Source organism: Zosterops lateralis (genome assembly GCF_965231275.1).
Source record: "Zosterops lateralis genome assembly, chromosome: 14".
Taxonomy (NCBI): domain Eukaryota; kingdom Metazoa; phylum Chordata; class Aves; order Passeriformes; family Zosteropidae; genus Zosterops; species Zosterops lateralis.
Genome location: NC_139774.1, coordinates 12,110,112 through 12,245,069, shown reverse-complemented (window position 1 = coordinate 12,245,069; position 134,958 = coordinate 12,110,112). Strand labels below are relative to the sequence as shown.

General features: G+C 51.4%; 4 protein-coding genes across 6 annotated transcripts; 2 read left to right on the top strand and 2 right to left on the bottom strand.

Moving 5' to 3' along the window:
- Window positions 1–7,710: 7,710 nt before the first annotated feature.
- Window positions 7,711–17,241, top strand: SPARC (secreted protein acidic and cysteine rich). Its single transcript, XM_083871917.1, has 10 exons — window positions 7,711–7,856; window positions 13,656–13,724; window positions 13,922–13,972; window positions 14,128–14,212; window positions 14,612–14,733; window positions 14,939–15,059; window positions 15,231–15,364; window positions 15,503–15,651; window positions 16,221–16,369; window positions 16,597–17,241. Exons 2-10 carry the CDS (start codon window positions 13,668–13,670, stop codon window positions 16,623–16,625), a joined length of 897 nt encoding a protein of 298 aa, XP_083728043.1. The 5' UTR covers window positions 7,711–7,856; window positions 13,656–13,667; the 3' UTR covers window positions 16,626–17,241.
- A 31,168-nt stretch (window positions 17,242–48,409) lies between these two features.
- On the top strand, window positions 48,410–105,418 carry FAT2 (FAT atypical cadherin 2). Of its 2 annotated transcripts, none has more exons than XM_083871613.1 (24): window positions 48,410–48,611; window positions 60,083–63,392; window positions 63,805–64,119; window positions 70,574–70,635; window positions 71,452–71,763; window positions 72,415–72,625; window positions 74,885–75,024; window positions 76,935–77,210; window positions 77,645–77,855; window positions 78,789–82,841; window positions 85,259–85,452; window positions 86,085–86,238; window positions 87,281–87,514; window positions 88,314–88,703; window positions 89,455–89,669; window positions 90,263–90,400; window positions 91,289–91,432; window positions 91,678–91,875; window positions 92,961–93,768; window positions 94,508–94,653; window positions 97,730–98,171; window positions 100,586–100,739; window positions 102,421–103,013; window positions 103,806–105,418. In XM_083871613.1, the coding sequence occupies exons 2-24, from the start codon at window positions 60,104–60,106 to the stop codon at window positions 104,336–104,338; spliced, it is 13,212 nt and encodes a 4,403-aa protein (XP_083727739.1). In that variant the 5' UTR covers window positions 48,410–48,611; window positions 60,083–60,103; the 3' UTR covers window positions 104,339–105,418. The 2 variants fall into 2 exon arrangements, with proteins under 2 accessions (XP_083727739.1, XP_083727738.1); XM_083871612.1 differs by having other exon boundaries at window positions 85,256–85,452.
- Window positions 105,419–106,860: 1,442 nt separating this feature from the next.
- On the bottom strand, window positions 106,861–127,675 carry LOC310915197 (proton-coupled amino acid transporter 1-like). Of its 2 annotated transcripts, XM_083871909.1 has the most exons (11): window positions 127,632–127,675; window positions 124,263–124,410; window positions 123,483–123,573; window positions 122,802–122,890; window positions 122,476–122,571; window positions 121,652–121,736; window positions 119,365–119,583; window positions 119,027–119,125; window positions 117,443–117,609; window positions 112,339–112,508; window positions 106,861–109,607 (listed from the first exon to the last, which is right to left on the bottom strand). In XM_083871909.1, the coding sequence occupies exons 2-11, from the start codon at window positions 124,403–124,405 to the stop codon at window positions 109,339–109,341; spliced, it is 1,428 nt and encodes a 475-aa protein (XP_083728035.1). In that variant the 5' UTR covers window positions 124,406–124,410; window positions 127,632–127,675; the 3' UTR covers window positions 106,861–109,338. The 2 variants fall into 2 exon arrangements, with proteins under 2 accessions (XP_083728035.1, XP_083728034.1); XM_083871908.1 differs by lacking the exon at window positions 127,632–127,675 and having other exon boundaries at window positions 124,263–124,488.
- Window positions 127,676–128,695: 1,020 nt separating this feature from the next.
- Window positions 128,696–133,836, bottom strand: GM2A (ganglioside GM2 activator). The gene is made up of 4 exons (XM_083872121.1): window positions 133,281–133,836; window positions 131,310–131,462; window positions 130,301–130,483; window positions 128,696–130,199 (listed from the first exon to the last, which is right to left on the bottom strand). Exons 1-4 carry the CDS (start codon window positions 133,389–133,391, stop codon window positions 130,044–130,046), a joined length of 603 nt encoding a protein of 200 aa, XP_083728247.1. The 5' UTR covers window positions 133,392–133,836; the 3' UTR covers window positions 128,696–130,043.
- Between the last annotated feature and the right edge of the window lie 1,122 nt (window positions 133,837–134,958).

Below are 134,958 nucleotides of genomic sequence, written 5' to 3'. Positions count from 1 at the left end.
CAGTGAGGACCTCTGTTCTTGGGGGTTGCAGTGGATGATTTTTAAAGGTCTCTTCCAATCCAAATTCTTGTATGGTTCTGGGATTCTCCAGAGATGCCTGGGGGAGAGGAGAAGGCAGGAGCCAAGCTCTCTCAGCAGCTACCCAGATGTCCTCACTGCCCACAGCTTCATCAGCCTCTGTGTGCAATAGTGAAGGGAAGAGATGAACATCCCCACAGCAGGTTTGGTGCCTGGATCCAGCTGGGTGGATCAATAACCCAAAAGCACAGTGGTGTCCCTCCTGTTTTGCAGCTGAGTACCTGCAGAGGGGCCCAGACAGTCCCCTGCACCACCCCACTCATTGATAAAGCTGCTGTTCCCTAAATTTCCCAGTTCCCACCTTTTCCCCCTAAGTGAACAACAGAATATTTTGACTGTTCATGCCATAAAAAATCTACTCCATTAATTCTGGTAGTAAATCTTGGGCAATCTTGCTTTCCTGGAGTGACGTGGGCAGGCACAGGAGAGAGGATGCAGTGAGTACCTTTGGGCACGTCTGAAGTTAAGGGGCTGGGGAGTGACAGCACCAGTGCTTGTGCCTTATCTCTGAAATTTTCTGGTTAGTCTTTGCAGATGCCTGATACAATTAATGTTCATTAGCAGTCTCACAGCAGCATCACACACGAAAGAGTCCAGTGTTCTCTCTCTCCCACATTTCAGGAAGGATGTTTTCTCTCTGCTTTTCCCATAAAATAGAAGCTTAAAGGGGACCTCTCTGAAACAGATAGGTTTTTTTAAACTGTGATTCTGGTCCCTTCATCTCCTTAAACAGCTGCTGATAGCATATGCAGGGCATACAGCATGGGGAAGCACTGCTAATTTTAGCAGCAGGTCCTGAGGGAGGGACCCTGCTCTGGGCCAGGCACAGGATGGAAAGTCACAGCGTTTGCTCAGGGCCCCACACGACCTTGCTATTTTGGGGCTGCCCACATCCCACCTTGCCCCAAGCCCACAGACACGGTGTGACATCAGCCCCCAGCCTTCCACAGCCCAGCTATTCCTGCCCACAGCACCACTCCTGCCAAACCCTGGCCAAATGGGAATGGTGTTTTTTTGAAGGGAAGTAAACAGGCTTCAGGGCTAAATTGAGATTCCCCAGAACTCATCAAACCAAAGCAGTGATGGATGAAGTATTTTCTGCCCACATATGTCTGCTGTGTTTTCATCCAGCTGAGGGGGTTGTGTCCTCTTGGGTTTCCTTTGCTCCCTGATCAGTGAAATTCCATCAAGCTCCACACAGATGATGTGAATGATTCCTCCACTGACTGGCCCTTGCTAGGAACAGAATGTCTATACATAGCCTTAAAGATCTGAATTGCTCAAGGTAAGAAGATATTAAGGAACTTGAACTCCTCAGAGTAAAATCCAGACTGGACAGGGGAGCTTAGAGAGGTTCAAAAGTGCACAGGAGATGATTTGAAAGGAGCCAGCAAGCAGAGATGGTATGGAGGTCTGTGCTTGCACTTGGTGTTACCCTGGAGTGGCCATGTTTGTAAATCACAGTCACCAGATGTTAAAATCCCAGAGTGACTCCCAGCACTGCCCCTACCAGCCCTTCACACAGCTCCTGCACAACAAGGGTGGCTCAGGCTCACAAGACACCCTGCCCCAAAGTCTTGTCAAAAAATATTCCCTACTGTCTCCCCTAATATCTTCTTTGCCAGCTTCTAAGGCTGGCTGTGATGGGCCATGGTGATGTAACCCCAGTGGGCAGCCAAGCACCAACACAGCTGCTTGCCTTTCCCTCTGTACCCAATCCTTCCAAATGCACGTTGCCAAAACCAATCCCGTTCTGTCTCCTCTAAGGGACACCCTGTTCATGGAGCCTCCTGCATCCAGCAGCCTGGCTCAGTCGTCTGGTACATCTCAAGCCGGGGCTTGTTCTGAAATGAGCTCAGCCCGAGCAGAAAGTGTCAGAGCAATAGAGAGAAAAATGTGGATTCTCAGGGTGGATCGGGGCAGGCTCAGCCGGGGGTGGCCCAGGCACCTCGGGCACCTCAAGCACCGTGTCCTGTCTGGATGCAGCCACAGCTCCGAGAGAGCTCATCCAGGGGTGAGCAGCAGCTCATCCACAGCAGTGCCGGAGGGGATGTGGCCCCTTGGGATGGCTCTGTCCGGAGCCTTTCCTGGCTTGTGTCACAGCAGGACACGGGGCAGAGGGCAGGGGATGGGGAGGAGCTGGGAGCACAGACCGTGCACAGACCGAGTTTCTGTGAGCGGGGCAGGGCTGCCCAGGAGAGGGGATATTTTGATAGAGTTTGGCCAGCAATGAGGGTTAATAGGAAGACACTGAAGTCCTGTTCTTCAGCCTCTACGGGGAGCTGCTAAACTTTCCCTTTCCAGGCTTCAACTCATATCCCAGCCTGCCTGTCACCAGTGTGCCTTTCCCTGGCCAAGACAGACTTTTCTTCCTCTTTGCCTCCAGCAATGCACAACCCTGCAGGGAAAGCAGCCCTCCCTGACAGCCCAGGTTCTCAGCTGCTGCATCCTGGGGCATTGAGTTATGCTGAGGACACCAAACCCTGCTGCCTGCTTTGCCCCATCTGCAATCCCAATGCATGGCAGCTCTGCCCCATCACTGCTTGGCCCCACTGGACACTCACCAGCCTGACCACTGCATCAAGTTCCCAAAGGCGAGCCTTGTAAATGGGGTCTCAGCACAGACATGGCCCAGGAAAACCATTGCTTTCTTCCCTTTGATGTAAGTTGGTGTGGCTGATGAAATCAAAAAGGGTTGTGGGGTAAGTGGCCAATTCATCTGAGAATAAAGCTGCTCTTAGAGGACCTCACACTCATGACCCAAAACAACAAATGCAGCTGGCCCTAGAGAGCCTGTTGAACCCTGGAATTTGCCTTTCTGGTCTTTTCCTCACCCATGGTTATTGCCACTGCTTTCCAGATGGCATTTTATGTTCTGGGCCTGCCACAGCTTTGCCTGGGTACTCCCATCAAAGCTGCCTTTTAGACTGTGTTTCTCCATGGAAAAGAGCTGCCACTGCAGCCCAGGAGCTTCCCTCCCCACAGGTCCCAGGGGCTCAAGAGTGGATTCCTGTTTATTTCCTCAAGCAGTTCTATTCATATCCTTCAAAAGCTGCCAAACCGCATCTGTCAGGCTCAAGAGGACTCAAAATTGCATCGTAGGTAAATGCCATGAGCAAGATGGGACTACCTGGAGTTAGCAGCACATCCCTCCTGGAAGTTTTATTTCACCTTCTGCAAGTCACAGGCACAAATCCAGCACAATGTCTCAAGCAACAGCAGAGTTGGGCTGAGACACCCAACTGTAATTGAGGCACACAACATCCCTGTGCCCAGGAGGAACAGGGAACAGCCCCTTGCAGCAGGGGAAAGGCCTTTTGGGACAGACATTCAGGTCCCTTGGATACTGTAGGGGTTGGGCTGGGACCAAGCTCAGCCAGGCTGGATGTGCCTGGGAGTTTCAAATCAGCTGAGGACGTGTCCTGTCTGCTGGTGTGATGTCTCCAGGCAGGGCTGTGGGGACAGTGCCACAGGGACAGGGTGGGGGGTTTACAGCCAGAGGGGTTCTATCTACCACTTTTCTGGGTGTTCAAATGTGGTACCCAGGAGCAACACCCTGGGCAGTGCAGGGGCAGCTGCAGCACACAGAGATCCTGTCTTGCACCACAGGTGATGGATTTTATTCCCCTACTTCTTTGGCCTCAGTTTGGCTTCAGGCAGGACAGACAGGCTTTTCTCAGGCCTGCAGCCTCCACATTTCCATGTGAGTGAGATGATAATGCAGAGGGAGTGTGAAAGAGGCAGAGGAGAGACCTTCCCCATGGGGCTTGGAAGAGTCTTCCACCAGAGAACCCTGGGACAGTCGTGAGAGTCCACACACATCATGGAAAGAACAAGACACCCCACAGTAAGCCTGTCCTGCTTTCTAGCCCTGCAGCCCGCTCCCAGGCCATGATTCACTGCAGAGCCATGCACAGCTGCCTTTCCATCCCCTGCCCTGCTGGCCTCTGGATTACAGCTGAGAGTCTGCAATGACATCCACTTCTGCTTCTCCTTCTGTTTATGCTTCTGACCAGCACCCCAGTGCAGGCATTAGAAGAGACTGTGAGCATCCATCTGCTCCATCTGAACCAGGCACCAGCCCTACAGCTCAGCTGAGGGGCAGAGTCCACCCCACTGGGAAGAATTCCTTGCCCCACCTAGGACAAAGACAGCCACTCACAGGCATGTTCCAGGGGCAGTTTGGGTTCATCCTGCTCTGTGCAGATGGTGCTTTCAGTGGCCCTGCATCTGCTTAGTGCAAGCCCAGAGAGCACAGCCCTTCTGCCTCTGATCTGCTTCTGAAATGGAAAAAACCAGAAAGCCTCCAGCTGACACACTCCCAGAGATTCCTCTGTGCTCTGTATTTACTCTCAACTTTTCCTGAGCTGGGTGCTGGGCTCCCACCCCTGCAGCCACTGACTTCCCCCACACTGTCCTGCACCTGTGAGGAGCTTCAGCCACACACCCAGGGATGAAGACTTAGCAAATTACATTCCCACAGTGGTTCCAGGGTATCCTGTTTATTTATATGCACTTTGGGTTCATTGTTTTGCAGCAGCATCCATGAAAAATTAATGCAAACACATCCTCTAGAGAAAAACTCATTAGAGAATCTCTTCCAGAGCAGAGGAAAGGAAAGGCTCCTCACACTGACAGACTTGTGAGCAGGGGAAAGCAGGATTATTAATCCACACTTGTATCACTCCTACAAAGCTGCTCACTTGCCTTTTTTCTCCATCTCTTACAGCAGAATTTTTCCCCTCTTGGAAAGCATCAAGGTTTTCTCAACAGCACCAGCCCAGATCTGCCCAGCCTGGCTCAAAGCAGGATGAAGAAATCTGGATGTTGAACTGGGGTTAGCTGGAGTTCAAACCTCACCCCTCCAGACCTCTTGGCTTTGCTGTAAAATGTGCTCAAGCCTCAAAGGGTCTTGCCCTGTTTGCTCTTTCCATTGGAGTTTGTGCAGTCACTTGAGCTGGGATTGAGCACCATGAGCTCTGGGGGTCATCTGCTGTGCCCAAAGCACCCACTGGCACAGGGTCAGGAGCCTGAGCTGGGCCTTGGGTAATCTCCTGCCCATCCAGTGCCCCAGATGGCACAGTTTCTAAAATACGTGTGAGGTCGTTTTCCTCCTGGCAGCCTGACACCAAAATCTCCTCTTTGACGACTCCACTAAGCCTTACAAGAGTGGAAAGGACTTTCCAGGACTTCCTCTGCAAGCTCTCAGTCATTTCTGGAGCTCTTTAAAGCTGCTGAGTTTAAAGAGGCAGCCAGTTGCTCCAGGCTGTTTGTGATCCCCCTCCATTCCACAGCTGATTCCTGGCAATGTGTCCTTCCCAAGGTGCAGGACCTGGCTGCCTCACCATGTGCATGGATCACAGTGAGAACCCCTCACTCCCACCCCCCTGGGCTCACTGGATGAGCTTGGGGGCCATTTCCAGATGTGACTGCATCACTGCTTTTTGCTCTCGCTCAGGCCCAGGGTCTAAGCCACCACATCCATAAAGAAACCCCTGCTATAATTATCTCTGTGGCACTATCATTTGTTTAAGCCCTTAGCAGAGGGCTTAACTTCAGTGCAGAGCAATTGCCACGTTGTCAGTTAGAAAAGTCGTGGTTTCTTTTCTCTTCTTTTTTTTTTTTCCCTCCCTCTCTAAAATTTTTTCCAGATGTCTTTTTTTTTTTTTTTTTTTCCTTAGGAGAAGAACCAGCAATGGCACAACTTCAATTCGAGCCGTGACTAATCCACTGCAGAGAGCATTCAACAGCTGTGTTCAACTCCTTGGGTTATGACTCAAGCAAATGAAACTTTGGCTTAGGGGATGTGTGACCTCTGGAGCCAGACTGGACCTACAAGTGGCACTGGGCTGCACCTGGGAGCTACAGACACTTGTGGTGGGAGGACAAGGTGCTCCAGTTGGTTGCATTAGAAGGACCCATGGAGTCCTAGACACCATCATAAATTCAGCTTCCACAGGGACCTGGGAGAGTCATAGGGAATATTTATGGATGTCTCTGTGAGTGGTATCAACATCCACATATCAGCACCCAGGGATGGCTTTTGGGAAGTGTGCAGCCAAGTGAAGAAATGGGTGAAGAAGATTTTCTTCTCTTGCTCTTTGCCACCAGCCTCCTGAGCTGCCTGATCACAGAGACTGAATGACTGAATGTTCACTGGGAAGTGATGATGGGTTTTCATGAACCCTCCCCCATTCCTTCTCCTCTGCCTTCCCTTTCTGTTCTGTTTATATTTTGCTCCTTGTTGGCCATGGGATGTTTAGTCTTACATCTGATCTCTCACATGCAGCAGCAGTGCTGCGAGGCCGGGTGAGGAGTGAGCTGATACAGAGCCACAGACACATCCTACAGAGCAAGGAGCCAGCACAGCCTGGCAGGTCATCATGGGCCAGGCCCTGTGTTGATATCTAAATCCTCAGCACCATCAGTAGGAAGAGTTAAGCACCCAGGTCCTGCCTCAGCCCTCTCAAAGATAGCACATAATCAAGAATGAACCCAAACCCCAGGCAGCCAAGACAAAACACGATGTTGGATTTTGCTGTGATCTCAGTGTCCTTCACCCAGCATCCACAGTCACACTGCTGGTGCCCAGATGTCCCCAGTCCTGCTGGCTACACGAGACACCATCTTTCCAGCAACCCCTGGAGAGCAGCCCTGGGGTGAGGTCTAATGCCACAGGAGGATCACAAGCTGCAAAGAGGGATTATCCACAGGGCTCATGACAGCCCTGTATGGCAGGGAGACATTCTTTGGGGGTGCCAAAAACTGTAGCAATTTCTGGCTACTGGTTCTCCTTTGCAGTGCAGTGCCAAGGCCATGCTGGTGCTGGGGGAGCTGATGCACTTCAGATCCTCTCAGCCATGGAGAGAAGCAAGGAGAGAGGAGATGGGTTTTCACCCTGAGCATAGAGAGGAACAGATGGGAAAACTCAACTCCAAACAGCTTTGCTGCTTGGCTGCCTCTGGCTGGGCAGCTGCTCCAGCTGAGTTATGTCCTGTAAAAGTCAAAATAGTGGGTGATGTCTGAAGAGAACACTGAATTCAGCTGACTGGAAATTCTGACTGTGGGTTTTGTTCAATCAGTCCAGATCTGCTGGACAATAACCACAGCAGAGACACCAGTCTGCTGAGAGTCTCATCTACCAGCCCAGCATTTCTCTGCCTACTTACAGCATTTCAGATATGCCTTTATCCTCCACATTCTCTGGGTCATTCTTTCCTCTCCCTCTCCACAAGGCAGTCATAGATATCAGCAATGTTAGGAGACAGGATGACTTAGGAGACTCTCCTGCTTTACTCTGCATCCCCCTGAGGATGGGAAACACCAGCTCAGGGACTGAGCTACTCCGCTGAGAAATGACAGAATTTAACATTATAATTGCAGCAGGTCGAGGTGTTCAGAGGTGGAAAACCAGGCAGGAGATGGCGTTCCTCCATCCCCAGTGCTGTCAGCCCGGGACAGACAGAGAACACTCATGGCAGTGCAGGCAGCTGCTGTGGCAGTGACCCTGCTGGCAGGGCTGCCCCTGGCAGGGGCCCTTTGATCTCCAGCTTGATTTCTCTGGTCTATCCTTTGCAGCCGGGCTCAGGGACTGCCCACTGGGAAGCGGAGGAGAGGAAGAGACCGATTTGGAAAGCTAGAGAGGAGGAGGAGGGGGAGAGGCAGAGGGAAACCCAGCCCACCCTTTGGCTTCCTCCTGCCTCCTTCTAAAACTTGCAGATTCCTCCAGCCTGTCCAAGAGCCTGAAGTTCCCTCAGCCGTGCTGCCGGGACTGCGAGGTATGGCCCGAGCTTCGCGTTTGCCTTTGCTCTGCTTTTCCTCCCTGCACGGGGGTCCCCACAGCCCTGGGGATCCCCACAGCCCGGGGGTCTCTGGCCCCGCTGTCCCAGCCCGGGATGTGTCCAGTGCTGGCCACGCATCACTCGGTGCATTTAGAGACCCCACTGACTTCACCCCTTCCTCCTCTTTGCAGCATTTCCACTTCTAAACTGCCTCTTACTCAATTTCGCAGTCAGAGCTTTATTGCTTTGGTGGCATCTGACTGCAAAGGTTTAACCCGCCCTCATTCTTCTCTCCGCTCCCTTTTTCCCCTCTGGGTTTTCAGCTGGGGAGTAGTTCCTTAGCGAGATCCGTGGCACCAGGGTCTGGACACATCAAACCAGCCTGCAGAGAAAATCAGATCTAGTTACCAACAGTCCCCCCTTCTCCCAGCCTGAGGTGTGCTGGCAGGTGATGTTTTACTCACCAGAGTATCCAGGGGAAGAACAAAAGAGCTTCATCTCGGCGGTTTTATTTTTTTCAGTGCAGCCGGTCTTATTTCTCCTCTGAAAAAAAAAAAAAAAAAAAAAAAAAAAAGACACTCGGCTTTTTGTTCCCAGCAAACTTTGAAAGCCTTTCAAGTCTGCTGCCCTGGCTTGCCGAACTCTTGCTGATCGACTGTTAGAGAGACAGAGATTGCAGGAGGGGAGGAGCAAAGCTCTTTTGGGGTGTTTTTTTAAGAACTTGGGTTCTGTCAGGGACAATTTTAGCTGCACCCAGAAGAGACGAGGGCTCGTTTCCTTTAAAGGCAGCCGCTGTCCTTCCCGGCCCGGTGACGGGACAATCTAACTCTGCTCTTTGTGTCCCTTCTCTTAAGAAAGCTCCACTCTGTTGCATCCAGCCAAAAAAAAGGGGAAATTTAAGCGGTTGGGGACTGAATTCCCACCCAAACCGAAAGGCAAAAGTAGGAATGAAACCGGGAATATCACCAGCATTCTGAGTCCTCAGAGACAACCAACTTGAAACAGCCCAGAAACTCAGCATCCCTCCAAAAGGACAAAAGTTAATTGCAGCCGTTTGTTGGGGTGGATCAGGCGAGTTTTAGGTGGAAATGAAAGGCTGTTGGGTCCGGCGCAGCAGCCAAAGCCAAGCCATTGTCTGCCACATCGGCAGGAGCAGGGGTGCGGGCGGTGTTGGGAGGGGGAAGAGCAGAAATAAACTTTTCAAAGTTTTTTTTTTTTTCAAGCCCCTCCTTCCACAACACTCTGCTCTTCCATGACTCAGCCCCAGAGGAATGTCGGCTCCCATGGAAACCTTTTCTGGGTCCTCTGGTCCGAGGGATGTCGGGGCTGTTATCGCTGGAGCGGCTGTGGCAGGGCAGGTCCAGCCAATGCTTTGGAGATGGTTTGCATTTTTGCAGGATATTTATCGGACACTTTATTCTCTGCCTCCTTCGTGGAGCTGTGCGGGATTAGCTGGCTGCACCCCCGGGGCCGGAGGGACCTCCCGCACCTGGCACAGAAACATCCGGGCTGCTTTTGACACTGCCTCAGGTCCAGCCCCCACAAAAGAAAAAGTTCAGGCAGGACAGCAAAATTATGTCTCACCTGTCTGCACAGGGCTCATCCACAAGCAGCTGCCTGCAGCCCACGGCTCATCCAGGCACTTTTCTTGGTACTAATTTAAGTGTTTTCTATTATGGATTCAATCTGCAACCTGGAGAAACTGTGACAGGCTCAGCACAGAGCTGTGATGGGACTGGGCTCTTGCTGTTGTATCAACAAGCCCTGTAAGATCTGAGCGTTTCTGAGTTCACACAGAGCTGTCAGCTCCCAGCACAGGGAATGGGTTCACAGTGTTGTGCTGTGTCCGTGTCTTTAGTGACTCTGCATGGGCACAGGGGGTAGGGAGATGTTTTTCCTTGCTGTTTTACTTGGAGTGTGTAAGTGTGTGCATGTGCTAAAGGGAATTTCACTTCCACCTAAACCTTCTGTAGCTTTCTGAGTATGCACGGTGTGTGAGAGGGGTCTGTGCAGCTGGCAAGAGCCAGGCCCTGCCCTGCTCCCCAGGCACCCAGGGCAGCTGCAGCACATCTGGGTGAGGCAGCACTGAACATGCAGGGACCTGTTCAGGAGGGAGCTTTATGGGGACCCACACAAACAATTCTGGCTTCAAATGGAATTTTAGCCTGGGAGTGGCTGCTGAGTAAAGCTCAGAGGGTCTTGCTTGCACAGGGAGGTCAGGGCCAGGCAGTGGGGACCCAGCCCTGGCTTTTTGTCTCTGTGGGGGTCACACTGGGTCACCCAATCTGCACTTTGAAAACTGTGGCCCCAGTGGGGTTTGGCAGAATCTTTTTCCAGCCCTATTTTACCTTTACACTCACTGTGAGGTGGAGGAATGTCAGGCCCTCCAGAGGCTTGGAAAAGCCATGAGCAGAGGGAGGGTGGGTGCAGGAGACCCTGCTGCCAGGCTGGGGTGCAGGCAGGAACTGAGGCATGGGAGGGTTTTGCCCGGCCATTGCCCGTTCCTGCCTCCGTGGCTGCAGTGGGAGGAGGCAGCAGAGCCCCCCGCCCGGGTGAGCAGGGGTGGCAGCTGGGGTGAGGCCGGTGGCCTCGAGGAGGAGCTGTCAAAGTGGCCAGGGAGAGACTCCTCCCCACGCTAACGTGGCATCCCAAAGGGCTTACGCAACCCTGGACGGGGCCAGCGCCACATGGACCACATGGGCTCCTCCACCACGGAGCCTCTCCTGGAGGCTGCACCTGGAGGCTGGACACTGCACTCCTCAGTGTCCTCCCCCAACCCACCAAGGCCCCCAGGCTGGGGTCCCCGTCAGAGACCCACAGACCCAGTGACACAGACTCTGCTCTGTCCATCACTGCGGGGTATTTTCCCCATCAGCAGAAACTGATGATGGAGCCACAAGCTTGGGGGAGAGTGGTAAAGAGTTCCCCAGAGCAACTGGTTTAGAATCTGTGCAGGTGCTGAGGGTCAGCCTCAGCCCTCTCTATACCCTGTGGTTTTCTTCTGTGGGGAATGGCTGTGAAATGCAATGAGCAGCTGGTGCTGAGGGCTGTGCTGGAGAGGTGAACCACTGAGAGGGGTTTCTGGGGCCCCCAGACTGTGTTTATAGAGTGACTGGGAGATGAAGTCTCCATGTAGGATGCAAGTGGGATCAGGTATTAAAAAGTCTGTGCAGCTCATGGGTCCTGCAGCCCATGGGTGCTCTGTTGTCTACTCAATCCACAGCATTCAAGAGGGCAGGCCTGAGGAGAGGGTGGTGACCATGGAGCTTCTCTTATTCTATATTCAGCAGCCCTTTCTGTGCTGGTTTTCAGCATCCTACAAAGTGCTGGTCTCTGTTGATTCCTTTAGGATGCAGAAGAGCCTAAGTCTCTGCTTGCTAAAATCTTTCTTCCTGTTTCCTTCGGTCCCCCCTTGCTGCCCTCTGCCCTCCATGGGGCTCACAAAGCAGTGCCAGGCATTCCCAGTGCAGAGCCCCTCAGGGATCCTCCCAAGTCCCTCCAGCTGGGGGATGGATGCTGAGCTCATGGTGTGGCCCAGGTGCCAGCCCTAAAGAGCATCCTCTTGGCTGGCAGGACCAGGGTTGCTCCACAAGGAGGGAGACTTGCACCATGGACCATGTAATCCCAATGGAGCAACCCTGTGTGCAGGGCTCCTGTTATTTCAGGACTTTTGACCACCAGGCATTTAGGAATGACCATTTGCAACCCTGCCAGGGGCTCACAGACACTGTAATGTCCTCTCTGCACAGGCTTTGCCTCCAAAACGTTGTTTTATAATATATTTGTTTTACCATCTAAGGCACAAGAAAGCTCTGCAGACCTTGTTTGCTCAGACTTTTTCGTGCTCCTTCTTCCTCCAAATACAACACTGGCAGCTCCAACTGTCTGCTGGCTCCCAGCAAACATGTAATTCCCTGACCCCACTTAACTGCATGCCCAGACTTTGAAATTCAAGGCTTTTTTAAAGCTTGGGGAAATGATCTAAGACAGCTTTGCTGTGGGGTTGGGTTCTTCTTAGTGCCACCTTCCACATGTGCATGCACTGCCGTCTCCTCCAGGCTGGGCACTGCCCAGTGAGCATCACTGAATCTCAGAGCATCTTCCAAAGCAAACAGGCCCCTGGGAGAAGCCCAGGAGGAGCCTTTACCAGCCAGGGGATACCAGTAAGGGAGGAGATGGCCAGAATCACCTGTACTTTTCCACCTCCCTCCCCAAACAACCCTTCCAGGAGTAAAGAACCAGTGATCTCTGCTGGCAAATGCTGGCAGAGCTCACAGAAGCCTCCAGAACAAATCAAGACGAGGGGAAGGGACAGCTCACACCAAGCAGGAGAAGAGGGAGCTGCTCAGCTGCAGCCTCGACAGAGCAGAAGGGCAAAACATCAGCAAAACATCACCCCACAGCTCCTCTGCCACAGCCCCTTCACACCACCACAGCAGCCATCCCCAGCACCCCCTCCCAGCCCTCTGACACCCCAAGAAAGCTGCCCTCCATTCCCTGACTCCTATTTTGCACAGACACCCCACTAGAGGCTGGGTGAGGTCCTGAGATGGGAAAGAGGATTTTCTCTGAGTGGCCAAACCTCACTAAATCAGGAAGCAGAGCCCAGCCTGGCTGGTGTCCTGGTTTGGTGTGGGTTTATAGCCAGAGAGCTGCTGTGCATGAGGAGGAAAAGGACACAGTGACATCAGATATCCTGGGAGAGAAGAAGAAACTTTGTCCCAGCAAATCCCTCTCTCTGGCCCCAGGGCGGGCTGTGGTGCCCCGGCCACGCAGGTGGAGAGGAGGAGGAGGAGGAGGAGGAGGGCAGGGGGAAGGGAAGACTTGGCAGGGGGACAGGTGGCCTGGCTGGCAGGAGAGAGAACAGGGGTGTTTCAGTGTCCCCGCGGGCGGAAGGCAGCGGGCAGCCCTGGCTGTCAGCAGGGGAACACCACCCGCATATTAAGCGGCAGCTGAGCTGCTCTCGCCCGCACACAGAGCGGCTCAGCCCTGCCAAACAGGAACCGGGGGGGGGACAGGGACACCGGGATGTCACCATCTGCGCCCTCCTGGCTCACATCACAGCCGGTGTGAGCTGGGCTGCCTTGTCCTGCAGACGCTCTGCAATGGCCCAGGCTGGGAGGGTGCAAAGGGCTCATCCCATCTGGAGTTTGTCTCCCAGCAGGGACAACCCCAAAGTGTCTTGGATCTCTCAAACCCAGTCTGGGGACCCTCAGGTCTGAGCAGGAAAGGGAAAAACAACAGATACCCCAATATTTTGGGGTGCTGGGGATGAGGGACTGGTCCCTGATACCCCTAGGGATACCTGTGTCCATGGGGGAAGGATTCTGAAGGATTTAATTCTCAAGTGCTCTGTCTCATTGTCTCTCTGTTATCTCTTTCCTTCATCCACTTCCATATTTCTTCTGATTGACAACTAAGAGTGTCATTTCTTGTATCTGGCACTCATATCAGGGGATTTTTAACACAAAAAGTGTGTGGGGAGTGGTGAAAAAAAAAAGCCTCCAGAAGAGGAAAGAGCCATTTTGACTGTGATTTTCCTAAAGGCATCCAGGAGAGCAACAGACATCTAAACCCCACTGTCTCATTTTGCAAAATCAAACGAATTTATCTTGGAAACACGATTTGGCCCAAGGTTTTGGCTAGAAAAGCCAGCATGTGGGTCTGTAATGCTGAACAGACGAGGCAGGAAATGGAGAGAACGCCCTTCTTGAAGTGTCTGAGTGCTCAGCCTGGAGCCCAGCGGCACACAGTGGCCTCCTTCCTCATCCCTCCTTTTCCTCTGCTTTATTCAAGGTCTGCTGAAAGATGAGGGCCTGGATTTTCTTCCTTGTCTGCCTGGCAGGCAAAGCCCTGGCAGCACCGGTAAGTGCAGGAGACAGCGGAGCCTCAGCTCTCGGGACTGTCCACCTGGAGTAGCTGATGGGGATTTTCTTTTAATAATAAATAAAGCACTGAGGAATGAGGGACAACTTGAGGGTGGCCTTACTGCCTGTTCCAGTGGGTCACCCCCCTTGGGACTGTCCCATGGACCCCCCACTCATGTGCATTTTCCTTTGCAGCAGGAGGCTCTGCCCGATGAGACAGAGGTCATTGAAGATCCCACCACAGAGGTAGGTGGTTCTGTCCCTCCTCCTCACCCATCCCCTCAGCACCCACTGCTCTGGAAAGAGCATCTCCAAAGCTCTGGGGAGGCATGAGGGGGCTGCTCTGCCTCCCAGGAGCTGGGGCTGTGCACCCACAGCAGAAACACCAACCTCTTTTGCAGGAGCCCGTGGGGGCTAATCCCGTCCAGGTGGAGGTGGGAGAGTTCGAGGAACCCACAGAGGATGTAGAGGAGATTGTTGCAGAGAGTAAGTCACTCTTCCCCTGCCCTCCAGCCAGCAGGGACATGTCCCCTCCCTGTGTGGGGGAGCTTTAGCCACCCCAAACAGTGAGGGGCTCCTTTGGGAAGGGCTGTAGCACAAGGATGATGCCAGCCTGGATGCACACTTAAAGCAAAAGAGGCACATGGCCTCTTCCAGCCCTGGGCTCTTTTTGCAACAGAAAAGCCATTGGTGTAGCTACAGAAAGGAGTCCAGGACTAGCCCCAGGGCTAACATGGACTTCTGGAAATCCTCAAATCTTCCTAGTACAAGAATAGATGCTGGGGGCTGTCTTTGGCAAAATCAGTCTTCTCGCTGTGCTGAGCTGAGCATCTCGTGGGAGATGAGGATGTGTCTGGCTCTGACTTTGCTCCCCTCCTGCTGCAGACCCCTGCCAGAACCACCACTGCAAGCACGGCAAGGTGTGCGAGGTGGATGACAACAACTCGCCCATGTGTGTGTGCCAGGACCCCTCCAGCTGCCCCGCCACCGCTGGCGTCTTCGAGAAGGTGAGGGCAGGACCTGCTTGGTGGCCCAGGGCAGGGAGGGACCCACGTGGGCTTTGCCAGAGGGGGTGACATATGGAGACAGAGTCAGGGAGGCTGGTCCCCATCTGGTGGTGAAGGAGGAGCCATTGCCCACCCCAGGAAACAAGTTAAACATCTCGTTTGGAGACTCTCCCTGCCTCTCACGCAGAGTCTCCCCTTCCTGCAGGTCTGTGGCACTGACAACAAGACCTACGATTCCTCCTGCCATTTCTTTGCCACCAAGTGCACCTTGGAGGGAACCAAGAAGGGACACAAGCTGCACCTGGACTACATTGGGCCCTGCAAATGTAAGTGGAGACATTCCCTCAGACAAGGGGACCCCTAACTGTGCACAGCCCCCGTGTTCACAGCCTGATGGAGAGCAAAGGTCCAGACAAGCTCGGTGCTGAGATGGGAGGGCACTGGGGTGTGGAGCTGCATGTCCAGATGCTGTACTGACCCCTGTGTGTGACTTGCAGTCATCCCAGCCTGCCTGGACACAGAGCTGACTGAGTTCCCCCTGCGCATGCGGGACTGGCTCAAGAACGTGCTGATCACTCTGTACGAGCGCGACGAGGACAACAACCTGCTGACTGAGAAGCAGAAGCTCAAGGTGGGGGACAGGGGAAGGGGTCTGGCAGCTCACCCCCACAAAGGAGGCCATCCAGAATGACCTGTGGGATCCCTGTAAAGACCCTCCCAAGGTGCCCCCTTGCACCCCATTTCCCTGCTGACAAGGCCTCTCCCACAGGTGAAGAAGATCCATGAGAACGAGAAGCGCCTGGAGGCTGGTGACCACACCGTGGAGCTCCTGGCCCGGGACTTTGAGAAGAACTACAACATGTACATCTTCCCTGTGCACTGGCAGTTTGGGCAGCTGGACCAGCACCCCATGGATGGGTGAGTGCCAGCAGAGCAGGACAAGGACCCCACCATTCCCTGCCTGAGGACCAGGGTGATTTGGCAATAGAAGGTGTTAAGGCAGGCTGGAGATGTGACATAAGTGGGTGGCTGGTGGCAGAGGTTGTGGCAAAGCAGGCTGGGGTAGAGGCACTTTTGCCTCCTGCAAACTGCTCTTCTGCAGGAAGAAGGGCCTCTCCCAGCCCCAGCTGCACCCACCTCCCTTGGGTGGGGAGTTTCTTCTCAGATTTACTGTTCTATGATAGTGCCCTAAAATATCTTAGTCCAAAGGCCCTGGGGTAACTTCAGCAGCTGAGATAGCAGCTGCTGGCTTAGCTGTGGGCTGCAGATGGGCATGAGAGCGATCACACACACAGGCCTGTGGGGTGGGGGCAGCTGGCAGGGACCCCCGGCTGGTGGCTATTTTGTGACCAGCACAGTTGGCTGCAAAGGCAAATACCAGTCCTTGACACTCAGAGGCTGATACTGGGAGGGCACTGGGACAGCAGCCAAACCAGAGAGCTGGGGCCAGCCTCTTCCCTCCTGTGACGGTGTGGTGACCTTGGCAGGTACCTGTCCCACACCGAGCTGGCCCCCCTGCGTGCCCCCCTGATCCCCATGGAGCACTGCACCACTCGCTTCTTCGAGGCCTGTGACCTGGACAACGACAAGTACATCGCCCTGGAGGAGTGGGCCAGCTGCTTTGGCATCAAGGAGAGTAAGTGCTGAGGAGGGCAGGAATTGGGGGTGGAGGGGAGGCTGAAGAGCACCCCCAGAACCCCCACTGTGGATGAAGCAATGCATTATAGCCTTGGGGTAAATGCCATACCAGGGGTTATGTCGGGGCTTGAGGAATCAGCCCTGGGTGAGGGGAAGCAGAGGGCAGTGGGAAGGGTACCCTGGCAGCATCCACTTCCTAACTGTGTCTCTCTTTTCCTTCCACAGAGGACATAGACAAGGATCTTGTTATCTAAACGCTCACCTTCCTGCTCTGCTGCCAACTTTGTCATGTTTTAACCTTCCCACTTCCTTTGGGTTTTAAACTGCTTTTGTTTTGTTTTGTTTTTTTCCCTGGGAACAAGGTGCTAATATAGGTCTAAACATATGTAGTAACGGTGCTAAGAGAAATAACAGTCCTCGTTCATAGCCTTATCTATTACCACTAGATTACTCACCCAGCTGTTTCCACACACTCTTACCAGCCTTTTCTCTCTCTCCGACGTGTCTTTACCGCTGATTGTTCCTGTGCTAAATATCCGCTCTGCCTCCATCGACTTCTCTTAACTTCTCACTAACAGCACGTTCCTGGACACGTCAGACACAAAACCCTCTGAGCTGATTCACCACCCCAGTCACAGATGCCAGAGAGGGAAGGCAGAGCCAGAGGATGTAGGAGGATTGGGTTCTCAAGCAGAGCAGCTGCAGGTGATACTGTGGTCACCCAGCTCTTGGTAGGAAGTATAGAGAGGGGTAAGAAAGACAGAGAGTGGTAGGATTTTGTTTTCCTTTCCTTTTTTTTTTTTTTCTTTTTCCCTCTCATTGTCAGGGCTTGAATTTAGCAGTTATTGGGCACAAAAAAAAAAAGATAAATTGAACAAGAAAATAGGGAAGCACACAGAATTTAAAACAGATAAGATGAAATTATTCCCATCCTGTAAAACCCTCTTGAATAATAAAGGTTTGAAAGTGCTAAATGTTTTGCCATCACTCAATGACCACGCTGCTGTTGTGTTTTCTGTGTGAGATGGGGTGCCTGTTCCCCGGGGTGTGTGTGGCTCACCTTGATGTTGTGATTCAGCTGTAGGTGAGATAAAGCTCTTGGCTCTCCCCAAATCACAGTGTCCTTAAGCACTTCCCACTCCTCTGCCTTGCCTGTGCTTAAATTCCAGCCCTGCTCTCCCAGGGAAGCTGTGACAGACTTGGAAGGATATTTCTGCCCAGAAAGTGGCACGTTTGCCACATGCTCGAGGGAAAGGCTGTAATATTTTTTTCCTGTTGTGGCTTTAAGGGATGCAAAGGATGGAAGAGAGAAGGTACTTGGATTTTGCTTTATAAGAGAGGGTCCTGACAGGAGCAAAGTGATGGTTAAATCTCACAGGCTGAGAACTCTTTTTTTACCTCTGAATGTTCCCTGTGCCTTATATTATTAAATTCCTGCCACAGTGTGAGCAACCTGATGAGTCTCTGTAATAAAAAATACTGATTTGAAACACCAACAATAAACCAGCCTGCAATGTTCCTCTGTTTCATCCCATCCTGGTGGGAGGGACTGCCCCCTCAACACCAGCCTCACACATGGGTTCAGGTTGTTACCACAGTTCTCCCAGCCCCTAAAAAGGTTCTGGTCCAAGGTAAGCTGAGATGCTTCTGCCCATTCCAGCCCATCACTGTAAAGGGAGTGGGGAATATTTGATGGGTAATATGGGCAGAGATGGGGTCAGTGCAGCAGCCAGCATAGACATTCACATGGCTCTCAGGCCTTTCCTTTCATCAGTAATAAAATCCCTGGGAAAGGCAAAAAGGCACAACAGTAGGAAAAAATAAAATTACCCCCATTTGCACGGGCTAAAAATAGCCAAGTTTCAAGAGCTCTGGCTCAGCTGTGAGGTCGCTGCTGACAGCCCCTGTGGGATGTGCTGTGCTTCCAGCAGAGCTGTCGGGTTGGGTCCTGCACAGGGTCACTCCTGGCTGCAGAGCCCTGGGCAGATCCCACAGAACACTCACTTGGAATTGCCAAGGTGTTTGACCCCAGTGGGAGAGCTGTTGCCCAGAGGGGCCAGGTGAGGGTTTTCCACCCCTGCCTTGAAGCACAGCACCCATTCCACCTGGCCACACTGCTTCCCAGGGCTATTAGCCAAAGGGGGGTTCTCAGTGGAGACACAGTGAATGCCTCCCCACTGTGGGACAGCTGCTACAAACTGGGAGACCTGACACAGAGAGGGGCACAACTGCAAGAGCCAGGTGGATGTGATCCACCTCCAGGCCTGGAGAGCTGTGGAGAGAAGGTTTGGGCAGAGGAGAGGACAGGAAGACAGGCAGGGGCTGGAGGAGATCAGCCATCCTGTGCAAACCTGCTTCCCACTCACTCCTCTCATCCAGAAACCCTCGCTCTACTCCCCCGTGAGATGCAGCTCCATTCCTTCCAGCTCAGCCCCACTGCCAGTGCTGCAAGGGAAGGCTTTCCAGCCCTCCTCTCCCCTGCCTTCCCCTCTGGTGCAGAGTCAGCTCTAAGCCACAGCAAGCTCAGGAAAGCCAGCAGGCTGCACCAGGAGAGATGGTTATCACAGCTCTGGAAGGTTCAGTGATCCATCTCCAAGGCCGTGTCCCATCCCTTGGGACAACACCTGTGTCCCAGCAGTCTGGCAGAGCCCAAAGGAACCAGCCCAGTGCTATAACAAAGTGCAGCTGCCCTGGCTTTAGCTGAGCATCAGAATGTGCTCAGGAGGTTGAAGCTGGGGCTCCCTTAACCCTTCAAAGGTCACAGCCTGAAGTATCAAGTGGCTGGAATTTCACTGCCTTGGGGCAAATGCCATACAAGGGGTTATGTCAGGACTTGAGGAATAAGCTGGCCTCTTTGAGCTTTCAGACCCAGACAGTCAGCAAGGGTGGAACAGAACAGCCCTTTCCCTGTTAGAGCTGAAATCGAGCCTTCCCATGCCTGCACAGCAGTAAAGAAACTCTCCTGTACTTTCCTAGTGGAAATTCTCCCTGTGGTTTGTGCTGACTGAGGACACAGTTTGCAAACCTGAAAAAAAAAAAAAAAAAGAAAAAGAACAGACAGATCTGGATCCAAAACCAGCACCAGCCTGACCCGAGTGCCACAGTGCCCCTGCAGAGATGGTTCCTTTTGGTGCAGTTACTCACTGAACCATGTCCTGCATTCGAGAGAGGAAAGATGGGGCAGACAAAGATTTCTGTAGAGATTTGTGCTGTCCTGTCTGTTTTCCCAACCCTTACTTTTGTAAGAGAAACAAACTGAGCCATAAACACTGCATTAAGGTTTGTGGCTTAAATGTACAAAATGCAGGTGATGGAAAAGGTGACAAGCCAGGGATCACCATGACTACCCCAGTCACACATCTGGAAACAGCCTGGGCTCAGAGTCTCATTGTCTGCAAGGGGTACCTGCACCTGGAGCTGCTTCTACTCTAGCTAACAGTGACACTGGAAACCCATGGAATTAAATTCATCCTACAGCACAGAATCATGGAATCACAGAAAATTCTGAGTTGGGGATCCACAAGGATCTCTGAGTCCATCTCCTGTGACAGGACAACCCCAAGAATTACACCACATGTCTGAGAGTGTTGCCCAAACGCTTCTTGAAATCAGGCAGGCACTGTGGCCACTCTGCCCAACACTCTCTGGATATTTGATAATATCCAACCTAAGCCTCCCCTGACACAGCTTCACATCATTCCCTCAGGCTCCATGTGTGAAGGCTGGCATTTCACACAGCTCAAGTCTCATCAGCTAAAATCAGCCCAGCAAAGGAAGGTTGGCCCATGTAACTGAGGGCTTTGCCCCATGTTCAGATGCCCAGGGTGGTGGGGCTGATGGAGTTACCATTCCCAGTGGGAATCTCACCACAGGTCTCTCTCACAGCAGCTCAAGCACACCCAGAATCACTGCTAAGGGGGGATCTTATCATGGGTCTGGCACAGAGTGTCCCCAGTGCCAGGATCACCTCCACCCCTCTGCCCTGCTACGGCTTGAGAGGCAGCCTCCAAACCGCCCATATCCACTGCAGAGTATCCTTTTGTCTTAAAATCTCATATATTTCAAAGACGGACAAATTAAGTAAAATCTCGCCCAACCTCCAGCGAAGAGAAAACGCCGGGAAAACACTTCGAGGGGCTCATGTCCCTGCGGCCGGCCTGGGGGGCGGGCAGAGGGGAAGGAAGCAGCAAGCAGACACAATTTTGTCTGGCCCTGAAAGTGTGAGAAGCGCCTCCTCTCCTTCCTCCTCCTCTCTTTCCTCCTCCTCCTCCTCCTGCTCCTCCCCCGGCCAGTGCCATCGGCGGCAGAGCGCGGAGCGGCCGGCGGGGGGAGCGATGGGGCCGGGGATGGGGCCGGGGATGGGGCCGGGGATGGAGCAGGGGATGGAGCCGGGGATGGAGCCGGGGATGGGGCCGGGGATGGGGCAGGGGATGGAGCCGGGGATGGGGCCGGGGATGGAGCCGGGGATGGAGCCGGGGATGGAGCCGGGGATGGGGCCGGGGATGGGGCCGGGGATGGGGCCGGGGATGGGGCCGGGGATGGGGCCGGGGATGGAGCAGGGGATGGGGCCGGGGATGGGGCCGGGGATGGAGCAGGGGATGGGGCCGGGGATGGGGCCGGGGATGGAGCAGGGGATGGGGCCGGGGATGGAGCCGGGGATGGGGCCGGGGATGGGGCCGGGGATGGGGCAGGGGATGGGGTCGGGGATGGGGCCGGGGATGGGGCCGGGGATGGGGCCGGGGATGGGGTCGGGGATGGGGCCGGGGATGGGGCCGGGGATGGAGCCGGGGATGGGGCCGGGGATGGGGCCGGGGATGGGGCAGGGGATGGGGCCGGGGATGGGGCCGGGGATGGAGCCGGGGATGGACCCGGGGCCGCGAGGAGGCTCTGCCGGGGCGGGGCGGGACGGGCACCGGGGGCAGCACGGACCCGCTCCCGCATTCCGCAGGTGAGGGCTCTGCCCTTCGCAGCCGAGCGGATCAGAGCCCTGGCCCCTTTAGGGATATGTCCCCACCACGCTTGGCTGTCGCATCCCACCGCGTCCTGCCACATCCCATCCCATCCCATCCCATCCCATCCCGCCACGTCCCATCACATCCTGTCCCATCCCATCCCATTTGCTAAATCCTTTAGACACAAAGCTGTTGAAATTCTGGAAATTTGCATTTGGGGATTTTGGTATATAGTAATGTGTGGGGGGCGAGATGGAGGGTTTGGGGCATTGTCTAAATCCTTCTTCTTCACCTTCTTCTTCCTTCTTCCTCATGGGTTTGGGAGGTTTTCTTTAACTGGGCCCTGGTTGGTCATTATTGGGTCAAAAACATAAATAATATTGGTGTCATCTTGTTATTGGGTATTTGGTGCTTAAATAACCTTGGGAAGAGTTAGAAGCACTCCATTTTACGTCATTTCTGTAACTTGCTAGTTGGAGCTCACGCCTTGTGAGTCTGTAAGGACATAAGAAATAATAAATATTCAATGCTGAACTTGAGAACCTACATTTCCTGTGTATTATCCATCCTGACCTTGGCAGAGAAAAAGAAACCAGAACTGTAACACAAAGTAGTTGATCAAATCTGAGGCTAGTTTTGGCCAGGGGGTCCACACTGAACCTCATGACTCAAGGAGAGGGTCTTCCTTACCCTTTGCACTCTTATCCTTTTGTGCCTCTGGTCTCCAAGAAAATCCTTTTAAGATGATTTTGGTCAATTTTCCTCCCTATGCTTCACCCACGTAGGCAGTGATAGAGTAGATGTCGCCCATCAAACTCTTTTAAGTTGCAGTTTCACAAACTTACATTCAAACGAGCTTTTGCTGATACCTTTGTCAGTGACCCTTTCAGTGACCTAAGCCCCTCATTCATGACACCATCCCATCTCACCCAGAGGTGCCCAAGCCCCTCAGCCCTTCTGGAGCACAGAGCATTTTGCAGTCTAAAGGACTCATGGTTTATATGGGTTGTAAGCTTTGTGTTTTGCAGCTTGGTCTGTCTTTCCAGTACCATTCCCTCTAATTTTTGAATCCACTGGCTGGTCTTAACTTGATTTGATGGGGCATAAAACCACAGCCATGGTGTTTCTTCAGGTGGCCTGAGGACAGAGAGAGGATGCAGACAGACAGACAGACAGACAGACAGACAGACAGACAGACAGGTACCTGAGTGCACAGTGATGCTGAATTCTAACAGGAGCTGGGCTTGGCCTGATGCTCTGGTGCCAAGGTAATTGCACAGTAAGTAATTATTTTTGTCAGGGTTTATCCAGTTTCTGCACTGCCCATGGAGAACTTCCAGTTCTTTCTATTTTATGTCCTGCCACATAAACCAGGGCCAATTCCCAACTGAGCTTATTTTTTGTGAGACTCAGTATTATGCTCCTAATCCAAGAAACTCTGATTCTGTGATTCTTGGGAAACAACTCGCCCCAGGACACATTTTTATGTGCATTCCCTACATTTTTCTTAATTTCATATTCCTTTTGATTGCTACTCCATCTGGATTCAAGAGACTGTACAAGTCTCTTGTTATTTCTTGTCCAAACACCTCACTGATCACCTTGACTGCCTGGGTTTTGGAGACTCTGCTGCAGTCAGCTCTGGGGCCGAAATTCTCCGTGCACAAAGCCAAGCCTGACTACAGCCTGATGTGACTGTCTGCGGCTGCCCAGAGCAGTTGTGCCACCACAACCATGCCTGACAGGACAATTCCTGGTGGCTGGAGCTGTACCTGACACTCACAGGGCTTTTCACAGCCAGGAGCAGTGTAAAACCACCACAGGACTCCTACACTGAGCATCCAGTGCTGACCAGCCATGTAATGCATTTCCTTCCCATGAAATGAGGGATTTCCTGGAAACTGGAGGCTCTTCCTCCCCCAACACTAATGTCCCCAGAAGAGCTGCTTCAGCTCACAGGTGCCTGAACTGGCTGCAGTTTGGAAGCTGGGTTAATATCTGGGTCAAGTATCACCACTTGTTTGCTCTGCTCCTTCTCCCTGAAGCATCTGCTCCTGAGTGCAGAAATGAGTCAGGGCAGACCTTTGGTCTGACCCAGTCCTGCTGCTCTTCTGCACTAACCACACCTGCAATCATCCCTGTCTGCTTGGGCTTGAGGAGCACCATTCATCCTGCAGGATTCCTGTTGTTTCCTCCTGGTCACTGTGTCCTTAATGAAAACCTCACCTTATCTTCCATCAGATGGTTCCCCCATCACTTGTGAGCCAGCTCCAGCTTTTAGCTCTGGTGCGGATTTTCATGCCCTTCAAAGAGCAGTTCCCTATTCTGAGCACTGCCCACATGCTGTCTGTTTGGGGAGCCTTTATCCTGCTCCACAGGAATAATTTCCTTTTTCCTTTACAGCTTGCTCATCCAGGAGTATTTTACTTAACATGTCTTGTTTGCATCCTTCTCCTTTGCTTGGCAGCTGGCATGGGATGAACTACCTGTGGCAGGAAGAAACATGCTGTAATAATCAGAGGGGAAATCTGGAGGGCTCCAGAGGTTTGCTCCTCTTCAGAGGCAGATGCCCATATCCCTTGCACATTAACCATAACACAGGGCCTGTGCACACAGATGTTCTCAAGCCAGTGCTGGCAAACTTCAACCCCTGGCCATGGAAACTCATTTCCCCTGAAGATCTTGGCATGGTGGACAGACTGGAAGGGGAATGAATTTCCCTCTGCATATGCAAAGGGCAAAAGAGGATGGGAGGAGAAGACCATCCTCTTCTCCTTGGCTGCCTCTGCCTAAAAACGGGCAGGGATGAAAGTGCTGCACCTAGAGCTCACAGCTACAAACCCCTGTGCTGCCCACAGGGGCAGCCCTCCAGGAGAAGAGCCAAGGGTGGGAGTCCAGCAGCCTCCACAGCCCTCAGCACTGCAGGCTCAGCCCAGTGCTCCCACGCTGCTGTGTCCATCCCTTCTCCCATCACCCCCACACCCCATCACCACCATGCAGCAGCAGTGCCACAGCAGTGACCCCCTGACAGACCCAGTCATCCTACTCTGGATGGTTTCTCTCCACAAGGAGGCTCAATTCTGGCTTGAAAAGCCAAATGTTAAGTGAGGAGGAACTCCTTTGGAAAGGAGCTGGGCGGGAATGTCAGGGCACACCTTGCTGCTCCAGCAGCCAGCCCCCCTTCCACAGCCCCAAGCTCGGGGCTCTGCTGAGGGCTCCCCTTTTCCTCCACACTGGAGCTGTGGTTGGCTCCCCTGCTCCTTGCCTCCAGCCGTACCTCTAACATGTGTGGGCAAACCCAGGTTCCTGAACGCAGCTCGGTTCAAGGCAAAGGTGTCGGGGCACGTTCCCTTTGGGAGAGAAGGAATGATTGAATTGCTGGGGAAAGGCCAGCCTTGGACTGCCAAAGCTGGGAGAGGCCTGGCTTCCTCATCCAGCCCTGTCTGGATAGGCTTGTAAATGGACCCAGGGAGGAGGCAGTGAGGGATGGAGTCAGCTCTGCTTGGCAGCCACAGGAAACAAGATGGAAAACACGGGAAACAAGATGGAGTTGAGACATGCCCCTGCTGCAAAAGGTTCCCTCTGTGAGGGGGCCAAAGGATCTGTGAAGAGACTGAATGAACCTGCCTTGGCATCCTTGCTTCTTTGTAAATGTTTCCTCTTTCCACCCAGGTGGGAGAGCAAAAATCTTCCCCTTCCACGCAGACTGAACCAAGACCACATGGCAGAGCCATGCCTGACACACACGTGTGCACACCCACACACAGACAGGGATTCTTGGGTCATCTGACAAGTTTCTACTTCTTCCATGTTTTGTTCCCTCTCTTGCTTCTCTCTGGGCTCAGCTCATCCTTGCACAGCTCCTTCCATCCCAGTGAGTTAAGCTGAGAGTAAAGCTGAGTCCAGGTGGTTCTGACTCTTCCCAGCCCCACGGGCACCACACCAGCACCACAGAGACAACAGGAATGGGGCTTGTTAACCCAAGAGAGAACTCTTGATGGGTGGGTGACTCTGAATGGGAGTCATCCATTCAAACCCTGCTGCCAGCCAAACCCCATGTCCATCTCTGCACTCCCTCTCCCTGCCTCCATCCCATCCAGCCAAGCCAGCTCCTCGGGGACACAGCTGCCCCCAAACTGGTCCCCACACAGGGCTGGAGAGCTTTTCTGAGCTACTCTGAGTACCCCAGGATCCCTTTGTTCTGCCCACTTTCCATCCTGCCTTCTCCAGAACCCAGCAGACTTCCCAGGAAATGCTGGAAGGGATTTTCTGCCTCTCTGTGCTGGGATTTCCGGGACTCAGAGAAACCACCTACGTATTTCCAAATCTTAATCACCAGAGACGTGCCACAGCCAGCAGCCACCCCAGCACTACCCCCATCCCTCTGGAGTGAAGTCAACCTTCCCCCAGAGCTAAACAGGAGGCTCTGCTCCCCACCTTCTTGGCAAGTCCATTGCTCACCCACAGGGGAATATCAGCCTTCATCCTCCTGGCCCCATCAGTCTCTCCTTCCCCTCTCAGCCTCAGGTGTTGGGAAAGAGCAGGCACTGACCTCTCAGCACGTTTTCCTACCAGGACCCTGCCTGTGACCTTTGCCTAGAGACCTGCAGAGGAGAAAAGTTGAAAAACATGAGCACAAATTGAAGGGTCTCAGCTTTCCAGCTGAGTTGATTCAAGTGCAGGCACCGCAGGAATGGGATTAGCTGTGGGGTTCAGCTCTTATCTGAGTACTTTTACCTTGACCCTTTGTTGCTGAAGAAGAGATGGTTAGATTTCTTGTAAATTATTTAGGGTATTAGAAGTAGCCTGGCAACAACATTTTTCTTCCTTGCAGAACTCAGAATTAAGCCATGTGCTGCTTTGGGAGTGGTGAAACAATTATCACACAGGTGATCATTGAAAAAAACTTCCCAAAACCTCCACTGACCTCTACTCATTTCCAGTTTTTGCTCATTTCCAGTGCCTCCCATTTCTCCTGACTCCAATGATAACAAGCATGATTCCAGCACTGGGAGGCATTGATTGACCAAGTTCTTCATCCTTTTATTTATTTTCTCATCCACCCACACGTGGCCAGGCTTCGATTCCCTGAAGGATCAGCCCCTCGGCGTTCTTGGAGACTCATTTACAGCAAAAACCAGCACAGATGCCCTCAGCAGGGTTGAACTGTTTGTGGGAGGGAGTGCTGATATTTTGGTGGGAATCCAATGAATGATCTCATCCTAGAAAGGAAGCCAGAAATCACCATCTCCACCGGGCAAGTCATGGTGTTCACTGTCACTGTCAAGTGCACAGACCACCCCATGCTCTCTGCAGATGGTCTGTCATGCCTCTCCACCCCTCAGTCCCACCATCCCCTCCACCTCCACATTCTTCAGCTTTGATTTGTTGGCAGGAAATGTCAGGACTGCTGTCATGGCTGTGACTGCTATCAGAGCCACTCTGCCACCAAATACCAACTGGACATCAGGCAAGCTGGCCAAAAAGTAGAACAAACAAAGTTCATTGTCAGAGTAGCAGAACAAACCCCTGAAGAAGGGTGGCACAAGCAAGCAGTGTGTCTGATAAGGGCTGGGATGGCACATGTGGTGTGGTGGATGCTGCTGGGCCAGGGGCAGATTGTGTCTCCCTGCAACAGCCCCATCCCTGCACTGTCCCTTCCCCATTTCCCTGCTCTCATGGTGACAGGGCAGCCTGGCCATCATCTACAGAGCTGGGGGCTGTTCTGCACTCCAGGTGTTGTCCCAGTCACCTCTTCTTTCCCCCATTGTGGCAGTCCCTTAGCAGGCCCAGGCAGCAGCACATCCATGGCTGGGGCAGCACGGCTCTGGTGAAGCCTTCAGGATGTCCCTTCTCAGCCCTGGGAGGGAGGCCAGCAATGCAACCACTGCTCTGCACCATTCACTGCTTGCATTTCTCACCTGAGCCCCCTCCTGCCTCTAAGCACTTTCTTGTCTGCCTCTCAGTTGTGTTTTCCAAAAAGGGGCTACAGGTTCTGTTTTTGAGACTTAGGAGCCATCCAGTTCCTCTGATGGTCACTCAGCCTCCACCCATCACACTGCAGCCACAGCTCTACCTTAGACCAAGCCCTCAAGCTTTGGCTTGCTGACACAGCCTGCTCAGCTCCTGGAAGCAAGGAGAGGGAGCACCCTGCCAAGGTCACAGAGAGGGTAGGGAAGAGATGTGGTTTGTGCATGTCCACAGACACCCATTGCAATGTTCCCACTGCCAGCAGGTCAGAGGCTCAGACTGGATGGGAAGAGATCCCTCCTCAAGGTCACTCCCTGATCTGCAGCAGGGATGTTCTGTGGTGGAGTGGAGCCCTCCTGGCCCATCTGCCTCTCACACATGTCCATCCTCTTAGAGAGATCTCATCTTTGTTCTCTATCCCACTGTGACATCTTTTCCCCACTCCTCTGTGTGTCTCCATACAGTCCTCCAGATCTCTGGCTCTTCCTTCCAGACTCTACCATATTCACCATCTTAATTCTGCATTCCAGAGCCTCTTGCCACAGCCACCCATTTCACACATCTCATCTAAGTATTTTTGCTCTATTTCTGTCACTCACCAGCACATCCCTCACAGGCTCCATTTCCCTCCCCAGCTCCCCAAAATCCACCTCCACCCCCTTTCAGTCTGCTCTCAAGTGTATTCTCTGCCCACCTTCACCCACAGCTTCCGACAGCACTGCCTACCTCACACGTGGCTTTCCCTGCCCACCTTCAGCCCTCCCTTCTTCAGGCTCTCTAGGAGGGCATGAAGCCATCAGAAAAGGTTCTGCCCTTTCAGAGAGAAATCAGCCTGACCTAGATCCCCTTCCAAGAGTCAGTCAGAGGGAGAGGTGCTTTGGATGGGTGCCTCCCTTTGGTGGGAGGAATTGGGGTCCACAGGCAATGGGTTTTGGTTTCCTGGGCTGGGACCTCCTACCCTCCCTGCCTGTCAGCCACTCTTTCCAGATAGCCCAGGGTACCCTCTGCTGAATGTGGTGCAGCTCCTTCTCTTTGTTTCTTTTCCAAACTTTGCAGTACCTTTGTTCCCTGCAGATTTCAAATTGCTGAAAGATTTATAAGACCGCAGTAAATCACAAGATGCAACACCCAAACAGGGGCTTTAATTATCATCACAAAGGTATTAAACATACATCCAAAAAGAGAGGGGGACTGCTCATCTCTCTGTGGGTATAATTCCCTGTTGATGTGTTTGGGTACATCTCTTCCCCCTCACCCTGCATATTTGTATACCAGTGGATGAATTCACCTTTGAAGGCTTTACAAGAATGTGTAATCTCTGCCTTTTATGTGCTTCCATATCTTTTCTCATCTCGATTACCAGGCCTCCCCTTCAGTCATGTTCATGTTATGCCATGAAAGGCATCTGTGCACATACATGGAGAGGAGCATAAACTGCTGTTTACTACCTCCAGACATATTTCCACATAAATACATTCTGCATCAACAGCTGCTTTTGCACCTTACAAAGATGTTTTGACACATGTGTGTGTTCAGTGTTTATCCTATGTCCCTAAAACCACTCATTTCTGTACATGCACAACTTTGGCATGGTTTTCTCCACTGCTGGTGTCATATCCTTGGATCAGCACCATTCCCCACTAACCTGCCCCAGCCTCTGCATCCTGGCTGCCCAGAAGAACAGAAAGCAGAGATGTGAAGACCTGGTGTATTTTACAGGTCACTTGTTTTATTTACAACACCTACCTTAGGTTAGCCTAAGATGCCCAACCAGCTTTGAAGGCAAACCCTTGATCCTAAAAACACCCAAATGTCTGTGTTCTTCCCCTTGGAATTAACTCTGCCTTCAGAGCTGGCTCTCATCAAAGGCCCTGGCAGAGAACAGCTTCCCCCACCTTCAGTTTACTGTCTCCTGAGCCCCACACAGGTCCATATGTCTCTTTAAGAATAAAAGCACACTCAGGAAGGTTGACTCCTCTGTGGAACACCACAACCTGTGGTCACTTTGCCTTTACCCTCTGTTTTTGTAGTCCATACATGCAAAAATCCACCACAGAAAAGGACATTGGCCAGGTACATCCATGTGAGGAGTTCACAGGGATTTGTCCATCTGGCACTCACATGCCTGCTGGAAACCCTTGCTCCCACTGCCTTGCTGGTCCATTCCTGTATAAACAAGAGTAAGCTGTGGCCATCCTGTTGTTGTTTCCACATTCCCTACAGCCATTCTGCCCTCTGGTAATTTTGGACAGAAGCACTTGGGAAATTATAAACCACAAGGTAATATAGAGAGCCCTTTCAGTGCTGCTGGCAGTCAGGCTTTCTTTTCCTCATCCTTAGTGAGTTCAGGTATGAAGAGAAAGGAGATAAATCAGAGATACCAGAACTCGTGAGGATCCACATACTCTCCTGTTCTGCCAGAAAACAAAGAGCAGAAGAATGTCAAATCCTGCAGCCAGGAATCAAATATCCCTGCTGTGCACTGTGGGGCTCATGCCCATGCACACACTCTCTGCTGGACACACTGGGCCACATTTGGAGCCAGCCTGGCCAGCAGGCACACCAGCTGCCACAGGAAGCCTTCTGGCCTGCCCCACTCTCCAGGAGCATGGCAAGCTTTGGCTCAAGGCACATATTTTGTGAACCAGGACCTGCCACTCACTCCAGCCTTGGCACTTCTGCTGATGGATGTCCTTCCCAGGACTCACAGCCAGAGTCACAGTGCATGCCCAGCACAGTCACCCAGCACCTGCTTCACCCCTGAAACTGCATCTCCCCAGAGGAGAGCACAGCCCAGCAGGTCGTTTCTGTTCACCTTAAACCCCTTGGATTTAGTGGTTTGAAGTCACCCTGAACGAGCCCTCTCAGGGGTTCACTCAGAACAAGTGGGCAGCTGATGGCTCTTCCCCTCCCCTGAGGATTCAGTCACAACCACTGATACCTCACAGGCCCTTGGTGCAGGAGCTGCAAAGGCTGATCTGACCTGCCTGGGATGGGCTCCTGAGGGCCCTGAGAAAACTGTGCATAGCCAGGGGCATTGGCTCTCCCCCTTCCAGCTCTGCATGCCCCAGGCTTCCCTGTACCCAGCCCAGGGAGCTTCCACAGGTGCCCAGAGTCCAACTCCACTGCACTTCCCTGCACTGCTCTGCCCTTTCCCATCTGCTCCAGAGCTACATTCCCTCCTAATCCCTTTATAATTTCTCCCATTAACACAACACACTGCTTCTGCAGGAGGAAATCCTTTCCAAGCACCTAACAAAGCTATGCCCCATAATTTTCTATTCATCTGGGGAATCCTGCACGTTGCTGAAATACACCAAGCTGTGCTAAGGACTGGCAGGGAGCACACCGTGGTGTCTAAAGTAGAATTTCCTCTATAACCAGCTTAGGGAGCATTAAGAGCATATTAATAGTAATCTGGGCCTGGTTAAGGATCAGCCAGTGCAGATCCACATCAGAACATCTCACACTGCCACACTCCCCAGCAGCAGCAGCAGAGACATTGACATGTGTGTTCCCAGCTGCAGCCAGCCTGGCCTCTTCACACCCTGGGGCTGCAAACGTGAAGTTCTCCAGACTTAAAACTGGATGAAACACTTGGCCCCAAGCTTATCTGAGAGCAGACCTGTGTCTGGAGTGGCTCCTGTGCCTTTGCCCAGCTTTGAACAATGTTAAATGAAGGGACAAGCAGTGGCAGATGGATGCAGAGAGAAGCATCTCAGCCAGGCTGGGTGTATTTTGTGACAACAGAGCAAAAGAGAGGGAGCAGGATCTGTCTCCTGAGCACATAAAGCAGCAAATTGTGCCCCTCATTGTGCTTCTACAGTGCTGTTCAAGCTGATCTCAGGCAAGCAGAGCCCCAGCTCTGCTGAGGCACAGGGACACCTGAAGAATTACCCCTCCCTGCTTGTGCAACACTGGTGTGATTTGCTTTACAGCAAACTATTGCCCAACAATCATATTTAGGCTGCTCACAGTCATCCTTTGTACAGACACACCAAGCCATGTCAGTATTGGCCAATATTTGTTAGATCTCAAGCATCCATCTGCCTGCCTGCATCTCTGCAACGCTTGAGCTGCAGCAAACCAGGGACTTTACCCCTCTGATTTGACACTGAGGATGTTCAAGATGTTCACCTGCAGTTTACTTATTTGGCATTAAATAAAACCCTAACAGCAAGAAAATGCAACTGAAGTGAGATGTCCTCCAGATACCAGGGAGAGCCCCTCAGAAAGCAGAATGACCCCAGTGGTCAGTTCAGCCACCTGAAACACAGACATCCCCTCCAGAGCCTGGTGTGTGAACCCTTAGGTTAATTCCCTACAAATTCCCTAAGAGAAGCCACCTAATGCCTGATGACTTCTCCTAAAACTCAGTGTCAAATCACCACCCTCAGCCCCAAGGGCCAGTAATGCCACACAACATTCACTTTTTAGTGAAGCTTCATGGCACTAAAACCTCCCTACAGAACCAAGGAGAGAAGGGGTGCACCAGACTCTGGAGAGGTGGGGGATGCTGAATGGGAAGATGATTTATGCCAACATACCAGCCTAGGCTTTAAACCTCAGCCTGGGGTGCTCTGGTGCCCTGACAGCCCCTTTGTTGCCCAGTGCCCTCCACAGAGCCTATTTGCTGTTATTTATCCGAGCACAAGCCAGCCAGGCACAGCCCTCATTGTGAGAGGAGGGACACAGGTTTTACAGCAGAGCATTCTTCAGGCATCTCAATGATGGCCGGGAAATAAAACCCGGCGAGAGCTTCTCGCTCTGGGTGGCACCCACCGGAGATAATTGCTGCTGGATACTTGCCTGGGGCTAGGGAGAAGTTCCTACATCAGCACGGAGCTGCTCCCCAGGTACCCCTGCTCCTTCAGCTCCACATCTTCCCCTTCCAGCCTGCACCGGGGGAAAATTCAGCCACAGGGTGAGGTGGCTGTGAGGGTGTCCAGCAGCAGGGCGGGTTGGGATGGGTTAAACCGCAGTGCCACCAGAGGAGCCCACCTCCCACTCCCCTTCCCGGTGGCTCCTGCCTTTTCCCGCTCCCCCCAGACGAGTTCTGGTTTGTCCTGAGGTTTGCTTCTTGCTCGCCCTGTTTATATGAACGATAATTTTGGATGTGGTAATGGCAGAACTGTAGCAACATGCCTCCCTCCCACCCCCCTTCTCCATCGGCAGTGTGGGGCACCGAGTTGCACAGTGCTGTAGCCCAGATGTTTTGGGGCCATTGGGAAAGACCAAGCTCCTCACCACTCACCTCCCAGCCTCCTGCTGACTTCCTTTTCTAACCCCAGGTCCTGTTAACAGACCTCAGACCCATCCTGGGCAGTGCTGTGGTGTGTCCTTTAGAGCCTCCCCACAGGCTGCTGTGCTCCCACCACCCTCATTGCAGTAGCAGGGGTGGAACCAGCTCTGGGTTTCACCTGATTTATTCCATATGCCTTCTATGGGCCTGCCCCACACACGTCTAATAAATCATGAACCAGGTCCTCTCAGAATAATATTAATAGCCATGTTTATAGACAGCAGTGTGCAGGAAATTCCCTCCGCACGCCTATCACTGTCAGGCTTATCACTGAACTTTCAGGGGCTGCATTTTTATTCTTGATTCCTGTGCCAGGAATACATGAGCTGCAGGTCCCTCACCTTGCCCCAGAGATGTGTATCTGAGATCCACCCCCTGCAGTTATTGATGGTATGAATTATCACAGCACCTTGCAGCCCTTGTCCTGGGGTGCCTCAGCACCAGGCACGTGCACGTGTCTGCCAGCAGCAACAGCACCAAGGAGGTGCCTCAAGGATGTGACACCACCAGGGTGAGGTTCCCTTCTGCCCAAGACCACGAGGGAACAACTCCATTGCTTGGTATCAAATAAGGGGTGCATAGATGGGTGGGATAAGCCATGATACATCCTGAGAATGAAGGCAACAAGCAATCTGATGTGATGCAGGATGAATGCAGCCATGCTGTCCTTTAGGGACCTGTTTCCACATCAGACATAGCTTTGCTGCTGTGCAGATCACTCCTTGGGTACACTGAATGGAGTCAGCAGCAAGGCCCAACAATCCTGGCAAATATTCCCAGCAGAAAACTCAAGTCAGAGTCACAGCCAAGCACAGAGCAGCTCCACAGAGGAGAACTCCAAGCAGGATGTCTGTGGTCCCCAACACCTGGTCTTGCTCTTTCTGGGTGCAGCAGACATTCCAATGACTGGCCAGGACTGCTCTGACCTGTTAGGGACATATTTTTGCAAATCCCATCTAGACAGATGCTCACCAGGCTTACCCACCACATTAGCTTTTTGGAGAGCCCAAAGCAGCCTTACTCTCAGCTCCTAATTCTGTTCTCCCAGGACCAGGTAGTGCAAAGAGGATTTTGCTCTAAATGACTAATGCTCATCATGCTACAGAGTGCACCAAAAGCAGACAAGTCAAAGAGGAAGACTCACCAACTGTCTTTCTTTTAAAACTGGTGTCATTGCCACAAGTTGTTTTTATTGTAGTTCTTCAATTAGACGCTCTTAACTGCTCTGAGCCAGCGGACAGCAAACGCAGACCACAGCAAATGAAACAGAAAGAACACAAGGAGAGTTTGCTCCATCCACACAAAATGCCACCCACTGCCTGTGGGAGACGACAGCTGGGCAGGCAGGATGGCCCTGCACCAGCTCCCCCACTTGGCAAATCCCCAGCCTCCAGCTCCAGCAAGAGCCTGTGGGAACTGGCACAGAGATCAGCCCAGCATCAGCTCAGTGCATGACACAGCCACGTCCCCTCTGCAGTGGCCGTGTCCCAGCTTGCCCGGAGCACCAGCAGAGAATGAGCCACCAGGCTTGGGACAAGCTGCAGCCCCTGCAGCCAGCACAGGGCAGGCTGGGCTGCTCTCTGCTGTGGGGCTGGCAGCCACCAGAGAGCCTTGCAAGGCTCCACAGGAGCAGCCAAGCGCTCCATCCCCACTTGATTATCCTTCTTATTCTGCAAAACCTGTGTGTTGTACTGCACAGCCCCAGTCCCAAGTGCAGGAGGAAGGCTGCCCACACTCCTCCTCTCTTCCCATTCCCCTTCCTGCTCGCAGCAGGCAGGGCTGGGTAAGCCACTCCTGGGTGATTCACTCCCCAGCAGGCAGAAATGCTTTCATGGATACACACAGCTGGGCACAGGGAAAAGGCTCAAGTCCTCTGATCCCGGCTGAATCACTGTGCTCCTGCATGCAGGGACAGGGCTCCCGCTGAGGTCGTGGCCAGGTGAGTATTGCAACAGTACGACGTGACTCACCGGCAGAGAAAAATGCCATTTGGGGTAGGAGTGGGGAACGGGGGAGGAGAGGAGCCCGCCGGGGCACAAACCGGGGGTGGAAGGCACGGAAACACCCAGGTCTGTCTCCGGGCGAGGAGGAGAAGAAACCCCTGCAGAGCAGTGAGAGGGCTCAGGGAATGGTGTGGGGAGAACGAGCCCACCCAGAGAGCCACGGGCTCCTCAGCAGTGGCTTCTGCATCCCAGCCCTGCCTGAGCTCAAGTGGAAAAGATCCTCACTCAGCCACGGGAGTTTTCCTCTTTTTGTTTCAGGACAGGATCTATCCACACAAGCCCCCATAGGAACAGGATAGTCACAAGAGGTTTGGGCTGGATGATGCCAGGTGCACCTTGCTGAATTCTGCCGTGGAGTCAGACTCTCACACCAGACAGTGGCACTGCCAGGCCCTGGGAAAACCAACCCATGGGACACTGTTCCTCCCCTCCGCAGACCCTGGGGCAGCAAGACCTGCACCTGTGCCCCAGCAGTGAGTCAGTGCCCCCAGCACCCCGAGGCCTCCATGGGCACTGCTTTGGGTAACTCCAGTGGCATGCCCTGCACCTGCCCTACAGGGTAACAGGCTTTTTCCCACACCCATGTTTTCTTGCCTGTCCCTGAAGGCAAGGCAGCCTTGATCAGCATTTCCATGTTGTGTTGAAACAAGACACAAACTCTCTCCAGTCAACTGTCCTAACAGCCTTGCAGGAAAATGGGCAGAGATTCCCGGTAAGGTGACAAGACTTTCCTAATTCCTGCTAGGAAATGCACATCCCTAGTCCAGGGCACAGCCTCATCCCTACTTGCAAGGGAAGGGTATTGGCAGAGAGCAGCAATGCTGAGTTGACAAATCATGATGGAAAGCTGCACCTTCCTGCATCCCCCCAAGCCAGCTGGATTTCCCCCTGGGGACTGAAGAGGGAGGGAAACAGGGCACCAAGAGCCACCCACACCCAGAGCAGCAGAGGGGCTCCCCCATCTCCCTCTAGTGACTTGCAGTCCTTGGAGGATTTCAGGTTAATTAGGCTGGATCATTAGCTCAAGCTGCAGCCCCGCTGGTTCATGGAGCCCTGGGACCTATTGTCCTAGAGGGCAGAGCCCACAGCATCCCATGAGTAGTGTCCCCAGAGTGGTGGCAGTGTTTATGGATATGACAACAGCACGTCAGAGCAGGGGTACAGAGCCAGAGGCCTGTTGTGCAACATGCTGTTCAAATGAAGAACTACAAAAAAAAAGGTAATACCTATCTATATAAATAAACCAGGCACATCTCCATTGGGAATTTCTGAAAACAAAATAATAAAACAAAAAAATCATCAGCCTTTGGGATGCAAAGCAGCTAGGCCTGGAGAGCAGCTAAGAATTGTTATTAAATAAATTAATTAGCTCAGCAGAGCCCGCCAGGTACTGAACACTTTCCACTTCCAAGCAGGTAAATGAGTCCGTGGGAACAGAGGCTGCTCCACGCCTGCCAGGCAGCACAAGCTGCATTTTAATGTTCATGCAATTTCTACAGCTCTGCCCCTGGAAGTGGCACTCTGGGTGCTGTGTGTCCCCCAGGAGGGACCAAAGAACCCTCCAAATGTCAGAGACTGCAGCCACCTTCCTGTGTGCCCTGATGCAGAAGGAGATTGTGCAAAGGGCTGCCTGTGCCCAGCACAGCCCAGAGCCGTCCCTGCTGGGAAGCAGCAGGTCTGGAGCCAAGGCTGGGGGTGGCACTGAGCAGGGCTGGGGGGGTGAGGAGTGCTGAGCATCACCTCAGAGAGCACAGCCCTGTGCTTTGCATCACCAAGTGCTGCTGCAGGCAGGATGCCTTTGATCCCCTCCCCAGCCCAATCTCGCTGCCTTTAAACACCAACTTTGATCACCCTGGGGTCTGGCAGGAGCAGGCTGAGTAAACTCCTCTGCCATCGGCACGGGCCGGGCTGGCAGCAGGTGACAGGGCAGCACTGCCCTCCCTGCCAGGGCCACAGGTGGGAGCTTGGCTTTGATCCTGAGCAGGAGGTGACCCAGGGCCAGGCTGGGGTCAGAGCATGCTGAGAGGAGGCAAAGGAAGAGGAAAATGGGAGCTGAGAAGGAAAGGTGGAAGTGGTAGCCATGAGCTCTCCTTCCTTCCATTCTTCCTCCAGGGCAGGTCCAGTTGCAATGACCCTTCCTGCATCTCCCACTCCAAACGTTCTGCATCAGAAGGTGAACAAATCCCTGTCCTGCATCAGCTTTGCTAAAACTGAGAATTTCAAGGGGACTGTAGGCACCAGCAGTGCTCAAGCCTCCCTTCCAGGGAAGTGGGGAGTTAGATCTCTGTTTTAAGAGGAAGTTCACAATTACAGCACAAGTCGTTACTGGAAAACAAAATTCCCTGGCATGTTGCAAATAAAATCTGAATTCCCCAGTCTGGGGTTCAAGACAGCCCACAGTCTTCATTCCAGGACCCATTTGAAAGATAAAATGATATTTATGATGGCGGAGACAGATAAAAGTTGATCGGGGAAAAACTCTGGGAGGGCATTTCCAGCAATGACTGTTACATCCAAAACAGCACAAGATTTACTTGCAAAAATAAGCCCACAGTGCTGAAAGCTCCTGAAATTAAATCTCTGTGCACACCCTCCCCCGTAATCTGAGCAGCACTATTGCAAACAGCTCCAGAGAGCAGGACCATGCTGCCTCTTCCTCTCCTTGGGGAAAGAGGGTTGTTAAGTCACTGAGAATCTTTGAACAGCCCTCTTTTTCCACCATGGGTGACAGCAGCTGTGTCCAGGGCATTCCAGGGTATCCAGCTGCTGCAGCACACCAGGATTGGGGTCTCTGCTTTGATTCCAGCTCTGAGGTACCAGGACTGACCCACAAAGCAGCAGTCAGTGCTCTCCCCACCCAGCAATGGATGTCTTTCAGATTCCTTAATGGACCCTGATCCCCACCCTGGATCAGCCCTCAGCATTCCCCATGGGGCTGTCCTAAGAACAGAGCACAAACCCAACCTTCCAAGCACTCCAGCCTGCCCATACAGATGTGCCTGCCCATACAGATGTGTCTCCCCATATAAGCACACCACCTGCCCTTTCCTGCCAGCCTCCTCCAGAGCCACAAGCCCCAGAAGCTCCCCAGGGGGCTGCAGAAGCATCTCGTGTCACCCCACAGTTCAGCAATCTACAGAATTGCCACGACTTGGGCAGGATTAGGCAGAGCTGCTGCCAGGCTGAGCTGCCCAGGGAGGACAGATTATTCCTGCCAGGAGCCAAGACTCTGAAAAGGGACATTGTTTCAAGGATGATTTGCTGTTTCCCTCTCTCTCTCACACACACACAGATCTGTAGCTCCAATCTGGCTTTTTTGCGAGGCACCTGCTGCCACCTGTGGTCAGCGACGAGACCAGAGAGGGATAAGAAAATGAAGGAGGGAGCAAAAGCCAGGCTGGTCAAACCCAGGATGCTCTGCTGAGGAGCTGAGCTCTGTCTGGGTGCTCAGCCTTGCCCAAGCCCAGCTGCTCCAGGTGCTGCACAGTGATCTGAGGGCACCCCAGAGCAGAAGATGCTCTGCTCCCCTCTCAGGCCAAACCCTGGCTCCCATCCCCACAGCCCTGCCATGCCCAGGAGCCACATGTCCCTTGCTGCAGGGAACAGGTTGCAATACCTCAGTGCCCTCCCCAGCCCATCGTGGCTCGGGCTGTGCTGGCAGCTGGGGGCAGTGTTGGAAGGCTGACCTCAGGCCCTGCAGGAGCTGGGCTGGGAGGGCACTGCACCTTGTCCTGGCCTCCCCCTGCAGGCAAACCTGTGTGAGCCACAGGGACCAGGGCACGGGGCAACCTCCCCCTCAGCTGCTTGGAGATTTGGGTCTGATTTCAGGGGCCATAGAGCAGCAAACCCACATCCCAAACACAGTCTCTCTGTCAGGCCACCAGCCTTCCCCAGGAGAAGGCAGGAGCCCAGAGCTGGTCTCATATTCTCTGGTTGCAGAGCTCTGTTCCTATTTCTCTGTGCTCTGCGAGATCCCCTGCACCCCTGCCCATGGCAGCACTTCCCTCCACTCCTCAGCGCAGCTTACTCTTGTCCTTCTCCTGCTCCAAAGCCAGCACTCCAGCCTGGCTTTGGTCACACCAATCTGAGAAATGCAATCCCGTCTCCTGACCTCAACCTTATCCTTAGTCTTAACCTCCAGCCTGCCTCCCCTTTATCAGGCAGCAAACTCTCCACTTGCACATTCTCCCTGTACCCTTTTTCTGCCAGCACAGCCCCTGCCCAGATGTGATGCAGGCAGACCCACACCAACCTGACCTCTAAACTTTGGGAACTCCAATTAAAATGGGCCTGAGAAATAAACCAGCCTCCCAGGTTTACTTTTAAACTCAATGCAAATGAACGCAGAGGACATTTTGCAAAACTCAACATTGCCTCCTGCTGCAGCACTTTAAAACCAAAAACAAAAGAAACCCCTGGATTGTGGGATGGCTCAGTACCAGGTTTAGTCCAAGGGTCAAACATTCAGCCAAAGAGGATGGAGAATGCCTTTAGAGGTCTTTGCAAAGTTCCTGCAAAGGGCTTAGTGGGAGGATTTGCATCTGCTGAGCAAAGAACTGTGCCCCCAAGACCCAGTGGTCCCAGTGGTCGAGGTTACTCAAGCCCCAGGGTTCACCCACCCTGCTGGGAACGGGGCAGGAGCGCTGGGCAGGGGAGTCACCTTCACACCCCGGCTCCCTCCAAAACACTCACGGATGGTTTGGAGCAGGATGCCAGAACCACCCATCATCATACTTCACTTTTTTCCTTTAGTCTTTGCCTTAATCCTTTAATGAATTAAGTGGAGCAATTAAGCAGGATTTTTATTTCTTTTTAAAGTGAACGCACATGAAAATGGAGATGGGTATTTTTGCCATTTGAACACTCAATATGGTAATTAATGCAAAGCCCCTCAGCTTTGGGGATTCTCCACACCTCTCACCCAGGCCTTTTTCTGTTTATCTTTCTGGCAGGCTGCCTCTCATTCCAACAAATGTTGTCCCCTCCTCTTGCTCAGGCTATGCCTGAACTGCACAGATCTGGGGAGAAGGGAAGGGTGGATGCTCAGAGCTGCTTCAGGGCAAAAGCCCCAACCAAGAATCAGGGGTGGAGAATGCTGCCATAGCAGAAAATGGAGAAACCTCCTTTCTGGGGAAACTCAGAGGGGACCAACCTTGCTATCCAGCAATGTGTCCAGACCTCACCTCAGGCATAGCTGGTGCCCAGCTCACTGGGGAAGCTCGTGCTCAGCTCACTGGGGAAGCTCGTGCCCAGCTCACTGGGGAAGGGTTTGCTGGACAGGGTGATGAGGGAAGTGCCTTCCCCAACCCTGACAAAACAGAAGGTTTGGCTCTGCAAAGGAGGCTTGATGGGCTCATCTTCCAAGGCAGCATTTCCATACCCTTTATCTTCTGGCCCCACCAAACCTTCCAGTCCTCAGCTCACTGCTCCCTCCCTCTGCTTCCCCTCATCCATCTACTCCCTGTTTGGCTTAAAATATTTGCAAGTATGGCTGAACATCTCCATGCTTCAATGTTCCCCCCAGTGAAAAGGAGGTTAGCAGATGCCCCTGCTTCCCTGGAAGGATGCAGGCACTGGGAGATGACAGACAATTGAGGGATGCTGTGGGCCCAGGTCAACATAGCAGAGGCTCTTCCACTCTTGTTCTCAGCACACACTTTTTACCAAGAAGACTGTCGGCCCTACAGACATCATTACCCCTCATCCCAGGAATGAAGGGAAGGAGTCTGGGACTGATACAGATCAGAGCAGCACAACTCCAAAGGTAAATTTCTCTGATATTTCTACAAATGTTTGGACAAAGTGCTGCAAGGACAGGCAAAGTCTTACTGTAACTCCATGAGGTGTTACCAAACATGGCTCACTTGAAAGCAGGCAGTGAATCCCACAAAGATCATCCCAGCTGGGCTGGATGGTGTCCCCCATTTGCTGTTTGGGAATGCCTCTGCAACCTGCATTTCTTTCATTTTTCACTCCTTTTTTTCTTTCAGTTTATTTTAAACTTCTTCCTTTTTTCATCAAAATACATTTCCTGACACAAAATGCTCTTGGTAAATGTTCTCTGACTCACTGAACTGCCCAAACAGATTTTCTGCCTCCACAGGAACTGGACCATCCTGTTTGTGGGTACAACAGCCACCCCCAGCCGTGTGCCGAGGGCTGAGGAAAGCTGTTGCCATTGTGAAATACTCCCTGCCAGATGTGGGCAAGCCCTCCCTCACATCTGGAAAGCAGTCAGATATTTTGAATTTCTCTCTCAGTTGTTTGTTTCCTTGTCCCTGAGCAGGACAATCCTTGGAGATGAGGCTCTTTGCCTCTTTCAGCAAAGCAGTCCACCAGCTTTTTCTTTCCTGTAGGAGTGTGGTTTTGCAAACCCAGAAGGAAGACAATAATACCCCCTGAAAAGTAGCTTCAGTGTTGGGAGAGAAGTGTCTCCTCTCTTTTGCTAGCTTGTGAGAAATCAGTGGCATTTTGGACAGGGGATTTGTCCAGTAGTACAAATTCATGGAGGTTTAGGCTGTTGGTACTGTGTCCCTTGCTGGCCACTGCCCTTTGCAGCACACCTGAGACCCAACCTTTTTCTATCCCAAGGCACAGAGCTTTGCATAGGTTGCAAATCCTGTGGTGATCATGGCCAAACATAGCAGTCAATAAAGCTATTGACCTTTGCTTGGTTGTCCAGTCAGGCAAAGGAAACAATTTTCCCCTCAGGCTCCTGTACTAGATGCTTCAGAAATTAGGGAGATTGCTCCCATAACGTCCCTGGGAAATCTCAGGGGTTTCCATCCATCAATATTTTGCAGTCTGAGACAGTAGCAACATCTCCTGCTACACTGGTACAAGCCCAGACACTGTGCTCTGGCTTCCTGTAAACAAAAGCTGTTTAGCTCTAAATTCTCCTTTTGGCTCAGGCTCCCCTGGTTCAGTGAGGATGGTATGGAGATAATCATCACAGGAATTGTGTTCCTGGTACAAGGCTCCGTTGCACAATGGCGCCTCTTTATAATGCCCTTGGAGCAAGGAACTTCCAGGTTGGTTTCTCTGCCAGGCAAGACTGGGTGTCAGGCCTAAGCACCAAGGCAAAGGAGAAGTAGAGAGCAAAGATCTGAGAGGGGAACATGGAAGTCTGGGACTGAGGGTTAACAGATTAACAGATAAATATTTACGGGACTGCAATGCAAAGGAGAGAGTACAAAGGATTTGGGCTGGAGTAGAACAGAACTTTTTTCCCAAAGCAAGACAAAGCAGGAGAGGAGTGGTACTTCCTAGGGAAAAGAGTTAGTGGTCCAGGATTTTTCAGGCCAGACCAGAACACAAATTATTTCCCTACTTCAAAATTAACCTCCACTTTGAAGCAGTTTCTGCTGAAGCCAGGCAAATCAGAGATATCTGAGTGAAGCAAGAGTGTGGGCAGACCCTGCTCTGCCTGTGCCTGATCTCCCAGTGCCCATGCAATCCCCAGCACACGATCCAGTGCACTGGACTAAAAGTTAAACATCCAGTCCAAGCTGGTTGTGTGGCACCAGTGAGGGGAGAGACTCATCTTCTGGGAATGGCTCATTCTCCCTGGACAGACACCTGAATTGTGGAGTTGTAATGTAACTTCTCATCCTTGCTCTACCCTTCAGATAAATTAACTCACTGTCCTCTATCCCCACCCTCTAGTAAGACCCAAGCAATGCCCGCATTGTCCCCTCCTCTATTATTCACTGCCACCCCCACCAATCTCTTACACAAACACCAAGCTGAAGTTGGGTTTCTCAGCCAGGGTGGTGGAAAAGCACATCTGTGTTAATCCACCCATCACAGTCCCAGCTCCTTCCTGCAAAACTGGGCCAGGAGGAGGCACTTACTGGGTCCCTGCCTTGGCCAGAAGCCACCACGTCTTGCAGTGCATGGTAGGGAGAAGGGTGCCCAGTGCAGCAACTTCACAAAGATTTGTGGTGGCCTGGGACATTCCTGGTACACAAGAGCATGACCAAGCAAAGTCCTGTGAAGGGGACCAGCTCCTGAGCTAGTCACACCAGGAGGGTTAAGGAGTCTGTGATACACAAGGCATCTGAGAATGGCCAATTGAGAGAGATACCTCCTGCCAGACCTGGAAGTGAGAGGCTGTTCCCTAGGCATGCCAGCAAGGAATTCACCTCATCCCCCCCCCACCCACTGAAGTCTGGTGGGCAGGTTTGCTTGAGATCATTTCCCCAGGCCTCGCTGGGATGTGGTGGCTCCTCTTCCCACAGTGTCCTGTTGGGGACTGCGGTGACACGGCACTCCAGAGTCAGTCCTGGTGGCATGGCCAGTGATGAGCTCAGCCATCCCTGAGCTCAGCCATCCCTGAGCTCAGCCATCCATGAGCTCAGTACCCGGCACACGGTGCAGGAGCAGTGGCTCAGGATGAGTTCATTCCGGCTCTGCATGGACAGACAGACGGATGGAGGGGGAGGATGAGACACACTGACTCACCAGCTCATCCCATGACAAGGCCCTGGTACAGCCCACTGTCTTCCCAGGAAAACGTGCAACTCCAGCTCCTCAGTGGGGCTCTGCTCACATGGGTGATGGCAGTGCGGCCATGGCACACCCTGGTACTCTGCCAGAGGGTCTGCACTGCCTTCCCCATGACACCAAACCTTCTCCTGGGGTCTGGAGCAGCATCTCACCCCATCCCATCAGAGTCCCATCTGTCTGTAGAGCAATGACATCCCCTCTGTGGGCTGGCATCCCAGCCTTCTGTTGCACTGAGCTTCTGACTCTGTCCTGGTGCCAGATGGCTTCGGAGGCAGATGACTTCATCTCTTTTAAAGGGGCAAGGGATCTGTCAGCAGTGCCCTGTAGGAATCAATGTGCATCATGCTTGGTGGGAAGCCAACACGGGGAGCATGCCACAGCATCCTTATGATCCCACACAGGGCCACAAGAGGCTTGGATTCCAGTCCAACACTGCCAACAACCTCATGTCCTTCACTCAGCCATGCATCATGTTTGATCTGTCCCAGCAATAAACTTGTGGAGTGAGGGACTCAGCTCCAGCAGGAAAACTCCATGGTGATGCCCTCCTGAGTGTCTAAGGGCAGGGACTACCCAGTGTTCAGCCTCACCGGCCAAAGATGTCTTAATAGATCCTACACTGAGTGGAGGGGAGTGGTCTGCAATGCACCAGCCTCTGTTCCCAAAACTATGTATAATTGGTGGCCTGAGTCAAACTCATTCACCACTGGATTCCTCTTGGACTTCAGGCCAGGATAACCTGGAGCTCAAAGGAAATCCCAGCTCAGATTTGTATTGGGTAGAAAGGGTGAGCCTCAGAGTGAGAATTAGGCGTGCTCACAGAGATATAATTCAAGGGTTGTGATTACCACTCTGCTGCAAGGAGAGAGATGGATCCAGCCTCTGCCCCTTGGGAGATTCCAAGCAACCCAAATGTCCCTCTCAAGACAGCACCCCTTCATTCCCCCACAGATTCTGCCTGTCTGGGAGCCGCAGGGTGTTTTGCAGGTCTGTAGGAACAATCCTGAGTCATTGGAGCTGCTTCATCGGCGCTGGTCAAGGATGCTGCAGTCAGACCCAGCTCAGGGAGCCGATCCCTGATCCCTGCCCGGCGCTGGATCCTCCCCGCCCCCAGCACACGCTCCCGCTCTCTGGGGAAGCGCTGCCGCCGTTCCAGGCGGATAATCGCCCCTTCCCTGGCAAGTCCCTGCACGCTGCCGTGCAAACAGACCCACAGAGCACGGCTGCAGATGCGGGGCTGAAGGGCCAGACACACAGACGGGCTCTATTCTCTGCACAGGGGAAACAAAAGTTGTTTGTCCCCGAGGGAGTCACCTCACAGATCCCAGCATACCCCTGAGAGGACCTTTGGTGTAGGTTTGGAGGTGGGCTGATAGATACATCAGGTAAGGCACTGTGGGAGCTGGGATCGCTGAGGAAACGCCCACCAGGAGTCTGGCTGCCCACCCTCACCAACACAGCTGGAGCATTCCAGTCCCCAGCTCACCCAGACCTTCAGGAGGGATGATCAAGGCAGTCACACCATCATGGCTGTTTCTGAGGACAGAAGGGTTTGAGGAAAAAAAACCCCAGTGCCACATCTCAACAGCACTGCCCTGGCCTCCAGGACCATGGAGGCAACAGTCCAGTGGGGCCAGTTGCAAGTGTTGGCCGGGAAAGGCACACGTTTGGGAGGATGAGCTGGAAGACGAGCCTGCAGGCATGTCTTCAGGAGACAGGCAGGGCTGGTCCCCAGGGCAGGGAGTCCAGCCATTGACAGGGAGACCCCTGTAAGTGTTTCTCGCTGGTCCAGAGAGGCCCCTGCTGATTTCCCTACCCCAGCCAGAACACACTGCTTTGCTGCAAAACTCTGCATGCAGGTAACCCACAGCAGAACTTGGCTTTATCACATGGAGATCTTGGGTGGAACCAGGAAATGAAATCTCTCCCCATGATTAGGGAGAAAGAAGCACCCTTGCCAGTCAAGTGATGGAGCTCTGACATTCCCCACACCCTAGAAAAGGTCCCATTGCTTCTGACAGGGTGAGATCCCGACAGCAGGACATGGTGCCATGAAATGTTGACAGCAGCTTATGGTGGAGTGTTGTTGGCTTGTTTGACTGACTGCCTGAGTGGTGTGAAGAAGGACAAAGCCAAGCATCATGCACAGCTCCATTTTCTTTCTTTCCTCCTGGCAAAGTTCCCCCAGCCAAGCCAATCCTCTCTGCTTGCAACCACAGGTAATTCTGCAACCCACCCCTTTCTGCAGGAGCAGGAGCTGCTCCTTGGGATAAACACAACACTTTTCTTCCCAGCCCAGCCTGACTTCAAGTTGAGCAGGACAGCTGAGGAGGCAGAGCCAGAAAGTTTACACCAGTTCCAGGCTCTCACCCACCACTGATACAGAATGAACAGCTGGACCTCAGGAAAAGTTCTCCTCTGCTTCTTGTATTTCCTGGATCACTGGGATAGTAACCAATCCAAATGTGCTCTGAGAGACCACGTTTGTCTTTGTATGGAAGGCTGAAGTCCATCTTAGTATCCTAGCTAACTATAATATGAGGATTTGGGGGTTCCATAGCTGGATTGTTGCTCACCCCAAAGCCATGATTTAATTAGGAAAGGTAATGTTTGCTATTAAACTCTCTGGTACCTTTGGAAAAGCAGGTGGGAATTTGGATAACCAAGCCCTCCTTCAGTCATGTCCTTCATGTTCTGCTGCTCCACAGGCAAGAAGCAAAATTTTTTTCTGAGAGCTAAGTCCCCTGCAGCCAACAAGAACAGTTCCATGCTCTGCCACCTCTGTGGGAAGGAACACCCAGTGCCACCAGCCTTCTGCCAACAAGGTGGAGTTGTCAGTGGCTTTTGCGTTCTCTGAATATTGTACATTTTCTGTAAGGGGATCAGGTAGTAATCAGCTTACACCCAACTTTTCTGCAGGGCCTGACTGATACACAGCTCTTCCATGAGCACCAGCCTCGCCAGAGAGCATTTCATCAGCAGAGCAAAAAAAAGGGATGAAAGAGGAACCCTGTCACCACCTGAGAGAGCAAGAAGACAGTGCAGACAGGGAGAGCTGGCTCGTGGGTGGCACTGCTGAGATCAGCACTGCTGGCCTTGCTAGCTGAGGGTTCACACCTTGCTGCACAAGATGAGACCAAGTCCCCACTGCTCCAGACACAGAAGGAACAAGGCACCAGTGCAGTCATGAAAGGCTCTGAACACGGGGAAATGCTGGTTCTTGCAGCAATCAGCTGATGCCCTGAAGCCAGAGGTTTGCTCACTTGCACCTTGGTGTGTCTAAATATAATACAAGTATTGTTCTGAGCCCTGCGTCAGCCCTGCTGAAACCCAGCCACCAATACCTGATTTTCTTGCCTTCCTCAGCTGCAAGACATGAGACATGCAGCTGGTGTGGAAGAACTTTTCCTTTCCTTCCTCTCAAATTCACCTCCCATTGCCATCACTGGCTGATCACCTGGCCTCCTCTCATGAGATGTCCTTGAAGAGGAGCTAATTTGCAATTTCAAGGTACTATTACTTCTATTGTCACTTTCAAAATCCTCAAAACTTCACTACAAGTTCCCCTAGAAATCATTTGAACAAACCAGCTGGAGAAATGGACAAGCTGTACATATAAATCCAACTAAATTTTTTGCCTTCTTCCCATTCAGTTCAAACTGTTTCTGAAAGGCCATGATGAGGTTGAAATCAAAGTCACTTTCCAAGTGGAGTTAAGATGCTCTGAGCAGAGCACCCAACAAGAACATTTGAAGCACAAAAGCTACAGAGATTTCCTAACCCAGCAGTGTTCCACAGTGACCCCAGGGAGATTGTTCAGTCTCACCATGATGGGCACATTTCCTCTCTAATTCCTGGTACAAACTCCCGAGATTTAATCTAAATTCCTGACCAATTTTGATTCCATCAAAACTGCATTTTCTGGTGAATTTACCATATTGCTCTCACTCATCTCCATCAACAACTCCAAATAGTCCCAATACATCATGGGTCAACTCCTTCACATCTTTTTGGACTTGAAATCACATGGATTTTCCAACAGATTGGTGTCCTGTGATTTAAATTGACAGCATCTACTTTGAGACAGGTTCCAGTCGAGGCTGTATGTGTGGCCAGAGGATCAACAACCTCCTGCCTTGGGAGGTTTGCTGGTGAGAAGTTTGCACCAACCACTTCTCTTCCTATGGGAGGTTAATAGATCCTGTCTCTCTCCTCCACTCACTCCTGTGCCATTGTTGTACATAGAGCCTCATGAGGAGCAGCCAGGCACCTATTGGACAGTTTGAAGTTAAAATTGTCCAATTTCCATATTCTTTTTTTTTTTTTTTTTTTTTTTTTTTCCTAAAACCATGCAGAAAGCTTTCTGGTAATTTCATCTGCAAAAATGTGCCAGAAGGGGAAGAAACTTCACCTAAAGATGAACATTCATTTCCCATGTTGAGAACTACCCTGTTCAAAGCTCACTTCAGTCTAAAGGGGGAATGTTAATATTTACTGGGGTTTGGGGTGGAAAAGAAGAGGGGAGGCAGGAGGGGACAAAGGGGATTGAGGGACCCTCACAGAAATACCCACAGAAGGATCTGTGTCCTTTCACCTTGGTCCAGCCCTGAACAACTCCCCCACAGAGTCAGGATGCTCTGTTTGTACAAAGGAAAATCCCCTAAAGCTCCTGCACGTTGTCTGGTCTCTCCACGGTACCATCTCTCCTTGCTGCCTCCCTCTCTTCCCTCTGCCTGCTGCCTTTTCAGGACAGGACCACCTTTTCATCCTCTCCCTGCCTGTGCAGCCCCCCGGGGCTTACTGGCGGCAGCCGAGGTTTATGGGGGCTCCCCCAACACAAACAACAACAACCACCTTCAAAGTGCCTCCTCTCGCATGCAGCTGCTCCCAGGGCAGATTCAGGTTTCCCCCACCCCCTTCTACCCATCCCTCCTTACAACACCCACCTGGCAGATAGCTAAAAACAATCTTTGAGTTTTTCAGGTGTGTTGGAGGGATTTACCTGACATATTCCACCAGCCCACCACTCCTCCCATTCCTCCCCCCATCCCTCCCCTTGCAGTTGAAGCCCTGGATTTCATGGCAATGCTGGTTAATCTAACAGTAAAAAGCGCTGCAATTATTTGGCTCTAAGGCTTGGGTCCTTGCCCAGCTCTGACACACGCACACATACACACACACACACAATTTCACTTCGAAGAGAGGGAGCGGGCGATGCCTCTCCTCCTCCTCCTCCTCCTCCTGCAGCCCGTCACGGAAGGGCTGGCGCTCCTATGAGCCAGTTCCACCCCTCGCAACTTTCTCCCTCGCTGCTGCCGACCGGTGCCGCCGGAGTTCCAGCCGGCAAAACCCCTTCTTGCAGGAATTTCTCGGAGCCCTCTCCCCTGATTTGCAAGCGCCATGGACCCCCGGCGGCCAGCGAGGGGCTGCTGCGGGAGAGGATTTTCAGCGGAGGGAGAGGAGAGGCAGTGAACTTCAGGAGAGCTCTCTCTCCTGTTGCAACAGGTAAGGCACGCTGCTGGCCGGTGTGGGGAGATGAAGTGACTCAGGGAGCAGCCTGTACAGCGTGGATGGAGGAAGGCATGGAGGATGCAGAGATTTAGTCGTGAAACTGCTTTTGCACGTAACTTTTGCTGGGAGCAGACTTTGCCTACAGAGAGAGCTTTGGGATGCAGAGCTCTTAATCTCTTCTTCCCTCATCTCTTCCTCCCTTCTGGCACCCCTAGCACGGGGCTTGTGGAGGAAAGAGGCAGGAAAACTTCATTCGTGTTTGCATCTGGCCTGAGCTGGGGCACGTCAGCAGCCAGTGCAAGCAGGTGGGCTCCAGGTATCAAAGGCAAAAGTGACGCTGCAGAGCAAGGCAGGTGTGGAGGGAGTGAGCAGAGGAGCACTCCAGGTGTCTGAGCAGGGAGCAGGCTTGTGCTGGAGTAAATGGATGAGCTGTGGCAGGAGCAGTGATGGCGTCTGGCTGTAGGCTCAGCTCTTGGCCATGTACAGCCCCACTAACTAAAGTGAGGTGTCCAAACTCCAAATTCTGTCCCCATGTGCCTCACTAAGCCACTTCCACTGTCACCTGGAACTGGGCTATGCCGTGGGGATCCCTGAACGTGGTCACAGCGCTGGCCATGATAAGCTTGAAATCAAAGTTGCTTTCCAAGTGGAGTTAAGGTGCTGGTGTTCCCCAGCCCAGCTTCCCTGTACACTCAGGTAAGAGCTCCTCACCTGCCCTTGTGCCCCTCCACGACGGGCAGCAGGGCCAGGGAGCTGAAGGCAGAGCCACCGTTTGTATCTTCCCTCACTGTCAGGTGCTCTGTGACAGGATGAAACCCCAGAGCAAGCCCAGTCCCACTTCAGGGCGCGCAGGAATTATTTCCTATGTACATGTGCCGCCTTGATAAAAGAGGTGAACATACCGGGAGGGTGGCCTGGGCACTTGGAGCCAACGGCGCCCTTCCAAACTGCAGTTATCAGCTAATCAGCCTCCCGGGGAATTGAAGGCGGTCTGGTGGAGCAGCACTCCGGAGGGGCAAAGATCAGCCGTCACGCGACTGGGGTTGCTTCAGAGAAAACCCTCAAAGAAAGCTCCTGCTCCTCTGCGTGTGTGCCTGCGGAGGGCTGAGAGTTTGCAGGAGGGGTGGAAATTCGGGCTGTGCGGTGGTACGAGCTGGGCAGGCTCTGCTGGGCAGGCAGGGCTGTGGTCAACGGGATCCTGCTTCGCCCAGGGTGCCCTGGATCCCGGCAGGGGGACATGGAATTGCCCCTATCCCGGTGCTCAGAGGGGCAAAGAGCAGCCTGGGGATGGGTAGGGAGCTGCTCTCCGGGCTGTCAGATAGAGAGACCCGGGAGGTTATTGGAGCTTTGGGACAGAAAGCAAACAGTCTGTGCTGGGCTCCTGAGGAAGGCTGGGCTGTCTCGGGATTCGGGACAGCAAAGTCCCCGGGCTTGGGGTTGTGTACTTTTATAATCTCCTAATGTGCAGCACCCCTCACCTTATCGGGAACGGTTCAGGGACATCCCCTGTCTGCTAAGGCATTGGGGTTCCTGAGGGTCTGGGCAGGGGAGGGGTCTCTAACCCAGCCGGGAGGTCTCTGCTTCTCCCAGTCTGCCTGCTGTGCTCCAATGTGCTCTGTAACATTCCCCAAATGAGCCAACTGCCCTGCCTGTGGAGGGGAGAGCACAGCAGGATCCTGTCTCCAGAGCCTTTCCCTCGCACCGTGGATGCATTTCAAACCCTCGTGTTCCCAAACCAGTGCATCTCCCAGCCCTGCAAACAAACAAGCAGCATTCATGTACGAAGGGAGAGTTCAAAGGAGGCACGGCACCTGGAATCAAACATCTGTTAGGAACTAATGCATTTTGCATCCTGCTCTCCTGCCAACTGCTCCAAGGCAAGTCCTGCAGGATCGTTCCAGCTCCCTGCATGCTACAGCAATGGCATTCCCTGCTCCGTGCACCTCACTTTGCTTTTTGCCACGTGTGGAGCATGCAAGAGCAGCTGCACCTCGAGCAGTTAGCACTGGGCTTCCTCCTGTACCATGGACAAACATGAGAGGATTAAATACCCCTGAGCCCTTTTAAATTTTTTAAACTGGGTTGGCAACATGGGTGCTGCATTGTCTATTAACAACTTGATCTGCTGAGCAAGCAATTTTTCCTCTAACCACACTTTTTCCCTGGCAATGAGGCAGGTACTGCTTTATTAGCAAAGAAACTTTCTTCCCTAATTCTTGGAAGTAGGAGCTCCGGGGAGGGGCAGGCTGCAAGGGCTGCTAGAAAGGCTTGTAGCTCAGAAATGGACAAGGAACAGGGTTGAAACAAACCAAAGGAAACACTTTATTTTTCTGTACAGAGGGCATAATTAACTTTAGAACAAATTGCCACAGGATATTGCAGACACCAAAAGATGTATTTGGCTTCAAACAAGGTTTTGATCCATTTGGGATGGATGGCTCCAGTGAAGGTTTTTAAATGCAACAACCCAAGATCAGCCAAGCACTTGTACTGCTGCTGAAAAGTGGGATTAGGAGCAGATTAACCTTGCCTTCTTTTTTATGCTCCACCACTAAGTAACAAAAACTGGCCATTTTGGGATAGAGAACAGAGAGGTAGCCAAGCAGGGCTGTTTGGATGCTGTTCCATTGTGTGGCTATTTTTGAGTGGCTGGGTTGCACGTTGGGTGATGCTGTGACTCAGGCAGCCCGGTTATGCCATGAATAGATATTCCATATGGCCGAGGTTGACAGGGACACTCTGTGCCCAGCCTGCTTGTCACAGGTGCTCCAAGCAGTGTCCACGCACCGTTGGGGGCTCCACAGAGGTGCTGCAATGGCAGGAGATTTCAGAAATTCGCTTCCAGCAGAGAGTCTGGAGCAGGAAGGAGTGACCTGTGCTGGGAGCACGACGAGCTGACAAGGACACACACTGTGGCAATGAGAGCAGCCTGGGCAAACGCGTCTGTCCCGGGGGTTAATCTTTTCTCTGGGAAAACGCTGAGCTCCCCGGGGCTGGGGCTGGCCTTGCAGCACCTTGTGCAGCCCTTTGGACACGGCACAGGAGGTGGGCGGCTGCGGGCAGCTCTGGGAGCTGAAGGTTTTCTATCAGCTTGCAGGTAACCCTTGGCATTCAATAAATACCTGCTGCAGGGAATTTTTCTGGCACGGCTGCTGGCATCCTGGCCGGCCATCCTTTTACCTGGGAGGATCGTGGCCTGATTGTCTCATTCATTTTTTGTCCTCTGTGTCCTTAGGCTGCCTCCAAAGGCAGGAAAGGGACGGGAAGGGGCAGTGTGAGCAGACAGATGGCCGTGGAGTGAGAGGGGCTGCAGGCAGAGCAGAAAGCTGCTCTCCTGCTCACCTTCGGGCAGCAGAAGGGAAATACCAGCAGAGTGCTGGGCAGGGCAGGGAGAACATCGTCTGATCAGTGCAGGGACAGCTCTGCGGGTGAATGAGAATTGCCCCGGGTAGGAGGGAAGAGGTGAGGGAGGAGCACGGTGAGCAGGGCAGGCAGAAGCTGGGCAGTCCCTGTCCTGCCGGGTACTGGGGCTCCTCACCTGCATCCACCGGGGACAAGGTCTCTCATACAGCTCTTCATGCCAAGACACTCTTGGGCTCCTTCCCTAAGAATTTTAGAGATTTTAGGATAACATGTATATTCCCCACGCAGAATCACGGAAAGGGCACTCAGGTGAGGAGGGCAGTGGCCTCATTTCCAACACCCGGGTTGAGTTAAGGTGACAATGAGGACTTGCAGGGCCAGACAGCTCGGGGTCAGAGCCCCTTCAAACTGGGCAGAGCTGCTGCTCCCACCAGGCTGGAGGGAGCTGAGCCTTTTTTGGGTCCACAGCTCTGGTAGGTCAGGTGGGAGTTGTGTGTGGGGACCTCTGCTCTCCCAGCTTTGCAGCACCTCAGTAAACAGCTGTTTTGCGAGCAGCAGAATTCATGAAGCTTGGTTGCCTGGGGCACTCCCTCTTGTGTGGATTCTCTGATGTCTAATAATCGGGTTGGGCTCACATTAGAGCTTTTTCTTCCAGCTGGGAGTTCTAATTTGGATTTCTCTCCTCTGTCCTGCTGCTTTTCACAAGCTTGTGCAAAGTTAACTCCTTTCAAGTCCTTGCCTATCTGGGTAAATTTGGCTGAAGGTGGTCAGTGGATCTGAAGGGTAGCAGGATTGACAATGTGGTCCCACACACCCAATTCCCTCAGCAGTCTGCAGACAGGGGAGTGATTATCAGTGTAAGATAACTTATCCCAAGCATGAGGAAAATGTGAAAGGCTCAGTATGAGTTTTGGCAGGAGAAAGCAATCAGAGAAGAGCCCAGGATACCTTGTGGGCTCTCACAGATAGTTTGCAGTGACTGAGGTATGAGGTCCTTGATGCAAAAGCCTCCATGGCAGCTGAATCACAGGGTGAGTGCTGCACAGTCCCCGCAGCAGAGTTGGGGCACACTCATGTGAGATCCTGGCATGCTCCACCTGCCTCTTGTGCCAACATGCTTGGGCTGCTGCACTGTGGTGCCCAAGGCCCCTCACACCCTGCCTGGTGAGCAGCTCCCACCAAGACTCCTTCCTACCCACACTGACTGCCCCTTCTCCAGCCCCCAGGGCTGCTCCTTGTCCCAGCCAGCAGGTACCCCATTCCCTTGAGAGCCACCAGTGGGATATGTTGTCCCCTCCCTGTCTCCTGGCTGCCATAGCTGCTGTCCTTGTCCACCCCTCAACACCTCCACTGGTTATCTGTGCAGTGGCAGCTTTTTGGATCATAAACAGGATTTACCCCGTTGCTTCCATAATAGGGGAGAGCAGAGGAAAGAGATTAGGAATAGTGCATAAGGATGCTTCCCTCTTGGCACAAGGAAATTCACTTCCCTCATGTCACACTTTCCCTGGGACAGGAGCCAGCAGCAAGGCCATTGGCACTGCAAGGTTCCCTCAGGCCCCCAGACCCCACTGAGGGCTCCATAGCTCTGGAGCTGCTCAATTAACTTTTGCTCTAGAATGATGTTGCAATGCCAAGACAGAGATCACTGACCCTCAGAATACTACAGGGAGTTCAAGCATTTTCAAGTTGTCCTGTGCCTAATAAATGAGCTTAAAATGACACTTCAGCTAGTGGACATATCTGAGCCAGGCCTAGGTGTTGGCAGCAGTACCTGCTGCAGCACTCCCTGGGTTCTTCACAGAGCAGACAGAAATGCACATTGCAGGTGGAAAAGTGGCCAGAGAAAGCCTTTGGCTTCATGTGGTGCTCTTGGACAGAGGATGGCTTAGAGGCAAAGACACACAGCACCTGCTTGCTCCAGTGAAGGGTCAGACCAGGGCAGCAGGAACAGCATCAGGACACAGCCAGTGCCCCAAGGATGGGGGAATGGGTGAGATGTCCCAGGGGGAAGGGGGTGAGTGGTGGCTGGCTGCAGGAAGCCACAGTAAGATGTCATGGAGCAAGGTGCCTTTAGAGTCAGTCTGTGTCTGAGCATCCAACCTATGAAATCTGCCACGGCGACAAAGGTGACAAAAGCATCCAGCTGTAAGGGGAAAGGAGGAGTTGGACATCAGAGTAACTAAATGCTTCCCATTCCCAAGTTACCCTTCCCATGTGGAAGGGCATCCATCTCCTCTCTGGCTCAACTCATCCATGTCTTGCACCACTCAAGGGACAGCATCCCACTCTGTTCCCACTGTCAGCCCTGAATGGTGGTCCTGGCAGGACCCCTCACAGGTCCCCTGGCCATGGCAGACCCGGCCTGGGGAAGGCAGGGCTGCCTCAGAATGAACTGTTTTTACCAAGCCCTGCAGCAGTACAGAGAAAAAGGTTATCTCTGCCAGATCTCTCCAAGCTCCTTGGGGTACCCAAACCCCTTGGGTTAAAGCACCTGCCTGGTTCAGCTGCAAGATGATGGAAGAAACATCTTTAGTGCTTTAGGACTGTACCTGTTCTGCTCAGGGACATGTGTGTGACCTCCTGCCTTGCTCAGCAGGCCAAGGAGAGTCACTGCTCTGCCTGCCAGCAAGAGATTCATTAATCCCATGGCTTTCTATGGCTTTGCAGCTGAGAACCCCCAGTACAGCCCACCCCATCAGTGCACAGGCACTTTACCCCAAGAACAGAGCTCAGCCATGAAATGGTTATGGCACAGGTCTGGCACTGCCACTCACTGCTGTGACAGCATTCCATGGGACACTCTGAGCAAGGGCAGTCCTTGGTTGTAAAAGGCACGAGTACCAGGTTCTACATGACCAGCCACCTTGCTCCAGGCTGTCCAGCAACCTGGAAACAATTTCCAAAACTCTATCCAAGCCATTCAGAGATTGGAAAGTCGAGATGGGGAAGGAACAGCCCAAGAGTGCCTGCATGGAATCTGCAAGTCCAGCAAAAAGCTGCACCCACACTGACACAGCCCCCAAGCAGGCTGGTGCAGGCAGTTCTGCAAACATCAGCCCTAAGAAACCATCCACAGGCGCTGGAAAACCCCGAGATATATTGAAGAAGGAAACACTGTAACTTCAGGGGCTCTTTTCATTAGTTTTCTGGCTTTGTGTAGTACCTCCAGGATGTGTTTCTTCTGCTGCACAGCAAAACCAAGCAGAGACTGCACAATCAAGTGCAGGAGCAGGATCTCCAAGGATGGGATGGTTTTGTTTGGCTTTTTTTTCAAAGTGCAGGAAAACTGTTTGAAAGATACCCATCCACACAAAGAATGCAAACTCCATGGGGTGACTGTGAGCAGCCATCAGGGAGCTCCCCAAATGGAAAAGGATCTATCCCACCAAAATCACTGTGGCAGAGGAGAGGGCAAACATTAACCAAGCAGCACAACCCCCCTGCAGGGTGAACACAGGCTATTTCAGCATTGGGCAGCAAAACACTTCACAGACATGGCCAACACAGTGTCCATTTAACTCTGTGACTTTGCAACACTGAAAGCCCAGGGACTGCTATCTGGTTGATCCTATTTTGCAGGCAGCTCTAAGGACATTGCCCCATCTGTACCTGGACCCCTTCTGCTCCACCAAGCCAGGAGAACAGTGTCCCACCTCCTATTACCTTTCCCAAAACCTTTTACTCACCATCTTACAGGATTTACTCCCTTTGCTCTCTGTCTCTGTTTCACAATGACCATTGAAATACATTGTTAAACTAATTACTTGAACGGCCAAGCTCATCTCCTGTCTTTCCCTGTTCTTGCAGCTTCTGACTAAGTTGATGTTTTTGGGGGTGGTTTTGATTGGTCCTTATCCTGGGGAAGAGGCTGTTTCTTGTATTGAAGAAAAAAGGGACAGAAAATGGAGGGAGGTGAGGGAAGAAAGCAAGAGAGGAAGAAAGAGAACTTGGGATACATGCTGGCAAAAGAATAGTAAGGGAATAGTTGTCCTTATTTTCCAGTGAAAAATATTTTTCTTGAGCCTTCTGGTCTCAAAACGTTGGGCCAAGCCCCCACCACAGCTCATGAGGGGAATGCTGATCTGGGTGCACTCAGCGCTTTGTTTTGTGTTTTGGGTTTTATTGCTTTTAAATGCTCCTCTTGAAGGGAATCAAAAGGTGGGGCTGGGGCCACACCTGCTTCCTGGCAGGCTGCAGAACTTTCCTGCGATATGGCCAACAAACACAGCAGCCCACACGGTGCAGGAGACCCCTGGAGGGCCCCCAGAGAAGCCCCTGGCTATGCCCCAGCCACTCACCCCAGCTGGCCAGAATAGCCTTTTCCTGCACCAGCCCCCCCAAATCACCCCTCTCCATGGTCTCCCCACGCACACACTTTGAATCTCAGCGCTGTGTTTGTTCCCTCATTTCGAGCCGACAGATTTGGGCATGTCTTTGACAGAGGTTCACGATTTGGATGTTAAATTTAGACGCGCGCTCGGGCTCTGATTAGAGATACAGCGGCTGTTTACTCCCTTTGTGGGGAGTTTGCATCCACAGGGCTGAGGGCGAAGCCCCCCGAGGCTCTCTGATCCTCGCCTGGTGATTAGGAAAGGAGGCTGAATCACCACATAATGATGCCCTGGTATTTCCCTCAGTCGGGAGTGTGCCCTGCCTTCCACACTCCATCCCACCACGGGCTTCCTCCAGCACTGCTGCCTCCCCATGTGCAGCCAGCTCCAGCAGGCCACGGCAGAGAGGAGGGGAGCACTCTCAGGAGTGGAAATAAATGATCCCATGAGATGGAGAGACCAGGGTGTTCAAGTGTTAAATGCCTGTGGCTGGTCTGGCAGCCCTGAAGTGCATATGGCCCTTGCCACTGGTCCCATGGATCGTGCACTAATTCCTGTCAGCACAAGGACATGGGGCAGTGCAGGAGGAATGGTTCTCTTAGCCTGCATGAAAAATCTGTTTGATTTCACCCAGTTACTGTGTGGAGATCCTTGAATTCCATGGCAAGGACCCCTGAGCTTGGCAGTGCTGCCCCTCCTTGGTAGCCACCGACATTTGGGAATAAGGGCCAGTAAATTGATTTTTTTGCTGGTTTCATGCCAGGCACAGCTTTCAACTCACGGAACAAGTCATAGAAACCCACATTTCTCCTGCTGTCATCTTCCAGGGTCAGTCCCAACAGGATTTTCCCTGGAGCTGAGCCAATTCCCCAGATTTCCCCTCTCTTCAGAGCACTGTCCCCTGTTTTTCTGTTAAGCTTCATCTTGGAAACGTCCCAGTCCCAGTTCTGGATAGTTTTGCATTGTGACTGTGGCATAAATGATTCCAGAAGCAGAGGACAGATTAGGGACAGCACAGTCATCTCCTGGGAGATCTATTACACTTCAAATTGCACTAAAGCCATGCTGGTCTGAAAGAAGACCTGCAGAGCATGATTGCTTCCCAGTGCAGCTTACTAAAGGGGAAAATCCAGGCTGGAGGTAATAGGTGATGATTTCCAGGCCCAGGGTGGGAAGTTGGTGTCAGGGGACACAGATTCTTTGTGATATTGTTCAATTAAGCACAGTCTTGACACAAAGAGGAACTCTTGAAAAGTTGATGGTGATGCCTCCTATACAATTCTCTCTAAGTTTTGACTGTGTCTTTCAAAGTTTCAGGTCATTTCCAGAGGAAATGAGGCTTCTGCCTCGTGCCTCAGATCTGTAGTCACTCTCCATCCCTCATAATAACTGCTGAAGCCATTGATTGCTTTCAGTCCAGCTTGTAATTGAGAGCAAAGCTCTAAGAAATATTGAGGTCACAACAGGTTTTGCAAAATAATTACCTGGACAGAGCAGTAAAACCCTGCTAATGCAGAGGGGAAAAGCAGCAATGTTAAGTGAAGCCCTTCTTAGATGTGAGGAAGTGTACAGGGAAGAGGGAGGTTAAGTACATTCCAGGAGAGATTCAGACGACAGCTTGCATCTTGTTAAATGCCAGAAAACCCACTCCTTGCTCAAGGTTATCCTCCCATATTGAATTGCTGGTGCCCAGGAAGGCATGTGCTCTGGATCCAGCTTTTCTTGTGGTTGTGGAGTTCATAACGTCTCTGCTTTGTGGGTTCTCTGATGTCTTACGAGAGATGAGTTCACATTGCCGTTTCAGTACAATTCAATTAAAAAGTCAATTAGCCCAGATACAAAGCGATCGGCTTCATTAAGCCTGCTGTTGGTGGAGCAGCTCTGGTTTGGTTGCTGGTTTATTCTGCTGTCTTGCTCCTCTCTGGGCTGTGGGGATTACCCTGCTGCTCCCAGTGCTGGCAGAGACGCGTGCGCAGCCTGCGATCGTCTTCTCTCCGAGTTCAGCAGTTGAAAGTGTTGGAAGGGAGTAGCTCTAGGCAAGTCCCTACATGCTGCACAGCTCTGAAGCTCTGTTAAGTAACAAGCAGCAAGCAGAGCTTTTAAGAACATGGCTTTCAGCTTCTCAGATGGAGCCACATGCCTTTCTGGGTCACCCATCCCTGCCCTCCTGAGTTTTTTCTTTAATTTGCAGTATTTGGGACTGTGCTGTGTTTCCTACAAGTGAAATGATGGCATGAAAAAAATGAGTCTGAGTTTTGTCAAAACTGAATGGTGTTGATTTCTCTCCAACTTTTGGTAGTTTTACTTCAGCTTCAGACCATTTGTTTCAATAAGGAATGACCACAGAGAGATTTTTGGATGGTTCACATCTATTTATCAAGGAGAAGAGGATTTGAAGCAAATATGAAATTGATAGCTTTGTATTTATCAGTAATTAGACACATCAGTGAGAGAATATGACACATACTGTTAGTTGAGCTCTAACAATTTGTTCCTAGCATTCAACTTGAGTTACAAATTGAACTAGTTCTGGTTCTTAAAGAGATGAGTCTTGAAAAAGTGTCTGGAAAAACAAGTCTTCCCTGTTTAAATTAGGAATGTGCCAAATGACTGGCAGGTACTTGATATATAATTTAAATTTAAAACAGGAAGAAACAGTTCTAGATAAAGATCTCCTAGGATATCTAGGGGAAATATATGCACCTATATTTAGCTTATCCCTGGTTTCAACCCCTAACTGCACACACAGCAGCATGCACTTAGCTTTTGAAAAGAACAGGCCTTGATCCTTTAACAAGCTCTGCAAAGCTCCCTAATAAAGTTACATCCCTGTTAATCACATGTGTAGCTCCCCAGTTCCCTCTTTGGTACACCTTGCTCACAGAGATGAGCCGTGGAGCCGCAGCTGCTCGGAGGCTGTTGGAGAAGGAAGCTGATGGCGAGTGGTCATGGATGGCAGGAATTCCACAGGAATCCTGACCCTGGGGCTTTGCTGTGAGAAGGCAGGAACCAGAGAGATTACTCAAGGGCTGAGGGTGACATGGGCAAAGTGTCTGGCTGGAAATGTGCTCCTTCAGTCAACAGAGGAGGCAGCAGGGTCAGGCCTGTGAATTAGAAGAACTTTGAGGTAATTGAGATTGATCAGAAACTGAGTGAAAGCTGCTGGAAAGGCCACATTGTGGAGCTGGAGCTGCACATTCAGAAGGAATTGATACAAGATGGCATGTGTTCCCCATCATTGTTGGGGAAGGACAACACATCCTGTAGCACAGGGAGAGAAGACAAACAGCAGAGTGATGTAAATCAGTTTGCGTTTTGACTCTTGAAGATACTTTGCAGAAACTTCAGTGGAGAGATGAGTTAAGATGGAGAAAGGAGGCTGGATAAACAAAACAAGGGGAGTTTGGATTGGGGGTGGAGACTTCAAATTTGCTGTTTGACTTAGGAAAAAGCAGAATGAAGGGAGAGCACGACTGTTCACAGAATAGCAAGTCAGTCTGATCAGAGCATCTTGCATGACTTTGCATATTTTGCCCACTATAAAGGCAGAAACTGAAGCAGAGAAAGTAAAGAAATCTGAGCCAGCCTAGGGATGTGGGAGGACAGATCTCTCACTGGGACAGAGGGAAGAAGAGCTGAGCCAACAATTGTGTCAATAAAAGTCAGGACAGACAGAGCAGGGAGGTGAGGCTGAGCCCTTGCAGACCTTTTTCTGTAACACACTGACCTTGGTGAAAATAACCAATATTCTTCCTTTGACACCTGCAGGGCTCAAGGAGACACCACACCATGGAAGTCTCCATCAGGAGTCACTTCCTGAGTGTTGCTGTTTTCCTGATGCACTGTGTGCTCCACAAGGCGAGCTGTGAGAAGGGCAACACTTCCTCTCTGCACTTCACTCACTTCTTCTACAATGCCACCATCTACGAGAATTCAGCCCCCAAGACCTACGTGGAGAGCTACGTCAAAATGGGCATTTACAAGAGAGAATCTGAGTGGGACATCAGGTACAGAATAGCTTCTGGGGACAACACTGGTCTGTTTAAAACAGAGGAGCACGTGATCGGGGATTTTTGCTTCTTGAGAATAAGAACCAGGAGCAGCAATACAGCACTTTTAAACCGTGAGGTCAAAGACAGTTACATGTTAAAAATCGAGGCCACAGAGAGCACCTTTGGCTACAAAGCCTGGGCCAAAGTCTTGATCCATATTCTGGACAGAAATGACTTGAAACCTCTCTTTTCACCCCCTTCCTACAAAGTGTCCATTAGAGAAGACACTCCTCTGAAAACTGTGGTCAGCACACTCAGTGCCACTGATGCTGATGCTGGCCAGAACGCTGAGTTCTACTATGCCCTCAACACCAAGTCCAACCTATTCACTGTGCACCCCACCACGGGGGCAGTTATGGTCACAGGCAGGCTGAACAGCACCCATCGAGGCAGGCATAACCTGCAGGTTTTGGCTGTGGACAGAATGAGAATGATCATGGAAGGGAAAAGGAGAATGGTCATGGAAGGGGATAACTTTGGGAACTTGGCTAGTCTCACAATCCAGGTGGAGCCATCTGCCAGGAAACCCCCCTCTATCTCCTCGGTGAAGGTGACATCACCTGACTCAGATGAAGACTTTATCTATGCAACTCTTTCTGTAGAAAGTGGTGACTCAGAGGCGGGGATTGATTCGGTTCAGTTTGTGGATGGAGATCCGGGAAGACATTTCAGAGCCATCAGATCCTACTTTGGAAGCACTGAGTTCATGATTGTGTCAAACAAAGAGATAAACTGGTTACTGTACCCATTTGGTTTCAACCTCAGTGTGCAAGTCAAGGATAAGAGCAAGCCACCACTGTTCTCTCCTGTCAGAGTTGTCCACATACCTCCCTCCAAGTATGTTTCTGCCAAGTTTGAGAAAGAAGTGTACCGGGTCCAGCTCAGTGAATTTTCCCCAGCTGGAAGCCAAGTTGTTATGGTGAAGATCACCCCAGTTTTCCCAAATCTTAAATACATTTTGAGAACTACTCCTGACAGCTCAAGCTTTAAAATCAATCCTCACACTGGACTGATAACTACGGCCAGAGCAATGGATTTCCATGAGCAGTCTAGTTTTGAGCTTGAAGTTACAACCAGTAACAGTCACACATCCACGACTGTTATTGTTGACATCACTGACTGCAACAATCACGCTCCAAGTTTTACTCAGTCTTCGTACCATGGGGCCTTTGATGAGAATGTTCCTCCTGGTACCAGTGTCTTAACAGTAAAGGCTACAGATGAAGATAAAGGAGACAATGGCTTTGTCACCTACAGCATAGCCAACCAGAAATCAGTTCCCTTTGTCATTGACCCCTATTCTGGTGTCATTTCCACCTCCAAGTCGATGGACTATGAGCTGATGCAGAGGTGGTACCACCTACGAGTGTGGGCGTCAGACTGGGGCTCACCCTTCCGCCACGAGACAGAAGTGTATGTGTCCCTCACACTCAGCAATGTCAATGACAACGCTCCTGTGTTTGAGAAGGCAAGCTGCAGTGGCACCATCCCACGGGACTTTCCAGTTGGGAGCCCTGTGGCCACAGTCTCTGCAATCGACAGTGATGAGCTGCAGCATATCAAATACGAAATCAAGTCTGGCAATGAGTTACAGCATTTTGAACTGAATCCCATCTCTGGAGTAATATCCCTTAGAATATCTCTGCGAGATCTTCCTTCTGAACAGCCACTTTTCTACTCTTTGAAAATAACTGCAACAGATGGAGAGAACTATGCTTTGCCAACATCTGTAAACATCACTGTGGTCAGCCAAGGGCTCCCCGTCAAAATGCAGTGTGAGGAAACAGGAGTCTTGAAGCAACTGACAGAAACCATCATACACTCCATCGAGTCTCAGTCTCAAGGCCATGGGCAGGATGATGAAACATCTCTGAACTTGCACCTTATAAACCATAATGCTCCTAAGTTTGATGACAGCTTTCCACGGTCTGTTGATATCATAGAGACTGTTCCCATAAACTCAACCATTGCTGACCTTTCAGCCATTGATCCTGACACTGGTTTTAATGGAAAATTGGTCTATGTGATCTCAGATGGAAATGATGACAGCTGCTTTACAATTGACCTGGAACTGGGTCTTCTTCAAGTCCTTTCTCCTTTAGATCATGAAAAAACCAGCTTCTACATTCTTAACATTACTGTGTACGACCTTGGCACACCACAGAAATCATCTTGGAAATTGTTGGCTGTGAATGTGTTGGATACCAATGATAATACTCCTAAATTCTCTCAAGGTGCCTATTGGGTGGCAATACCAGAACATGTAGCAGCAGGGACAACAATAGCTCAACTGAAAGCAGAAGATGCTGATACAGATGACAATGGGAGAGTAAAATACTCCCTCCTAACCCCCACAGACAAGTTTGCCATTAACAGTGTCACTGGAGAAGTGACAGTTACAGGTGCTCTAGATAGAGAATTGTGGCCTTGCTATGTGCTGAAAATAGAAGCTAGGGACCAGCCCAAAACAGGCTTCCAGCTGTTCTCTGTTGCAGACCTCGTTGTGACTCTGGAGGATGTGAATGACAACACCCCACAGTGCCTCCCAGCCTTCAACAGCGTGAAGGTCCCTGAAGACCTGCCCGTGGGGACCATTGTCCTGTTTCTGGAGGCTTTTGACCCTGATGCTGGCTCTGGGGGGGAGGTGAGGTACAGCCTCGTTAACAATGAGGAAATGATGTTTCATGTGGATAAACTGAGCGGGGCGCTCCGTTTGGAGAAGGAGCTGGACTATGAGAAGAGGGACTCTTACAATCTCACCGTGCAGGTCAGTGACAGTGGGAAGCCCTTCTCTCACTCTTCCCTCTGCCACCTGGAAGTGAACGTCATGGATGTCAACGAGAACTTGAACCCACCACGCTTTGCCTCCTTTGTCTTCAAAGGCTGGGTGCAGGAGAACAGCCCTAAGGGCACGTCAGTGATGATGGTCACAGCAAAGGACATCGACAGGGGCAAAGATGGAGAGGTCCAGTATTTCCTCCGAGAGGGCACTGGCCTGTCCATCTTCCACATTGAAAAGGACACAGGTAAGGACATCTTTATTTAAAAGTGAACCTTGAAGGCTTAAACTGCCTTCTGTGTTTGGCCTGGCTGTTTACAATGTTCTGTGCATTCAGGCCTTTCTTGATTGTGCAAGGATTTACTAAGTCTGTCCCTGGATCTAGGTAGGAACAAGCAGGGGGTTTTCTCCTTAAAATAACAGCAGATCAATGTCTGTCCTCCCCCAAAATACTGAGGTCTTCTCTTTCACTAGTGTACCAAAAATTAACCTCAGCAGAAGCAAGCCCTTGCCTTCCACACAATCTCACAACCACGCAAGGTGGGTGCGAGAGTTTGTGTGTGCAGCAAAGAGCAGGAAGCAGACTTGACTGCTCTGTCTCAAGGACTGACCAGTCTGAGTTCCTTAAATCCCTCACAAACACTCTGTCCTTCTCCCAGGCATCATACGGACCATGGGATCGCTTGACCGAGAGGCAACGTCTCACTACTGGCTGACCGTGCTAGCCCTTGACCTGGGAACAGTTCCTCTGTCTTCTGTGACTGAAATTTATATTGAAGTCACTGATACCAATGACAACCCACCTCAGATGTCCAGACCTGTCTTCTATGCCTCTGTGATGGAGAATTCCCCACCAAACACATCTGTCCTTCAGCTTGATGCCTTCGATCCAGATTCTAGCTCAGAGGGAAAACTAACTTTTCACATCCTAACTGGAAATCCTCAAGGACTCTTCACCATTAACCTCATTACAGGTAAGACTGACCCAGCTCAGCATCTGTTTTTGAGGCTTCCAAGTGCCCAGAGGATGTTACATATTCAATATAAACAGCCCACACAGCTGCCTTTGTCACACCTTCCTCCTGCAGCAAAAGTCCCAGTCTCCAAATTCACTCTGTGGGGAGTCTGAGGATTGAAACCCTCAACCTGAGGGCTGCGATTTGCATCCAGATGGCTCTTAGAATGACACAAATATGCTGCTTTCAAAGCCCTGAACAGTTGCTTTTAATCTTCCCCCTTATAAACAACTGCCCTGTTGCACAGCCTGAGCCAGGGAACACCCTTCTGGAGGTGACTGTTCCTGACACAGACCCAGGCAGGATTAACAAAAATGAATTCCACTGCACTTAAAGGCTCCACCCATTCTCCAGCACTATTAATGTAGTAAGTGTAGTAAGCCTCTTCTGCCATCTTCCTAGACTATATCTTTCATCTGAGGATTATTTACCAGATCTTTCAGAGCCATCAAAAACCCGCTGATGTTTTGTGTAAACAGCTTCCTCAAACCATCCCAGCAGAGCTGACATTGGGCCAGTCTGGCAAGGAAAGCTGTGCCGAGCCCTTCATGCCATCAGCTCCTGGGAGAAGAGGGAAGGGAGGGCACAGAGCCTGAGTATGGGAGAGGATTAATTGCATGACTTTGATCTCCTGGAGATGATAAAAGCAGTTCAGCTGCTGCAGCGGGATGGAAGCTTGCTCTCAGATGAGGAGCTGGATGTATTGAAAAAGGCTAGAGGTGCTCTCAGCTACGTGGTGTAATGGCTTTCTGACAGTGCTCTACAGCTGGCTAGGAGGGGAATGGAAGAAAGACATTATTATGATGAAATACTAAAATCGTTTTGTCACAAGAACCTCACAGGGTATATTTAAATGGCACTGTATAAATGCACCTGGAGACGTCAGCTAACTGTGACCACTGCTGCCCACAGCTGTAGCTGTCTGTGCTGCCAGAAGCTTTTTAGCCTGGTCAGGGCATTGCTCTGCATCCAACTTTCCCACATAATCCAAGCAGCTATGCACAACCCAGCCCCAGGACAGCTTGCACAATGCAGGGTTCTGCAGAAATGTTCCTTCAGAAGCCACGTTGCATAAAACCACTGCCTTTTTGATGGGATGTGGAGCAGGATGGTTATCAGGACACTTAGCTGGCTCCCCTCTTCACCTGAGCAGCCATGCACCCTGCAGGAAATTCAGCCTTTATGCTGAAGGCAGAGCTTTCAGCCCCGGGAGTGCAGCCCTGCAAAGTCATGGTCTAAGGTTGTCATGTTCCATAGCAAAATGAGTGACTCTGGCAAAATCCAAATGTTTGCTAATGAGACACCTCACCTCTAAGCCAACCCATCCCATTTTAGACAGAAAAGTTCTCTCAGGCATGAGTCATCTCCTCCCCATCTCTCCCTGTACTCAGATGATTTGCATGAGAAGAGTGATAAGTTTGTCAATTCTGGAAGAAATCCATGGGCTGATCTTATCTCTTGGACAGTTGCTGGAAGTCTTGTCTTTAAACTCTGAGCTTGGAGGTTGTTTAAGGTCCTGTTTCCAAGCCTGATGAGGATTCAGTTATCCATTATTTTACTTGCATGTCACCCAAAAGAATCTGTAATTACCCGAGAACATTGGCATAAACTGAGCAGTTATACTCTCATGTTTACAGTATCTAAAGAGAAGTCATTTGCTGCTGCTGCCAGAAGGGATATCACAGCTTGTCTAACGTTCAGGGCCCTAGGCAACTTATTGGAAACACAGTGATATTTTCATTCTGCAGGCTAGTTGCTCCATTAAGTAGAATAAAATAATAATCTTTGGTCTCAACTTAGTAGTGCAGCATTGGAAGATGAACTGCTGGTCATGCCCATTATTGCAGGATTGTATTAAAAAAAAAAAAAAAAAAAAAAAAAAAAAAAAAAAAAAAAAAAAAAAAAAAAAAAAAAGGGTTATCCCACTGCAGGGCAGAAGATGGTGATCAAGACATCTCCTAACCCTAACCTTTCTGCCTATCCCACATGATCATTGTCTTCAAAGGACAGACAAATAAGTCACACTGGCACTGAAATAAGCCAGAGCATAAGAGGGCCAGGGGTCAGTCTGGGTCTTTCCTAAGTAGGACCTTCCTGGTAGTGGCCTCTTGGCAAAGGGAGAGGAGGAGGAGGAGGAGCAGGAATCATCCTGTGTCCTGATTGGAATTAAGGTCCTGATGTACTGCTAAAAAAGGTGTATCTACACCCATAATAACCCTGCAGATTAGCCCTGGATAATCATTTAGGGCAGAGTGACACACTATTGCAAGTTCCCTAATTGGGTTCCTGGCTGTGTGTTGGATCCAGTACCTTCACCTGGGTGTGGATTGTCCAGTGGAGACATAACCAGCAAGGCCCCTTGGCTTCTCCTGAGGCCTGGCAGGGGAACCAGGAACAGCCATGATAACGGTCCTGGACTCCTCCAGCACTCCCAAACTACCACAGAAAGGCTTTAAGATCTTCAAGCTCCCCGTTCTCTAAAGAGGGTGGAGAAAAAGGGGGAAAATACATGAAAGGCTGATGAGAAGAGGGAACAAAACTGTGTACAGAGATGAAAGCTCTGTGCCATCGGCGATGGAATCTCTCCAGCCCAGCCTGGCAGCTGGTGTGGAGCAGTGTTTGTGGGAGACAGGGATAGATAGCTACACAGAGAGATGGGCAGATAATTTGGGTTTGGGGTATTCTTCTGCTGGAAAAGTTTGCATCTTGTTTTGTTCAGGATTTGATGTGAAGGGGGTTCGAGTCCAGACAGGACCAGGAGGAACTGGGAGGCTGTGGCAGGAGGAGTCAGGATGAAGCCATTTATCCTGCTGAATGTTTGGAGAATCCTTTTAGTTTGGGTTATTTGTCTTCAGCTCTTATCTAGTGCTTGTTCTCCTGGTGTTTCTTCTGCTGTGTAAGTGTCCATTGGCTTCCTCAGGATGCCTGTGGTTCCCTGCATTTCTCTACAAGGAAGGACTTCCTGCTCTTTAGGCCCAAGGAATGGTGGCATGGCTGCTCCCCAAATCAACATAACACAGCTGAGCATGGAGTAGTGCACAGCAGGGTCAGAACAAGAGGTGGGGTGGTAGGAGGAGAAGGAAAAAACGGTTAAATGGAAGCAGGAGTGAGACAAGAGAAAGAGGATTTCAGGAGAACAACCTCTTCCTTTCTCGAGCTCTTGTGAAAGCCTAAATGCCTGCAAACCCGATTCTGGCTATTTTAACTATCTTAGATTTTCCCCCCTGCAGCAAGGGCAGGGGGCCAGCAACCTCCACCCCAGCCTTGTTCTTGCCAGCAGAAGTTATTATGATTTTTTTGTTCCCTGACAGCAATGCCCTGGTAATTTTGGTGCTCTTGTTCCAACATGACCAGCCTTCCTCTCTGCCCTTTGGAGGCAGCCAGCAGGAGAGAGGCAGACAATCCTTTCTCATTGCTGTGTGTGGACAGGCTGCTGGAGCACATTCTATGCTGCCTGCATGCAGGCAACAGAAGACATTATTTCTGGACCTTTGTTTGTATGCAGAACTTGGCTAATTGGCCAGGTGCAATTGGGACCTTTGACAGTTTTGTTCAGTCCCTGCAGGATTCAGCAGAAACCTTCAGGGCCTCATGCAAGAACACAAATAAAGGACACCCACTCAACTCCATCACACATCCCATGGGACAGGCTGGATGGGGTTTTCCAGCAGGGCAGGGTACTGATAACTCACACACATGCACATGCACACACAAAACACTCATTAAGACTAAAGATGCACTTCCCAGGCCTTGTAGGGGACAGCAGAAAGAACCAAGGAACTGTGTCTCCAGGCCACAAAAGCTGATGGCAGTTCCCCTTTAATAACAGCTTCCATTGTAGCCCTCTGGCCTCGCAGGGTGTATAACCGAGCAGCAACAGATGAAAATGTGCATTAATTCCTGCTGGCTTGTCTCAGGAATCGTGTGCAGTGTCCATCTCCCACCCGTGGGTGCTTGTGTGAACGCTGCTGTCAGTCTGTGCATCTTGGCATCGCCCAGGCTCCAAACGGGAATTAGGGTGATTAACCCTAATTAATTAACCACAAGGGCTTTCAAATCCCAGGGCAGAGCGGTAACTGGCTCCAGAGGGGGGAAGCAGGAGCCGCGGTTGGGCACGAAGGGACAGAGTTTGCCTGGGGTCAGGAGGAGAAGCCAACCCTTTGCCTTGTGGCTCAACAGATGTGAAGATAAACCCAAAAAAATCCATCTGGTGAGACTCCCAGCTGGGATACAGTGCAGGTTGTGTGATAGAGAGTAGAGTGAGCTCTTACTCCTCAGGAGATATGAGCATCTTGAGTGGAACAGACATTCAAGAGTGTCATTAAGTTCCAGTTCATCTGCCTTCACTACAGTCCTGTAGTGCTGGAGTTCTCCAGCACTAGAAAGCTGAGCTATGATCCTGCTTTCTTTCTTTTTTTCATTAAGTCATGGAAGAATTTCAGGGTGTGGTCAGGCAAATCCAGATAGTCACTTCAGAGCAGTTGAGTTCCCTTCCATCAGCTGGTGTGCAGTAATCCAGTGCAAACAAGGTGTTAGTCTGCTGCACAGAATTTTGCAATCTTAAAAACCAGAAACATCCCCAGTGTGCACATGGGCAGCTCTGTTGTCAATATCTGTGTGTCCTGTGGGCTTTTTAGGCCAAAATAATGAAGCATTTCCTATGGTGGCTGGAGTTCTGGGCTCAATAGCCAATCTTTTGGCAGTGAGGACAGGAGCATCAGAGATCTCAGTGAGCTGCTGCTGCAATTCCTTCTCCAGGCCCCCATTAGGAGAGCATTTCCATGAGTTTTCCTGCTAATGGAGCCCTGCAGCCTCTCATTACCTGGGAAAATTTTAAAAGCTCCTCAGCCAATGGGTTCTCTGCTGAGTCCTCTTCACCTGCTGAGATGTTAAAAGGATGATTAGGGAGAGAAAAAAACCAATATGACAGAAAAGCAAACAGAATTTTTCAAGCCATCTTGTCATAACACATTAAGGAATGTTGATTTATGATTGTAAAGGCATCAAATAAATGTTTAGCTCCATGGCTGGTGCCAAATGTGAATAATCCCAGAGAACAAGTGGGAGCGGTGAACAGTAGTCACGTTCCAAGCAGCTGCTCCTTGCTCCCTCCTTCACCTGCCTTGTGTTTCCTCATTTGAAATTTCCTCCTGCTTGTCATGCTCAGACAGACATAGACAAAAAAGTATGGTACAACTGAAGACAATACTTTTAATTAAAGCTTTCTGGCTTTGCATCAGAAATGAGAGTTGAGATGGGTTCATGCAGCTGGGATTTACATGACTTTCAGGACACACGTGCTCACACCACTGCACATGCACATGGCATCCCATGCACTGCATTTCCCAGGGTAGCATGAACCTGTGACACTGCTTGCTGTGCTCAGGAGAATTCACCCTGCCTTTCATTGGTGTGAAAAAGCAGAACTTCCTTTCATAGGGAAGAGAAAACCCTTGATAATTGGGAGTGGACAAAAACACTCACTTGTATCAGCCTTGATGACTTTCAGGTGGTCAAACATTACATATACAATTTCCATCGTTGGCAAAGCAGTTGTAAAATGATCTTGAGCTGCTTTTCCCCAAAAGTGCAGAGTCAAGGCACTCAGCAAGGGCTGTTATGAAACCAGACATGGAAACAGAAGCCTCAACTCCATCCTTTCCATGCTTGCATCTACTCAGCTTAGTCATGGACAGGCCAAAAAGAGGCAATTATAATGATTTTGTTTCAACTCTAGTTTATTATAGCCACAATTCTTCCCTCCTGCATCCAGCCCATTCCCTGTGGTTAAACTACTGTGTATTTTTCAGAAATTCCTCAAATCTTGGAATTGTTGGAGGACTCATCCTGTGTCTCAGCGAGGCTTAAATAATATACCAACGTTATTTTTGACTGCATACCTTATTTTTAGCCCGAATGCATTTGTTCTAGCAGTTGAGCAGAGGGTATTTCCCAAGACAAACTTTTGTCAAAACACTGTAAATTACAAACAGCAAGGCTCAGCACAGGGAAAATAGTAGAGACTTGTTAAGAGACTTTTTAAGAGGCCAGACTTGTGCCAGCACATGCAGAATGTTTCTTACTTAGAGGCATAAGAAAAGTTTTGTTTTCATGGTCCTGCAGCTTTTCTCACCTAATGCCTTGCCAACCCTCAACTTGCAGGCATCTGGTAGGTGTTCCCCCTCCTCCATGGTCTCTGTGATCAGAGAGCAGCAGCAACACCTCCACAAAGGGATTCACCCTGGGAGGGGATGGGTTACCCTCTGGGGGTATCTGTCTTTCTCCTCTGATCACAAAGGGAACCTGAAACAGGGCAGGTGGGCAGGCTGATCTTGGGCATTCAGGGATCTGATCAGCCCTGGCTTTTCTTGCATGCTGAGTCTTGGAGCTCAAAGGGTTTTTTTCTTGGCAGGTCTGATTTCCACAACTTCACGGCAGCTGGATCGAGAATACAAGGCTGAACATATCCTAGAGGTGGGTAATGATGATTGTAATTAGCTTTATTTACCTACAAGTGTATTATGTCCTCAAAGAGTTTTCCTTGCAAGTTGGAGCACAGAGAAAGAATCTCATCCCATCAGCTCCCAACTGCTGGGAAACTTAATTAAATGGTGTGTGTTAACCCAAGAGACAGCTGCAGCAGTACTGCGGGGTTTATTATTTTCTTGCTGAAGACTGGAGCAAAAGTTCTGTTCTGGAAGCTGTGGGAATGCAGGAAGAGGGTTGGAACTGTCCTCTAGCAGGATGGTTTATACATTATGAGGGAAAGAACAAGCCAGAGAAATCCACCCTCATTTATCTCATTGTTGTGTAGCTTTGGCCACCAGCCCCCATCCTCAGCTGCTCACAGCTATGAGTATTCCCATCAGAGGGATCTGGAGGTTTCTGAGTCTATCAGGGTCTATCATTTCTCTCTGCAATGCAACATGCTGGGAGCATGCACAGGCAGGGCAGGGTGAGGATGGCTGGTACCTTGCCAAGCCATTGCAATACAAATGTTTTCAGATGTCTGATCTCCAATGACCAGCCTGACCCACTGCCCAGGGCAGCTGGAGGCAGGAGCCCTGCAAACTCATCCCCCTGTGCATGGACAGGCCTTCACAGTGCCAGCTACAGCCACCAGGCTTTGCCTTGCAGAGAGGAGCAGTGCCTTTGAAAATGTTGCTATACAAATGCAGACCCACACAAAAACCCCTCCCTGAGCTGCTGCCCACCAGGATGGAGGCTGGCTGGTGACACTCTAGGTCACGCCTAGGAGCCCTGTCACCTACTCCCTTTGCTTGCTGACAGGTGGCTGTCTCTGACAATGGAGAGCCAGCCCTGAAGTCCACCAGCAGAGTCGTGATCCAAGTGCTGGATGCCAACGACAGCCCTCCCAGTTTCCCCCAGAAGCTGTTCATGGTGCAGCTCCCCGAGAGAGAGGCCTCGGAGACCCCTCTGCCCGTCTACAGGCTGATCGCCTCCGACCGTGACCAGGGCCAGAACAGCCAGATCACCTACACCATCGAGGAGGAGGAGGAGGGGATATTCACCATCAACCCCACAACTGGCACAGTCTTCTCCAGGAAGGCTTTTCCTGCTTCTGAATACAACATACTCACGGTGAGAGGAGAGGGAAATGCAAAGAGCTGGTGGGAAGAGGCAGGTGGAGAGGGGAAGAGAGAAAAGGGTTCATAAACATAAAAGATAAAAGGAAAGAGATGCAGAAATTGCAGCAGTGGAGAGAAGGAGAGCTTGAATAAGGCAAATGTGTTAAGAGTGTGAGAAAGTGGGAGGGAATGACAGGAAATGCAGAAGGTAGGAAGCTATTAAAAATGGACAATAAATTTGAAGTTAACTGTCCAACCTACCTTCAGAAAAGAATACAATGATCCATGATCCCATATGGATGTGGACCCAAACCTGAACAGTCTCTGGGTTCCATCATGCCTCTATATGGCATTCTGATCATGGAGCTTGGATGTAGGTTGAAAGCCTTCTCACAATCTATGGGTCCTTGCAACAAGGCTTGTGATGCAGGTCTCTGCTATAGATAGAGCTTGGCAGATTTACTTGACAGTAAAGAGGAATTTGGGTTTTGCATGGCTCTGCTTGGAAGCATCCAGAGCATGGACCACTGGCTCAAGATTTGTTTCATGGGATTTTGGGCATACTGGGAGCTGAAACTCCTGGTGGGTGGGAGAAGGAGCTTTCCATGGAGTTCCCATGAGCTAACTCAGCTTTCTCCCTGCCTGCATGTGCCTTTCTCTGCAGGTCAAGGCCACAGATGGTGGCAGCCCCCCACTCTCCTCCCACGTGAGGCTGCACATCAGCTGGGTCGCCCGGCCCAGCCCTTCCTCAGAGCCACTGGCTTTTGATGAGCCCCACTTCAACTTTGCTGTGATGGAGACGGACCCTGTGAACCACATGGTGGGAGTGATCAGCATTGAGATGGGCCCCAGCCAAGTGTGGTTTAATATCACAGGTGAGACACAGGAATCAGAGCAGGGCAGTGGTGCCTGGGAGGGTTTGCTCCGGCTCCCTTGGCTGTCAGTGCTTGCATGCCTGAGCTAATGGAGTTGTTTGCTTTAGGTGTAGGTGAGCTATGGGGAAAGCTTTCTCACAGGCACTGGAAGGTTTAAACAGCCATCAGACAAAGCTGCCCATCCAAGGCCTCCAGTGCCAAGTGCAATTACCCAACGAGCTTTCTTAATGACAATCTGGAACTTGCCTGTGTTTGAGGTGTTCTCCGATGTCGCACAAGAGGCAGGGCATGCCAGTGCCAGCTCCTCCTGGGAATCAAGTGACACTGTTGGCTTTGTTAGAACTGCCTGCCAGGATCCAGGTGTGTGGCTGAGTGTTACAGATACCCCCCGTTTCTCCCTCCATGTTGAGTCTTGAGCAGGGAACTGAGGAGGAAGCATTCCTCAAAGACCTGGTCTGCCCTAACTTGTGGGGCTCTCCCTTCCTCCTCACCACATCTCAGGGGTGATTAAGAATCACATCATCCACATCCATCACATGGAATGTGGAGCTCTAGGGCCTGCTCTAAGGTACACGGTTCAGGGGGACGTGGGCTGTCACCCCAGGGGACTCTCCAGGCAGCGTGTGCAGAACTGGTCCTACCAACGAGGGCCAATTGTGCTCATGTAATTTGATGTTTTGAAGTGGTGCCCCAATCCACCTTGCACAGCCTTTCCCTGGTACTGCCTGCAGGGCCTGCCCTTGTCAGACAAAGCCTAAATTGGGCAAGTGAATAGTTTTTCCTCTTACTGTGTTAGGGCAAGGATAATGGTGTATAAATACAATTAAGCAACAAGAGATACACCACTACAAGGAGCAAGACAATATCAGTGAAAGATTTATCCAGCATTAGTCATGTCTGCTCGGGTCTGCAGAATTAACGGTGTATTCCTCTGAATGTTATTCCATCATTTCCCTGCTGAGTGCTGGGGCATAGCTTGACCTCATCTTTCCCAGTTGCTAGAGCTCCAAGTGATGCTGAAGGCTCTCTTGGTTTCTATCCTGGTAGAAATGGACAGGATTTTATTTTCCCTGCATGGGAAGGAAAGCATCACTGGCAGCCAGGGGGATGATGCAGAGATCCAGGAGCCTTTGGCACCTCATTCAAAGTTTCACCTTTCCCACACCACAAACATTCTGTCGCTGGGATTGATGGAGTCTGCAAAAACTCTGAGAAAGCAACATCGCTCTTCATCTCTTTCTTTTTCTGGACTGCTTCTTTCCATTTGGCACTGTGCACAGGGAGCTCTTCTCTCTTTTCTCAGGGAAAGACATCCATGGGTCTCTCTGTCTCTACTTCTTTCTGTCTCCTTCCCAGCAGGAGAGCAGTGGTCCAGATGGCTGGTGAGCACTGCATTCCTCCAGCAAGGGAAGATATGTAATTTTACAACCAGCAAAGATTTTACCAGCTGATAATAGAATAAAGCAGAATCCAGAGCATCCAGTAGCCAGGAGGGAAGAAGTTGAGACCTGGGATAAATTACAGAAAACTGTTTCAGCTTCTCCATATCTCAGAGCAGCCTTGCAGAGTTAAATATGCAAGAGGGGCCCAACAGGCCCCAGCAAGTGAGGCATGAGAGAGGAGCTCTCATGCCAGGGCTGAGCAGCAGTAGGGTGAGGGACAGCCTTCTGCTGCTGAGCTGCTCAGGCCTGCTGTTCCTGGCACTTCTCAGCCATCTGGGTTGGAGGCAACAGGCTCTGCTCACCCTGGAAGCACCGTCTGCCTCCCCAACTGTTGGAGTGTTGGGAATTCAGGTAGCCCACAGGCCCCCATGGTGGTGATGAGGACCATTGCTGATATGCCCACAGTGTGACTTTGAATCAGAAGCCAGCAAGAGCCCTGTTCTACCCAGCAGGTTCCTGATCCATGCTAAGCCAGTGATGGTGCCTGGCTGGAAACCTTGTGCCAAATAAATCAATGCTCAAATGTGCCTGTTGCCAATCTAGCCAGGACATGGCATGCATAAATACATCCTTTCCCCTTCTCTCCTCCTCCTCATTTTCTCTAACTCCCCTCACCTTCCTTTTCACACTTCTTTGTCACTGTCTGTGACTATTTCTTTGTCCAGCTTTGCCTTGTCCTCCCTATATCCTATGTGCATCTATCACATGTTGTTTTGAGTTTCCAGATTTGGGAGAAGCCTTTCCTGTAGCACTATCCCCAATCCAGCTGACTGTAAGTGCCCTCCTGTTTCCCTTTTTTGTCTCCCCCTTGTCCCAGGTGGTGATGATGACATGGATTTTGACATTGAAAAGAGTACAGGCAGCATGGTCATTGCAAGGCCCCTGGATGCAAGGAAGAAGTCAAGCTACAACCTGACAGTAGAAGTCACTGATGGGTCCAGTACGATCAAAACCCAGGTAATTTTTTTTTTTTTTCTTTAGTGGAGACCCAGTTGAGAGGGAGCATATGCCAAAGGAACCTTTCCTCTGAGTCTGCTGAGCTCTGGATCAGGTGCCAGGCACAGGAGTCTCCTTACACTGTGATCCTCCATTACACAGTGACCCTTACACCAACTAAGATTGTTTTCATGTTGTTGGAAACACAGCTGAAGATCAAAGAGAGATGCAAAGGATGAAGAAAGGACTTGTTTGCTTTCCCATTCCCCATTTTCTCGTTTGCAGAGAACTCAAGTCATTAAACACTAGCAGTACTGAAAGCTGTGGCAAGATGTGACATTGCAGGGAGGATGAGGTGCCAACAAAGGCATACTGGCCTCAGCCCCAGCATGGCCTCTCCCAGCACTTCCGTCCCCATCTGTCACCTGTGCACAAATATGTCCCTGTTTTGGTCTTCCTGCTGCTGTGTAGGAAAGCCTGGGTCCTTCCTGTTGACCCCAGAGAGCACACAGGGACACATCTACACCACCAGCCAAGCTGGGGTGGCAGTTCACACACTCAGACTTCAGCTTGACCTCAGCTGCTCAGGCTGGATTACAGCATGTCTGGGACAACATCTTAAAGGAAATGTGTGCGCAGTTAGGTCAGGCTTGGGTCTGGGTTCCCATGTCAAGAGTTGTTCCTGGGGTATGCTAGCCCAGGTACAGCCAGCACAAATCCGTCTGCAAAAGGTGAGGTCAGGCCCAGGGAGTGAATGGGGCAACTACAGAGATGCTGTGTGCTCTGAGTTGACACATATAAAGTAAGTGCTGGTAAAAGGAGGCACTTCACTCTCAGGCATGTCCTTGAGCCACAGCTAAAATGAGATTTTGCCCATCTTTACCTACCCTGTGGAGGAGGGTTCAGGGCATGATCTTTCACTAGTCATTCTCTCCACACATAAGAAGCAGCCAAAAATCCAGCCCTCGATGCACAGGAAGGCCTAGGACGTGAGTCACCTGTCAGTAATGCTTATCATGGGGAATTCACTGTGGGGGATGATGAGTGAGGAACTCCACCATTCCTGTGAAACGTGATGCTAACGATGGCCATTTGTCTCAACTGCCTTCAAGTATTGTTCTAAATAAACAAACAAAGCCCCACCTTGCCTAGTGTGCATTACCTGCCACCTTGCATCTCATCCCTGCGTTTATTTTGGCACTCAAGGCTTCTAGCAGATGTCAAGAAACCTGCTGATGTAAAACCCCCATGGCACGCTCAGGTTTGCTAAAGGAAGCAAATTATAACACTTGGTTGGGACTTCCTAAGATGCAGCAATCACATGAGTGGAGGGTCAGGACAGCCAGGGTAGGAGACCACACAGGAGAAAGCAGTGACTTCCCTGGCAGGATTCAGGATTCCTGGCATGTGCTGTTAAATGCAGAGAGGAAAACTTGGCTAAAAAGGGTAGAACAGAAATTTTGCTTCTCCACACACTTGCTGCTCTTGAGATGGCCAGCCCCTCCCTTCTTTTACCAAACACCCCCTTCTGTCAGCTTTCTGTTGAGTAAATAATGGGGGTTGCTGTGTAGGCACCAGCCAGCAGCAAAGCTGGCACCACGGCTGAGCTGCTGCTGCTTTCCATGGCAGGCTGTGATTGTTTTCCCCAGTGCCAAGTGCAGGCACGTTCACTCTGAATGCCTTGCCAGACTGGAGAGACTTTAAAAAAGGAGAGGAAGCAAACTGAAAAACACAAAAGGGGAAGGCACAGCAGGAGTTCCTTGGGATGAAGGACAAAAGGGCTCCAGGTCATTGTGGATGGCAAAGCTCCAAGAGTTGGAAAACTCTGATAGTTACAGCACTCGGAGTATGTCAGTGCCCAAGGATTGGTAGCTGAGATTTTACATGGCTGCATGTCCAGTTGCTGCCCTCACTGTGCTGTCTCCCCACAGGCATTTATCCACGTGATTGACATCAACCAGCACCGTCCCCAGTTTCTCGAGAGCCATTACGAGAAGAGGATTCCTGAAGATACCCCCTCAGGGAGAGAAATCCTTCGAGTCAGTGCAACAGACAAGGACAAAGGAAAGGGGCTCATCTACACCATCCATGGCAGTGCGGACCCCAAAAGCACAAGACTTTTCCAGCTGGATCCAGGCAGTGGAGCCCTCACAACAGCAGAAGGCTTCAGTTCCCAGCCCATGCCTCAGCACACCCTCACGGTGATGGTGAGTCCTAACCAAGCCCTGCTGAGTCCACCAGCTTGGCTGGGATATATGGGTCACTGGAGAAATTAAAGTGGTTCTAGCCTTTGAGGGAGGATTTGTCTGGAACAATAGGGAAGAGGAAAGCAGAGTGTTAACCTTTACTGTATGGTTAAATGTAGTTAACACCCTGCATTCCTCTAGCCACCTTCTTTGGAGGGCCACTGGATTCTTATAAAAGGAAGCACAATGTGTAATAGTTAATGTTTGGTTTCAAATTCAAATTCAAGGCTGAGCTTTGGTGCTGAAACTTCCAGGCTCATTCCCAGCCAGGGGGTTGGAACTATTGCACAACACCCACCTCTGGTAAGAGTGCTGGTGAGTTACTTGGAAGATGGTGCAGGCAAGACTGGCTTGTCCCTGGGTGTGACTGTTCCTGCCCTCTCTCTGCCTTGCAGGTACGAGACCAGGAGGTCCCCATCAAGCGGAACTTTGTCCGAGTCATCATCCACGTGGACAGCTGCAACCTTCACCCTCCCCAGTTCAGCAGCATCCATTATGAAGCAGAAGTGCTGGACTCAGCAGTGGTGGGCACAGAGGTCATACAAGTCAGAGCCCTTGATCAGGACCAGGGAGCTAATGCTGAAATCCACTACTCCCTTCAGGCAGGTAAGAGCCATGCAACAAGACAATTTAGGTTATGATCATACCTGCATTACTGTGCTCTAACTGGTGCACCAGCTTTTTCTAGGGCTGTACGGTTCTAAAATGTGATTTTCTTCCTACCCAGAAAAAATCCAGAGTGAGTAGGTAATTTCCATATTAGGGAATATTAGCATCTTTTCTTAAGAAGACAGCTTAATGCTGAGTCACTGGTCTAAGAAAAATTGTGACTGGACGAGTTAGAACAACCTAAAATCTGCTCCTCTTTGTCCATGGGAACTATTCAGCTGTTAGGCAAAAGTACTCCCGATTCCCACAGGAGTCATCATCATTCCACTATTTATACCAAGAAACACATCCTCAAGGAATGGTGAGAACTCTCTCTGCATTGACTAGTGGTGGTTTTGAGTCATTCATGGTCAATGGGCAAATATTTTATCATTCACTATAAAGGTTAAAACTTGTGTATTTATGTCTGTGCCACACAGTCTGTTTAGCCTGTAAACTCTTTGCAGGAGACAAGCCATCCTTTGCTCCATCTTTCTCACTGCAATTTAGATCAAGGACTGAGGAGTTTAATTGCTCCTGAAGTATTGGTAATTACAAGCATGACAGGGCTTGAAGGAACTAGTACTGTCTGCACTACCATGTTCTGCACACGAGGCAAAAGCTTCAAGCACATGCTCTGCCACCGCTAAATATGTTTAAATTAGAAGGGTGTTTATCGCCAATTTACATTTTGATTGATTCAAATGTTAGCTCACAGATCTCAGTGGGTTCATTGTTCTTAAAATTATTTAGAAATTAATTATTTTCTCCCAGTAAAAGAAACAGATGTTAATCAGGTCTGCAAACAGGAGAATATATGAAAAAGAGTTTCAGAAAACAAAGACTAGTAAGATGTCTGCATTCTTCACTCTGTAATTTCTCTTCTTGCAGGTAATGGGGAAGGCTTCTTTAGCATCAACCCATATTCTGGAATTGTTACAGTTGCCCAGAAACTGGACCCATCCAGGCAAGAGCGATTTACTCTTATTGTAAAGGCAGAAGATCAGGGCTCTCTTCAGCTTAAAGATTCTGCTACAGTACATGTCCACATTAGACCCTCGGATCGAACCCCTCCAAAATTTCCAGAGACTGAATACATCACAGAGATCAGTGAATCCACTGCTGTTGGCTCTCCTCTGATCCAGGTTTCAGCCACAAGCTTGTCACCAGTCAGCTATGAAATAAAAGATGGAAATGGAGATGGAGTGTTCTCCATGAACTATCAGTCAGGCCTTATTTCCACTCAGAAGAGCTTAGATTTTGAGCAGATGTCTTTTTACCAGTTGAAGGTCCGTGGTACCAACATGGCTGGAGCATTTATGGACGCTGTGGTGCTCATCTATGTCATAGATGAGAATGACAATGTGCCTGTCTTTGTTAAACCTTCCTTTGTTGGCTGGATCATGGAGAATGCCCCATCACAAAGCATGGTTCTGGATGAAAGCAATGCTCCCCTCGTGACCTATGCAACAGATGCTGATCAAGACTCCAATGCTTTGCTGGTCTATGAGATTCTGGAACCAGAGGCACTGAAATATTTCACAGTGGATCCCAGCACAGGGACGCTGACCACTCGTGCTGATATAGACTATGAGCTCACTCCAGTTTTCCACTTCAGTGTGCATGTGCACGACAGTGGAAGTCCCAGCTTGTTTGCATCCAAGCCTGCCAAGGTCACAATCCACGTTAAAGATGTTAATGATTCACCTCCAATCTTTCTCAAAGACACTTATGACATTTCTGTCTTGCTACCTGCCCACCCAGGGATGGAGCTTTTGTCAGTGCAGGCAAAAGATGCAGATTCAGAGGTGACCTACAACATCGTGGAAGGGAACCTTGATAATGCTTTCCATATCCATCCACTAACTGGTCTCATCTCCATTCTTAACACTACTGGCCTGAGAAGCTACCGAGAGCTCACAGTCAGAGCTGGTGATGGCTTATATAAGAGTACTGCTCTGGTTAAGCTAAATTTAACCCGGGCACAAGGTACCAGCTTGAAATTTGATCAAGACGTATATACAGCAACTGTGATGGAGAACTCAACAGATGAGAAGACTCTAACCATTCTTGGGGTCAAAGGGTATCAGCTAAATGAACCCCTTTCCTATTCACTTTTGAATGAAAAGGAAAGGTTCAAAATGATCCAAGCCTCTGGGGTTCTTCAGACCAAAGGTGTGAAATTTGACCGTGAAATGCAAGACATGCACGAGGTAGCTGTGGAAGTGAAGGACAACAGGAAGCCACCAAGAGTGTCCCAGGCCACAGTCAGAGTTTATGTAGAGGATGTCAATGACAACCCCCCACAGTTTGAGAATGTGCCATACTATGCCTCAGTGCAGGATGGCACAGAGCCAGGAGATGTCCTTTTCCAGGTGTCAGCAACAGACAAAGACATAGGGGTTAATGGAGCTGTTACCTACTCATTTGCAGAGGAATACAAATACTTTTGGATTGACCCTTACCTAGGAGACATCTCCCTTAAGAGGCCTCTTGATTATCAAGCTCTAAATAAATACAACCTCCGGGTCATTGCTAAGGATAAAGGAGAGCCTCCCCTGCATGCTGAAGAGGAGGTTGTGATCAGTGTGAGGAACAGATCCAACCCTCTGTTCCAAAGTTTGTACTACCGAGTGAAGGTGCCAGAAAATGTCCCCCCATACACCTCTATCCTCCACATCCAGGCCCGCAGCCCTGAAGGCTTGCGCCTCATCTACAACATTGTGGAAGAAGATTCTCTGAAACTCTTCAACACTGACTTCAAAACTGGTGTCCTCACTGTCACAGGGCAGCTGGACTATGAGCTAGAGACAAAACACACATTCACTGTTAGAGCCACTGACACAGCACTTGGGTCTTTCTCAGAAGCCAGAGTAGAGGTGGAGGTAGAGGACATTAATGACAACCCTCCTGTATTTTCTCAGATCATTTACACAGCATCTGTCTCAGAGAGTTTGCCACCACAGACCCCTGTTGTCCAGCTCTTTGCCTCTGATAAAGATTCAGGCAGAAACAAAGTGGTCTCCTATCAGATCATAGATGATGGTTCAGATGCTGCCAAGTTCTTTAATATTGATGCCAGCACAGGGCAAATAACAACAGCTCAAGCACTTGATTATGAAACCAATCAGCAGTTCCGCATGAAAGTCCGAGCTGCAGATCATGGGGTGCCTCCACTCAGCAGTGATGCCCTGGTGATTGTAGATGTGACAGACATCAATGACAACCCCCCTGAGTTCAGCCAGCTTCAGTATGAAGCCAAGGTCAGTGAAATGGCTACGTGTGGGCACATCGTGATCAAAGTCCAGGCCCTGGACCCCGACAGTGGAGACACCACCCGGCTGGAATACGTGATCCTCTCGGGTAATGACAACAGGCATTTTGCCATCAACAGCACTTCTGGGATAATATCCATGTTCAACCGCTGCAAAAAGGACTTGGAGCCATCTTACAATCTCAGGGTTTCTGCTTCAGATGGAGTTTTCAAGAGCACTGTGCCTGTTTATATCAACACCACCAATGCCAACAAATACAGCCCCTCTTTTCAGCAGAATGTGTACGAGGCAGAGCTGGCAGAAAATGCTGAGATAGGAACCAAAGTGATTGAGCTGCTGGCTATTGACCCAGATGGTGGCCCATATGGCACCATAGACTACACCATCATAAATAAACTCGCCCATGAGAAGTTCTCCATAGACAATAAAGGCTGTATTGCCACACTGCAAAAACTGGACAGGGAAAATTCCACAGAGAGAGTCATTGCCATTAAAGTCATGGCCAAGGATGGGGGTGGGAAGGTGGCCTTCTGCACTGTCAAAATAATCCTTACAGATGAGAATGACAACCCACCTCTATTCAAAGCTTCTGAATACACTCTGTCCATCCAGTCCAATGTTAGCAAAGGCTCCCCTGTCATCCAGGTACTGGCTTATGATGCTGATGAAGGTGCAAATGCAGATGTCATTTACTCTGTGGACTCTGTGGAAGATGTGGCAGAAGACCTTGTGGAGATCAATGCTGCCACTGGGGTTGTTAAGGTCAAGGAGAGCCTTATTGGTTTAGAAAACAGAGCCTTTAACTTCAAGGTGAAAGCTGAAGATGGCAGACCCCCTCACTGGAACTCCCTTGTTCCAGTGAATCTCCAGATTGTCCCCAGGGAACTGACGTTGCCAAGATTTTCTGAGCCCCTTTATACGTTCTCTGCATCTGAGGATCTTCCAGAGGGGTCAGAAATAGGGTCAGTCAAAGCTTTTGCAGAGGATCCAATTATATACAGCCTGGTGAAGGGAACCACTACAGAAAGTAACAAGGATGAGGTGTTCACACTGGATGAACAAACAGGAGCTTTGAAAATCAAAAAACCTATGGATCACGAGACCACCAAGTGGTACCAGGTTGATGTCATGGCTCACTGCTCACATCTGGAGACTGAACTGGTCTCTCTGGTCTCTGTGAATATCCAAGTGCAGGACGTGAATGACAACAAACCTGTTTTTGAGGCAGATCCCTACAGAGCTTTTGTCATGGAGAACATGCCTTCAGGAACCACAGTCATTCAAGTGACAGCTAATGACCAGGACATGGGAAGTGATGGGCAGGTGACCTACAGTCTGGAATCAGAATCCGGCAGCCTCCGCGGGCTCTTCACCATCGACAGCGAGAGCGGGTGGATCACCACCCTCAAAGAGCTGGACTGCGAAGACCAGGAGATCTATCGCTTCTACGTGGTGGCCACTGACCACGGCAGGAAGGTCCAGCTCTCTTCCCAAACCCTGGTGGAGGTCACTGTCTCTGATGAAAACGACAACGCCCCACAGTTCACCTCGGATTTCTACAAGGGGTCGGTCATTGAGAACGCGGAGCCGGGGCAGGTCGTTGTCACCCTGAGCACCATCGATGCTGACATCTCCGAGCAGAACCGCCGGGTCACGTGCTACATCACCGGTGAGTTCCTCCCGATGGGGAGTCTCCAGTGGGCAGGAGGAGAGTATCGTCTCAAAGTGAGGATTTGGTACCCTTGTCTTGCAGAGTGTTAGTACAGAAATAGCGTGTCTTGGTTTAGAAAGAGAAGTGTCCACCAGGGAAAGCTAGAGCTTCCTTTGGAATGGAGAATGTAAACCCCCTCCTTCCAAATTATTATGATTTTGCAGATAGAGGCTTTCAGGCAAAGATATGGGAATAGGAATAACGGTTCTTTACTCAGTATATTAAAAATACAAATGCAGTAGTACAAAAAAAACCAACCAAACAAACAAAGTCCTAGAAACACTGACACAGTCAGACAGTCCTGTCAGAAGCAGGAGACGGAGGCCGAGCTCTGTCACGAGCTGGAGTCAAATGAATCTGGGGAATACAAAACCCTTTAGTAACTGCAGTGGGTGGAATGATCATTAAAATAACTATCTCACCACTGAATCGTCCTATTTCTCTGGGAATAAATAAATAAATAAGATACATATAAGTAATTACACTGTAGTGTAGAAATATTTATTTACACTTTCTTAACAGAGGAATAATTAAGACAGTGTAATTGTAATATCTATTGGAAGAACAAGGAGAGGCAGTACAGCAGGAGGAAAGACTTTTCTCACAGAGATACTTTGGTCTGTTTTTAGGTTCTTTGACCCAGCTTTTTCTCCTGCCAGCACTGCGGTCAGTTTACACATCACACATATACCTGTAGCCTGTCTGTGTTCTCTAATAACTATATATAACTTTTTGGTATTAAATGTGTTTCCTACAAAACCACTTAGAGGCTGGGTTAATAACAAGGCTGCAGTTAGTCACTCTGCACTGGGGATATTTAAGACTGTCATGTCAATCTTAGTAAAGGTTTTAGCTAACAAGAAATACTAAAAATTACTCTTGTATCCCTGAAACATCACATGTGCCAACTAAAATTAACCACTGCTGTAAAATAACAAAAAAGTTGCACTGGAATGTTTGTTGTGCATCTGTACAAGTAGAAGCTTGCTCTTATGGTATTTTTTGACCCTAAAGGGTCATTCTAAGACCTGGAGCAGATACTTCAAATTAAAATGTTTGTTCAGACTCAAACAAAGACCCTTCAGGGTCAAAACATTAGGCCAGATCATGCTGCAGCCTGTTATCTATTATTGTAACCATCCAAAACAGGGGAGGAATGCTGGTACTTTCATTTGGTTTATGGCATGCCTAGGTATTTGCAAGCCTTTGGGAGGAAAGATTAAATCCATTATGTATTCACATTTCTGCCATCTTAAAGGTAGTAGTAACTTCCAAGTACTTTAATCCTGAGAGGATGAACACTTATGTTAGGGGTGAACACTTTGTGCTCTCTGCTCTGCATGTACAAACACAGGTCAGACTGTACAAATAAACATACAAATGTAGCAAAAGAGGATTAGGTGAACACAGAGCCCAGCTTCCCCCTGTCCAAATTATTTTAAAACACACAGAAACTAAATCTGGGCATGGGCTGGTGTTTCCCAGCATCAGAAGAAGAGCTAGTACAGGTGTCATTGTGCCTCCACAACCTCATCACTGCCCCACAAATGAAAGCAGAAAGGGAGTGAATTTAATTTATCCCACTGTGCAGGACCCTTCAACACAAACAGATTCCACAGCCAGCTCTCTTTACTGACTCCCATTGCACAAACTGCTTCCTCCTGGTTCAGCAGAGAACACCAGCTCCCTCCCAGGAGAGAGGGATTCTCCAGTGGCAGCACCCAGCCCATTTAAAATACAACAGATTTAACAATAGTAGGAGCAGCATGAATTTGGTGGACCAGAGAGCCTGCCCAACCTGGATTTATCTGTTGCTCATCATTTGGCTCTTACAGAAACAAAAAGTAGCCCCAGAAAACAAAGCTAATGTTAAATCCCCCTATAGGTTAAGAAGAAGTACAGCTGTACATGGTACCATAACAGTAAGATCCAAACCATGTCTGCAGGGTATTTACAACTCTTGGATCCCTTTAGGAACATGCACCAAGAAAGACTGATAGGTTTTGGGAAGGTGAGACAATGTGGTTTTGAGGCAATGAATATGCACATCTGCAGAACATCACTGACTTTTCTGCAGTCAGTTGTTTTCTTCTCCCACTGTAATGTGCAGACAGGGAATAACTAAAATGTGTAGGGTATTTCCCAGCTGTACAGTGAGGTTGACCAAAAATTCCTCACCTGCTGGATGCACCACCAATGTGAGTCAGAGAGTCATAGAATCATTTAGGTTGGAAAAGACCTCTAAGAGCATCAGGTCCTTCAGGTCTCCTAAGGAACCATCGGTGGACACACCTATATTCCCTTTCCTTATCACTTCTGATTTTCAGCATTTACTAAATGCCTTTTTTTACTTGATTCCTGCCCCCTTCTAGAAGGAGACATACTGGGACAGTTCACAGTTGATCAGATTGAGGGTGAATGGACAATTTCTTCCAAGAAGCCTCTGGACAGAGAAGATACAGAGAAATATCTCCTCAAGGTTATGGCCTCTGATGGGAAATTTCAGGCTACCACCGAAGTGGAAATTTTTGTACTGGATATCAATGACAACAGCCCTGAGTGTGGCGAGGTACGACATCTGTTCTGGGACATCAGAGACATAAAGGGTGATCCTGGGAGGGAAAGAACACAATAGAAAAGAAGAAAGAACAGGCAGAGCATGTTAAAGGATTTGGCTTGTCATAATTCTTCTCACACGATCCTGTTGCTTTGATTATGCTTAACAATTTTAATTAAGCTGCATGTCAAGCAAGAATATTAAATCTAGCCTCCAAGCATGTTTGCCAGCAGCAAGTGAGAGCCGAAGCATTATGAAGAGTAATTTTTGCAGATAAACAATGCCAGGAAGCCTCCTGGGAAGGGGCATGTAAATTACTGAGTTTTATATCCTGCTAAGCTGGGAGATTCCCATCAGGAGGTTTGTTGCTGTAGAGAGCTGATCGCTGGTGTGGACGTCACCCGTGGTGAGAACGAACAGAGGTGGTTACTTCCCAAAGGAGATTCAAAGGCTTGTGTAAAATGAGCTCACTCATCCCAGTCCACACCCCAGCAGCCAAGAATGGGAGGCACATTGTGTTCCCCTATAAATCACAGGGTTTATCCTTCTCTGTGAAGCCTCTGTGGGTCTGTTCTCCCCCCAATACAGGATGGAGGTATTTTGGAGATGGCTCAGATGCTAATGGTGTCTTCTGTTCTGTCCAGATATTGTACACTGGGAGAGTCTCTGAAGATGCTGGGCCGGGTCTTTTCATTTTGAAAATATCAGCGACGGACCCGGATGTGGGCAGCAATGCCCAGATAACCTACAGCCTGCACGGCCCCGGTGCTGAGGAGTTCCGCCTGGGCCCACACACAGGTGAGGGCAGGGCACAGGATGCTTTTATCCTCTTCTTCACCCACCCCCGGGAAATGCAAGCTCCCAGCATGGCTCAACACAAGGAGCTGTTCATTCCAGCTGTCCCAAGCTAGGAGGGAATGGCCACAGTGTAGATGAGAGTGAGCTCCACATCATCCTGTTTGCTCTTGTTACAAATGTTGTTAAAATGAAGGGCAGACACTATTGCTAGCAGCAAGCATTTGCCTTGAGCCAAAGACACAAATTCTAAATCCCAAAACACCTCTTATTGAGTCTTGAGCAGTGTATTTACCCAAACAGACTTGATGATCATTCTAGAGATCACTTGGAGTTCATCACATTGCAGAAAGCTCAGTGCAGTGGGGTTTAGATGTACAATTTATTTATGAACAGTTCTAGCCCATGATGGCATCCCTTGGATGAAGTTCAGCTGAACTTGCAGGACGGCCCATGGGAAGCCTTGCCAGGGCCCTGGCTGGCAATGATCCGAGGATAGCCCTGAGCAATGTGGCGTGGACACACCACCACTATTAGCCCAATTACTGTCTCCCACGGTTCATACAGGAAAACAGCTGAACCTCTCTGAGGTCTTGCAGGCTGCAGCTGGAGACACAACCACCTCCTGCAGGAGCTCAGGACTTCTGAATGACAGAATCAGTATGATTTCAGCAGAAGCCATTTATTGTTTACGTTGAACTACAATTATAGATTCAAAATTGTTTGTTCACAAGTTCACGCATCATGTCATTGGCTGGCTTGCCTGTCCCTGATGCAGGCACACATCCTTCAGGACAGCTTGTCAGGATCCATCATCACGTTGTGCTTCCTTTGCCTAGGTTTAAAGTTCTTGGTAGACAGGTTCTCAGGCTCTTGGTTCTTATTTTAGTCTTGTTTTTCTCAGTAACCTTGACGAATTCCTGAGAGTTCTGCTAACAGAAGCCACAAGTGGTTTGATAAGTTTTCTCACAAACATTCTGGCTGGTAAACAGAGTGGCCTAAGTTCTGCAAATACATCACTACAACCTCCTGTCCTTCCCCACAGGGGAGCTGACCACATCTGCACCCTTGGACCGCGAGCAGAAGCCCACCTACCACCTGGTGGCCAAGGCCACTGACGGCGGGGGCCGCTCGTGCCAGGCTGATGTGACACTGGTCATCGAGGACACCAACGACAATGCACCCAGGTTCTTCCCCAGCCACTGCGCCGTGGCCATCTTCGATAACACCACCACAAAGACACCCATCGCTGTGGTTGCTGCCAGGGACCTTGATGAAGGTGAGTCAGAATGGGATTTATGTGTTGCTAGACTTCATCTTTCATTCTGAATAGAAGCCTTTGAAACCTAAGGAAGTGCTGCAGCAATGGGCTTAGATGATTGAATCTTGGCGAAGATGTGCCTGGATCTCATTGCTGACATGTTCCTGACTACTGAGCTGGCATCAGCATTTTTGTGGCTCTGTTGGGAGAGCTGTATCTGTAGAAACATGCAGACCTTCTTTGAGAATGTGCTCAGTAACTGTAGCTGTGATACATGGCACAAATTGTGACACAGGGATCCAAACTGGACAGAATTTTTTTCAAAGGTAGGGACTGAGAATGAGTATAATAAAGAAAAAAAGGAGTTTTAGATATGGGTGGGGTGGTAATATTAGTGGAGATGTCCTCCTGAAGACACAGAGATTCTGAAATATAGGTAAGGCTCCTAAGAAAGGAACTTTCAATAAACCTCTCCAGCAGAGACTGATTTTAGAGAAGCAAGATCACATTTATTTTCTTTGGAAGCAAATACAAAGATAAATTACATTTGAAAGCAAGGTAATTAAAAATACGGAGCACTAGTAAATCCAGACAGCTGACACTGGTGGATAATGGTGAGGGTGGCTAGATGACCGAACCTGCAGATGGGCAGGGGCACACTCAATGTTTGTATGATGTTCATACAGCCTGCATTTTCCCTGGGAATTGAAGGTCATTCAGTTCATATAGTCCTAATGCATTATAAATAATGCATTATAAATAAACCCAGCAGCATCCCTATCCATGAATTATTGCAGCCTGTCCATTACCCTTCCAGGTCTCAACGCTGAGGTGGTCTATTCTCTGCCTGACTCTGCCAATGGACACTTTTCAATTGAGGAGACCACAGGGGTGATCCGCCTGGAAAAGCCTCTGAAGGATTCCCAGCACTCAGCCTTTGAGCTGACAGTCTGTGCCACTGACCGGGGCACCCCGCAGCCCCTCTCCTCCTTGGGCACTGTCACTGTCTCTGTTGTGGATCTCAATGAATACCTGCCTGTTTTTCTGGCCCCTGAATATGTGGCCATGGTAAAAGAAGACGTGGCTGTGGGCACCGAGGTCCTCAACTTGTCAGCCCTGACAAGGGACAATGCAGAAAACACAGAGATCAAGTATGAAATTGTGAACGGCAACGACCACGGGAAATTTCAGCTCAACTCAAACACAGGTAAAAAGATCTTGTGCCCAAGCAGGTCCAGGCTGATCCAACATCAAAGACTGTCTTTGTGTGCATCTTCTCTGGTTCTTCTCCATTTGGCTCCCACTTCTGCTCACATCTGTCTTTACCCAGCACAAGGGTAGGGAATACAGTCTTCTTTTCTACTTCAAATTTTGCAATCCAAGTCACTTAAGGAGTGATCCAACTCTTACTGAAATTAATGGAAAGATTCCTTCTATGTATCTGAGACCTGAGACAGGTCCATGTGAATGAGGGATATGTGGAGAACAGGATGAGGAAATTTTCCCACTTCAAAATGTAGGAGAAAGCGGTTTCATTTAAAAAGTGTTTCCATCAAGAGCCCACGAGAAACCTGCAGCCCAGGGTAACAGGCAGCTTTACTGAGTAGCACTCAATGAACATGGATAATAGCACCCTAATCATGGGCAGGTGTTGAGCCATGATTACTAAATAAAGCCCTATTCTGTTTGCACAGTGATGTGATAAGAGCTGTTATCAGAAGGCCAGTGCTAACTCCCTGAAATGAGCCCTTGGCTGTGTCAGCAGTGGCCTTCTGCCCTCAGCTGTAACATCCTCATCCTCTCTGGTCACAAGGCTCTTGCTAATTCTTCCACATCAGAGTTAGGGCAACTACACTGTTTCAGATGGAAGTTTGGAAGTTGCCTTGGCATATCTGCAGCATTCCAAGAAATCTCATTCAAAGTATTTTCTGTCCTTTCCTCCCCATCTGCCAACATAGGTGCCTTGTACATCAATGGGAGCCTGGACTTTGAGGCCAGTCACGAGTATTACCTGTCCATCGAGGGCACGAGGAAGGGCTCAGCCTCTCTGAGCGATGTGACCATGGTGGTGATCAACATTACTGACATTAATGACCATGCTCCAGAGTTCATCCAAGATCCCTACTCCACTGACATCCGTGAGGATGCTGCCATTGGAGAAATCATCCTCACGGTATGACTGAACCAGGCCATTTTTTTATTCGTGCTGTGCAATATTCACTCCTCCTGTGCACTTTACTTTTCCTTGGACACAGCAGCCTCAGTGGGCTTGTGACGTTCAGCACCTAAGATTAAAGCATGACTTGAAAAAAAGGATGATTGGCAGAATTCCTGAGACTCCACAGACATAGAGAACATTTTGCCCTATAAGATACCTTTAAGTGTAAGTTAAGAGTGGGCTCAGGAGCTTTGAGAACATCCCAAGAAAACAAAAATGCCTGAAAAAGGACAATCCCCATGTGACCTGGGGAAGGCAGAGGCTCCTCTGGGCAGAATAGCAGAGCCCAAGGTGATGTGGAGTTCCCTGTCCAGCCTGTTACCATCACAGGGATGGTAAAGTCAGGAAAGGAACTAGGAGAAAGCTGAGGAAACTATGTTGTCTTGAAAAAACTGTGGGATGACACTTACTGAACCACCTTCCTTTCCCCTCCTCATTTGAGACAAGCTCAAACCAATACCCTTAAATGACAAAGTGGTCCCATTTCTCCATGGCATGTTCTTTTTGGCCCAAGGGTCCTAGCAGAATTGGGTTTTTACTCCAAACAGGTGTCAGCTGATGACTTGGATGGGTCAATGAACAATCAGATCACATATTCCATCGTGGAAGGGAACCCGCTGGGACACTTTGCCATTCAACCCAAAAATGGGCAGATCAGCATTGCCAAACATCTGGACAGGGAGGAGGTGAGTTCAGGAAAATGAGAATGGTAAGGCTGAAACAGATGTGTCCCAAAAGACTGAGGGAGAACAGCTTACTCAGCTACTTCCTGTTTCCTGAATTATTTACTCATAATATTATAGGTAGAAGACAAGGCAGTAGTTTGTTTTCTAGACCCACAGATACTGCAGTAGGAAGGCTGGGCTTTAGGAAAGGCAGTATAGAATCATAGAATGGTTTGGATTGGAAGGGACTTTGAGGATCATCTATTTCCAACCCCTTCCGTAGGCAGGGACACCTTCCACAGCTGAGTTTTGGTTTGCCCCACTGGTGCTTCAGGCTGGCTGGGTGAGAGTCATCCCCAACCAATATTGGGAACATTGGTTGTGGAAACAAACATAATTGGATTCTGCTTCTCTGCATTAGAGCATCAGAGGAAACAGGAGTGGGGAGGTGAAAGGTCACCTGGACCATCTCTCATTCATAAAACAGCAGCAGCTTGTCTCAGCCTGCCAGAGTTCAGAGGCCTTTGGACAACACTTTGAGGCATATGGTGGAATTCTTAGGATGCCCTGCACAAGGACAGGAGCTGATGCTGATTGATCCCTTCCAGCTCAGCTTATTCTGTGATTCTATGATTCTTAAACCACTATAGACAGGTGTTTGCCCAGCTTAGTTTCATCCATCTTTGCCAAGTTGTTTCTCTTCTCTGCAACTGTTGTGAGGCTGATTTGATTTAGCAATGAGCTTTGAGTGAGATTTATGGATAGAGAGCCTTAGGCAAGGGCAAAGCTGTTGAGGCAGTGGTGCATGGCCTCGGGCATTTCAACAAGCTGCAGCAGAATGAAACTTCAAAGTGAAAAAGCCACCATTCTGCCATTTCTCCAAGTAATCCTGCACTGCAAATCTTCCAGATCCCCAGTTACTCGCTGACAGTTCGAGCCATGGACAACGGCCACCCTGCTCAGTTCAGTGATGTCCCTGTGCACATCCACGTGTCTGATGTCAATGACAATCCTCCTCGCTTCTTCCAGCTCAACTACAGTGTGGTGGTGCAGGTAAGCCAGGAGACAGACTGTTCTCACAATCCCTCATGGCACTAAGGAGCTCATTCCTAGGCTGCTGTTGGAGCAAAGTGGAAGACAGTGATGAATCACGTTGCTGTTTTGTGCTCTGTGTGTTCTAGGGCAGGGGTGGCATTTGTTTTCCTGTTCTTGACCCAGCAGCTCCTGGGGCACTGTAGGTTCCCCTGGGCCATTTCTCCTTGTTTACCCTCCTCCAATAGCATTTTTCCCCATTTCAGGAGAATGCTCCCGTGGGAACGAGTGTCCTGGAGCTGATTATGAGCGACAGAGACTCTCCAGAAAATGGACCACCATACTCGTTCCAGATCACCCAGGGCAATGATGGGAAAGCCTTTGAAGTCACCCAGAATGGTCTGCTGGTGACATCGTCTGTCCTGAACAGAAGGATGAAAGAACAGTACCTATTGCAAGTCCAGGTAGAGCATATGTTTCTGTCCTGGTGTCTGAATTCCCCAGCCAGCTTAAGTAGCAATAAAATGTGATTAGCATGGCACAGCTGAATGAAAACATCTCTGGCTTTGAAGAAATCCAATCCAGGCACAAACTGCGCAGCTTGGAGCCAACTCCAGAGCTCATTTCTCCACACAGTCTGCCCACAAGAAGCAGGGGGCCAGCTTCTGTGTTGATAAAATCAGATAATATGATCATGAAAAATACTCTGTCAGCAGTTTCCTTAGACAGATGCTTTCTCCATAATCATTCTAGTGAATTCCAATTTAAAGTGAGACCTGGATCTGGTCCTACAAGCTTTCTCTAATTATCCCTGTCATTTAAGAAGTGGTTTCAGTTCCTCTTCAAAAAGGATTTCTATTGTTGCAGAATGAATTCATTGTTTTTCAATGTTATCAGTAGGGGTAGTCCATTACAAACAAAAGGATAATAACATGTAAAGTACATACTTCTTCAGTAATGGCAGTCGTTGTAAAAGCTGAGTGCTATTATATTACAAACCTCAACCTCTAACTGCGTAGCATTAAGGAGAAATTTATCCCATAATCTGATTATTTGCATTTTTCTGTTTGGGGTTCCTTGACTCAATGCTAGACAGACATTGTCAGAGGTGGGACAGGGGCTTAAACAGCTTGGAAGGTGAGTGAATGTGTTGATGTGTGTAACTGCTTTACATCTCCGTGCACTCAGTTACACATGGAACCACAAAGGTTGGCAACATCACAAAAAATTATTAGCCCTCAGGAATTCAGAGCCACTCAGGGGTGCCTCAGCTGCTGCTGAATGCACAGGGAAGTGAGTGTGACCCCACTGCAAGCAGAAGGCCTCAGTCAGTCTCCATGATGGAAGGGGTGTTGCCCTCTCCCTAGGGCCTTCTCCAGACAGAGCTCCAACACTGCTGCCAATTTTTCCCATTCCTTCTTCATTCCCAGCCTGAGAGCTTCCACTCACTGCTCCTTGAAGGGCACTCTCCTTTGCAAGACCTCAGCAGTCAGGTGAGGTGACAGTAAGTCAGCGTGTGGCTATAACAGATCCTTGTTTTCCTTGCCAGGTCTCCGACAGCGGCATCCCACCCCTCTCTTCATCTGCATTTATAAATATCCAAGTGACTGAGCAGAGCCAGTACGCCCCCTCAGCCCTTCCCCTGGAAATATTCATCACCACCAATGAGGAAGCCTTTCGGGGCGGTGTTCTGGGCAAGATCCACGCCACGGACCGGGACCCCCACGACACCCTGGTGTACACCCTGGTGGCACAAGTGCCCAAGGAGGGGCTCTTCTCTGTGGGGGCTGCAGATGGGAAGATCATTGCTGGGGACAAGCTCCCCCACGGCCACTACCTTCTGAACGTGACAGTGAGTGACGGGACGTTCACAGCCACCACGAGTGTCAGCGTCCATGTGTGGTGCTTCACGCAGGAGGCCTTGGACAAGGCAGTGGTGCTGCACTTCCGACACCTCTCCCCCGAGGAGTTTGTGGGGGACCACTGGCGCAACCTGCAGAGATTTCTGGGGAACATCCTGGTCACCAGGCGCCAGAACATCCACATGGCCAGCCTGCAGCCTGCAGCTGCCTCTGACGGGGTGGATCTGCTCCTGGCTGTCGGAGAGCCACACGGCTCCTTGTACGAGCCACGGGTGCTGGCCAGCAAGCTCACTGGGTCAGCTGGGGAGATGGACCAGCTCGTCGGGCTGAGGATGAAGAAAGCCATCCATGTGCCCTGCCACGGGTCAGACTGTGCCCACCGTGTCTGCAAGGAGACCATCCAGCTGGATCCAGGCATGATGTCTACATACAGCACTGCCCGGCTCAGCGTCCTCACCCCACGGCACAGCTTGGAGCAGATCTGCTCCTGCAATGGTGAGCAATCCTTCCTGGCAGTGTTTGACCCTATAAACATGTTGTGTTTTCCTTCAGTACATTATAGATTTTCCATGGAATTAGGTTGCCCAGTGACCAACAGCTCTGCCCACAATTTCAAAGACTCTTGGAGTCTGAAATTTTCATACAGTCTATTTTTTTTTAAATTAATCTCCTGTATAACAGCAAGATCTGTCTCTCTCATTGAGAAAAGTCACTCATACTTAGCAGGAAATGAAGGTTAGTGATCAGAATTTTTTTATCTGTGATCTCATGTGTTGATCCTGGACCTGGCAAAGCACAGAGTAACTGATAAGTTTGAGGAAAGCCAAATAAAGTATATTTTTTATACTGGCTGTAGGATACTTCAATAAATAATTGGAGGGAACAGAGATCTGTAACATTAGGGCAGGAAAGTAAGGGAATACCACAGAATAATATAAAAACTTATAAAGGATGGAGAAATTCAAGGGTGTTGTAGACCACGCTGAGGGCACCTTGAAGAATAGAAATAGCCATGCTGATATTTCAGGGTTGCTTCACAGTTGAGTACATAGAAGAAATACTGGGAGCTCCCAGTGGGACTGTGGGAGATGCAGTGCAGAAATCCATGGGTTGCTGTGGATGGGACTGCTCCTGGACAGCTGTGGCATCAGACTAGGAAAAGAGGCAAGGCTTGATACAGTCCATAGCCTCAAAGTGCCAAAAGGATGAGACCTTTCTTTCATTCTCCTTTCAGGAACAGCTGTGAGGTTTGGGGGCCACAGCTACATTTGGTACCAGCACTCCCAGGCTGGCTCCTGGCACATGCACTTTCGCCTCAAGACCCACCAGCACCACGCGGTCGTGTTCCACGCCAACGGGACTGACCACGCCACTCTGGAGGTGTGTATGGCAGTGCAGGGGGGATTCTCTCCGCAGTTCCAAAAGCCTTACTCTCTCAAGGAAGGGGATCATGGAAAGAATATGCAAAATTATGTACCCTTAGTAATTTGTGTAGCTGAAAGACTTGGGAAAACGAAATGACAGCTAAGCACAGTTTGGCAATTGCTGCAATCACAGCTGGGAATTGTCCTCTGTACATGTAAATGCATGTGTTGGTCTCTGGTGTGACTTCTGGTGAAATCATCAGACACCCATAGCAGTCTACATAACCTTCCTTCCTCCAGCTTGTTTTTCCATTCCTCTCTTGCATCTCACATCTCAGGACAAAGAACTTAGCAGGGGGAATTGTCCACAGACCAGTCTGCTTCTACTTTAGCCAAGGGCAAACTTTCTCCCATACATCAAATTAAAGGCCCTTTACAATAATGGAGAGAAAAGACAGAACAGATTCCTAAATTATATTTTTCACACACAGAGCTCTCTTTTCAACCTCTTTCTTCAGATGGTTTCACTATTTTAGACTCCTGCAGAGACAGGAACATTTCATTCTCTCCTCCCTTCAACTGAACAATGAACTTACCAAAGCATTCAAAGATCATCTCCCTCTTCCACTTTGGCAACAGAAAGAAAGCAGCAGATGACTAAAGAATAGCAGTTTTGTATATTCCTCATCAACTGAATTCAGACTAATTGGAGACTAAGATCACAGGACATGCTTACCAGCTTACAGAGGTTTGTCCTTGAGACTGATCACATTGAGATCTACACACTGTAACCTACCTGGAAGTGTTCATCCTGTCCTTGGATTCCCCCATCCCTTCTCATGATTTCACAACCTCATCTTCCTGTTGTGAAACATTTTTCTTTCTACTGTTACAAAAGACCCACACAGACAGGGAGCTGCACAGCAGCTAACCCCCACACACTTGCCTTTTGCACATATTTCAAGCTCCTGCTGCCACAGCCATCACTCCTGAAGAGCAGGAGCAGAGAAATATCATCCATATGTCCTGTACCCATGTCTGAAAGTGACTTTGGGCTGAATTGTAAAGGGCCAGTGAGAAAAACTTCTCAAAAAGCATCTCAAGCTTTCTACCTCATCTCTGGGAAGAAGAATCACCAAAGAGTTCATCAGAAGGAATCCAGCACTTTAGGTGGTGGTCAGGAAGTACAAGATGGCAAGAAACTCCACTGATTCAGGTCAGCACAGGGAGTCAAGGGAGAAAAGCCTCATTATTGATGGAGTTCAGTGAGCCCATTATCTCCTGTGCCCAAGCTTGTCTCCACAGGCTTTTCAATAGGAAACATTCATAAAGCCTCCTCCATAAAAGTGCCTGAGAATCATATCTTTCCTGACTCACTTTATTAGCAGTATCTTAGGAATAAAAAGGCTTCTAAACCACCTGGTCTGATAAAAATGAAGGAATCCCTCAAGATTTTAAACTTTGTAGACTGAAGTACTCCAGATATGAGCCAAAGCCTTGAAAGGACAGTAGGTGATGGTTTGTAGATTTGATGAAGAAGATGAGCTCTCCCAACAGCATGCATATCATCACTTTTCCGGTCTCTAAGCTTTCCTGATGTTCAGAAATAGGTTGCAGCAAGAGGATGGCAGACCAGGCAAACTGGGAAAGGCTTGGCAGCCTGTCAGTTCTTGCTTCAGGGAATCGAGTTCTCAGCTGTCTCCCAGCCCCAGAAATTGATAGGCCAAATCCACAGACTCATCTGAAGTGAAATCATGTTCCTGCAGATGAAGTGAAGTGACAAAGTTCTCTGGTGTGCCTGCCAATTGTGCAAAGGGATTTACACACGTGTTGCCCTGAGGCCCTTCCATGGCATGTGCCAGCTGCTTCTTGTTCTTCCTTCCTTCAGCAGTTGCTCTCTTCTCCCAGTGGTATTTATTTATACCATGGGCTTCTCTAAGAGTTACCTGTTGTCCTGCTCTGCTCCAGAGCAGCCCCTTCTCATTGTATGTGGATTTCTCTAGAGTCAGTGTAGCCCATAATTATTTCTGCTCTTCTATAACCCCTTCCAAGAAATCTCCTCATTGTCTCTAATGTCCCCCATGGACATCTCTCCTGCCTGGGATGAATTGCTTGATGTTACATAGCAGGCTCTGCAGGTTTCCTACCAACACTTGATTCCATCTCTTTTCTCCTTTTGCATAAGCTCTTGGCTTCTGTAAGAGAGAGGTTTTATCAACAAAGCACTGGGGTGGTAACGGTGAAAACGAGGTTTAACCCTTTACGCTGAAACAACACAGCTAACTTTTCCTTTCTCTGTCCTGTATGATTTTTAAAGATGAAACTTGGGCCAGAAATAGGAATTTCTGGTGTCCCAGTTTAATGCAAAAGATGTTGGTGTGGTTAACTTTTAGCAGCTCCATACCTTGTCTCTCTCCAGTCTGGTGGAGATCAAAGATTGGATTGCAGCACGTATCAGTAACTTTGGCCTGGTTTTCCAGCATGGGTACAACAGTAATTCTTTTCTCTGCCTCCCAAGTCCTCCTTTTTCCTCCAGAGAAAGCTGCCAGTGCTTCTCCTCAATAAGATTCTTTCACCACCCTCACCCCTGCCAAAGGGGCAAATGCTCCAGCACCTTCCCACCACTAATGAGACAGTGAGAACAGAACAAAAGCCACGTGGCCCAGAACAAGAGTCCATCTGTGACTGGTGATGCACTTATGGACAGTCTGAATGCCAGGGCTCTGATCAGGCTCAGGAAGGTGGGAGAAAGGGCAAGCAGCTGCAGCAGTAGCTGTATGATCCCTCTTACGTGGAAAGATGAGATTCCCTCCTTGCATGCTGGTCAAAGGCTGACAGGAAGGACCACAGGTGAAATTGTGCCAGAGAGATCAAGGTGTTCTGCAAAATAAAGGAGGTGCAGTCACTTAATTGATCCAGGCATAGATTAAAAAAGGAGGAAAGGGCTGCATTTGGTACTTCTTGGTATCAGACAGTTGGGAGTCAGTGTGGAGGCTGGGAAAGAGGGGAACAAGCAGCAGGAGAAATGTTGAAACCCTTCATAAACAGCAGCCGAGTGTGTCACAGCTACCTGTGACTTCTGTGTTTTACAGATGGTTAATGGAGTGCCCCAGCTTGCCTACAGCTGCCGGGGGAGCCCCTCTGGGAACGTCTCCTCCTCACGGTTTGTGAGTGACGGCGAGTGGCACTCCGTGTTCCTGGAGGTGAAGAACACTTCTGTCCGCCTGCTCATCGATGGCCTGGGAAACGCCTCCCTCCAGCTGCCAGGCACCTGCAGTGTCTCCGGGGGCAGACGAGACCTGATTTTTGGGGGCCTCCGGCAGTCGCTGCAGTCCCAGAGGGTCACACGGGGGTTCAGGGGCTGCCTGGACGTGGTTGCAATCAACGGCAGAGAAGTGGTTCTCCTCCCTGGGAAAGGGCAATCGAAGGAAATCTTGGAGGAGGTGGGGATAAAGCAGTGTTGCTCCCCCACCGGAGCCTGCAGCAGCAACCCTTGCCTCAACAATGGGATGTGCTCCGAAACTCATGGAGGAGGTATGTGAACATCCCACACAGAGCTATAGGAAAGCAGTAAGCAGTGAGGAGGGGAAAGATGCAACAACTTTATTCACCTCCGTGAAGGGGCTATTCCAGAGGGGAAGCAGAAGTCCTCTATCCCAGGGGACCTCAAGTGACTCAGTGCAGCAGCAGCTACAGGGTGTGAGATCATCATCCTGGCTCTCACCAGTGGAGCATGGGCCCAGAGGGCAGGAAGGTGTTTCTAAGGAGTGTGCATGACATAGGAGAGCAGAGTCTTGCCAAAAAATCAAATGCATATAGAAATTCCACCCACCCCTCTGCATCCTTTTTGCTTAAGGAGCTGTTAACAAGGCTGGAATCAGGCAAGATGGGATCATGCAGTGATGGTATCTGGGCAGAAACAAGCCAAGATCTTGGTCTCTTCCCACTGCAGTGAGCGACTCCCCAGGGCTATGCAAAGGGATATAGGAAAACCATAAGCTCAAATCCAAGAGTCCCAGGCTAACATGGGGTGCACACACCCAAAAGAGGTTTGATACAGGCTCTGCCCTAGGCAGTGTCCCTGCTGCCCTGTTCCTGCCATCAGAGGGGCTCCTTGCAGTGAGCTGTGTCACAGGGACAGGGGCTGTGAGGAGGGGAGCTGCTCCCACTGATGTCCACCCATGTGTCACTGCCCTACAACTCACTGTAGCTGCCACCACAGCAGGGCTGCACCCCGTAACACCCCAGCTGTGAGATGGGTACTGCCTGTGCCTTGGCCCCTCCGAGGGGCAGTGGGGTGCTTCCCACGCTGCTGCATGGGGCAGAAGCTGCTCCTGCAGCTCTGTGCTCTTTGGGACCCTTGCCAAAGCACACCCTGCCCAGCGAGCAAGTGAGGACAGAGGAGGCACCACCTTCTCCTGCCCTGCCTGCTGCCTCTGGGAACAAGATTCCCAGCCCTGTCGACTCAGCAGCTGCCTGGTTCAGGTGAACTTGTTTGACACCAGGTGTAAATGTATAGAACAGTTAGTCTGGCTGGCACTCACACCTCAGCCTTCAGACCCTCTGCACAGAAAACCTCTCTGGCTGGGCTGGAAGGGGCTCAAAGCCTATGAGGGGAAAAGACATCTCTGCTCTAAGTTAAGGTATCCCCTGTTTTCATTGCAGAGAGAATACAGTGGGAGGTGAAAAATCACTCCCTTACTTCCTTCCCATCGTTTCCTTCCAGGATGAACAATTTCTCCTGCAAATGGCCCAACTGACCATAAAAGAGCTTGTGGGACACAGCCCCAGGCAGGACACTGCTGTAGGGAAAGGACTGCCCAAGGGATGTTTATGTGTGAGGTTGTCCTGGTTGCTTGGCTTTCCTGAGTGCCATTGGCTCAGTCCTGGGGACCCCGGGCAGGCAGCATGAGTTCATGCAAAGCTGTGCCCAGGGATCTCAGGCGTGGGATTAGAGCACAGGCAGGGACTCGCCTGTGGGAGCCAGCCCGGGGAACCACGTGGCCGTGTGAGAACACATCTGTGGGGAGAGAGCCCAGCACCACCCCAACCACAGCGCTCAGGACCACAAACACTAGTGGGCCCCACATCCAGGACATGTGTTTGGGCACACACAGCCCTGTGGGCAATGTCCAGCACCTGCTGCACCAGTGTCAGCATGTCCTTCTGGTACAGCCGCTGACACACATGTGGGAACAGGCCCAGGTTGTTTGCCCCATGCTCTAAAGCAGGGTTGTTGAGCTTGTGGATGAATAGCAAAGACTTTTCAAGTGTGCTGCAAGGTGGAAACTCTGAATTTCCCACACAGCAGCACCATCCAGGTGACGAGCAGGAACTCAGCACAGCCAGGGACATTCCCATGCTTAGGGCTAGGCTAAAGAGCAGCCAAAAGCACAAAAAGCAGGAGCCCCCTCCGAGTCCCTGCCTGTGCTGGGGTTCTCTGAGTCTGTGAGCAGGAGGAGAAACTCGGCATGTTGAGACAGGCACTTCATACCACGAGAACTCGCAGGACCAAAGACTCCTGAGAACAACAAATTACAGGGGATTGCACTTAACAGAGTCAGAGACTGTGAATCAGCCATCCAAGTTCCCCTTCCTTTATCCCAGATTTGTCCCTCAGCTTTTCCATGCAATAAGGCTGTGCCCTGACTGCATCTCTGATCTGTGACAGGAGAGGACAGGCTTGATTTGTTGCTCAAAGAGCTCCCTAGTGCCACTGTGTTGCCCCACAGTGGCCACCCAGCTTCCAGCAACCACACCAGGTCCTGTAATGAACCCACCAAGCCTCCAGGGATGGTCTGGGTGTCCCACAGCACCTGCTGCAGCAGCAAATACCTGTGCTTGGGTAGCTGTGCAAGCCCTGTGTGGGGGCCATCAGCACCAGGCACTGCTCCTCCCTGTTTTTGCCCATTTTTCCACATGGATATGTTCACTCTCACCCTCTCCAGGTTACACCTGCATCTGCCCCGGGCTGTTCTCTGGGGAGCACTGTGAGCTTGGGGACAGTCCCTGCGAGTCCAAGCCCTGCCTGCATGGGGGAACCTGCACCCTCTCAGCCACTGGCTACTCCTGCCACTGCCCTGACTGGTACCTGGGTGAAAGGTAAGGCCTGAAAGGGGGGCTTTGGGACAGGTGACATCCCATGATGGGCTGAAAATATGAGCACTGCACATTTCTGGAGCTCACCAGATCCACATACACTCTGGGATTAATTGCAAACTGCAGGCACCTGAGTGTTGCAGCTGGGAGGTGTTGGAGGGCAGGGCTGAGCAGAACAGGACACAAATAACTCTGCCATCGTGTGGCCGTTGCCCCTCTGTGCCCATCTCCTCTGAGCAGGAGGGAAAAGAGAAACATCTCCTCTGCTTACAGATGCTTTGGTGCCTGCAGGTGCTGTGGGGCACTGCAAAGCCTCTCCTTGCTGGGGAAAAGCCTCTCCCCACACACTGCTGCTCCCTGTGACAGGAGCTGAGTTCAGCAGTCATAGGACCACCTTGGCTGTGGTGAGGGGAGCTCAGCTGTGATGGGGGGCCTGGCAGCAGGGTACAGGCAGACACTGCCCTGGGTGGCAGGAGAGTGCCTTGAGGCTGGGGGAACCTGCCTGGCAGAGTTGTGAGGTGCCCTCTGCTTCAGTATCCTGAACAACCATCCTGCAGGGTGCTAAAGGGACTGTTTCTATCTGGTACCAGCTCTATAGTATTCATGCAAAAGAAAACTCTGTCCCAGCTCACAGCTGTGATTCATCCAATTCAATTCCCAGCTCGAGACAGTGGGGAATACCACCTTGCCTCCAGCCCAGCCTGGTCAGAGATTCCCAGTGCAGGCTCAAACAGCATCACACCCAGTTCATCCTTCTGCTTTGCCCATTTAGCCAGGATGGACACTGGTCCTATGGATCAAGCCAAAGGCAGAAATTGTCTGTTCAGCTCTTGGAACAAAAGCCTGTAGCTGAGCATTAGGTGGCAGTGTAATACCTGACATCGGCCAGAGCCTGTGGGTGCACACTGCACACACCAGCTCACACGTCCCAAATCTCTGACTACAACAAGAGCAGTGCAAACCTCACAGAGGTTTTGTCATTTGTTCAGTAATGAAAACAAAACAAAACAAAACCAAAAAAAAAAAAAAAAAAAAAAAAAAGCCACTAAAGCACTGTATATTTCCCCCAGCGTGGGGAGGTCATTGCTGTTGGAAGGAAAGGTCCCCTGTACTGTTGACAAACATTGACGTTGTGTGTGGGGTGGAGCAGGACAGACAATCATCTCATCTCAGTTCTGCAGATGCTCCATAAAATGTCAAAAAGCCTCTCCAGCAAGGGTGTCCATTCATCACCTCACAGGATAGTCTTTTCCAAATCCTGCAGACATCCACAGACCATCCAGAGGCTCCACAGAGCTTGGAGGACATGGGAGACTTCATAAGAGGTTAACACACCTCACAGTGACCCTGGGCTCCCTAATTTAACAGGATGGGAGTATCTCTCTATGCAGTGTTAGTCCTAGAATTCCAAACACTCCTCTGAGGCAGAAAGCCCCCTATTTTAATTTGGGCATACAACTGAAAAAAACAGTACCACCCTGTAAAACATAGTCTTTTGAAAAGCATCATTTTATATTCAAGGATCCTCTGGCAGGATAAGCAGGTAGTAAGAATCCAGCGAGGGAGGGAGAGCAAACCAGGACAGAGCATCCTTGGGTAGTGTAAGGCAGAGCCTGAACAGGACGAGGCAATTCTGATGCACCCCAGACTGACAGGAGTCATCTCCATCCCTTTCTCCCCACAGGTGTGAGAAGCTGGCGGAGGAGTGCCAGGACAACCCGTGCCGCAACGCTGGGCGCTGCGTCAGCCGCCAGGGCTCCGCACACTGCATCTGCCCGTCGGATTACCAGGGGGAATACTGCACCCAGCCCATCATCACCCCGGCCATTGTGCCCACGCAGTGGGCGCTGGGGCCCGAGGAGATCGCTGAGATCGCGGCCGGCGTGCTGGGGGCCGCCATCCTGGTCGCAGCCTTCGTGCTCGCCCGCAAGCGCTGCCGCCACCGCGCCAAGGCGCACAAGCCGGTGGCCCGCGAGGACCCCGACCTGCTCTCCAAGAGCGAGTTCTCCAAGAGCGTGGGCGTGGGCACCCAGCCCGTGCCCCCCATCGAGCTCAACATCCTCAGCGACGTGGCGCACAACAACCTGGACCGGGCCACGCCGGAGCAGCGCAAAGCCGCCGGCACCCCGGAGTTCGTCACCTTCAACTCGGCCAACGCCCCGAAGCACCGGGGCACCATCGTGTGCAGCGTGGCCCCCAACCTGCCCCCTGTGGCACCCCCGTCCAACTCCGACAACGAGTCCTTCATCAAGTGCACCTGGGCCAGGGAGGAGATGGGTCAGTAGCCACAGCTTTTTCTTGCTCTTACATATCCTTCTTTACCTTGGGAAGTGGATCTGAGGTTTGCAAACGTGAGGGACAAATGGTGTTGGCTAAAGCAAATTAAAATGGGGTAAATACTGCCCTAACCCTGCTATAGGGCCTTCATTGGCTCTTTCCTCCTGGTTCACCTGTACATCCCAGTTTTCTGCTTTAACCTGTTTAATCTTGTGCACAATCAGCAGTGAAACCATGAATCCACAGCAGGCTGTGATCCTGGGTCAAAAAACCTTGTAAAAGCAAAAAATTGGTAAAAAAAGTTAAGATCTTAAAAGTGAGTAGGAGTTTTAGTGAAGACATTTGCATCAGTGCTTCTGAGCAAAGGGATCTCATTCTTAGGGAAACACCTTGAATGGCTCTGGACAGCAAGGGTACTCCATGCAGGATTTCCTCACAAGACTAACTGCAGGGAAAGAGGGAGATCCAAGGGATCACTGGATAACTGCCCCAATCCCTTTATAACATGAGCTTCTTGCATCCAAACATAATGATAAAATGTGTCTTGTGGGTGCTAGAGTAGTGGACATTTGTAGGCTGCTGGGGCCACTCCCTCAGCACAGCCAGGGGTGATCTCAGGTCCCCACAATTCCCACATTGCAACTACACCTCCCCTCTTCCTACGTCTCCTCTCCTCCCCAGTCTGCCACATCTCCTGCAGGCTCAGAGCCTACAGAAAGAATTGGCAGGAGGGCGAGAGAGAGAGGCAACAACCACTAGAGCTGCAGCTAACATGACTTTCTTTTGTTCCAGTCTACCCAACAGAAACGACCTACTGGCCCCCCCGGTACGTGTCATCGGACGTCCAGGAATATTCCCACTATGAGATCATTCAAGGCCCCCCTGCCTCTTCCTCTCACCCTCCTCTCCCTCCACCACCCCCTCCCCCGGCAGACACGGAGCCAGTCGCTCTCTATGGGGGCTTCCCCTTCCCTCTGGACCAGAGCAACAAGCGAGCCCCCATCCCACCCCGCTACAGCAACCAGAACCTGGAGGACTTCCTGCCGTTGGGCCCCGTGGACATGGGAGCATCCCAGTGCCAGAACGAGTACACGGCCATCAGCTATTACCCAGCGCAGCTGGTGCAGGGCGAGGGGGTCCCGTACCAGCCCGAGCCGGGCTACAAGAGGGTCAGCATGCGCCTGAGCGTGGCCCAGCCCTCCTATGCCGACTGCGAGCTGGGCCACCAGCCCAGCATCCGAGCCCAGCCTCTCCCACCACCCAACTACGAGGGCTCCGACATGGTGGAGAGTGACTACGGGAGCTGCGAGGAGGTGATGTTCTAGCGGGGCTTGCTCGTGGGATCAGGAGACAAGAGCATCTCCACACAGAACAGAGTGCAGGGGGTGGGCACACGCTGCTGAAGGGAGACTTGTCTGTGTGTCCCCCCCTGCACGGCTGGGTTGTAATTTTGGCTGGATCTTTCCCCTCGCTGCCCTCCACGGTGCTCCTGCTGCAAATGGAGGGGAAATGTTCCAGCCACTGCTGGGACATGGAGGATGCTCTGGGATGCCAGTGACTAACCTGCCTCCTCACCAAGGGAACTGCCTCCAACACCATGTAGGACCACAGCAGGCCACCTCCTCACACACCCCAGGCTTCCTTGCCACAGGGAGGATGAGGAGGAGGAGGGCAAGCACTGCAGGTATGGCAGCAGTCATGGTGGAGGAAGGTGTGAAAGTATTAGCAGTGCACAGCCTGGCAGTGCCCCATGTGGGGAACAGAGGCTCCCTCTTCCCAGCTCTGGCTCCAAGGGCTTGCATCAAGCCAACAGTTTGTTCGTGGAATGGATCAGCTGGTGCAAACCCTCTTCATGTCTGCTCCCTGGCACTGGGAGAGAGAAGAGGGAATGAAGCTGGTCCCACCAGCACATCCCTCACTGGCTAACAGAAGTCCAAGGGGAAAAAAGAAAAAAAAAAAAAAGAAAAAAAAAAAAAAAGAAAAAAAAAAAAAAAAAAAAAAAAGGAAGAAAAGAAAAAAAAAAGTAAATTTATGTAGAAAAACCAAGCAACAAGGTTTGTTACAGCAGGAACCGCCCACAGACTCAAAGCACGCTGCCCAGCTGGGCTGTGTGCACACAAGCAAGGGGGACCCTGCCCTGAGGATTGTGTGCACAACCTTGTCCCCATGGCTGTCACAGTCCCACAGTGAATAAAGCTGTACATGGTCCTCCCAACAGGAGGGACCCTGGAATCTGACCAGAGAGGGGCACCGAGGCTACTGAGCATGGGTTTGCTTGTTTGTCCTTGTGCTTGGAAATGTTATAGTTTCTTTGTGAAAAGGTTTTCTTTGGTTGGTTGTTTGATGTAACTTTTTTTGTTGTCGAATTTTTGGAAAGTATTAAAAGAGTTTGGATTTTTTTACTATTATGATTTTATTCAGTATTTCAGGGATTCTCTTGTAAATAAATAGGACATCCTTGCCTAGCTCCAGCCAAGGGAAAAACAGCTTATTTTGGGCACCAAAAGCTTTCAGAGAAGTACCAAGACAGCAAGTTAAACACTTTTTAGAGGATCCTGTAAATGCCAGAGGGATGAGGCAGACAGACCCACAGTACCCTGTCTTGTTTTGGGAAACCATGAGCCTCCTATATCTCTTAGCTCAGGAGTAAAGGGGTTGAAATGATCCAAATTAAAGCCTTTGATGTGCATCCCCAACACCACCTGTTTTACCTCTCAAAGCTCATTCACTTCCACAAAACTTTTTCACCAGCTCTGCTCAGCAGAAAGCAGTCCCTGCCTAGATTAGAACTATTTTATCTAGTTGGTTTTATTCTGCTTGGTAAATCCCTCTGAACATCATCCTAAAATAGCGCATTTCTGTACTTTGTTTTGAGGACATTTAATTTTGAGGTGTCTCAGCAACAGGCACCACTTTTGCCCAGAAGGAAAACACAAATTGTTCTTCCCAGCAGCAGAAGCAGCAGAAATAAGTGATATTTTCCTTCAGACTTTTGAATTCCCCTGGGTTGCTTTGGCCAGTGGTCACAACACAGAGAAGGCAACTTGAGATGAAGCTGCACTAAGTGACACCTGGGAAGGAGCAGCTTCAGTAAAGCCATTTCATGGGATGGGGACAGCCCTGCAGTGCTCAACCCTAATAAAGGATAGCTGTGGATCCCACCATGGAGACTCTCCAGAGTCAGAAATACCCTAAAGCATCAGGAGTGACTGTGCTCACCCGTCCCTCTGCCCTGTTGTTCAGGTGACTCCACAGCTCTCATCAGCCTGCAAAAGCCTCCTAGTTTAAGAAAAAAATTCTGCCGGAGTTTCTAAAGATGAACTTTTTATAGCAGATTTCCCCAACAGCCCTGTAATGACACACTGCAATGGTATGAATTATTCAGCAGTGAGGATAAGCCGAGCTGCAGCAGTGCTGGCAGAGTCTGCCAGTGTGGGCTGACTTTTGCTTCTTTGATCTCTAGGGCGGATCAGCAGCAGCTCAGCATCCCCCATCTTTTTTTCACATGCCAGGTTCTTTTTTCCAGCTCTAGCCCTACTTTTGGCATAAACAGGGAGATGAGAAACCAAGGCCCAGCTTTGGTGGGGCAGAGAAAAACTCAGCCCTACAAGCCCATAAGTTCTGCCCACAACCTACTTGCACAAATGAGGTCAAAAGAAAAATTAAATTTTCCGAGCAGCAAAGCTGGAACACTTTTATTTGAAACCTTCACTAGGAGGGGAAATCATGTGTGCTGTGTGGGGGTGGGAGCAGCACAGGATGGGATCCTGGCTGCCTGCAGGGCTCCACATCTCCTGCTCTCACTTCTTTTGGAAGAAAAACCCACACTTCACACCTGAAAGCCTTTACACATAAAAAATAGATCATATTTATTGATTAAAGTAAGATACATGATTCAGGTGTGGCACCAGCTCTGCTGCTGGGCAGCCACCTGTGCTGTACACTGACAATATCCATAGGCACGAGACATGGACGTGACCATTGCAATATTTACACAGACAAGTTTCTTGGTTACTGAGCAGCCTACAATACACAAGTGTCAAGTTTTCGTGTCCATCAGGTCCTGTGCCAGCTCCCCCTGGCTCAGCAGAGCCCCTCACACCACATGTGCCACCAACATGTCTTGCCCCATCTTTAAACACCTCTGCTCACCCCAATAAAAGGGAGGAGCTGTAAAACCCATTTAATGCTTCTGTGGTATCCCAGTCCCCTTGGAAATGAGGTCTTCACTGCTGCTTTCAAAGTGAGTTTGGATGCCAGGAGCCTCATCAGCAATCCCACCAATGCCCAGTGCCAGGCCAGGGACATTCCTTGGCACACAGCTGTCCCTAAAATGGCCAGCCTTCTTAGAGTGCACTACTAGCAGGGCAAGGGGAAGCATCAGATATCCCCTGCTCCTCACAGCACTCCCTCCTCTGCTTGACAATTCTGACTCAAACCCAACCCCAAGGGCCACGCTGGGGTCAGTACACAGAGATGGACATGAATATTGCACTTGTCCCGCCTGTGTCATGCCCTGGAGCTCCTTCCCAGCCCTAGGTGCTTCCTCTCTATCCCTATGGTGCCCTCCAGAGAGAGGATTTGAGTTAAAGCTTTGCTCTGCTCCTGACCAAGCAACACTGATCATGCCAAAAGCTTCCCCAGCACAGCCTTGGAGGAGATGAGATTGAGCCCCAAGAGATGCAGGGAGTAGAAGAGGGGCTGGAAAGGGGCAGTGACATGACACAGACCCATCCCACACCTGGCCATGGGTCCACGTACCAGCATGTGGCACCCAGAACAGCAAAGGGACACAGTGCAGACACAAGCACCACCCAGGGAGAGGCAGGCTGCAGGGACACTGCTCCACACAACCTTCTTCTCACAGGACCTGGCCAAACACCAAAAATAACCACAAAGCTCACCCTCCACCAAAGATGGGAACACATCTGGTGTGTGTACTCACCCTCCTTTCCCACCACCAGCAGCCTTTGCCCATCCCCAGGGAGACATGGCTGCAGTGGTTTGAGGGATGAAGGCTCTCCAGAGAGCCAGCATTTGGGAGATGCTGTGTTAGCAGGCATGAGTTCAGCCTGTCCTGTGGAGGATGCATTTGCTCCCTTGTCTTAAAAAAGTAGAAATCTAGCAGAAAGGCAAGGAAAGTCTCTAGGGAGGAAGCTTGGCTCTCAGAGAAAGGAAAGCAGCAGCGCCACAGGACCATCCCCGTCAGGCATGCACCAGCCACGACAAAAGAAGCAACAGGAGCACAGGGAGAAGTGCCAGGGAGCTGCATCCTAGAGGAGGAGAGGAGCTGGGCAGAAGCAGAGGATGCAGAGGGAGTGGAACCAGGAGAGGAAGAGTTAAAAACTGAAATATTAATGGAGATTTTGTGTGTGATTTGACATTCAGTATCAGCCTGCAGAAGCAGGCGGAGCGTGCCAGGGCCAGCTCAGGCACTGTAAACAAGGTGATGTATCCTTGTGGTGTGTGGGCAGCATGTGGTGACCCCTGGGAACACCCCATCCCTCCCAAAAGGGATCAGCTCAGCCCCTTGTTATGGCAGAGCCTGTTTGCTCCCCACACACCTCAGTTCTGAAAGCCAAGCATTGGGTTGTGCGCTGGATGGGGATAAAGAAGTGTCATTACTGAAAGTGTGAGCCAGGGGTCAGCAAACCCTCCCAGACCAGGGAGGTGCCATGCCCAGTGCCCAGCTCCAGGGCCTGCTCAGAAGGAAACAGAGCTGAAGCACTGCAGGAGCCAGTGCCCACAACTGGGGATCCCACTGAGAGAGACCTGTGGGCCTGGCATGCTCCACACCTCAGGCTCTGCCCACCCTCCCCACAAGGTTGAGGTGAGGAGGGAGCTCCATGCTCTCCAACCTGAGCTGAGGTTTGTCTGTTGCTGTAAAAAATAAAGTGCTCAGGAGAAAAAAAAAAAATAAAATCAAACTGGCACAAAAAAAGAGTAGTCCCTGTTCCCCGCCCTGACTGAAGGGACAGGGGAAAATATGGAAAGGTTGGGATTTAAAATAATAAAATAAAATAAAATCTACATCCCTAGGATTCCTCACCTCTCCAAGTGCCTATTTACAGGGGAACTGTTTTGCTCTGCCCTAAGAGCCCCCAAGGAAGGCACTGTCCCAGCCTGGATCCCACCTTCCAGATGGAGCCCAGGGCACGATCCTGCTGCAGCGGGGCGGCCGTGGTGCCGGGCAGCCCCGTCCCCTCACAGACCAAAGCCCCACACTCCCCAAGAGGAGAGGGGAGGCCATTCCCAGGAGAGCAGTGCCTGGTGTCTATGCACCCACAGCTCAGCATCTGGAGGGGCCAGCAGGGCGAGGGGACGGTCACTGCACCAGGACAGTGGTGGCGTTCACCACGGTGGCCGCGGGTGACACCAGCTCCAGCAGCGCCTCGTACGTGCCCACCACGAAGCCCACAAAGCCAAAGAGGCTGATGGCAATGTCCTTGACAATGACAAGGGGGTGCATGCCCTCGGAGTAGTAGGTGGCAATCTCCAGCAGCGGGGGGAAGATGAGAGCCAGGGCGCTGCTGCTGATGGAGCCCACCAGGGAGATGACGAGGTCCAGGCGCGGGATGAGGATGGCCAGCACACCTGGAGAAGGAACGGACACGGCATCAGTGCTGCCACCTCCCTGTGTCAAAGCTAGCAAAACCCCACCCAGAGATGCCACTGGCTGAGTCACACCTCTGCCCTCCTCCCTGACAGAAGACAAGGCTGCATATTTTTCTGGCAACTCCTCCCCAAGAAGCAATTAAGCTGTTAAATTAACAACCCTTTTTGTCGCCCTGGGCGCCACCAGAGCGGGCTCCAAGGCTGAGCAGGATGGGTGCCGCTGGCTGCCAGCATTCCCGACCCCCCTGTGTGAGCCAGCACTCTTGCTCCCCACACCTGGGGAGCCAGAAAGCCTCAGAAACCCCATAAAAGCAGGAGAAGGGAAGAAAAAGGCATCTCCCCCCACCCCAAATCAATCCCTGTGGTTTGCTGTGTTTAGAGCTGCTCCAGCAGCACGCCCACGGCACAGCCCGGGGGAGAACATTTGTTAGGACTCATTTGTCAGGTGAGATCTGCAGCCAAGGAAAATCCCCCTGGGAGACTCCTGACAGCTTGAGCTTAGCAGTTTGAGCTCCAGGATATTCCTGCTCCTCTTCCTCCTCCTCCTGCACAGCACCAGGAGAGGACAGAGGGATGTCACCAGAGCTCTGCACAGCAAAAGAGAACCCTCTGCAAACAAAGCAGACTTCAGTGCTTAAGCAGTGACCAAAAGAAATAAATTGGTTTTTTTCTTTGAAAGCCTTTCTGCTTAGAAACAGGAGACACCTAGAACCATGGTGTGTGCAGCCCCTGTGGAGAAGGGACATCTCAGGGCTCCTTATTGGAGGGATTTATTCTCTCCCTGGCCATGAGCTAAAGGCAAGAGAGGCTGTTGGAGCCTCCCTGAGCCAAAGATTACCCATGGAACTGCAGAAGAAGGAAGGCTTCACTGCGCCACCACTGGAACACTGCTGTCACCTGGGTAAGCCTAGAGATAAACCATACCTTCACCAAGGGAAACAGCAACAAAAGTCCTGAGCCAGTTTATCCTGGTGCTCAGCCCTGAAGAGAGCCAAAGGAGTGCTCTGCCAGGTGACTGCTGCAAACAGCATCTCTGCTCCAGCAGCCTCTGAGGAGAGCAGAGCAGTTCCCCTCCAACAGCATCCTCAGCACACCCCACACTGCTCTTTGGACTCAAAAGTAAACAAAATTATTAACTCTCCTCTAAAACAAGCAGATTTGAAGCACCAGCTGCAGTCCTCAGCCTCCGGGGAAACTGTCTGATTTCTGCAGGTATTAATTCAAAGGGGTTTTAAGCATACTGGTTTTGAAGTTTAAGCTTGAAAGACACCCATACACCAGATTGCATCCTCTCTTTGGGAGCCAAAGCCCTGGTGGGGGCTCACAATCATCCAATGAATATTCATTCAACCCCCCTAATCGCTTTTATCCTCAGCAGGAGCCACAGAGATCCCCTACATGGAAGGGTGAGGGGAGGAGGTACAAAGGAATCTGCATCCTTCCACCAACACCTCTGCTGCCTCCCTACCCCCAAACAGGAGCGTACAGCCACTGCCAATGGCCTAAAACCATCCCATCTCTCCAAACCTTCACTTCCATTGCTTGGCACAGCCCAACACCCTCCAGGAGAGGCTCCAGCCCACAAGCAGTTCCAAGTTCATCCAGCGCATGAGGGTGGCCAGAGCATTTCACCCAGCATGGCAGGATTTCATCCCTGCACCCTCTGAGGACATCAAGGCTTCAGGAACTCAGCACAGAGGAGATGGGCCTTGCCCACCTCTGTAAATGCAGCACTTCTGACCTTTCATTAGTGAGAGCCAGAAACAGCAGCACCCTGCTCTTAGCCAGCTCCAGCAGCCCTGAGTTAGCATCATGCTCCTCTGAAACCCAAACCAAAGGCAGCTGGCCCAGCTCCCTGATGTTCAACTCTCGTGCATCAGCAGCATCAAGCCACGGAGCAAAGTTTCATTTCAGCAGGGGACGCCAGGGAGCTCAGTCAAGCATCTCAGCTGTGCTGACAATAGCAAGCATTTAGTCTTCAGGAATCAAAGCCAGCCAAAATCAGATACCACCTGATTTCACTCCACACCTTTCCCCAAAGGTCCACCAGGCTCCAGCCAGGAGCCTGTTCTATCAAAATCTCCCTACAGACACCACACACCATGAAGGGAAGGGAGCCTGTGGGGCTGCTCCAGGCACACCTCCCCACTCTACACTGCAGCACTCCAGGGCTCTGGTTATGGGCCACCTACCCCTGCCAGTTGTCTCCTGCTGTGATCCACACAGCAATGAGTGTGTGGGCATAAGAACACCCCATCCCTCACAGTCAGTGACTCCTTTGCAGTCATGCCCCCATCACACAGGCACGAGGAGCCTGGCTGCACACTGCCTACAGAAAACAGCCTCTAGGCTAGGCTGCCCTGGCACTGAACCCTGCTGGGTGTTTTCATCCAAACCCTGGTGGGACTCCACTTCCTGCAAAATTGCCATCCCCAGGCCTGAGGCTCCATGGAGATCTGCCACTTGTAAACAATGCAGTTTACTGCTTCTCCACTGAGAAGACTGGTCCCATACAGAGGGGGCAAAGGACCACTGCTGCTGCTCTTTGGAGGCCACTTGACCCACTGGTATGTATTAGCCAGGCCCAGGGACTGTCAGCTGTGAGGGCTTGAGCAGCAGGGCCAGAGGTGCTGGGTGAGGGGTGAAGGTTCAGTGGGAAGGAGGTGTCACAGCCTCATAGGGGAAGTCAGACAAGGTGGTTTGTACTCACAGGTGACACAGACCAGGGCCACCCTGAGGAGCAGGTTGATCAGCCAGCCCCAGCGCTCCGACACCCGGGCCACCAGGGGAGGGATGATGATCTCGGCAGGCACGTAGAACTGCACGGCGTAGGTGAAGAAAATCCCAATGGAGAAGAGCAGCTTGACAGCTTGGTACAGCCTGGAAAGGACAAGGACACAGTGAGACAGGCTCTTGCTCCAGCCCCTGCAACATCAACAGCAGAAAGCAGAAGGAGAATGCTCTGCAAGGACACTTGTGAGCCAGGGGTCTCAACTCCTGAACAATCTTAGAAAATTAGGGGTGATGCATTTAATTTACAAGGACCTTTATTGAGCAAGAGACAGCAAAGACATGTATCAGCTGCAGCCATGATTACACATTCCAGCTACTGCTTGGCTTCTGAGGAGGGGGAAGAGGATGGCACTGCTGGGATAAGTCTGGGCTTCCATGCAGAGTGAACATCACCGTGTTCCAAAAGCAAAGCAATGTGAACAGGCAACTCAGCCTCCTCCATCAAACAAAAAAGAGCAGCTATTTTTGGAATGCTACATGATACATGTTTGGGAGGGGAAGAGAGTTAAAAGAGCAGTCTGGGCTGAGCAGAAGGAAGGCATAGTGCACACGGGCTGTACACAGCACCTTGGGCTCACCCCAAATCAGATCTCACCGTGTCCCAGACCCTGCAGTGATACAGTGTGGCTGCAGGAGAGAGCCCATCTCAGGTGACCAAAAGGCACCTCCCAGCCCCATCTCTGCCCTCAGCTTCCCAGCAGCAGAAAAAGCCTCTCCAAAAGAGAAGTAACATCTGATTAGCTCACATATAGTCCTAACCCTTCCCCAACTAAAGACATACTAACCAAGCAGGAAACATGGGTCCTGGCCATACCACTTGGGTAAATATGGGGTGGATCCAAGCTGAGGAATGTATCTGGCTTCTGCCTTCCCTCTACCTTCTTTGGGCCTGTGCCCTTCTGTATGCTGGGTCTCTGCATCCACCTTCTACAACAGCCTTAACTCAGAGAAATCCAAGTCTTCCCATGCAAAACAGCTTTGAACACTAGTGGCAGAGTTTGGCAGAGTCAAACATTTCCCACGTGGAGTTAGGGATCACCTAAGTGAATGGAATGTTACACAAGTCTATGGGACCAGACCAGATGTATTCAAGGTTGCAGTCAACACGAGCCTGAAGCCACCTCATCATCTTCAAAAGAGCAGGGTGCCAGGGAGAGCTCCTGCTGCCCTGGGGGAAGGATAATATCCACCTTCAAGAAGGATAAGGAAAGGTACAGGCTAATTAGCCTCACCTCAATCCCCAGAAGAGTATGGGTTAACTTCTCCTGGCATCCATTTCCAGGAACATACTGGACAGTGAGCAGCCAGCAGGGAATTGCCAAAGGGCAATCATGGAAATATCCTCATCAGTGACCTGGATGAGCTTTCAGTGACCCAGAGCACATTCTCAGCAAATTCCAAGCAAGATCAAATTAGAGGAAATGGCTGACACAGCTTGGAGCAACAACATGATGTCACAGGCATAGCTCAAGTGCAAACACAAATTCTCACACATGGGAAGGGCTGGGGCCAGGAGAACAGGACCTGGGGGGTCTTGGTGAGCAGCAGACTGAACATGAGCCAGTAGCAGGACCCTGCAGTGATGAAGGTCAATCACAAAGCAGGCTGTGTTAGCAAAAGCACAGCCAGAAGGTTAAGGACAGGGATCAAGGGATTATTTTCTTGTTTAGGGCTTGTGCATCTTGAGTATTGTGTCCAGCCCTGACACTCCCAGGACAGGACACTGACTTACTCTGCAGAGCAAGTTGAGTGCAGGCTACTCTGAGATGCTTGGGGCTGGAACATGATGTACAAAAAAGAGGCTGCAAGCCCTGGGCTCATTCAGCATGGTGAGAAGGTTAAAAGTACTAATGTCTTCAGCTGCCTAAAAGGAGGGCATGGAGGAGAGAGTAACAGGCTCTTCTTGGAGTTGCACAGCAGAAGAACCAGGTGCAATGGAACAGAGTTGCATCTCTAAAGGATGGTCAAGGGCCAGAAGAAGGACCTGGATTGGTAGGGAATCACTGTCCTTACTGATAGTCAACATTTAAGCTGGTTATTCTATGAGCAGGTGAGAGGACCCAGTGATTCCATGATGTCCTCTCCTACCTGAATTACCCTGAGATTCCAGAGGTAAAGTGAACACAAAATTATGTCCAGAGTCCAGAGTGCGCCCACGCAGCCACACGTGCACAGGAGCCTTGAGCCACCAACACAGGGCTGGCATATCTTATCACTTTATTCCCAAGGAAGTGATTCTATAAAAGCCATAAAATGCTTCAGGGCAATCCAAGATTAATAGTTGTTACTAAAAAAAAAGTACAGAAGAAGGCTGTTTACCAGTCCTGCATGGGCCAAGAACCAGGACAATAAGATCAAAGGGCATTTAAAATGCCAATAAGAAGAATTCAAGCATTACCCTTGTTCCACAGAAAATACATGCCCATGCAGGGCCTTGGAGAGGCACTCTGCCACCCACAGCAACGCCTGCTTCAGCCAGATTGCCATGCTAGGCCATCCCAAAAGGCTGCAAGATGTGAAATATCCTCCTGAGACCGTAAGCTCTGTCAATACCTACCTTCAACTGGCCGCATGCAACCCAACAGCTTCCCCCTCACCACAGCATTTCTTCACCCTTCAGATGGTGCAGTGAGGCAACCCTTCCTAGGAGGCAAGGAGGGATTTCTGCACAGCAGCACCATATTTTGGACACTGTGGTTAGACCTGGGCACTGGGAACTGACAACACTCCTCGTTTGAGGAAGTTGTGGTTTCAGAGAAATGGGACTGAATAAGTCAAAAAGTCCTAAGTCACTCTGTAACTCAACGATTCCTGAAACATTCACCAAAGCTGCTCCAGAGACCTCCAGACAATGGCTACGGCTGAGGAAGGCTGCAGCACCTCCACCACAATCCTTGCCTTGTCTCCCAAGCTGCAGGCAAACCCCACAGATGACTTCTCACCCACAGCCTTTATGACCAGCTCCTGCAGCCCAGCCTTTTACTGCCAGAAGAAAACCCACAGGCAAGGCAGAATGGGCAAGACATTCATTTCAAGAGCAAGTCTTCACCCAACACCTGTGGCTTATTCCACAGAGTGGTAGTGAAAACTTTATCTCAACTATCACAGCCCTTACTTGAGATAACCCACTTCCAAGTCCAACATCCACTGCCAAGAGGCAAGATGCACAAACATCAAGGTGTCCTGCATGCCAAGTGACAAGGAACACACCTTCCCCTGCAGCTGCCCTGCCATGTGCCCAGGCCTCCCCAAACACAGCTTCCAAAGGGCTATTCTCTTCTCACTATCCAAAAACCCCTATGGTTACTTTTAGAAAAGTAACTTTAGAATACTTTATCTTCAGAAAAGTAGTTAACTTTAAGAAAAGACAGAAGGTGTGGATACTCCTAAAAACATAGATTTGCACTATTCTCTCTGTAGCCTAGCAGGTAATAGTAATCCCATTCTGGGATTAGATAAGGACCTGTTCTAAGGAAATGTCATTCTTCAGGGCAAACAGAGCTGAGATTCCCTGCAGAAGCCCATCTGCAGCATTTCAGGTCAGCAGATGTCATTGCAGGCTGTGGCATGCAGAGCCCAAACCTGGAAATAACCTACTTTCCACCTTCAGGAGAAATAGCAGCATCTCATCCCCTCCACACTGTACTTCAGCAGTCAGCAGAAGGGATTCACATCTCCTGTGTTTGGCATGGTGGGATTCAGACCTCCCTACAACACAGGCACATTCTTCCACCAGCCCCATCCCTCCTCACTGAGAGCAGGGACCTGGCAGAGCTCCCAACTCCTGCAGGGGACAAGACAAGGCTCTTGGCAGGAGCAGGAGCTTCTACCACACCAACACCAACATCCAGCAGTGCAGTCACTACACAGACCCAGCATGAATGAACATCCATGCACTCAAACTGAAAAGAAACCCACACAGCAATAATTAAAGTAAAACCAGGCTCTATTTTTTGTCAAATCTTTGCTGTCTCCAGAGCTCCAGCTGCGCAGCTCCATGAGGACGGTGTGTGGAAGCCTCAGTGACTCAAAACTTGAGTCCTGCCCAAATTTACTCCAACAGTGAGACAGTGAGTCACACTGCAAGGTGCTGGGTGCTACTAGGAGCAGAGAGGATGGGCTGAAGTGGAGGACAGGCACCCCCAGCTCCAGGTCTCACTCTGGTCTCTTGCAGGATTTCAAGCCAGCAGAGAACATCAAAGAGAACTGCTTGCATTTCTCCTGTGGATGACGATGGAACCATGACACTGAGCAGCCACCAGCCCTGGCAAGAGGAGAAACAACCCCTCCAGGCAGGCAGGCAGGCATGGGGTCAGGCCACAGGGCTCCAGAGAGAAACTGGAGCATCTCAAGAGACTTCACCAGATCCCAAAAGACAGACAGGTTTGAGAGGCTGCTGCAGAGCTCACCCCCCACGGGAGGAAGGGGTATCCTCATGGCACCAGTGCTCATAGGCAAAGCACTGGCTTAAGATGAGCCACATCCAGGCACAACGTGGAGCCCAGAAATGAGAGTTTGAGCTCCAGGGCTGCAAACAAGGAATACAGCCCACACATGAAGGTGTCACATCTACTCCCTCTGTGAGCTCCCAGCTTTGGGCTGGTTTTTCACTTGCTACATTTGAAGAAGAGAAGTGGGTTTTGCCCAATTCAGTGATGTTCTGGTATGGCTGCATGGGGGTTGTCTTCAACATCTGCTAGCCAGAGCACTGCTGAGCCCCAAAAAGATGCCACAAGGCTCCAAGAAAAAGACAAGAGCTGCACCTACCCAGTCAGGGACCACCAGGGACCCTGATGAAGCAGCCTGAGCTCCAAGACCATGCTCAGACACTACAGCAACAAGTCTCTTCCAGCCCATGCATCCAACAATCCTTGTCAAACTCCCTAAAGTTTGCCTATGGCACAGTTCCTCAAGCTTATCCAGATTAGTTCCCATAAGGGGTGAGGTCCCTCTCTCCCACCTGCTTGTCTGGGCCCCTCATTCCTCACCCCTGAGTCCCTCCAGTGCCCCCAGGGACTCACCAGCAGTTGGGCAGGTTGAGTGTAATGCTGGCCTGGATGTCTGCCCCAAAGCGCAGGTAGCCCAGGACACCCAGGCTGATGTACAGGATGGTGACAATGCTCATCCCCACGTAGAGGATGACTGGGAACTGCCGGGGCTTCTTCATCTTGTTTTCCAGAGGCAGCACCTGGGAGAAGAGGAGGAAGAAGATGACAGAGCAGCAAGTTGCCTGTTCCTCTATATCCCTCAGCCCCAAAAAGCAGGAGGGGCAGCCCCGTGGCCAGGCAGAGCTTGCCATGCCAAGGGATGGGATAATCCCACATGCCACATGGAGCCTGGAGAATCCAGCTGAAAAAAAAAAAAAAAACTATACTGGACATCTGAGTTCTGTGCTCCCAGTGGAGTCTCCAACAGATCACCCACGCCCTTGTCTTAAAGATGGGACCTGCTCCCTGGCCTTGGCAGGAGCTGTGCCCAGTGCTGGGTCTTGGAGCAATGCCAACCACCCCATACCTTGGATGCATTACACTCTGCACCCCAAAACAGCACAGCCATGCTCACTATTTTACACAGTTCTATTTCCCCCAGCAAATCTGGAAAGACCAAAACACACTCTCTTCTGCTATCAAGTTTGTCTTGACAGATCTCAATCAGGTAGGATAATAAAAAGACGAAGGACAGAGGTAATTCTCTCACCTCTATACTACTAACACTAACTATTGGCCTTCAGCAAACGATTTTATAGCTGTCCTTGGGTGGTGTTGATTTCAAGAAGAGACACAGTGGATGATCTGATGAGAAGGCAGGACAGGAATAACTTTTATTTGCTTCTTCACCTCCAAGTCACGCAAGGAAGAGAGCATTTGGGCCTCAGCGCTGGCAAGAACCCTATGCCCAGGGCATAGCATTCAGTAAACACACCTCCTGTAATGGATTTGGCCCTCTCCAGTCCTGTGTTTACACAGCCAGCTTACATTAAGAGATGAAAACATTTTTTCTTCCTTTGAAGGGAGCTCCCGGAAACAACCCACAACATCTTAGGGAGTCATTAAGCCCTCCACCCACCCACCCACCCACCCACCCAGCTTTTTTCACAGACACAGTTGGTCTATTTACAGCATCTTGCATGAGAGGCCCATTTGCATGGGCAGGCTGGGGCCACACGGCTGCCGAAGGGAGATCTTGGTGCCTCCACAGCAGGGTGGGAAGGAATGGATCACATCTTTTCATGCCACACTTTTTGGCCTCCCATTTAGGCAACTTCAGCTGGGACTCAGGACAATTCCTCATCTGCAGGTCAGCCAGCAGAGCCCAAGGCAAAGGCTGGTGTGATTCCCAATCTACTGCCAGATAAAGCCACCTCTAAAGCAGCAACCAACCTCCTGAGGTTTGGAGCACATGCTCCTCCAGCCTCAGATGGAAGCACCAGAGTTTGACCCAGGAGATAGCCTGGAGCTAAAGCTAACAGCATCATCCAGAATTTGGGTTATTGTCAGAGAAGTTCAGCTGCAACTGCAGCTGCAAAGCAGAGCAGGTGCTGCAGCAAGTCCAAGCAGGGCTGAGCCTCTTGTGCAGCAGCCCCACTGCCGCACGCCCAGACTTACCACGCCGATGCCTTCAAAAGCAAAGATTGCAGTGCCAAAGAACAGAGGGTAGGTCTTCCAGGCTGCTGCCAGAGGCAGGTTTCTGGGATCAGGAATGTCCTGGAAAAAAGCCCATGCAGAGTTCAGACACAAGGAGGATGGGGAAGACCTGGCCTGTTCCCATCACTCCCTGTCACAGCCCCATGCTGCAGGGAAAGGCCTGCAGAGCAGAGGGAACCATCGTACCCACAGGAACAAGCAGTACCCCACACCATCCCAATACCCCATTGTCGAGCTCCCTCCACCTGCTAAAACATGGGACAGCACAGAAATGAGACAGGGGAGCCACAGACACGTACCCTGACGATGTACTGGTAGATCACAACAAGGCTGACAAGCATGGCCACGTTGGCCAGCATGGAGAAGATGGACAGGACCTTGAGGTTCTGGATAAACGAGAGCAGCACCACGAAAGGCAGGATGGAAAGCATGTACAGGCGGGAGTCCATGGTGGGGGTCATCACCACTGTCCTGTTTGAGCTGCAGTCATTGGTGGTCCCATTTGCAGCAGACACAACCTGAGGAAGCAGAGGAAGCCCTGGTGAACCCCATCACACAGGTCTAAAAACCACAGGTCTCAGCAGCCCATCCCAGGTGGGTCAGAGTACTCCAAGAGCTCACTTCAAACACAGCTAGCTGATTAAAATCAAATCAATACGTGTTTTCAGACAGTTCTGAAGTAAATCCCTATTATCTTGCAGGGGGCAGAGGTGGGACTGGCTATGGCACCTGAGCCAGGAGAGCAAATCCTGCCTGAGCCCAGGTTCACCAAGCAGGAGGACTCAGCAGCCAGGCACAGAGAGCAGAGAGCACAGGGTGCATGTTTGCACTGCCCACGAGGTCAGTTGAGATGAAAGGAAAGAGGCACTAACTGCTATTTCCAAAGGTCCTTTTCCTCTTGTTGCACCAAGTTGTTATCTAAGTCACACATCCCTCAGTTACCCAGTGCCCCATTCACATGCAAGGACATCTGGAAACGACTGCTGGCCCTGAAATTCACTGTCTTCATAACAAATCATCCTTTCATCGGGGTCTTCCATTCCAAAAGTACTCCAGGCCATCCATGTGCTCACTTCTAGAGGCAGTTCAGGCCCAGGAACCGAGTGGCTGAGCCATCCCTCCCAAGAGGATGGGCTCACTCAATCACCAATACTACCATGACCAAGCTGCTTCAGATACCAGGTTCTGTCCAGTCACTGCAGTAAAGAGTGGCCTGAAAAATGTTTTAACCTGCTCCAGAGCAAGTCGTGCCCCAGAGGAGAGGCTGAAGAACTCTGTGTAAACCAGCATCCTCTGTGGGAGAGGGCAGTGCAGGGCCATGCACCCATGGGGCAGTGCTGCTCAAGCCCCAGCCTGCCCTGCCTCTTCATGGCTTGCTCCATTTTCCAAACCAAAGCCCTGCCCAACACAGTGGCACCTTGCCCAAGATACCACCTGCACCATGACTCCCCACCTAACTTGCTAATCCTCACCACAAAAAGAAACAAGCAACACTCCCCTCTCCCCACCCCCCAAAAAAATTCCAAAGCCAAGGGGTTTCCCACCTGTGGCCAAAAAAAAAAATGATGTGGATTTGCAGGTTTTTGCAAATTTCCCTTGAAGCTTGAGACACCCTAGAGTCTTTGCTGTGAGGGGCTGAGGAGAAAGAAGCCCACCTTAAAGTGGAGCAGGGGGCTGTTCCCAGGAGTGGGGGCCAGCAGCAGCCTGGTCCCTCCTGCTCTTGGGGCTGGTGGTGTCAGATCACCAGTGCTGACCCGTTTACTCCTCCTGCCACCCCACAATGGGAATTTCCTCAGCTGCTGCTCCAGGAGCAGAGGAGGAGTCTCACACTGGAGGGACTCCTTGCTTCTTCCCCAGGAGCCCCCTCTGAAGCTGATGGCCATCACTAAAGAGCAGATGAAGGGCACAGCCATGGTGACAGTGACCAGACCATTGCTGCAAGAGCAGAGCAGGAGCACATGGGGAAAAAAGCTGAGCAGTGCCTGCAAGGCATTGAGCTGGCAGAGGCTGGGAATGGGGACTCATTATTCCCAGTTTCTTACAGAACAGGAGCCAGCCAAGCGGTTCAGGGTTTCTGTTTATTTCCTCCTGAGGCCTGGCAGGAAGAAACTCTTTCTCTAAAGATGTAATTAAGCTTCAGAGCCACAGGATGAGGAAAGAAACTGGAATGCAAACAGATCCAAGGAAGAGAGAAGTTCACAGCAGGTCCTGTGACCCACACATTACGATTGACACCAATAAACCAATTAACTGAGGGGGACAGGACAGAAAAGGCACAGTCCCTCTGCTTTCATCCCTTTCCTGTTGTTCCCTCACTAAGTATGACCCCACTTTTCCTGGGCAACACAGACACCTCCAGCACCTCTGCAAAATCACAGAGATTCTCAGGAAAACCTGCTCTGCTTGAACAGGAATACCAATCCTCCAAAGTAACTGGGCAGAGAGTGGACTTTTCTGAGCAGCATATCCTACAGAAACCAGACCTTTGGTGGGAAACAGGGCACAGGACACAGGAACTAAGAACAACCCAAGCACCTTCACACCCTCTCACCTCCCCCCAGCTCATGAAGGAGGTGTAAGTCCAACCTGTTTCAGATTGTCCGCCAGAAAGACAAAGTACACACAGCAGAAACCCAGCTGAGTGATGATCAGGAAAAGTCCCACTATACGCCTGCAAAGCAAAAGAACACCATTTGTCAGCCAGATCATACAGAAATAAGAGCCCACTTGGGTTGCTTTGGGTTGCAGTTGCACAGTGCAAGGATGCTGCTCTCCTCAAGGCTGGGGTGTACAGGCCAGAGCAGAATCAGCTCACTTCTCTGTGATTAAGAGAGAGGACCTTCTCTCCACCCAACCTCACAGATCTCAGGCTCTCCAGTCTCTCCCTTCCATCCCTTCCACAGGGTCAAGACCGGCCTCAGGAGAAAAGTCTCTTTTTTGGGTTTAGAATCTCCAGAGAGTCTCCTGCTGAATTGTCAGAGTTGGAGACAACACTCCCTGGACACAGGGAAGAGGTGAATGCTCCCATCCCCTGATGATGATCAGTGCAATGATCTGTGTGATGCAATGTGAGACACCCACAGGGCAGGGAGCAGCCACTGGACATGTTCTATGTTTAGCAAGATGGGCCAGCACTGCAAGACCCTATTCACCCCTTTGTTATGTTGTGGACACTTAGTTATCCCACGCATTTAGTATAAGTCACATCTGGCTGGGGACAGTACTGGATCAAAGGCCTCAGCATTACCCTCTGGGGGACACTGAGCATTCAGGGCAGGTGAGCCAAACAGCATTTTATGTCACTTGTGCTTATCTGCTGACACAGCTCAGTGACCAGAGGCTCTTCTGTCCCAGTTGCAGCACATGCTAGGCACAAAGACAAGCTCCTGCCTGGGGCAGCAGAGCAGTACCTTCCCCAGATGGCATGTGTCCTCAGGCAGGCACTGGGAGTTGCCTCCAGACCATACATCACAGCACCTCCATAGTCCACAAACTGCTTCTGGAACCTGTCCAGAGAAGGGAGAAGGATCATCACACCAGCCCTGACTGTTAGTTACCAAAGCAAATAGTGACATTAAAAGGAAAACAGTTCCTGTGAAAAAGAAGAGCAGTTCCCAGCTGAGGCTTTGGCATGGGCAACTTGCTGCTGAGGGGCTTCAGAAAAACCCCACGGCTTTTTGGGCAAAAGGGGAGAAGTGTAGGAGCTGCAGGGCTGGGAAGGGGAGTTGCTCCTTACCTGTTGCAGAAGTGATGGGCACATTTCACCAGGATGCCCATGCAGTGCACAGCCACGATTCCCATCACCAGCAGGCTCAGAGGACCCAGCTGCAGGGAAGAGAGGGGGAAGGCTGCACTCTGATGGCCAAAGGCAGAGCTGCACAGAACCTTCTACTTCCAGACAGAACTCCGTGGCTGGGTGAGTGCAAACACCACTGGAGGCTGAACCAGAGCTCTGGTGCAGCTCCCAGGAACCAGCCCCCCAGGACCAAATAACCTGACAGAGCCACGAGCTCAGCAGAAACGATGTAAAAGCAGCAAGTTGGGGCAGTTTGGGTGTAGCAAAGCGCTTCCAGGATTGTTTTCCAAGCTATCTTGACTCTTCTACTATGCAGGTGATGAAGAGGTCATGGCCTGGACACAGCGTCCTGCCTCACCCCAAGCAGAGGAAACCACAGGCCCAGCTCACACATTGAACTACCCCACACCAGGCAGCAACAATGCAGGAGCAGCAGGAACAGTCTCAGCAGTGAAACAAAGCCACAGAGCTTGGGGTGCAAACAGGTGCAAGTCACCAAACACTGAGAGGTGACTGGGCAGGGACTCAAGCCCCAACACCACCAACACTGGCTGTGTGAGCTGCCCCGATGGGGTCACTCTGCCCCACAAGCTCCAGCACAGCAGGGCTCAGCTGCCTTACCAGGATGCCAGCATTCTTCACAGCCAGAGGCAGCCCCAGCAGCCCTGTCCCAATATTCCCCTTCAGCAGATGGATCAGGGTCTGGTACCACCTGTGGGAGAGCAGATGCAGAGGTCACTGTCATCAGGTGCCCACAGTCACACACAGCTTATCCTGTTAAGGGTCCACAGCAGCTCTGAACTGCTGCAGAGAATGCACGTGGAGGTCACAATCCTGTCCCCTGAACCCAGCTCAGCCAGCTGGGACTCAGCTAGGTGTGAAAACAAAGACTGAACAAACAGATATTGGGTGGGCATTTACAAAACCAAGCAAAAGCACAGCTCAGAACCAAGGAGCTGCACAAGGAATGTCTCTGACTTGAAGGGATCAGTCTCTGCCAGGCAAAGACAGCATCCCTTACACACCTGGGCACAAGGAAGCCCCCAAAATATGGCTGCAACGTGCCCATATATCCTCTGAATCTGGGAATGCTGTTTGCTTGTCAGATTTCCCCACTGAATGAAGATGGAGTGGGAAAATATTGGGAAAAACATCAATCACTGCCCACTGCCAGCAAGCCCAGCTTCCCCAGGGAGCAAAGAGCAACACTGGGGCAGCTGCTCGCTTGGTGCCAGCACCCCACATATGCAGCACCACAGCTCTGCCCTCATCCTCCTCATGAGAACTCCCCATAAAACCACAGCTTCACCATCCTCTAGCAAAGTCAGCAGGGAGCCACCACGACCTCCTCTGCCCTCCCCAGTGCCAGGCCAGCCCAGGAAAGAGGGGAGCATCACTCACGTTGTGCCGTTGGTCTCCCCGAAGCGCTGGTAGGACTCGGGGTGCGCAAAGCCGTTCATGCCGTCGGGAGGGCTCCCCTCGGGGGTGACATCCGTGGAGCTGTAGTCATTGTAGTCCTCGCTGCGGAGGCGCCGGGTGGACATGGTCCCTGTGGGGACAGTGGCGTTAGAGGTGCCCAGCTCAACAGCCCCACTCTCAGGCTCCTTGGGGTCAGCCATGGTGCAGAGAGACCGGCTCGCACTGCCAGAGCAAGGTCTCCTGCAGGGCTCTTATACAGCCACATGCTCACGCCCAAGCAATTGCAGAGCTGGCATGTCCTAAGGTCAAAGGCACATGTCACATGCCCACTGGCTCTCCCTTCAGGCCCGTGCCCATGTTTTGGACACACCCAGACAGAATGGGGTCAGGATCCCAGAGGCAGAGCCTGGATGTGACCCACTCAGTGTCAGGCAAGGGAGCTGTGTGCTTCTGCTCTATGGGTGGGTGTGACACCACAGGCAGCGAGGTAGGAGGGGACATGCTGGCACTGTGTCCCCTCCTCAGGCACTCAGGACTAGGACTGTCAAATGGATGGGCCAGGAAAGTGTAACTGCTTTTAACTTGCACACAGTGTGCTGCAAGGGAGCAGCTTGCTCTTGCCAGGGAAGGGAAAGTTTCCTAACTTCTCTTTTTTTTTTTTTCCTTTTTTTCCCCTTTTTTTTTTCCCCTTCTTGAAGACTTTTTTTAAAAGAGAATTTTACAAAAAAATTATTATACTCCTATCAGAGAGGAGCACAGACCATGTGCTGACAGCAAAACACCTGCCCTAAAGGTTTCACAGTCAAGGAGGTGCCTATGGGAAAACGGGGCTTCCCAGGATGTGGCACTTGCACAGCCTGGAGCTCTTGCTCCATCAGAAACTCCAAGAGTGTCCAGCAAGCCAGGAGCACCAGCACAAACCTCACCAAGGACACACACCTCATGACTTTATCTGGAAAACAGTCAACTGTTTCAATTCCCACACATGCCACACCCAACACTCCGAACACCCACTGGAAAGGAGCACCAGAGGCAGGGAAATTATGTGTAAGGCTCTTGCGCCACAGACTGGTGACCCTGCCCCACAGCTCCTCTGGGCTGTCATGCCCCAGGCACCACACCTGTCCCAGCAATCCCGGTGTTCCCCATTCCACTCCCCAGCACTACTAAAGAACTGGGAGCAAGAGGAAGCAGCAGAGAAATGCTGCTACTGCAAAAAACTGTCTCGTTTCCTCCCAGAGTTCTTCATGCACCCAACGAGTCACAGAAGCGCCTGCCAGACGCAGCCTCAGCACAGACCAACACATCTGGCTGTGCAGGGAATGCTCACCCCAGGCCACCTGGGTGCTGCTTCACCCCCAGAGCACACAGACATTCCCCAGAGCACCTGGCTGCTACACAGATAACAAGCCAGGAGCTGCAACCACTGGGAGGGTCCAGCCTGGAGATCAGGCTAGCAGGGAGCAAGGATTTTCCCTCAGGTCTGGATGCTCCAGATCCCCGCTATTCTGGAGCAGTTATCCAGGCTACAACAGCAGTGCTGCTTTTCCTGCGGCACCAGGCAACACCAGCAGCAGGAAGCAGCAGTGTGTCCCATGGAACATCAGGCTCTGGAGCAGCAGTGAGGTTGGCTGGCTGGCACTCCAGAGCCAAAGGCAACACATGCATCACTCCTGCCCAGCCTCCTCCCTCCCAGCTGGGACATGCAATCGTATCCTGAACCGGCTCAGCCGCAGGCAGGGCGATCCGGTGAGGCAGGACCAGGAAGAGCGGCACCAGGAGTTTACACAAGGAAAGCGTTAGAAGCTCTTTGTCATCGCTGACAGGCCCAAGGGGCAGGGGAGAAACCTGGGAGGCTCTGCCAAGCACCACGGGCTGGTAGAGGACAAGGAGAGTGGGCAAAGGGGAGTGGAGGAGTGGGTCAGGCATGGGTACCTTTCCAAAAGATGGCCCACACAATATCAGAAGCACCCAAGAGCAACGACTCCAAGATGAACACAAAGCGGTGACATCACTCTGCCTGATCGCTCCCTGTGGATTTTTTTTTCCCCTTTCAAGCAGGCCCGTCTGCTTTCTGCTTTGAAGAGCCAGGGAAATGCATTCATCGTGACTTGCCTGCCTTGTGTCTGGATTAAAGGTTGCGTAGCAGCAAGGAGAGAGCACTCTGCTCTCCCACAACCAACAAAAAAAAAGCTGCAAAACTTGTCTCATCCACATGACAAACACTTAAAACCAAAGCAAAACCCCACTATGCCATTTCCTCTTCATTGGAAACAGCGAAGATGGGAACATCTACATTTGGTTTCCACTTCAAATCCAACTCCTCAGCCACTCTTATGTGCTTTTTTGCCACCCCCACACAGAAGCAATTTCATCCTATTAGGAAAACACAGCAATTTGTCCCTTACAGTGACAGCTCCATGCCAGAAGTCAAAAGCAAGATGCGAATTGCTGCTGACCCTGACAGCTCTCCCCAGCTGAGTTGGGGCTGTGTGTAAATCAGGAAATCTTCTGGAAAAGTGAGCTTCACAGCAAAACTCACTGCCGCTTCCCACCATGCGTGTCAAATCCTTCATTTCCAAAGCACTGCTTGTAATAACCCACCTCAGCATGACACAAGGGAGAGCCAGGGCTGCCAGATCACCCTGCTCTGCCTGCAGGGAGGCCACAGACAAGCCCCTTCCCCAGGCCACCATGTCCATGTCAGCCTGACACCTCCCAGCCACAGCATCAATCCTCTTGTCCATGTGCTCCCACAGCTCCAGAGAACCCCCAGATTTACCTTTCCAATGTTTCACAGCACGGCCTGGTTCCCACAGCCTGGTTTCTCCCCACAGGGAGGCTCCTGGGCACAGACACCACAGCTCCCACCCCAGCCAGGCTGTGCTGCCCAGAGTGGGGCTCCCTGCACCCTCCCAGTGTTACGTAGCATCCCACATCCTCCCCAGCACCTCACACCGGGGGCTGTGCTCCCCACACCGCACGGCAGGCCCGGGCACTCCGAGAGGAGCCCCGCGGGGTGCCAGCACACCCCGGCACACACATGTGAGCCTCCCCAGGGACCCCCGGCACCCGTGTCAGCTGCCAGGACCCCCAGGCCCTGAGCACCCGCCCGTGCACAGGGGCTGCCAACGAGGCCCTGGAGCCCCGAGTGCTGTCAACGCGCCCGAACTGCCCCGAGCACCCACGCGGGACGGCGGCACTGCCGGCACCCCGCGCATCCACCGCGCCCCCCGGCTCTCTGGGCACGCCGCGGGCTGACAGGCGGCTGACAGTCCCCGCTGACAGCCCATATCCCCATCCCCTCGCTCCCTGTCCCCCTCGGGCCCTGTCCCGGGGCTGGCCCCGCACCTCTCCGCCGCCCCGCACCGCCCGGCCCCGCCGGGCCCGCTCGCTCGGCCGCACCGTCACGTGACCGCGCCTCAGCTGAGCGTGGCGCGTGCGCGCGGGGAGCGCGAGGGCGAGGGGCGGGGCCGGGCGGGGATGTGGGCGGGGCCGGGCTGGGCTGTGGGCGGGGCCTGGGGGAGGCGCGGCGCTGTGGCGCCCCCTGGCGGCGGGAGGGCGGCCCCACAGCCGCGTGTGGGGAAGGGCGGGAGGGCCGGGCCTCGGACTCTTCCCCGGGTGGGGGGCGGCGGCCGGGCCGGGAACCGGGCTGGGACACGGTCTGAACACCGGTACTGGGAGGGAGATGAGGTTGTTCCGCCTGCAGGAGGCTCGGCGGTGGCTGTATCGCTGTCTACAGCTCCCTGAATGGAGGATGAAGCCAGGTGGCGTCGGGCTCTGCTCTCCAGCAACCGGAGACTTGACAAGAGGATATGGTGTTAAGCTGGGCCAGGGAATGTTTAGGTTGGACATTAGGAAGACTTTTTTCACAGAGAGAGTGATTAGACATTATAATAGGCTGCCCAGGGAGATGGTGGAGTGACCATCCCTGGGGGTGTTTAAGGAAAGACTGGACATAGCACTCGGCACCACGGTGTAGTGACATGGTGGTGTTCAGCCACAGAGTGAGGTCATGATCTTCTTCAAGGGAAGAGATCTTCTTCAAGCTAATTGATTCTGTGCTTCTGTGATCCCTGCAGCAGGGCTGTTCCTTGGGGCAAGGCCTGCAGGGCCATGCAGGTGTCAGGGTTAGAGAAGGTCATCAGGATGACCCTCAAAGCCCCCAGCATGGGCTGTGTCCCTCTATCCTCTCATCAGAAATCAGCATTTGCAGATCCCTGCCCTGCCCCTCACACGGGAACTGGCCTTGGGGCTGCTCAGCTCCACTGGCCACAGCATCCTCCACCACTGCCCCCACCCCACCACCTCCACTTCCCCCAGCTCACACCCACATCCACACTATTCACAGCAAAAAAAAAATGTCACCCCCAGGTCACCCTCAGCAACAAGAGGCACCAGCTCCATGTTCTGGTAAAAAGATTTATTAAGAACCTGCAGAACCTGCCCAAAAGGAGGTTGCTGCCCTGGCACTGAAGGGGAGCAGGGGCAGAGGGTTAGTGCTTCTCCAGGCAAAAGCCAGAGGGTCAAACAAAGTGAGTGGAGGGCACAGAAAGGCAGTGGGAGCACATCTGCGTGGTGGAGGAACACCTGCAGCAGTTAAGGCATATAAAGTGCTTGTAGAAGACCAGCCCTATCAAGGGGCTAAATAACACAAGCAGGACAGCAAGGAATGTGGGTGGCTGGTGGCACCTGGCACAGAGGAGTGATGACAGGCTCACACCCTACCCAAAGCTGCAGCAAGAAGGATGCTGCCTGCCCACATGACAGTCCCCAGTTATAGCCAGGACACCCCCAAAATAGGATCTAGGCTGCTGGTCTTCATGGTCATCTTCCAGTTATCCCATGTTCAGGATGCTGCTGTGTTTGGGTGCCTCTGCCAGCACAGGGGAAGGATACTCCCAGTGCAGCATCCTGCCTCAGCTCACTCCCAGAAGGAAAATGAGATGAGTGAGACTGGTCCTCAGCCAGGGTGTGCCCCAGCAGCTCATCACAGCTTTGTGTCCCACTCTGGAGCGAGCACAGCCATCAACCAGCAACCTCTTCTGCTGCTAGGAGTGTCACCAGCCTCTTGGTCCCCCCTAAGTGGGAATGTCCATGTGGGACTTGGGTGGCTTCCATCCTCTTGTGTTCCTGATGTTTGCCACAGGAGGGGAATGGGAAGGTGCCTTCACAGGTGCCTCATGCCACCGGGCTGGTTGCCCATGCAGGACAGGGATGCAGCAACAGCAGATTCAAAGCTACTGTGTGGGGACAGGTCTCCTGCAGCCCCTTTGAGGACACTTCTGCAGAACAGTCCCCGTGCTCAAGCCAGAGATGGTGGGAAGCAAGGACACCTTCTCCAACTAGTGCTGCATCCCTCCAGCCTGCCCCAGCACTCCCAAACACTCTCTCATCCCCACAGACTGCCCCAAGAAATACTGCTTTTCCCTGGAATGTTTTTGTCTAAAATTGCCCTGATAGGATTAAGAAAAAAAAAATGGATTAAAAAATAACAACCCCAGGTCATGCTGGGCTTAGGCTCCAAGGCCATCCTGTCCAGGCAGGAGACACCCTGGTGATGGGTTTGGGGACAGCAGAACAGCCAAAGGGGCCTCTCTGGGTGTAGCAGAGGAGGAGGCACTGGGGAAGGGGGACAGGGGCTGCCTCCTCCTGATAGCAGGAGGGATGGACCCACAGGGATGGGTTGGGACAGGATGGGGTGCAAGTGGATGGGATGGGACAGGGGACCAAGCTGGTGGGGACAGGACAGTGTCCCAGCCCTCAGCGGGAGTGCAGGGAGAAGGCCAGTTTGACACAGCTGAGCTCCTCCCCACCATTGCTGACCACCACTCGCACACGGTAGTTGCCATTGGTCATCCAGGAAGGGAGTTCCACATCAGGCACATCAAAATCACTGGCTGGCAGGGAGTAGGAGCCCTATGGAGAGAGGGGACAGATAGGCAAGAGGTCAGCCAAGAGCCCAGCCCAGCACCAAAGGGCACCGTGTACCCACTGGCCGTGCGGGGACTCGGCCGTACCGCTTTGAAGGGGCAGTGGCAGGGGATGCCGTAGGTCAGCAGGGGCTCCGGGCAGGGCGTGCCGGGCGGGATGAGCTCATCGAGAATGCTGCAGACATCGTCGTAGGTGCAGCTGCCCAGCTGGTCGATGCAGGGCAGCTGGATCCAGAGGTCACCCAGTGCCTTCTCTACCACCAGCGCTGCCTGGAGAGAAGGTGTTCAGTACCGGCACAACCAGCAGGGGCACCCACAGCTCCTCACCAGCCAACTCCCTCAGCTCCTGATCATGCAATCCTTGGGATGTCCATGTAGTCACTGAACACCCTCCTGCCTCCCCCTCCTGCTTTCAGTTCCTCTCAACCTGCAGCTTCTCTTCCTCCAACCTCAGTCTGACCCCTCAAGTTAACACCACCAACATCTCACATGCTCATCTTCCCCTCTCCTCTGCCTGTCCCAAAACAGGGTGCTCCCATCCTGCAGCTCTGGCTCCACACTCCCCCAGCACTCGCCCCATAGTCACAGGCCCAAACAGACACCACAGCATTGCTCAGGACAGCCCATGCACACTGGACAAGAGACATGTTCTGTCTCATTCCAAAAAACTTCCTAAGTGTTTCAGGGCAGCTGGCATGGCCCAAGGCTCCCAGAGCAGTGCTGTGGCATGTCCTTGGAGGGAGCAGCCAGGTTGGCTCCTAGAAAACAAGTGCTGCAGTGACCTCCAGAAGGACCCACAGCACTTGCGTTTCACTTCCATCCCGGAGCCATTACATCACCAGGACATGAGACAACTCAGGTGGTTTCTGTCCTAGGGACAAAGTTGGGAGGCTCTCACTGCTCCCACCAAAGGTCTTCCCATGCCCACTGCCCTGTTCTGGCTTACAGAGCCCAGTGTGCTCACCCCTGCACCTCTCTGCACCTCACTCCTCAAGGGCTGCTCATTCCTGTACCCAGTGACAGGCATTTCCCATCTGCCAGTGGTTTGGGGAAGCTCTGCCCTCCCTCACCACACAGAGGCACATCTGGCACTTACCTTCAGAGGGGAAGCCATGGTCTTGCCACTCTTGACAGCTGCGCTGACACGCAGGTTCCCCGGGATGCTGATGGGGTCAGGAGCCACAGAGAGGCTCTGCAGCACCACGGGGTCCCTCTTGTCACCACAGTTCTCCCAGGCAAAGGCACCAACCTGCAGCACCGAGGGACAGGAGGAGTTAGAGGCAGGTCAAGCCCTGCCTTGTGTTTGCAGGAGGTTTATCCAGAGCTGCACCTCTGACCCCTGCTAAACATCTGCTCACAAAGAGCCAGAAAATGACCTTGAGCCACTTCAAATGCCAGTTCTTGAACTCCCAGCTCTCCAAGGCTGAGGACATTGTAGCAACCCTCTGTCCGTGTGCCTCTGCATGTACTTTACACCCAAAGAGGATTACCAGGCTGCAATTTCCGAACTTGCCTCAGCTCTGCCTCCAAACACTTCACATGTGACCAAGACAAGATGCATCCTTCATGCCAAGGGCACCAAGCAAGGTGTGTGGGGACAGGCCAGAGCAAGTTGGGACCAGGTGGTGGCTGTGCTGTCCAGGTGGATGCTGGGCAGGGGTCTGGGGATCCCCTTGGAGGGGCTGTGGGGTCGGCACAGCCTCTCTCCTCATCCAGGACCAGCCCTGCTGTTGTGAGCCCTCATCCACCAGCTCCAGCCATCTGGTTCCACATAGGAGCAGGAATCACACTTGGGGATCAGGTGAGCCGGGCTCATCTTCTGCCTGGTACACCCCAGGGGCCTGATCCTGAGCTATAAATGAGTACAAATCCTGAGCACAAATGAGCCAGGGAAGCAACACTGGGACAATGAAAATCCACGTTAGGAGATGTCACCCGAATGAGGGACATCACTTATGAGTCTTGTCTGAGTTAAGAGTCATGCTGGGACATCTCCCCTGTTTCCTACAAGTCCCACCAACCCCTCCAGCCACCACCAGTAAAGACTCTCCGATTCAAAGGAGGAGGGATAGCAGCACTTGTCTGCAACAGCCACCTCTGAGCCTGCCAGAGGCAAGTGGTGAAGAGACCAGCTCCAGCTCCCTCCCCGAGCAGGTTTGGCTGGAGCATCCCGTGTGCCCGTGGCATGACGTGGGGCTGTCCCTGCCTGCTCGCAGCCGCAGAACCGGTGGAGGCTGTATTGCCTGGTGCCACACGGCAGCCCCAGCGGGCACAGCGCAGCCCACGCAGCTCAGCAGCCCATCCCACCGTCCTGCTCGCCCGCCGGGAGCAGCCCAGGGCAGGACACAGGGCTCAGGACAAGCCGGGACAAAGGTAGGCTGCACCCCAACACTGAGCAAGAGCTGGGAGCCCCCAGCCCGAGGGTCTGCAGGCAAAGAGTCCCCAGCGGGCTGAGCATCAGTATGGGGCTGCAGACTGCTGCCCGCCGGGCCCCCTCCAGCCTTCCCAACAGGTTCTCCTTCCCTCGGACAAGCGCAGCTTTCCTGGAAAAATAAATTGTGGTATTTCCCTCCACACCGCGTGAGAGTTGCACGTGGTAATCGCCTGTGTCTTAATCAGCGCGTATTAATGAGCCCGGCCCAGCACTCCGTGGGAATCGGGAAGAACCCGGGCTGGAAAAGACTCATGGAGCAGTAAAATGAGAGCCGGGAGACGCTCAGCCGAAGGACGAGGCCGCTGGGTTTGTGCGCTGAGAAGTAAACACTGGATCCCTCTGGCTCCGAACTGCCCCCAGCCTCCAGCCCTGCTCCCCAGCGCGGGGGGCTGCGGGGCCCCCACTCCCCTGCACAGCCACAAACACCAGCGACCTTCCACCCTGACGGGACTGGAAATGCTTCTGGTCTCCTGCAATCCCAGCGGGATGACGGAGTCCTCCCCCTCTCCGCCCCGCCGAGTCCCCCCAGCAGCCCCCTCCGTGCCCGAGAGATGCGGGGTGCGGGGTGCAGGATGCGGGGTACGGGGTGCGGGATGCGGGGTACAGGGTGCAGGGTGCAGGGTCCCCTCTCACCTTGCTGAGCCGGCGGGCCCCGCTGCGCTCCACCAGCAGCTGCGGCCCGGCGAGCGCGGCCGGGACGAGCTGCAGCGCGCACAGCGCCAGCGCCAGCCCCGAGCACAGCATCCTCCGGGAATCCTCCGGGAATGCGCCGGGAACGGTCCGGGATGGCTCCGGGGAGCTGCTGCGAGCGGCGGAGAGGCGAGCGGAGCGCAGGGACCTCGGCGGGACCGGGCCGGTCTATGAAGCCCTGGGCAGAGGGGATGAACCCTCTCTCCGAGCCCGGCCCACCTCCCGATTCCCCTCCCTCCCCCGAGGACGCTCACATTTTCCCTTCCCCTTTTGCTTTTTTTTTTTTTTCCCTCCCTTCCCCGGTTTCGCTGCCAAGCGCAGGACTGGACTCGCAGGGATGCTGGGACGGGAAGCGCCGCTTTCCCAAGCTCCCAGAGCGGGGGGCGGGGGCCGCATCCACCAGCCTGGGGCGCACACACATCACCCGCTCCGGGGGGGGAAGCACGACCGTGTCCCCACCACCACCCGCCCCTCCACCCAGGGCTGCGGCTGTGCGAGGGTCGACTCCCTCTGGTCAGTACCCGGGACCCCCAGGCTCCCCCCGCGCTCGGCACAGGGCAGGTGGCAGCTGAAGAGCAGAGATATTTGAGATATTTCAGATATTCCAGACCCTCGAAGCCAATGGGTATGAGCAGGGGGGAGGAGGGGACGCTTGGCATCGGGTAGCCCCTGGTTGGGCGGTTTGCCACAGTACCCCCCCCCACCCGTCTGTCTAAAATTCTGGATTTAACATCCCCTCTTCCATCCCTACCCCCTGTTTTGGGGATCATTTTCCAGACAGAGCTGCCCCGGGCACCCCCATCATGCTGGAATGGTCACACGGGTACCCCCCCACCCCATCAGGATGGCACAGTAACATGGATTTTCCCATATATTTCGGTGGACAGATACTTTTATCCTGCAGAGGGGACTGAGCCAACTGAGCACACGGGACACAAGTGTGGCAGGTCCCAGACCTCCCCCCCTGCCACAAGCACGGTCAGGAGACCCTTCCCCGGAGTCAGCTCTGCTCTCACTTGCACACAGACACTGCTTGGCCTCCCCATATTGCTCCCAGCCCTGGGAAGGGTTGCCTGGCTTGTCCAAACCCCCCGTCTCAGCTCTATTTTTAGCCTTTCGTCCTTATTTAGCAGCGAGGCCGGGCGGGAGCGTGCAGGCAGGGCGTGGGAGCAGGCAGGGGACGCGGGGGATGCTGCTGCCCACCCCGAGCCCGCAGCGACAACTGCGCCGCTGATCCACTGCCGAGGCTTAAGGGTGAGGAATAAATAGCCCGTTCCTCCCACCCGGGAACGGAGCGGAAAGTTATCCCCTGGGATTAGTTTTCACTTTGAGGCTCTGGAGCAGCCGGAGGACAGGGATAAGGATAGGGATACACGGGGAGAGGCACGGGCACAGAAGGAGCATTGTATTTGGAGTTAGGAGGGGAGCGGAGCCCCTCACCTCGAGGCCCTGGTACCACATGCTTTTCTGCTTCTCACAGCCACGGCGAGTGAAGGTTTCACTTCCCTGTTCCCATCCTTTCCCACTTCATTTTGCCATGGGGAGAAAAAAGAGAATAAAAAACTGCAAGAACAGGTTAACCCACATCATTTTGCTTGGAAAAGCACAGGCAGGGACAGGA

What these genes read in the sequence shown, in the direction of transcription:
- SPARC (XM_083871917.1), top strand. Translation starts at nt 13,668, where the DNA reads ATGAGGGCCTGGATTTTCTTCCTTGTCTGCCTGGCAGGCAAAGCCCTG. An exon ending in CTGAGAAGCAGAAGCTCAAG is followed by an intron (nt 15,365 to 15,502) that starts GTGGGGGACAGG and finishes CCTCTCCCACAG; the next exon opens with GTGAAGAAGATCCATGAGAA. An exon ending in CTGCTTTGGCATCAAGGAGA is followed by an intron (nt 16,370 to 16,596) that starts GTAAGTGCTGAG and finishes TTCCTTCCACAG; the next exon opens with AGGACATAGACAAGGATCTT.
- FAT2 (XM_083871612.1), top strand. Translation starts at nt 60,104, where the DNA reads ATGGAAGTCTCCATCAGGAGTCACTTCCTGAGTGTTGCTGTTTTCCTG. An exon ending in AACATCTGGACAGGGAGGAG is followed by an intron (nt 90,401 to 91,288) that starts GTGAGTTCAGGA and finishes CAAATCTTCCAG; the next exon opens with ATCCCCAGTTACTCGCTGAC. An exon ending in GCAGATCTGCTCCTGCAATG is followed by an intron (nt 93,769 to 94,507) that starts GTGAGCAATCCT and finishes TTCTCCTTTCAG; the next exon opens with GAACAGCTGTGAGGTTTGGG.
- LOC310915197 (XM_083871908.1), bottom strand. Translation starts at nt 124,480, where the DNA reads ATGGCTGACCCCAAGGAGCCTGAGAGTGGGGCTGTTGAGCTGGGCACC. An exon ending in GCCCATCACTTCTGCAACAG is followed by an intron (nt 122,572 to 122,801) that starts GTAAGGAGCAAC and finishes TTCTCTGGACAG; the next exon opens with GTTCCAGAAGCAGTTTGTGG. An exon ending in TCTACCAGTACATCGTCAGG is followed by an intron (nt 119,126 to 119,364) that starts GTACGTGTCTGT and finishes GCTTTTTTCCAG; the next exon opens with GACATTCCTGATCCCAGAAA.
- GM2A (XM_083872121.1), bottom strand. Translation starts at nt 133,391, where the DNA reads ATGCTGTGCTCGGGGCTGGCGCTGGCGCTGTGCGCGCTGCAGCTCGTC. An exon ending in CCATGGCTTCCCCTCTGAAG is followed by an intron (nt 130,484 to 131,309) that starts GTAAGTGCCAGA and finishes CCTTCTCTCCAG; the next exon opens with GCAGCGCTGGTGGTAGAGAA. An exon ending in GCCACTGCCCCTTCAAAGCG is followed by an intron (nt 130,200 to 130,300) that starts GTACGGCCGAGT and finishes CTCTCTCCATAG; the next exon opens with GGCTCCTACTCCCTGCCAGC.